General features: G+C 38.7%; 1 protein-coding gene across 2 annotated transcripts; it reads right to left on the bottom strand.

Moving 5' to 3' along the window:
• Positions 1-57753: 57753 nt before the first annotated feature.
• Positions 57754-116745, bottom strand: BBOX1 (gamma-butyrobetaine hydroxylase 1). 2 transcript variants are annotated; one of them, XM_043580840.1, is made up of 8 exons: positions 116600-116745; positions 109206-109634; positions 107832-107946; positions 89798-89996; positions 73415-73520; positions 68007-68203; positions 60520-60686; positions 57754-58146 (listed from the first exon to the last, which is right to left on the bottom strand). In XM_043580840.1, exons 2-8 carry the CDS (start codon positions 109422-109424, stop codon positions 57986-57988), a joined length of 1164 nt encoding a protein of 387 aa, XP_043436775.1. In that variant the 5' UTR covers positions 109425-109634; positions 116600-116745; the 3' UTR covers positions 57754-57985. The 2 variants fall into 2 exon arrangements, with proteins under 2 accessions (XP_043436775.1, XP_043436776.1); XM_043580841.1 differs by lacking the exon at positions 116600-116745 and adding an exon at positions 116054-116222 and having other exon boundaries at positions 109206-109459.
• Between the last annotated feature and the right edge of the window lie 27434 nt (positions 116746-144179).

Genomic DNA, 144179 nt, shown 5'->3' with positions numbered 1-144179 from the left:
ACCCACTTAACCCACTCCCCACCCACTTTCCTCCATCAACCCTCAGTTTGTTCTCTATCATCAAGAGTCTCTTATGGTTTGTTTTCCTCTCTCTCTCTCTTTTTCCCTTCCCATATGTTCATCTGTTTTGTTTCTTAAATTCCACATATGAGTGAAATCATATGGTATTTGTCTTTCTCTGACTAACTGATTTTGCTTAGCATAATACACTCTAGCTCCATTCATGTCATTGCAAATGACAAGATTTCATTCTTTTTGGATGGCTGAGTAATATTCCATTGTATATATTTACCGCATTTCCTTTATCCATTCATCAGTTGATGAACATTTGGTTTCTCTCCATAGTTTGGCTATTGTTGATAATGCTGCTATAAACATCGGGGTGCATGTACCCCTTTGAATCTGTATTTTTGTATCTTTTGGTAAATACCTAGTAGTACAATTGCTGGATCATAGAGTAGTTTATTTTTCACTTTTTGAGGAACCTCCACACTGTTTCTCAGAGTGGCTACGCCAGATTGCATTCCCACCAACAGTGCAAGAGGGCTTCCCTTTCTCTGCATCCTCACCAACACCTATTGTTTCTTGTGTTGTTAATTTTAGCCATTCTAACAGGTGTGAAGTGCTATCTCAATGTGGTTTTGATTTGTATTTCCCTGATGATGAGTAATATTGAGCATCTTTTTATGCATCTGTTAGCCATCTGGATATCTTCTTTGGAAAAGTGTCTATTCATGTCTTCTCCTCATTTCTTAACTGGATTATTTGTTTTTTGGATGTTGAGTCTGATAAGTTCTTTATAGATTTTGGATACTAATCCTTTAACAGATATGTCACTTGTAAATATCTTCTCTCATTCTCTAGGCTGCCTTTTAGCTTTGTTGATTGATTCCTTTGCTGTGCAGAAGCCTTTATCTTGATGAAGTCCCAAAAGTTCATTTTTGCTATCGTTTCCCTTGCCTCTAGTGACGTGTCTAGTAAGAAGTTGCTCCAGCCAAGGTCAAAGAGGTTGCTGCCTGTGTTCTCCTCTAGGATTTCAATAGTTTCCTGTCTCGCATTTAGGTCTTTCATCCATTTTGAATTTATTTTTGTGTTGAAACCCTTAATTTAAGGGAAGTACACCTTGTGGTGGGGGAGGGAGGTCTCACTCCCATCTCTTGTGTTTTCCATATTGTTTTTTCCAATAACATGCTGTATTGCCAGAAAGAATTCTGGAAAACAGTTTTTGCATCTGGTTACATTTCTAGTGTTTACAATCATCCTTTTAGATTCTCTTTCCTCCCCTCAAATGGAAAACCCTTTAATTCAATTTTACCTTTAGCCATGGTACCCCCCCCCCCACCTCCCCACACTCATCTCTCTTATATATTGGAATTGGACCCAAGGTTGCATATTACTTAAAAGGGTTTCAATGCCAAAAATAATTGGGAAATCGTTAATCTAATTTAGTCTAATCACACCTGAAAGCTGAGAAAATTGAAGCTGAGAAAATTGAGGCTTGGAGACAGAAAGTGAATTCCCCAAGGTTGTACATGGAGTTAGTGTCTAAGCTAGAGAATCTCCTCTGTGCTAGATATTCTTCCTGCTAACATACAGACGTTTGAATAAGCTCCCTTCAAAACAAACAAACAAACAAACACACCACTATTGGAGTATGGCCCAGATTTATTTTGAGAAGAGTATAGGAATTTCACAAATAACCACCTCCTCTTCTGAGGTAATAATCCCAAGCTCCTAGGCATAATTCATCATGGTACTAACAGAGTTAAAGGAAGCAAAGTCCAGGGAAGAATTCTATAGTAAGGCCCCTCCTTATAAGTAGACACACAGAAAACACAGGGCTTGAAAGCTGGGTGCTACTTTCTCAAGGGAAAAATATGGCTCTCTTTTGTTCCCTGAAGGGACTAAGGTTGGCTAGAAACCCATACACTGCCTTGGACTTGGGGTTGTCCCAGGGACAGAGATAATCACTGGGGATTTGGTAACCCAGGGTCACAACTGAGTAGAGTTGCAGTGCTTTCAGCGGTGTGTTGGTAAACGATTAACACTTGGCTCTGGGTGGGAGGGAGAAGCCTGGAGTTTAGTGTTTACCAATTGTGTGCTGCAAATTCTCCCACAGTGGTCAATTTCATGCTGCCAAGGTAATGTCACTGAATGCAAGTGGGGAAAAGTTGTGCAAAGTTAGCTCTTGGGAGCCTGTGCTACTGACTCCAGCATACCACTCAGCACTTTCCTCAGTTCCATCTCTGCTTCTGGCTTCTACTGCAAACCACTGAGAACTGACAGCTGGAGCTGTAGGCTCAATTGTCACAGCCTCTTCTGCAGTCACAAGACATGTGGAGAGCTGGGCCTCCCTCCTTACAAGTAGGCAGCAGCCTCTACTTTTTCTGAGGTGGGTCTGGCTGAACCCTCTTGACATATCCCCAGTGTCTCCATCCATGCCTAGGGTTCTGACATTTATAAATAAATTTTTCCTTCTCTTCCTAGAGTCCTCTAAGAAAGCAGGATTTCTTAGATTTTGAGTGGTAAGTCTCTAGCACTTTGGCAGGAGCATATTTGCCAGAATGGAGAGAGATGCTGAACTTGAAGGGTGTAGAGAGGAACCAAAGAACTAAAAAGGTCATGGGAAAGTTCCAGAGATGGTCTGGAATCAGTGTTCTCATTCCTCACAGTATGCTGATTTAATGATTTAACTGAGTAGGGGAGGAGGCTACTTAAATTCTTCTTACCCTAAAGTCCTCAGGTAAAGCCCATGGTTAAAAGACTTTCCCTGTCCTAAGGGAAGGCATTTTTGATTGCCTTGGAAAAAGGAGGCTATAGGACAGTTCTGAAAGATTCCATAACACCTATACCAGAGACCAAATAAATTCCAGATGACATTAAATGTAAAAAAGCAAAACCTTCAAATGTTTACAAGAAAACATAGGACATAGGGGAGAAAAGGATTTCTTAAATAAATAAGATTCAAAAAATACTTAAGGTAAAAGAAAAGAGATACATCCTACCACATTAAAATTAACTTACGTTCTTCAAAGGACCCATTAAAAAAAGATAGACTTCTGGGGCACCTGGGTGGCGCAGTCGGTTAAGCGTCCAACTTCAGCCAGGTCACGATCTTGCGGTCCGTGAGTTCGAGCCCCGCGTCGGGCTCTGGGCTGATGGCTCGGAGCCTGGAGCCTGTTTCCGATTCTGTGTCTCTGTCTCTCTCTGCCCCTCCTCTGTTCATGCTCTGTCTCTCTCTGTCCCAAAAATAAATAAAAAACGTTGAAAAAAAAATAAAAAAAAAATAAATAAAAAAAAGACTTCTAATTGGGAAAAGATATTTGCAACATAGTAAACTATCAAAGGATTCATACAGAAAATAACCTCTGCAAAGCTATATCACAAATGCAAACAAACAGTTAAAAGAGAAATGGGCAAATTACATGAACAAGCAATTCATAGAAGAGGAAACAAATGACCAACAGTCATACTCAATCTCATTAATAGTCAATATTGTATGCTATCTATTGTATTCCAACTAGATTGGCCAATATTTAAAAAAATGTGACTACCAAGTGTTGCATAAGGTGTGGAGTAGTGAGGGGTGCCTGGGTGGCTCAGTGAGTTGAACATCAGACTCTTGATTTCAGCTCAGGTCATGATCCCAGGGTTGTGGGATCGAGCCCTGTGTTGGGCTCTGCACTGAGTGTGGAGCCTGCTTAAGATTCTCTCTCTCTCTCTCTCTCTCTCTCTCTCTCTCTCTCTGTCTCTATCTCTCTCCCTGTTCCCCTCTCCCCTACTTGTGCTCTCTTTCTTAAATAAAAGTGGACTAATGAGACATAAAAACTGCTGATTGGTGGAGAAATTGGTGCAATTGCTTTAGTGAACAATCTGATGCTATCTTGAAACTTAAAGATAAGCACATTTATAATTCAGCAATTTCACTTTAAGTATACCCTCTAGAACAGGTTTTTTTTTCAACTTTGGTATTAATAACATTTGGGGCCGGATGATTTTTATATTTGTTCAGAGCTGTACTGTGCATTTTAGGCTGTTTATTGGCATTCTTAACTCCTATCCACTAGCCAGTATCAGCTTTCTGTCTCCTACCCATTCCCCTGGTTGTGACAACAACAAAAAAAGGTATCCAGAGATTGACAAATGTCACCTAAGGGGCAAACTTGCCCTGATTGAGAATTACCACTCTAGAGAAATTGTTGTATGCTTGTAGCAGGAAATATGCAAAAAATGTTTATGGTGGAATTATTGTCAACAACAACAATGAAATTATTCAATGAAATGAATATCTTGAGATTATTATTAATCAACAATAGAATGGATAAATAATTGTGGTACATCCACACAATGGAATACTGTATAGTGGTGAAGATGAGTGGACTACAACTTTGGAAATCATTAAAATATAATTTGGGGTGAAAAAATCAAACTGCAGAAGAATAAAAACTGATGATTCCATTTGCATGGCACTTAAAAACAAGTGAAACAACAACAAAAAAATGCAATGTCCAAGGATATATACATATACAGTAAAGCTCTGAAGAGAAACAAAGGGAATGAGGGAAAAAGCAAAATTGAAGATAGTAGATTATTCTCGGCAGGGAAAGAGAGAGGCATCATGAGAGAGGGCACACAAGTAACTTCTGTTTCTTAAATTAGGGGTAGATTATGGATGTGTATCATATTTTAAGCATTGCTAATTGTGTGTATTGCATATATTCTTTTATAGGTAGCAATAAGTGCACAAGAACAAACTGAAAAAAGAAGAAATCATGGGATATTTTTAGAAGGAGAGACCTACTGTGCCAGAATATCTAGCTGAACCAGCCAGGAGAACCAACCAGGTAGGGGAACCAGCCACAGCTTTCAGAACACAAAGCATGTGGATGCTTGTCTTCTGTCCACTCACCACTGCTAGATTGATTTGTCTCAAGGCTTCCATGATCTGAAAACTTACTCCTCGTCACTTAGCTGAATGACTTTGACCAGGTCCTCTTCCTTCTCTCAGCTTTAGTTTCCCCAAAGAGAAAAAAAAAAGTGAGGACTGGATTGCAAATCAGAGTTGGTGAGTACCTATATATCTTATTCCATTCTGTGCCCATGGAAAACATGAATAATTGATCACAACACTCATTTTAAGTTAGGAAGAGACCTCCCAATTGCTTTCAATATAACTGTCATCAATTGGCCACATGTAGCAATAGAGAGGAAATCTCTACTTTTAATATTTTATTTTGAAAGTTCCTTCATTGTTTGTCATTCTCTGAGTCCCTTCCCTCCCATTCCATATTTAGTCACCCTAATTAGTTTGGGAGCTCTTTAAAGGATGGGACTATGTCTCATTTCCCTGGTACTCCCCTATACCTTGTGTTTAGCGGACACTAGAGTTTCAGTAAAAACTGGATGGCTGGAAAGCATCGTTCTTCCATCTTTTGCACCATTCATATCCCAGATCAAGAAAGAAGCAGATCATTTAGAGCCCAGTAAATGGATTCTGGCTGTTGATGAACTAAATCCACTCAACATACTAGGTCACATTCAAAAGGACCAGCCTGTAGTTTCTGCTGGAGATTTGTGAAAAAGACAAAGGAAGTTGGAGAAGCCATGTGCAGGAATAGGAGAAGAGATGGGTTCAAAACTGAGCTGAGAGGTTGTGGTGTGAGTGGGGCTAATATTAAAGGGGGGAAAAGATAATAGAAATGGCCTCAGGCTGAGTAAGTAAAATTCTCTGTTGACTTTGCCAATTCATATAATCTCTTGGAGCTGCACTTCATCTGTTAACTCTACCAAACAAAGGAGATGGTTTCCTTAATTCTCTGATTCCAATTTGATTGAAATTGAAGTGGTGAGCCAGAGAGCCAAAAACCCAGGAGGATATTTTACAACCAAACACTGCACGCCCCCCAGTGGTAGAAGACCAATAACTCAGTGAAAACGGAGACCTGAATTTTTGCTTAAAATAGATTTTGGAAGTATTACACAAGGCTTTTCTTTTGGTCTCAACTGGATACTTAGGATTCTATACAGATTTTTCAAAAATGTTATAATGCTGTGGAAGAGTGTTATTGTAATGTTATCAATAACCAGAATATCATAACTGAAATTAATCATAAAAATAATTTATCCAAGTTTTCATTATACCTAAGAAATTAAGTTCAAGAGGTAAAGGGACAGGTCTGTATCATAGCCTCTATCTTCTGACTCCCAGTTCAGTGCTTGTACAACTCTGCTTCTTGTGTTCCCTATAGCAGTAGTTTTTGAACATTTGTCATGGGCATGACACTGTGTTGGGTATTATTGGGGATAATGATAACAGTGTTCAATTACTGAGCCTTACTCTTTGCGGAGCACTATTCTAAGTGCGTCCCATTTATTTCTTATTAATTCTCACAACAACCTTATGAGATCATATAATTATCCTTATTGTGTAGATGAGGAAACTGAGGCTCAAAGGATATTAAGGTGTTACTAAAAGAAGTAAATGATGCATCTCTTCCCTCAAGCCATTTACAGCCTAGGTAGAAAGACAAGCTTGCTTATCTGTGCTGGAAGGAAAGATACATCTATAATTAGCTGTGGCTAATTTGTCTAGGACACAGAGTTTTGCAGCTAGGACACTAAGGCCTGAGACAGGAGGTGGGTTTTCTCAGTGGATTTCTTTGTAATGTTGATGGATGGGACTCACATTGGCACTTAAGCTCAAGGGTGACCAACAGGTGTCAGCCCACATAATTATTCCTGTGGAGTAGCATCTGCCCTGCATAGTGCTACATCCCGTGGTTGTATCTCAACTCAGGAGGAATATGTGTCTGAACAACTAGTGATCTCTGCTATGGGTAAGGGATGGGGGCAGTTGATGTGACGTCACATAATTGCCATAATTGCTCCAAATGAGCTAAATTCTACAAAGCTTACACGTTCTACAGTATTGTCTGCAGTCACAGAAGCAAGGGCATCACTTGGGAGCTTTATAGAAACGCAGAAACTCGGGCCCCATTCCAGACCTATTGAATGAGAATCTTCATCGTAATCAAAGCCTGAGGTAACTTGTATGCTGCTATAAAGCTTGTTTACACAAACATTTGTAAATGTGGCATTTCAGGTGACAGGGCCTGCATTCTGCTGCATTGATTCCATGACGTTATATGTTTCTTTTCTCCCTTTTAAAACTTGTATTTTCAAATGATCATACAGTAAAATGGACTTATTTTTGCTGTACAGTCCTATGAATTTTAACACACGTACAGATTTATGAACTACCATCACAGGATGCAATACCATTCAATCATCATAAAAAACTTCCTCATGCTGTTTCTCTACAGGCACACTCTGCCCCTAATCCTGAATCCCTGGTGATCACTGATGTATTCTCTGTCACCTTCTAGATGGTTCTCAATTTATGATGCTTTGATTTATGAATTTTTAACCTTATGATGATGAGAAAGCAACACATTCAGTGGAAACTATACTTTGAATTTTGAATTTGGATCTTTTGCTGGGCTAGTGGTATGGGGTACGATCCTCTCTGGTGATGCTGGGCTGGGCCGTGAGCCTCAGCAACTGGTCAGCCACGTGACCATCAATTTACTTACAACCATCCAGTACCCATACAACTTTTCTGTTTTTCACTTTAAGTATAGTATTCAATAAATTACCTGAGATATTCCACACTTTATTATAAAATAGGCTTTGTACTAGATGACCGCGCCCAACTATAGGCTAACTTAAGTGTTCCGAACACGTTAAATTAGACTAGTCGAAGCTATGATGTTTGGTAGGGTAGGTGCATTAAAGTGCATTTTTGAGCTATGATGTGTTCAACTTACAATGGGTTTATCAGGAAGTAACCCCATCCTGAGTCAAGGAAGGTCTGTAGTTTGTGTTTTGGGGAATGTCACATAAATGGAACCATACTGTGTGTCACCTTTGAGACTGGTTTCTTTCATTCGGTGTGCCTTTCATAATTGGGTTTTAGTAGCTTTTTTTCTTTCTTTGTTTCCCAGCTGTAAAGACAATATTAAATTCTGTGAGTCCATAGAAAAGGCAATTTCTCATATAAATGTTAAGATTCTCAATTACTCTAGGAATATATAAATATATTCATGTCTATGCTCTTTCAAGTGTGATACTGTGTACTGAGCTTACTTCCTAGACACTCAGTCTGATGTCTTGAGTTAAATTATCACTTGGTATGTGCTCTACTTCATGTGATGCTTACTCATATTCCCTTTATGAGGCTAACATTTCCTTCATTTTTCTTTTTAAAATAACATTTTTAAAGAATGGTATTACTTAACTGTCTTTGTAAATCACGTTTTGGATGGAACTCTTAAGTATCTATCTGCTCCATCCCACCAGACATTATAAAAGGGAACAAAATCAAACAATATGTTTTAAAAACCATGTTTTGAAACAAAGTATGTTTTGAAACAAAGGGCTCTAAAGGCTTCTCCTTATAAGGAGAAACACAACAATGACAACAACGGTGAAACTTTTGAAACTCTTCCCTAGAATGGAATCTTCTCCATCATACTCATGCTTCATGCTGGCAAATGAGTCTCCCATCCATCCTTTGTTAGAAATCACCAGCCCTGGAAGAAGTCAGGCCGGGTGTTGTTACTATCTTTTTTCAGATGAAGAAGGTGAAGAAGACTGGACAGGCAGGGGAGTAGTCCAAGATTACACAGCTGGCTGGGCTGGAGCCAGAATCAGAATCCAGAACTTTGGGTTCTTCTATGCTCATGAGGCATCTGGTATTGCAGGCTTTTGTTCTATTAGGTACTCACAAAAACCTCGTTAGATCAATTACGTGCCCCAAACAGGAGCAATCTCTTCTCTTATGACAATGAAAGTTTTTTGTTTATGGTAATCTTCTAAAACTTCATGAATATTTTGATAGTGATTCTATTCCATCATGTTTTGTTAGATTCTAGCCACACAGAGCAATCTGGTTTGAGGATGTAATTCCTTTGCAATTACAATCACACAAGTAGACACTTCTATTTCCAGAGAGTAAAACTAGGAAGACCAAAGTCATTTTCTAGTTCAATTCTCCTGCTTCCCATTTTAGAGCTTCCAAGGATAGAGCCTTATGAAGCAAAATTTCTTAGAAAATGAGATAGCCTTCTTTTCTCCCTTAGAACTGCCATGGGCTTTGGTAGCTGCCTCTTGACACCTTTCTGATCAGGTTTATTGGGACACCTTACAATCCAGGAAATGAATATTTCAGTGGAAGTGGCTATAATTTTAGCTCACATCTTCAGGGACACTTTGTATGGCATTTAATCTGAAATGTGCTGTACATCTGTAATTTGGGAGCCAGTTTTTTCTGAGTCACAGAAACCAAAGCTGAGGGCCTCTTTGAACTTGATTAGTGAGTACCAGAATGGAAGCAGCCAATGATTAGCCCTCATGCCTATATTTTGCCCTCTATTCTCTCAGCCACCTTTCTACCCATCCCCACAACATTCTCTGCTATACCTCTAATTAACAGTGCCCAGATGCCATGGGCCACTCCTGCAGGATAACCTGTCACCATGTCATGCTGCAGAAGCCTATCCAGTGTGAGCAGCAGCTCAGAATTCCTTAATTAACAAGGCTGATGTGGGGTTGTAAACACAGCTGTGGGCTGCTGGCTCCACAGACCTGCCTGTGTACAGCAAGTAAGGCAATGTCAGGTGGTAACATGGCTTCATTGTCCTGGGCCTCCTGAACTGAACTTGACAGAAGATCCTTGGCAGGGGAGCCAACAGCAACATACCAGTCTCTCCAGAGGTACCCAGAGGCAGGGCTCTTTTTGCTTGGAGTTTCTATCCTTAGAGACAATCTAATGATGAAAGAGAGTCTTGGAGAAGAGGGGGGAAAGAGCAACAGCTTATTTACAAAAGGGAATATTTTCCAGTCATTAAGCTTTTATTTTTAGTGAATCCCCCAAGAGGGGACTTCGATACTGACCTCTTCTTCCCAGTTCTGTTAGTAGTGATTACTTACCTTTCACCCCAAACTGGGCTATGACAACTTTCTCTGTGGAAGAGACACCCTTGTCCCTTTAGCAGACAAAGTTGTTTGACATATGAGAACGACAGCACCTTATTCTCCAGAGAGCCAGAGTGTACAAAATACTTCCATACCTGCCTTTTCAGAAGAACCCATTTAAGCCTCACCAGTCCCAGTTTACCGATGAAGAAACTGAGGTTTGGAGAAGTTAAGCAACTTGCACAAGGTTGTGTAAGAAGCCAGTGACTGGGCTAAAACTAGAATGGAATCTTTAGTCTCCACACTCTGTGCCCTTTCCACTGCCTCCTAGAAGCCCTGCCAGATCTTCTGAGAGAGGCAGCAACTCATAATGAAGTCTGACTGTTGGCCTGAGGGGTTGGAATCCCTCAGCCTGCCTGGGGAACCCAGGCCCAGCCTTGATGGCCAGCACTTCCTGTGTCAGTGTTCGGACCAACACTCAGAGCTCACGGACTGTGCGTTCCAGTAACGGAAAAGGGAAAAACATGTGAGGCAGCTTGTTTGTAATTAAAAAAGAGAAGAAAACAGGAAAATAAGTGAACTCACAAGCAGGCCAAAGATGAGTTCCTTCCTGATGAGTTCCTTCTTGCTCCTGGCAGAGCGTTTTCCATTTATGAGGCCCGCGAGATGTCCATTGCTGCTAGAATTTCTAATACTGGGTTCTTTAACAATTCGACCTGACCACTAGTCCATGTACTGGTCAAGCAGCACATGGACACACACACAATTGTCCTTTGCAAACAACAGATGCACTATTCTAATATGTATCATTATACTAATTATATATATGGTAATATAAATGGTTCTTCTGCTCAGGTCTGTTGGGACATTATAGGGCTCCCAAACTGTAATATGTGCAGCCACGGTTTGCAAAGCACAGTGGTAGAGGTTAAAGGGTATCAGAAATGACTAAACCAGGCTCCTTGCTTTTGACTTGCTTCCAGTCTTGTGGGAAAGTCTGAACTGTTGCAAACAACTTTTTGAAATATGAGGCAGAATGAAGTAAGAGCTATAACTGAATGAAACATTAAGTGCTATATGAGCCGGAGGAGGGAGAACTTTTTCCAATAGGATAATGGAAGACTTCAGGTAGAGAAGGGATTTGTGGTCGGCTTTGAAGGACAGTAGGATTGAGACAGAAAAAAGGCAGGAAAGGCATTCTGGGCTCAGGGCTCAGGGGAGCATAAGCTGGGATGTCCACAAAGTTCTGTTTCACCAGAGGATGAGTGTAAGGTGAAGGATCTGTGAATGGCTAGAAGCAGAGGAAAGGGACCAGGCATAAAAAAGGGTTATAAATTGAGGTGGGATTTTTAATTTTTTTATGTTTTTATTTTTATTTTTTTATTTTTGAGAGAAAGACAGAGAGAGCCAGGTGGGGAGGGGCAGAGGGAGAGGGGAGAGACAGAATCCCAAGCAGGCTCCACACTGTCCGCGTAGAGCCCAATGTGGGGCTTAAACTCAAGAACCGTGAGATTGTGACCTGAGCTGAAACCAATAGTCAGATGCTTAACTGACTGAGCTGCCCAGGTTCCCTGAGGTGGGATGTTTAATAGTTTTATGTCCAGGGACCTGGAAAAATTTAGATCTGCTCTACCAGTCATTCCTCCTCCCAATCGATTTTCCAGTGGAAATAGAGTCAAGGAGGAATTACAGCTAAATGGGAATCTAATTAGCCCTGAAAGTACCCAATAATCCTCCATGTGGAGTTCTGGGGAAAGTGCTGACTTTAGCTTGAAGCCTAAGTTGGGCTTTAAGTCTCAAAGAGTTGAGTCTGAATCCTTCTGACCAGCTCTATTATATAGAATGACAAGGGCCAGCATGCTTAGGCATGCATATGGAGATACAGTCTCCCAACCACACGGAGAAGGTAATGGGTTTGTACCTTTAACATACAGTAATCTGATCCCACAGAAAATGTGACATGAAAAATGACCTAGAATTTTGATCAGTCAGATTAGTAACTCTTCCTCTCTTGAAAGGTGAGGGAAGTAGCTAGAAAGGGGTGACAGAGGTTTGCATGGTATGAGGAAAGGGGCGGGAACAATCCTTCTTCTACAGGCGGGGAAGTGGATGAAGCTCCATGAACCAGGAGGACACAGGTTCTGGTTGGCAGAGCAAAATGGGAGGGCTCTGGTCCTAGCAAACAGTCAGGAACTGGTAAAATTGATGGAGTGCATGAGCCAGAAAACAGGTGATGGTTAGAGGACCAAGGGATTGATAGGAAATGAGGAGCAGGGCAAGACAAGTAGGAGAAGGCACAAATGATATTAACAACAAAGCACATGGAAACAGTGTTGCCCAAATGCTCTGTTAGCATTTTGAGATCACGTCCCTGGTGAACTCAAGCAATGATGACTGCAGGTAGTCAACTTGGTAGTAATGGAGTGGGGGGTTTGGAGAGACCTTGTCTATGGCAGTGGGAGGTAGAGACTTCAGCCCCGTCCTCCAGCTCTCACAAGAGCTCTTCTGCCATATCACATACTCGTGTGATGCATTAAATGCTGTTTTTCCCAAAGAGGGATTTCCATGCTTTGCAATGTTTGGAAACTATTGGCATGGCAACAAATATTGGATTGGAATTAATTCAGCAAACAAGGGTTTTCGTCCCAATTCTGCTATTTCAGCTTGATGGCTTTGAACAATAATAAAAACTATAATAATGACCGGATGGTCACTAACTGAGAGTGGGCTAAGCTGTGGGTTAGGGACTGTATGTCATAAGTACCTTACCTGTTCTCCTTCACTGAATCCTCACAATAATTCTGTGCCATAGGAATATTATTCCAATTTCACAGTTGAGGAAAGTGAGATGCAGAAAGGTAACTTGCTCAAAGAGATACATAGCTGGTGCCAAACCCAGGCCTCAAACCCAGGTCTGTCTGATATCAAGGACTCTGATCTTACAGGACTCATGCTACCACTCTGTATGTCTTTCACTCCCACCTATAACAGGTAAATAAGGTTCCCTGTCTATCCCCACAGAGTATGGCCAAGGATCAAATGGATGAATCTGGGTGAAGAAAACAAAGTGAACTATAAGTGCTTTATTTTATTTATTAAAAATATTTTTTAATGTTTATTTATTTTTGAGAGAAAGAGACAGAGTAGGAGTGGGGGAGGGGCAGAGAGAGAGGGAAACACAAAACTGAAGCAGGCTCCAGGTTCCAAGCTGTCAGCACAGAGCCTAACGCGGGGTTTGAACTCACAGACCTTGAGATCATGACCTCAGCTGAAGTTGGACACTTGACCAACTGAGCCATGCAGGTGTCCCAAAAGTGCTTTAAGAGGAAGTATTACCCTATTCGAAGTCTGGTATCTTTAAATATTTATTGAATGAATACATCTTAATTGGGAATGAAATTTCTCTGTATCTCTGTCCACCTATTAAAAAATTTCTTTTTTGGTCATAATTGTGTGAACAAGAGGTATTTCCTAAGCCACAGGAAAACTATCTTTTAGAAAATCTTTTAGTAGAAGAGCTTCCTCCCCAAGTTTGATTGGTTTTAGAGGATCAAAAAATGATTGACCTGAGGCTGCTCTTCATGAAAGGAGTCACAAAAGAGCTGTGTCTCATTGAGCATACTGTATGCTAAGCATTATTGTTATCTCAAATCCTCACATGTGGACATTATTATTTTCGTTTTATAGGCGAGGGAACTCAGCCTTCATGAGGTTGAGAGATTCACCCAAATTTATCTAGCTCAAAGGGCAATCATGAAGCCTGAAAATATTGGATACCTTGGAATAGAAATACAGCTTTGGAGCCACAGCTTGAAAATGACTTTCACTCCCTACAAAAAAAAAAAAAAAAAGAAAAAGAAAAAGAAAATGGGTACCACTGCCTATTAGAAAAGCATTTCCCAAAAGTGTGGATGAATATGAATAGTTTTAGCAGCCCTGTGACCCCGAAGAGTGAGGGCTGGTTACTCCCTGGAGCCCGGGCATCGTCTCCAGCTTGTCTCAGTAGCCCATGGCGCTCACACCCTCCTGGCGAGGATCTTGTTTTCCTCCCCAACACAGGCGGGCTGGAGCTTTTCTGATAGTGTTTAACTTCAGCAAGTCTCTGCACGCGCCTCTGATCTAGTGTTGAAACAAAGCACCAGTGAGGGAGGCCTAGTTTAGAATGAGTCAGTCTGATGCCCTGTTTCTTGTTAAGCACTATTCCCCCCTCCGGGTATGTACTTTTCCCCACCCATCAAACTCGGTCAACACAAGTCTGGGCTTCCCTCTCCCCACGAAGGCAAACATTGACAAGAGCAGGAAGGGAAAAAAAGCCCATGGCTGGAATTAAAACTCTGTGCTTTTAGGAGGAGGATCAAGAGCCCTTCACCTTGCCAAACATTATTTGAATTTTGTAGAACAAACACTGGAGTTTAAGTTACATCCTCGAATTCAATATTTGGCATAGGATAGTAATCGTTGGTGATTTCTCCCACTTGGTGTAGCGGTTAATTGCTTTGAGATAAAGTGACAGACCCTATCAGAGGATTTTAAGCATTCATTTGCTTTGCATCACCCTTTTTTAACTAGTGAAGAAACGGATTAATTTCTTCACCCAGGACTTTATAGCTACACGAAGAGTTGGCTGTGTCAAACTGAGGGGCTCCTATTTTGTGTTAGAGTGCCTTTGCAACTATGTTAGACCTAACCGTTTTTGTTGGTATCAGTAGCCACTGAAATAAGCTATTTGTCTTGGGTCAGCTTGCAAACACATTCTTAAACATTGATCTGCTAGGAACTAATAGTTTTTACTGTTGCTAAATATTCTGCTTCATTTTACCACCACTTCTAATGCTTTGGAAAGTCCTCTGGAGTCTGCTTGGGTTTGTATCTGGGCTGTGCCACATACTCGCTCTGTTATCTTAGGAAATTGTATTGACCACTCTGCCTCTCAATTTCCCTCTCCATAAAATGAGGCTGCTAGTAACACCCACCTAACAGAGTTATTGACAGAGTCAGGTGAGACTATACATATACTGAGGTCAGAACAGTTGCCGGGCACATAGTAAATGCCCAATAAATATCAGGTGTCACTATTTCATGAGGGCTTAGGAAATTTAAGTTTTGGTTAGGTCACTAACCAGCCTCTTACTCTCTGTGCCTCAGTTTACCCATCTGTGAGATAAAATTCTTGTTCCTTTGCCATTCCAAATTGAACGAATTTACTTACATGCTGAGCAATATAGACACTCATTTGCTAATTTATTCACTGATGAATATTCATGTAGTGCCAACTATGGCAGGTAAAGTGAGCAAGACAAAGGAGTTCCCTGTTTTCAAGAAGTTTTTAGCCTGTGGAGGACACAGAAAATTATACAGTCACAATAAGGATGATAATTACTAGATTTGCATATGGGCTACTGGGGGTGTGTACAGCAGGGGTAACTCGATAGTTTGAGGGTGGAAAGGGTTAAGGAAGACTTCTTAGAAATGATAATAAGCTAAAACCCAGGGGAGGAATAGGAGTTAACCAGGCAAAGAGAGAAAGAGTGTTCTAGAGAGTGAGAGCAGAACACGTGAATGCCCAGAGATCAGAGACAGCAAGAGAATAAAGTGGCTCTACTGTATCTCATCTACTTGGAGACCCGTTGATTTTAAGATAAGCCCTTATTTTATATACTCCCGAGAACAAGAAAAACCTACCAGTTAAATATGGCATAAGGTTTTCTTATAACTTAGGGTTTAAATACTATTTGAAAGAGACTTTTAAAAAAATTCTTAGGACCCTTCTACTCTGCCATCTTCCCAGGCTCTGCATTTTTAAAATTCTTAACTGGACATATATTTTATCAAATAGCACTCTATCAAATAGAGCAAAATAATATATATGTAAAATAATTTACTTCCAGTCTTCCTAAAACTTTTAGAGTCAGATTCTTTTGAAAGGTATTTTTTTAATGTTTATTTATTTTTGAGAGAGAGAGATACAGAGTGTGAATGGGGAGGGGCAAAGAGAGAGGGAGACACAGAATCTGAAACAGGCTCCAGGCTCTGAGCTGTCAGCATAGTGCCCAACGCGGGTGGGCACCAACCACAAGTTCATGATTTGAGCTCAAGTTGGACGCTTAACCCACTGAGCCACCCAGGCGTCCCTTGAAAGGTATTTTTAAATCAGATGTATTGATGTGAAGCATTTCCACACAATAAGGTCAAGACCATTGGTGATGCAGCATTTCTTAAAAGAATTCATGGAAGAACTGAGAGGCACTGGGGGTGGGGTCTTAGGTTGGGATTGCATATCTGGAAGTAGCCTACTTTTGAGTCTCCTTGGGTGATGTTGCTAAATGCTTCAGATTCACCACCTCACCCACAACCTTCTCATAACACTTGGTACCTAGGAGTTAAAAGGTGGTCCACTGTTGCTTCTGGGATTTTCTTCCAAGCGAACACAAGTTCAGATGGTTTTGAAGCTGGTGCTTTTCATGTTTGTGCATGCAAGGCCAGAACCATTAGTTAACAACTGTTGCCTGTTCTACAATGATTTTCAGATATATCCCAATCTCGGGGGCTGCTGTGATGTGAAATGTGCATCTCTAAGGATGGTGAAATATGGCTGAAGCAGAGAGAGAGAGAGAGAGAGAGAGAGAGAGAGAGAGAGAGAGAGAGTTGTGTGTTGCAGGGAGCAGGGTGAGGTGAGCAAGTGATAGCCTGTGGCCAGTCCAAACATCTTAAGGCATTTTGACTTTATCTTAGTCTCAGTTAAGCTAATAAGGATATCAAGCAGAAGAATGATAACCTTTGCTGCCAAGCGTAAAATAGATTGGACAGGAGCAGATCCAAGGAAGAGGCTGTAGAAGACTCTGGCTCCTGCTACGTGGGAGAACTTGGCAACTTTTGGTGGGGGCTTCAGCCACAGAGACTGCTAATCCAGGATGGCCAGCTCTTCCCCAATTCCCCAGGAAAAAGTTGTGTCCCAGGGAGAAGTTCAAACACAGAAAGACCCTTAGCTTTTGACTTTGAATGAATATTCTAGCTAACTGAAACTGATCCCTTTAGGAACTGAATTCTCTTTTAGATGAGAAACTCTTTCAATTCAATATAAATTTAGACATCTTTATTCCGGGGCCTAAAAATATAATCTAATCTTTTTCAACTGAGTGCTATCATTAAGGATACCAATATTCTTTGAACAACAACAAAAAGAATATCAATATTAATTAATGAATGGAGTAGCAATGTCATGAGTTCTAAAAGGCTATTGAGTTGTATAAAGCAATTTTCCCCTGTATGTTTTCCCAATGATAACACCTAAGACTTCTTCTTCTTGCTATCGTTTTCGAAGGGTGTTTGCATCCATGATCTCACTGATCCTCACAGCATTCTGTGTGTCAAGTCAGGTCCTCCTGGGAGCAGATGGCAAGATGAAATTAGAAGCGTGAGAGATTTACTGAGGGACATGCATGTGAACGATGAAGGGGAAAGAGAACAGGGGTAGTCAGGGAGAGCCTTCATGTACAATATAGGTCTGACATCCCTGGAAGAACCAGAGGAGGAAGGAGACAGGTGGGAAGAGGCTCAGACTGCAATATAGCTCTGGGTATGTCTCTACTGGGCTGATGGGGAGCTCCTGAACAGAGTGCTTGCTAGAAAAATCCTGTGACAAAGCAGAAAATGTGTAGTTCTAGTTCCACTACCATACTCAGTCACTGGCTAGGAGCAGCCGGAGAGGGTGTGGTCCTGGCATAAATGCTATCATAGATGGTCAAAATGTGGCATCTGGAAGCTGCTAGCTAACTGTCCTCCTGGCAGTTTTCCTCTTTAGTAAGAGAGATCTTCGCAGCAATCGTCCATGGCTACCACAACCTATGAAGCAGGCAAATTACGTACCATTAACCCTATTTTAAAGAAGTTTCAGATAGTTAAACATGTTCAGTATGATAGTGACAGATTCTGAGGATTCCTGGTTGTCTTGTTGAGGATATTTGTTTTTTTTTTTTTTTTTTTTTTTCTGAAATTTATTGACAAATTGGTTTCCATACAACACCCAGTGCTCATCCCAAAAGGTGCCCTCCTCAATACCCATCACCCACCCTCTCCTCCCTCCCACCCCCCATCAACCCTCAGTTTGTTCTCAGTTTTTAACAGTCTCTTATGCTTTGGCTCTCTCCCATTCTAACCTCTTTTTTTTTTTTTTTTTCCTTCCCCTCCCCCATGGGTTCCTGTTAAGTTTCTCAGGATCCACATAAGAGTGAGACCATATGGTATCTGTCTTTCTCTGTATGGCTTATTTCACTTAGCATCACACTCTCCAGTTCCATCCACGTTGCTACAAAAGGCCATATTTCATTTTTTCTCATTGCCACGTAATATTCCATTGTGTATATAAACCACAATTTCTTTATCCATTCATCAGTTGATGGACATTGTTGAGGATATTTGTAAAGTATTTTTGAAAACCCTGGCGTGGTAGATGGTCTTCAAAGATGACCACCATCTATTACTTCTATTCTTGTAGGTCAATCTGCCTCTCATATCCAGAGGTGGAATCTCTTGCCCTTCCCCTTGAATCTTGCTGGCTCTCTGCCTCGCTTTGACCAATAGAATCTGAAGTGTTGTTCTGCAGTCTTTCAGAGGACAAGCAGCTTCTTCTCTTCCTTCTTAGAAGCCAGATACCATGTGAGTAGTTTGACTATAACCTCATTCCAATTATAGAACTGGAGAAAACACCACTTAGAACCAAATTGAAAAGTGTTCTACTAAATAACTGACTAGTACTTCTCCAAAGTGTCAAGACCATGAAAGACAGGGCTGATGAACTCTTATAGGCTAGAAGAGAATAAGAGGAAACAACTAAACACAATGTGGAATCCTGGCTAGGATCTTGGGATAGAAAAATATCATTAGTAGATCACCTGGTGAAGTTCGATAATGTCTGCCATTTAGTTAATAGTATCATACCATGTTAGCCTTGATGATGTAATAAGGATGTGTAGGAAGTTAACGTTAGTGGAACCAGATAATGGGTATATAGGAACTCTCCATACTATTTTTGTTACACAAATTTTCAGAGTGATGCGTAAGGCATCAGTAGATACCTGGAACGTCAGAACAGAGGCAGCAGCTCAGATAATCCCCACAGAGTTCCTCTTAAGTTGAGATTGATAGAAAAAAAGGACTGATCTCAAGACTGAGGAGCTGGTGTCTTTTTCTGTGATGTTATCTGAGGGGGATGAATGACCTTTGACTTCCAAACAACCTCTCCATTTGTCTATCTTGAAGCTGAAATTCTTCTGGTAATTCATTAATTTAAGGCAACTACCATAAAAGATATCTTGTGTAACAGCAATTCTTGGAGATCAACCACGAAAGAAAAACATTTGGTAAAATGTATGGGAAACAATTGCACAGTTTATCTACTTCTTGAAGATTATCTATGAACCTTAATAAATGAAAAGCTTTGAGAAATTCTCCAGTATCTATGTAACTTTATTTAGCCTAGCATTTATTCCTCAAATTTATTCAGTCACAGAATCCTAAATGTGTGCATGCAAAAATTTTCCTGCAAAAGAGCCTTTAGGGAATGCCAGATGAAGGCATCATAAACTGCAAAGGATTTTAAGTGGCAAAAATGAACCCCCTTTCCCTAGAAGGAATAAAAAGGAGGCTGAATGTCAAAATTACTGTAAAAAAGTTCTCTCACATTAGGAGATAGTTCAAACTCAATAACCTATAAATATTCTCTCCTACTTCACAGATCTGTCAGGTAGCAGAAGGGTGTGTATTAGTCAACATTCTTAATTATAAATAACAAAATCCACTCTAGGAAAGGGATTTATTATGGGACATGAATAAGTTTATTAAACTTAAGTGAGGGCCAGGGAACATGTTTTGATGCTATGCAGCTAGAAGACTATGGCAAGTGGAAACCCCCAACTGATATATAAAGTCAACTAGAAGAAATCCTATTGTCAGAGATGTCCAGCTCTTATCACCTGTGATGCCAGAAACTTACTCATAGCTACCCAGAAGAGCTGAGTGCCCCAGAAGACCCTGTCTTGTGGAGTGTACATCATGTGGTGTCTTGTGTCATCTTGTCATCTTGTGTCACGTGTGCTTTCCTGGGATTGAGAGGATGTGTTTCTTCACAGAGTGTAAGTCATGAATATCCCAGCTGCAAATGATTCTGGGAAATGTAGTTTTTCCCATTTTCTAGAAGTTCTAGTACAGAAGGCACACAAAAAGAGTTTTTGAACAGGTGTTGAGTAAACCAATTTGCAGCATTAGCCACAGCATGCTACATTTACTCATTCTTAATTTGGCATTTGCAAACATGAGATTGTTTTAAAATCATGATTGTCGCTTTTTTTCCATCTCTACCCAGGCCGTTAAACTATTATGAAAACATGAAACATGGCAGCAATGATAAAACCTAGAACTGTAATAATGATAATTATACATAATAATATCATTATAAAATAATAATAATAATAAAATCCATTATTAAAAATATGTACAATATAGTATTAATTTTTAAACATTTATTCATTTTTTGAGAGACAGAGAAAGACAGAGCATGAGCAGGGGAGGGGCAGAGAGAGAGGGAGACACAGAATCTGAAGCAGGCTCCAGGTTCTGAGCTGTCAGCACAGAGCCCAATGTGGGGCTTGAACTCATGAACTGTGAGCTCATGACCTGCACCGAAGTTGGACACTTAGCCAACTGAGGCACCCAGGTCCTCCACATACAATATAGTATTAATGACCAGTCAAGTATTGTAGTTACACTAAACTTCAAAACTATGGCAGTGGAACTCAATGCTGATGAAATTCATCATCAGAGTAAAACAAAAATTCAGTATTATAATGGCAATAAAACTTAATATTCTAAATAGCCTGAATAATATGGGTTGAACCTCAATATTTGAAATTTGTTCTTTTTCTCTTAGCAGTTAAGAACTTGTGTTCTAGAATCTGAGTGTCTGGTTCTACCCTGAGTTTCTGACATTATGTTAGTTACTTAAGCAATTTAGTTCTCATTCTCATTATGAATTGGAGATAATAGTGGTTATCTCCCTCATAGGGATGGTGTGATAATTAAATGGGAAAAAGCAGGAAAGTGCCTTGCTCACAGTAAGCAACGTATAAACGTTAGGTTATAGTTAGGGGAGAGTGGGGGAATGTCAATGAAACTCTCTACTTTCCTTGAGATAGGAAGCCTGTGTCTATAATCTAGTAATCTATGATGGATTCTCTGACATCTCTCTACTTAGCTATTTTCTGATGAGCTACCATCACTACTTAGGGGGATGGCCACCCACTTTCAGTTTGGGATTGGTCCCACTTACATGCATGGAGTTTGGGAACCACATTCTGTCATAGAGCCATGAGGTCCTTTCTGGCTCTCTGGTTTTAAGGACTAAACTTCTCCAGAGCTCAGGGGTCTGCCAATACCTTTAACTACCCTTCCTTGATTGTGGTTTTACAAACAGAGACAAGGGCTTTGGGACCAGTCACAGTTGGATCCAAATACAATATTCATCCCTTATTAGCTGTGTGACAGTAGGCAAACTATTTCACCTCTGTGAACCTTGTGTTCCCATGCAAAACGATATATTTTTAAAAATTTTTATTTAAATTTTAGTTGACATATAGTGTAATCTTGCTTTCAGGAGTAGAATTTAGTGACTCATCACTTACATATGTGAAATGGCATTAATAATACTTTTCTCCAAAAGATTGCTATGAAAAACAATAAAGGGATGGTGCGCAGCACAGTTCTTAGCACACAGCAGGTGCTTTGTGGCTAATATGCTACCCCCTCTGCACTGTGTTGTCTGCACTCTGTCCCATAGTGCCATTATTCTTTGTTTTAATAACGTGGGGGGCGGGCGGGGGGAGGATGGACCTTGAATTTGTTATGACCCCAGGAAACCCCTAGATGTTGAGATTTTTCTTTCAGTTCAAAAGAACAAATATTCAGCTTGTCCCCTGTGTGTTTCTTTCCCTAGAAGTGGAACTCAGCTAAAATTCTGGGAACAGAGAGTTCAGGTTAATGGGTTCTGCTTGAGAGGTTTTTCTGTGCCTCTCCATTGAGCAGGTTGTTCCAGATCTCTTGTTCGGGCAAATACCTTACTTATTTTTTACTTAACAGGTTAGCAACTACATTTTCCTTAGGGCCCGTAGAGACTTCGTGCAACTTTTGAGACTTTACGTTGAATCTTGGTAAAATTGTACAATCTTAATATAACCTCAGCACAATTGTTATGGTAGTGCTGGCATTCACTATTTGGACTGTAAGGCAGAGAACAGAGATTGTGGAGTATTAGATCTAGGTTTAAGGCCCAGGTTGTGGGACACAGAGGAAATGACAGCTGAGCCTCTTGCTGTGCCTTGGAAGGGTACACTAATGTCCCTACCTCTTTGGTGGCTAGACAGAGCCTATGGTGATTGGTCCCCCAAAGATGATTTCTTATGGTTGCCAATGCCTAAAATGTGCTGTATAAATAGTATCCTTTTCTATTTGTGCCTTAATATGACGAACTTCGAGTTTTTTGTCTGTAAAATGATTATAACATTAGTATCTATCCCACAGAATGCTATAAGGATGAAAATAGTTAATATTTATAAAATGTTTAGAACAGGTCCTATGACATAGTAAGTACTATATGCAAGCAATTATTATGTATATTACAGATGATATAACTATCATATATAAAGGGGGATTCATAAATATTTATTTTGTACTTTGGATAATAATCGGATACAGGCATATCTCAAAGATATTGAGGGTTCGATTCCAGACTACCACAATAAAGCAAATATTGCAATAAATCAAGTCAAATCAACTTTTTGGTTTCTCAGTGTATATAAAAGTTATGTTTATTCTATAGTGTAGTTTATTAAATATGCACAGCATTGTCTTTTAAAAACTATGTATGTACCTTAAGTTAAAAAATTATTGCTAAAAAATGATAGCCATCATCTGAGCTTTCAGTGAGTTATAATCACTGATCACAGAGGACCATAACAAATGTAATAATGAAAAAGTTTGAAATATTGCAAGAATTGCCAAAATGTGACACAGAGACATAGAGTGAACATGCTGTTGGAAACATGGTGCTGATAGACTTGCTTAACTCAGGGGTGACACACACCTTCAATTTGTAAAAAAGTCAATGGGCTGTGAAACACAGAAGTGCAGGGCGGTAAAATGAGGTTACTGCATTATGTTACTTTGTTCCTCAAACTGTTCCTTCTCCACTGGGAACTTTTTCAAGTTGACTCCTGTTTACCTTTGGTGTGCCTCCATTATTTTGTTTTGTGAGCACTTCTTTACTTTTTGGCATTGCAAGATTCTCCAGATTCACTTTGTATTTTCCCTGCACTAGCTCTGGAATTGTCCATTTCACCAAGGAGCCCTAGTTTCTTTTATTGAAGAATGGTACTAGAAACCAATAACATTTCTCCAAAGAAGACCTACAAATGGTCAACAGATACATGAAGAGATGCTCAGCATCACTCATCAACAGGGAAATGCACATCAAAACAACGAGATATTACCTCACACCCATCAGAATGGCTAAAATCAAGAAGACAAGAAACAACAAATGTTGGTGAGGATGTGGAGAAAAGGATGACTGTGCACTCTTGATGGGAATGTAACTTGGTGTAGCCCTTGTGGACAACAGTATGGAGGTTTCGAAAAAAAATTAAAAATAGAAATATCATATGATCCAACAATTTCCTATTCTGTTTTTACCCAGGGAAAATGAAAGCACTAACTTGAGACGATACATGCACCTCTGTGTTTATTGTAGTATTGCTTACAATATCCAAAGACATGGAAGCAACCTAAATTTCCATCACTAGAGGAGTAGATAAAAAAAAATGTGTATGTGTGTGTATAAAATTACACAGTCATAAAAAAAGGTTGAGATAGTGTCTTTGGGACAACATGGATGGACCTAAAGGGTATTATGCTAAGTGGAATTGAAATAAATAAGACTGAGGAAGACAAATACTAGATTCCATTCATAAATGGAATCTTAAAAATGAGTAAACAAAAAGAAGAATCCAAACTATAAATACAGAGAACAAACTGATGGTTGCCAGAGGAGAGGGAGTGAGGTGTTGGGCAAAACGGATGAAGGGAAGAGAGAGATACAGGCTTTCAGTTATGGGATAAGTAAGTCACGGGAATAAAAAGCAGAGCATAAGGAATACAATCAACAATGTTGTAATAGCAATGTAATGAGACAAAGGGTAGCTATCTTTGTGGTGAACATAGCAGAATGTATAACTTGTCAAATCACTAAGTTGTACATCTGAAACTAATGTACTATTGTCAACTATACTCATAAAATATGTCAAAAATGGTCATAATAAATAATAAATATCAAAATAAAATAATAAACGATAAAATGTCGGAAGTGTAAAAATAGTAAATTAAGATAATTAGCTTCTGTTTTGTTACAACTTGTGTAAGCCATATGACTACATTAACTTTAATAGAAAATTTGAGAAGAGAAGTATATAAAAAAAGAGGAAACCAAGATGGGGGTGATAGGTGAGCCATTAGATTTTGATTCAAATACTTCTGCTATGTTCATATCTGTTAAATGAAACAGAATTGAGTTGGTTAGGGAGGCCCTATAGGTCAGGGCATAGTATCATAATATCAAGCCAGGGTCAATGAAAAGAGAGTGTTTACTAGAGCTTGAGAATACTCCAGAAGGAACCCTGCTTAGGGGAACCAGCAGAAGATCTGAGCACGTGTTTATGTACAGCATGATGCGGGGTGATCCCACAGTAGTGCTCCCATGTGAATGATTCCTGCCTTGTTCGGTATTGCTTTAAGTCTTTCATTCTGTTACACTGTCTACTGCTGTGTGAGAAATTCCTCCAAAATTTAGTGGTCCAAAAGGACAATTATTTTATTATCTCTCTTGGTTTCTGTGAATTAATGATTTGGGGAAAAGTTCTGATGGATGGCTCCAGAGTCATTCATTCAATTTTAGTCAATTAGTGGCTGTACTAGAGCAGTAGGTGTCTATAGCATCTGGGGACCAGCCGGATATCTCTCTTTGTATAGCCTCAGGGCTTCTCCATGTGACCTAGTCTGGTTCCTTCATAGCATGGCAGCCTCAGAATCGGTGGACTGCTTACAGGGTAACTGAGGGTCCCAGGGCAGACACTTCAGTGAACAAAGAAGAGGGAACCTCACCCTTTCTGACCTAGCTTTGGAATTTACTTCCACTCCATTCTATTGGTGCTAAGTAAGTCCTAGACCACTCAGATTCAAGGAAAAGGGACATAGACTCGCCTTTCAATGGGAAGAGAGCCAATGTTACATTTAGCAAGAGTCTCTGGCATGAGAGCTATTGTTTTGGTCTTCTTTGGGGAAAAAAAAAATCCTGCCACACACAATCACCACAGCTATGCTGCTAAGATTTCTAGCATTTGAAAATAGTAAGCTCATAAAAGTAGGAATCTGTTGCCTTAAAACTGACAGGCCTTTAACTGGTAATTTTCTGAATCTCTCTCCATTAATTTTCACATGCTCATGGATTTTTAGAACTCCTTTGCTACTCACTATCATTCGTCTGCTTTCCTGGGTCATGTTTTCTGATTCTCCCTTGAGGGGCATAAAGATTTCCTTTAAAAACGCTGTTTGCTCTCAGTGTAGCTGAAAGGAAACGTGTCAGATAAAAGAAGCACGTAGAGAGAAATGACACAAATGAATAATGGGAAACACAAAAGGGAACCACAGTCATGGGGAAGCAGAGTCCGTGGTATTGTGTGATGTGCAAAAGCATGCAAAGAACGGACTAGAAAACATTGATGAGTGAATGTAAGGAAATTTTAAAGAATGGGGAAGACTACCAGTACTAAGAATTGTCACAAGCCTGGTATTGATGGGATAGTGAACCTAGAGGTTGGTGATGGGTTTTGGAGACATCCTTAAACCATCAAAATTGTGTGAAAAATTACATATAAAATAGGAGAAGAAGGTCCATAGCACTTATCAGAACCACAAAGGTATATGTGGTCAAAGGAACTTTAAAATACACTGATAACGAATGTCAGAAGCTCATATGGGGAAGTACTTAATCAAAGTCACATGCTGATAGGAGCAGGGAGCTCTGGCCACCTGAGGTCACTCGTTGAGGGCCAGGAACTAAATATCCTGATTGATATTTGTCTCATTTTGGTCATACTCTTCCTCCCAGTCCTGTGACGCACCATGCTTGCAAGCCTGTGTGTGCATCAGCTTTTCTCATTGTCCATCCATTCATTCTCCTGTTGTTCTTACTGAGATGTATCCTATATCCCCTCCTTTGGCAAATGCCATCGCCCACTCTATTCTACAACTGGGCTTTCTCAGCATACCTGAAACCTGACACACATACACACACGCGCGCGCGCACACGCACGCACACACACACACACACACACACACACACACCTTTGTTTCTCTTGGTCATTAGGAATCATTTTTCCTTTTCTTCTATGTGCAACGAGATAAATTGTATATGAGACCTCCATGAATGGAGAAGACACAGCAAAATATGGAGGCTAAGAAATCTACAGTTCTTGGTGACAGAGGGACCAGGTTCAGTGGGCTCAGAGCAAACCTTGCCAGCAACAAGAGGAAATTGTTTCTCTATCTTCATCAAGTCTGTGAAAGGAAATGGTGTGTGTAAAGACTGTGGGGTAATTTCTAGTGAAAACCACTAGATGGAGTTCCTGCCTAAAGAACACACTGGGATCGGGCACTCCAGTTTGCACTCGTTTTCTCCTCTAGATGAAAATGTGTGCTGGGGGGCGCCAGGTGAACCCCCAGTTTATCTAAAAGGCTTTACAATCTTGTCTTCTTGTGGAACACACTTTCAAACTGCTTTCTCCATTTTCTTACTCAGGAATTGCCCCAAATACGGGTCATTTGGTGCCACATGGTTTATTACGCCTTGACCACTATAGGAGTGTTTACTTTTCCAATGATTCTTTCCCTTTGAATGCCTGAACAGCCCGTGTTGTTGTCTTTTTTTTTTTTTTTTCCATTTCATGAACTTTAAGTCCTGCCTGTCCTGTGAAGAGCTTTTTGTTCCTTGAAAGAAAACCTTGCAAATACAGGTAATTCTCCCAGTATGGGTTTGGAGTGCAAAGAGGGCAATAAATAAACCTTGACAAATCTGGAGCTAGCTAACTTCTCTTTCTGGGGGTTGAGTTTTTCTGACTGATACCAATTACCCCATAGCTAAGGAACTTGGGACAGATTTTATTTTTATTACAAGGATTACTAGAAGCAAGTGTGCATTTATTCTGCAAATAAAACTCCATTAATTTAAACATATGATAGATCGATTTAATGAGCTATGAACTCACAAATATTTGACATTTTTGCCAACAAAAAGCTTCACGCTTGAGATTTATGAGTGAACTGACAATTCACAGGGTTTGCCTGTTTCCCTTTGTGTGTAAAGAAGCAGCAACTTTGCACTTGACAAAGAATGATTTGTTCCTAGCTAAGCCAGATGGAGAATTAGGTTACACCAATGTTAGCCTTGGGAAATCTGGATACCAAGTAGCCTCTGAATCCCTCTTGGCTAGGTTGACCAAGGTCAAGTGGCTGAAAGAAAATTGGGGGCTGAAGACCTTTGTTTCTTTCCAGGGTCTTTGATGCTCTGTTAGCTCCCCCTTTAGCTCTGCATTTATTACAGTCAGTAGCAGGGTCCATGTTTATCACTTTGCCTGCTTGCTTCTACCCCTTGGTCAAGATGAGGAAGAGCACAACATTGGCCTACCATCCCAGATGACTAGACCAGGTGATTCCAGCGGGATATCCCAGGATAGCCTAAAGTATTTTTTAGTATTCAAAACACAGGAAATTTAATACAGGTAATTGGTTATACAAGTGATGGAAGAGCTGCAAAGCTCAAGAGGGCAAGAAGGCAACCCAGGACTAACAATAGCAAGAAGCCCTTACTACCTCTGGGCTTGGAGAGACAAGGGAGAAGGTGGTTTGACCTGAACACAGCAGCCAGGATCACCAAGCAGAGCCTGGAACCAGAGAAGCCCTGACAGCAGGAACTGGAGCCACGGGAAAGATGCATTCCCTCCCTGAGACACCACCCTTGCAGAGCAACAGGGGGAGGTACCCCTGCTTTCCCCTTCATTGACTCTCTCCAGTCTTTCAATAATGCCTTCCATTGGCCAAATTCACCAGAAGCCAGCTGACAGGGACCCTGGGAAATACTTCCTATAGGGGCCAGGCCCCTGGGTATGGAGCAAAGCAGAGAAAGGGCAAATGTGTCCAGGAAAAGTACAACAGGGGAACATCCCACCAAGTAAGACCAATCCAGTGTTTTCTTCCAGGAATTAGGATGGGCTATGGAAACTACTGTCAGTTGCTTTTGAGTATTGTAGCCAGGAAGTCCTATGGAGCTAGAGCTGTGGTTTCCTGCTACGTTTCTGTTTTTGCTAAAAGGGAGGAAACCAGCATGGAGAGAGTAGAGAGGAGGAGAGGGGCCAGGTGAGGGAGAAGGCAATAGGAAGGTGTATCTAAGAGGATGAAGGAGAAGCAGAGTTGCTGATGGTCTTAAGTTGCTGGGAGGTAAAAGTAGGAAGTCAGGGCCTGCTGAGGACTGAACACTTCAAATAAAAGACAAAGTATGGGAGGGAGTAAATAATGCTTGGAATATCTCTTTCATAGGGAAGAGTCTTTTGATGGGGCTTCTGATTTTACTTAGGTATGTTTATATTCTATTCCAAAATGGGATGAAAACAAGAAGGCCTACAATTTTTAGCATCCAAATTTTGTGACATATTTAAAATAATTATATAATTTTTTGGATAACTGTTGCCTTATAACAAAATACTTATTAAATAAAGATATTTTATTTTATTTTTTTAGAGTTTTATTTTTTTATTATTATTTTTTCAATATATGAAATTTATTGTCAAATTGGTTACCATACAACACCCAGTGCTCATCCCAAAAGGTGCCCTCCTCAATACCCATCACCCACCCTCCCCTCCCTCCCACCCCCCATCAACCCTCAGTTTGTTCTCAGTTTTTAAGAGTCTCTTATGCTTTGGCTCTCTCCCACTCTAACCTCTTTTTTTTTTTCTTCCCCTCCCCCATGGGTTTCTGTTAAGTTTCTCAGGATCCACATAAGAGTGAAACCATATGGTATCTGTCTTTCTCTGTATGGCTTATTTCACTTAGCATCACACTCTCCAGTTCCATCCACGTTGCTACAAAGGGCCATATTTCATCCTTTCTCTTTGCCATGTAGTACTCCATTGTGTATATAAACCACAATTTCTTTATCCATTCATCAGTTGATGGACATTTAGGCTCTTTCTGTAATTTGGCTATTGTTGAGAGTGCTGCTATAAACATTGGGGTAGAAGTGCCCCTATGCATCAGCACTCCTGTATCCCTTGGGTAAATTCCTAGCAGTGCTACTGCTGGGTCATAGGGTAGATCTATTTTTAATTTTCTGAGGAACCTCCACACTGTTTTCCAGAGTGGCTGCACCAATTTGCATTCCCACCAACAGTGCAAGAGGGTTCCCGTTTCTCCACATCCTCTCCAGCATCTATAGTCTCCTGATTTGTTCATTTTGGCCACTCTGACTGGCATGAGGTGATACCTGAGTGTGGTTTTGATTTGTATTTCCCTGATAAGGAGTGACGTTGAGCTAAATAAAGATATTTTAAATAAAAGCCAAAAGAGAATATCTTTGGGCATATTTGGGCTGAATTTTTATACACTTAAATCCAAGAAAATATAGAAAAAAGCTAATATCTTCTATTTAGCAGATCTTGCTCGCAGTTTTCTAAGAAACTCAGCACCTGTGGAAAAGGTATTTTTTTTTTTTAATGTTTATTTATTTTTGAGAGAAAGACAGAGTGTGCAGGGGAGGGGCAGAGAGAGAGACACACACACAGAATCTGAAGCAGGCTCCAGGTTCCGAGATGTTAGCACAGAGCCCCACATGGGGCTCAAACCCATGAGATTTGAGATCATGACCTGAGCCAAAGTCTGACGCTTAACCCACTGAGCCACCCAGGTGCCCCTTAAATTGTTTTTATGTTTATTATTTTTTGAGAGAGTGACAGAGAATGAGTGGGGGAGGAGCACCAAGAGAGGGAAACACAGAATCCAAAGCAGGTTCCGGGCTCTGAGCTGTCAGCACAGAGCCTGACATGGGGCTTGAACCCACAAACTGTGAGATCGTGACCTGAGCCGAAGTTGGACACTTAACCAACTGAGCCACCCAGACACCCTGAGAAGGTATTTTTAAATTAAATATATAATAGTCTACTAAGAAGAGTCAGTTAAAGGTATCAAGTTATTAACCATAAAAATGTAATTTTGAAGTTTGCAGACAATTTTATGAAAAACTTAAAGATAATATTACATAAAACAAAGCATTCAGTAGCATACCAGTGACACAGGACTAGACACAGGTATATGTTCCAAAAATACTCTGCTCATTTTCTTTTTTTTTTTTTTTTTTAATGTTTTACTTATTTATTTTCAGAGAAAGAGAGCGAGCAGGGGAGGGGCAGAGCCTAAGGGGGCACTCAAACTCAAGAACCGTGAGATCATGACCTAAGCTGAAATCAAGAGTCAGATGCTTAACTGACTGAGCCACCCAGGTGCCCACTGTTCATTTTTTTTAATGTTCATTTAAAGAAGAGTTAAGAGCTGTTCAATGTACACAGACATATGTCATTTTAACTTTTTAAAGCAAATTAAAAATTGTTTTAAAATGAATCTATTTTGTAGATCCAGTAATACAATAGAACTAGTTTGTTGATCAGTAAATAAGTATTTTTTTATATTTAAATATAAATATAAATATTTAAACATTTAAATATATAAATATTTAAATATATAAATATTAAATATATAAATATATAAATATAAATATAAATATATTTTAATATCTTTTATATTTTAAATAAGTATTATTTTTATATAAACTAAACTAATAGTTTAGTTTATTATTATTAAGTTTGTTGTTATTTATTTTAAGAGAGAGAGTGCAAGTTGGGGAGGGGCAGAGAGAGAGAGAGGGAGAGAGAGAGAATCGCAAGCAGTCTCCATATTGTCAGAGCAGAGCCTGATGTGGGGTTCGATCCCATGAACCATGAGATCATGACCTGAGCTGAAATCAAGAGTTGGATGCTTAACTGACTGAGCCACCCTGATGCCCCATGATAAGTGCTAAAAACAAATAATCAGATGTGCTTTTCCAAAGAAAGTCCTTGGAACAGTCAGACTCAGAGTGTTCTTTGTGGAATCAGCTTCCCAGCAGTGCCTCTGAGGGGAAGACGGAGCCTCTCACCTCTTACTCCCTTTAGTATGTCCTTGTAGACACTTTGTCTCCCCAGTAGGAGAACTTAAGCCCCTAGTTCTCAGTGAGACTCTATATTGTACTTCATGTTAATTCTCCCTGAGAAGCAGACTGCTAGTAACTCTTACTAACATTTCAGAAATTACCCGTAGAACAAACTGGTAGGTCCCTGGAGGAGAAAACATTGTACACTTTCTTGCTTGGACTGTGTGTTACTCCTGCAGATAATGTCCTTACTCTTTCCAACGATGTAAGTTAGATAAACAGAACAGATAAAACAACAACAACAACAAAAAATAACCTGAGTAGAAAACAAAAAAGAATATTAAAACCACAAAAATTATAAAAACAGGATAAAATAATCAAATAAAATTAAATAGTGATAAATCCCTAAAGAGAAAGAAGACAAGAAAGCAGTATGAATAATAAAAATACAGAGTAAATACAGCAAAAGAGTAAAAATGAAAGGAATAAAAGATTCAAAGAATAAATCAAGCTAAAAAGAGATGAAAGTAAGTACAGGTTTGATTTATAAAAACTAAATCAGCTGAAGATTGGATGAAGGCTTGGCAGCATTAAGAGTTCTTTGTCTCGCCCTGTCATGCGAAAATAATCTTGGTCTTACTGGCTAAGCCAGACCTGTAAATTCTAGAGGCTCGCTGGACTCCGGAAAGAACTCTAGGGCAGAGGGCCTTCGGTTCTACGGGATTAATGCCAGAATGCAGCTTAAATCTATGAAGAGAACCCTTTTCTGAGGCCTATTTAGATCACAGATCATGGTACAGTAGTTGGTTCCTGAGAAGGACAATCTAGTCCATTCTCCTTTGTATAGTTTTGCGAACTAGAGCCTATGCTGAAGTAAACACTATAATTTCAGTGATGGGGGTGGATTAGATGGAGGCATAGGGACCTTTTTTGGCAATGCTGTCTGATTAGGAAGACTGTCCAATTAAAGATCCTACCTTCGGCACCTTATTAAACAATCCTTTTGCTTGCACCTGAAATTTGGGAATTGACACAAGTTTGCCTGATGTGCCTGGTGATCAGTTGGCTCACTTGGGATCCATTCCCTGCGCTGACTAGTTCGGTTGTAGCGAGCTAAACTGCACAGCTGAGATGTGTCCAAGAACAGTGGTTTCTCATCAAGGACACAGGAAGCCCTGTTGGCCTGGGGTGACTCAAGGCTAATGCAGAGGAGGGGAGGGGAGAAGAGACCTGCAGAACCCGTGGCTGGAGCAGATGGAGAAAACTCCAAAAGGGGGAAGAACGTTGTAGAGTAGACCATGCTCTCAGCCTCTCAGGTGGTGCTAGGAAAAGCTGTCCCCAGAAAAGGGGCCCAAGCACAGAGCTGGCTGCGGGTCAGGGCATCTGTAGTAAGACCCAGGGGCCTTCAGGCCTCTTCACTCCTGCCAGTTCTGGAGTGAGGGATTGTAGTCATTTCCTATTGCTGCTGCAACAAATCTCCACAAACTGAGTGGCTTAAAACAACACAGATTTATGATCTTACAGTTCTGGAGGTCAGAAGCCTGAAATGAATCGTATGGGGCTAAAATCAACGTATTGGCAGGGTGAATTCCTTTTGGAGCTTCTAGGGGAGAGTACATTTCTTGTCTTTTCTAGCTTCTGGGATGTCCCTGCCTTTTTTGGTTTCTGGTTTCTCCATCTTCCCGCAAGGTAGTGTCTCCAAATCTCCCCCTTTTCCATTTCTATTTCCCATGAGAACTTTCTCTTCTAACCCTCCTGCTTTGCTCTTATAGGAGCCTTTGTGATTACATGGGGTCCACTTGGACAATCCAGGATAATCTCATCTCAAAATCCTTAAATTAATCAGAGCTGCAAAATCTCATTTGTCATGCAAGCTAACACATTCACAGATTCGGGGGAATAAGACATGGACATCTTGGGGCACCAGGGTGGCTCAGTTGGTTAAGAGTCCGACTGGCTCAGGTCATGATCTCGTGGTTCGTGGGGTCGAGCCCCTTGTTAGGCTCTGTGCTGGCAGCTCGGAGCCTGGACCTTGCTTTGGATTCTGTGTCTCCCTCTCTCTCTCTGCCCCTCCCCCTGCTCATGCTCTGTGTCTCTCTCTCAAAAATGAATAACATCTTTGGGGGGGTCATTACCACAAGCTTCTATCCCCTGTCATGTCAGGAGATGGCAAGGCACAGTGTCTCGCAGAAGCACCCACATTGAAAATGCCTGCTCTTCAGCTCCTGGTCCTCACCTCTCCTGCTGGGAGCTGAAGGCAGGCACTGCCTCGAGACTTCATTAAAGAATGAGTGATTGAGCCAGTTGCTTTAGGGCCAACCATGGGACTTCCACTTTCTCTTGCAGTTCTCGGCAACTTAGGCCTCTGGTTACTTGAGAAGAACAGAGCTGAAGGTTGACTATAAAACTTTTAGTACCAGACATGCTCGTTGAGCGATTGTATACTCAGTACTTATTGAGTACTGAACACTAGGCTGGGGAATAGGACCTCATTGGTGAATAAGACTGATTACTCCCAGATTTTATTGAGTATGTTTATTTATCGTCTCCCCACATGCTAGAATCTAAGCTACCTTAGAGCTCAGATTTTGTATTATTTACTACTCAATGCTGATGCCAATTTTCTGAGGTGAGGATGGTAACTTCTCAACAAATTTTTGCTGAATTTGGAAAGATGCGGTTTTGACCTTAGTGACTAGTTCAATATGATGGACAAGAGCCTGGCAAATTCTGCCCCTTAGGCCAAGTCTCATCCACTACTTGTGTTGGTAAATAAAGTTTTTTTATTTTTGTTTTAATTTTTTAAAAATGTTTATTCATTTTTGAGAGAGAGAGAGAGCATCAGTAGGGGAGGGGCAGAAGGGGAGGATGGACAGAGGATCCAAAGTGGGTTCTGCACTGACAATCAGCGAGTCCGATGCAGGGTTTGAACTCATGAACCGTGAGATCATGACCTGGGCTGAAGTCAGACGCTCAACTGATTGAGGCACCTAGGCATCCCTGTAAATAAAATTTTAGTGAAATACTGCCATATCCATTTACTCACATATTGTCCTTGGCCATTTTGTGCTACAACGGTGGAGTTGAGTGGCTACAACAGACTGAATAGGTTGCAATTTGGGGCTAAAATATTTACTATCTGGCCCTCTACAGAGAAAGTTTGCCATCCTCTGGGCTGACAGCTAAAAAAATGGTAACACTTTGACTATAATAAGATGTGTCATAGGAAATATAAGATGCCTTTGGTTATTCTTGGAAGGTCTCATGTTCCCAAGGTCATGTTTTTAGAGAGGCCCTTTACAGTATCAGTCATCTGTCCATAGTGGTTGTCATGAAGAACCCATTGTCTTCATGGTCTCTGCAGGTTTGCCATTTTGATCACTCATGAGAATTTTTGTTGAGGTGGCAACTCTAGTGTTTAGGACCTAGATTCCCTGGAGAGGCCAATCTGACTTCCCATCCAACATCTCTCCATCTTCCTGCTGTACTGTTGAGGCAGGGCTTGGGTCTCTACTGTTAACAAATGTCTTCCTTCCCTGCAATGTCTTACAATTGTTTCCTATGACCTCATAACTTCTCTCTTTCCCTTATCTTCCAGACAGTCTAACATAATCTATTGTCTTCAAAAGGTTTAGACATTTACAAAACACTTAACACTTCTAATTTTTTTCTCATCAGAATCCCTAAGGCAAGAAATCACAAAGTTTGGTTACTAGTTTAGAAAAGGTATTATGTGGAGATGGTGATAACAAATATTGATATTTTAGGAAATTATCTTACCTTACTTGCATTGCTAAGCAGTTGGACTATATTCTGAAGGCAATAAATTTTAAAGATAATCAAAAGAGAATTGTTTTAAGGAGGAAAGTGACAGGATTAGAATGGGGATGATACTCAATATTTAACAAGTGGTGTATGTAATAACCACTCCAATAACTGTCATGGCAATATGGGTACATAGCGGCTGAGAATCAGCTGGATTTGTGTATTGGAAGTTGATCTAGCTGTCAAGGGCAGAGTAGACAGGACACGTCCCTCTAAGATTAGAGGGAGGCTAAGGAGGAGAGTACTACATTAGTGTAGGAAAGAGATGAGGAGGCCTCTAGTTGGAGAGTTGCAATGGGAATGGAGGGCCAGTGCACATAATCCAACTTGATTTTAGATGTGGAAGCAAAGGGATTAGGTGAATGATAGATGCTGACACTGAAGGAGAGGGAAAGGCATGGATTTCTCATGGGGCTTGGGTGAGGTGGTGGCTGATGGAACTCTTCACTCAGTTAGGAGACAAGGTAGAGAAGCAAGTGTGGAGAGGGGAGAAGATGTGAAATTAACTTGGCTGGGGATCATACCTTCTGGCTTATGTCTGGAACCTTCTTTTAATTGCCTAGTAAATGACTTAGGCATCCCAGGAAAGAGAAGACCCCTTTAGCAGGACTGGCAGGCATCTCTGTATCAAGGGAACCATTTTGTTTTATGCAAGTCCAGCCCAGGGGGCTTGAAAGGGGGATGTAAATATGTACTAAGTCATTTTTTTGGTCATACTGCCAGCATTTCTGTATGTATTAAATATGTATTAAATATGTATAAATATTAAATATGTATTAAATATGTATTAAATGTGGAGTCCTCTAGTCTGATATCTTTCTCCTCTATTTTAGGTCCAGATAGTTCTCTGTGGCATTTAAGATCACATAAAACCACACACACACACAAAACCCTTTTACATTCTGATTCTATTAAGAGTTATGTTTCCTTCCTTCCTTCCTTCCTTCCTTCCTTCCTTCCTTCCTTCCTTCCTTCCTTCCTTCTGTTCTTTCTTTCTTTCTTTCTTTCTTTCTTTCTTTCTTTCTTTCTTTCTTTCTTTCTTTCTTCAAAATGAATTTTGCAAACCCTGTAAAATGCAACACATACTGGTTTCATTTACTGTGATTCTGCACAAAGAGATTTCCTGACAGGGCAATGTCGATAAGGCACATGGCAAAATTGACATTTGGCCTCTATTTCGTTCTAACCCCAAATACCATGAATAATCCCTCTCCCATAAGGACAGGATCTGATAGCAGTAAAATGGTCATTTTTAGACTATAAAGTATAATCTGCCATAGAAGCAGAAGGCACAGTTATAAAAAGAGAATATGTAAAAGTGTTTTCTCCTCCCTCAGTTCTCCCTCTTCCCCATCCTTTCTCCTCCTCCTCCCCCACTTCCTTCTCTTCCTCCTCTTCCTTATTCTCATGTGAGTAAGCACTGATGACTATACAGTAGCCTAAATACCCTTCTCTGCCTAGAATTCCCAAAATAGAAAATAAGGAGAGGTTAAGGGTTGCATTTATGATGGAAACTGTTAAAAACACATCCAAGTACAATTTGGTTTTTGATTCAGTCCAAATTCTTTTTCATTTAAGTAGTTGGATTCAACTTAGCATCTCTTCAGAGAGAAAAAAATATTCAAAAGTAAATCCTTTTGGTAATTGAGCAATACTAGAGCCCTCTGTCTTTGTCTTTCCATTAGATCCATAGCCAGAGAATAGATGTGCTGAACATGTCAATGTGCTCTTGTAGACAGTTGATTTTTGGTTTTTTCTAATTAACAAACTAAATGTTTTTAGAGAAGTTTCAGGTTCAACAGGAAAATGGAGCTGAGAGTACAAAGAATTACTGTCCATTCCCCATACTTACACATGAGCAACCTCCTATACCACAAGTGGTACATTTCTTATAATCCATGAACTGACATGGACTCATCATCATTCAAAGTCCATAGTTTACATCAGGGCTCACTCCTGGTGTTGTATATTCTACGGGTTTTGACAAATGTATAATCTGCCACTGGAGTATCACACAGAAAACTTTTGCTGCCCTGAAAATTCTCTTCCAGAGATACCTTCACAGACTCAACCAGAAATAATATTTTACTGGTTGTCTGGACACCCTGAGCTCAGTCAAGCTGACACATAAAATTAATGATCATGACAATATTTGCTTCAACATGTATGTCTCTTTTAAAGACATTAAGAAAAACTTATTTTTTTTTAACTTACTATTTTTACAATTTTGGATATTTTTTGCTCATTCTTAAACACCTATGTTTATCTATGCTATCAAATCTGTTTAGACTGAAGAACGTCTTTTAGTATTTCTTATGTGGATTCGCTGGCAAGCTATTCTCTTAGTTTATTTTATATCAAAGTGCACTTTTTCACTTTCATTCTTGAAGGATATGTTCATTGGATATAGAGTTCTATGTTGACAGTGTCTTTTAGCAACATAAAGATGTGGTTCTACTGTTCTTTTTTGGTCCTCATAATTTTTGATAAGAAGTTTGTTATTTGAGTAACTCATGTCCCTTTATGTAATATGTTTATCTATGGTTGCTTTCAATGTTTTCTCTTCATCTTTGGTTTCAGCAGTTTGACTATGATATGTCTAGATGTGATTTTTATTCATACTTTTTTCTGTTTAGTGTTTGCTGTGATCTCTGGATCAGTATATGTATCTTTCACTATATTTAGGAATTTTTCAGTATTCTTTCTTCAAATATATATATTTTTCCGTTCTCTCTTTTCTCCTTTTGGACTGAAATGACCCATATGCTATACATTTCCTAGTTCTTCACATTTGAATAATTTTGGATTCTCAATTTGTGTGTCAGGACCCTGCATACTGTTCTAATCCTCCAAAGAGTGTTGATATTTTTGTTCTAGCAGGCAACTGACTTGGGTGAAACTCAAACTGGAGAGTCTGTGTTAACTGTGGTGCAAGTTTAAATCTCAACTTAATTCTTTCAGTTCTAGGTGACTTGTTTGAATGTGCCCAGCACATGTAATTCAGAGTTCTTATGCATAATTTGGGCCCCCCTCCTTCTTTAGACTTCTCCCATCTGAGATTGCTTCTTCACTTTCTGGTGCCTGTGGTCTCTCTGGGCTCCACCACTCAGATCATCAGGTGAGCAGGATGGAGGCATTTCTAACAGAAGGTTAGTTGCCCTGCATCACATTGTGACTGCAACTTGTACACAGGCCAAAGAAGCAGAAATGGAAAAACTCATCCTATTCCAATCTCTTCTCCCAGGCTTTGATATCCCTTCAAAATTTGCCTGTCTTTTTCACTCTCCAGAGACCTCAAGTAGCTTTTCTTTTTTCCTCCTGTGTACCCATGTTTATGGTCATCTTTTAGAGAACCATCTTTTTATAGGGCTTACTCCACCATAGAGAAATGTCTCTTCCCTCCAATTTGACTACATTATGTTTTTCATTTCTTTTTTTCAAGCGTTTACTAGCTCCTGTAGCAGGTTCTGGGAGCATTGAGTCACAAGACATTGGAGCTGAAATACAGACTTTGGAGTAGAAAGACTGGGTTAGTACAGTGACCCTCCACCTTAGTCACTCAATGACTGTGGGCAAGATATTTACTGTCTGTTTCTTTACATGCTAAGAAATAATTGGAGAGCAGAATGTGGAATGCTAAGCAGTGACTTTCACATTGGAGGTACTCAGTTTATGCTAGTTTCTCTCACTTTTGGTAGCTCCATCATCTAAAGGAGATTACAAATATAAGATAAATACAATGCAAAGTGAAATAACTTTTGACAGAGGGCTACACAGAGGAACAATGAAGGAGCATCTCTTACAGTAGGAAAAGAAATGGAGCAGCTTTCTGAAGCTGAGTTGTTATTTAAAAAATAATTTGTAGTTTTTTATGTTTACTGTATATTATCACTTGTTAAATATTGTGTGAATATTTTCTTTCAGTCCATCATCTGATTTTTGTCTTCATTTATGTTGATGTTTGTTGTATAGAAGTTTTACACTTTTGTGAGACCCAATCTTCCCTTTATCTTCTAGGTTTCATATTTTGTGAATGAAGTCTTCCCTACTCCCTAATTATAAAATGCTCTCTGATAGTTCTTATTATATGTTCATATTTTGTGCATTTCTACCAACTCCAAAGTCTATCTGAAGTTCATTTTCATGTAGACAGTGAGGTCTTGTGATGGGGACAGTCTGAAATTAATGCTTTCAAAATGGATGTCCAATAGTTTTCTAATATTGGAAAGAATATCTTTCCCTATTGATATGAAATGTCACTTTTATAATAAATAAAATCATATGTTTCTGGACTCTACCTTATATCATGATAGAGTCATCTATTCTTGTGCCAATACCATGGTTTCTGTTACTACAACATAGTTTGCTTTGACATCTGGTAGGGTAGACAGTCCTTGTTCTTTCTTTACTCTGTTTTTAATGTTCTTTGCCATTATTACATATTTTATCTTTTACATAAATTTTAGAATATCTTGTCATAGTTCATAAATGATCCAGTTGGAATTATGGTCCTAATTTCATTTTATTATGAATTAATTAACTGGAACAGAAATGACATATTTTTTTTTAATTTTTTTTTTTAACGTTTATTTATTTTTGGGAGAGAGAGAGACAGAGCATGAACGGGGGAGGGGCAGAGAGAGAGGGAGACACAGAATCGGAAACAGGCTCCAGGCTCTGAGCCATCAGCCCAGAGCCTGACGCAGGGCTCGAACTCACAGACCGCGAGATTGTGACCTGGCTGAAGTCGGACGCTTAACCGACTGCGCCACCCAGGCGCCCCCAGAAATGACATATTTATAACACTGAACTTTTCTACCCAGGACCATGGTATCTCTACATTGTTTAGGTGTTTTGAAGTGCCATAGTAGAGTTAACATTGTTTTTTATCTGAACTGTTCACCTTTGTTGCTAGATTTATTTATTCTTATACATCCTAAGTTTTCTTTTAAATTGCTTCCTCTAATTGGTATTGCCAATCTTGTTTTGGCAAGATCTTATTGATCTCAGGGAAACTGATTTGTTTGAATCATATAGGATTCTGTTATGCTGAATAATATGGTAGCATTCATTCTAAGTAGAAAAAAGTGCTAGATTTAGAATCGCAATTGGGATTGTGTCCCACTATTTATTATATATAAATCATTTAACACTTTTGTTGTTCTCAGTTCTTATGTGTAAAATGGGAATATTACTTTTAACTTCATACATAGTCATTATAAGTGTCCAGTGAGATGGAATTTGGGAATATCCTCTATATTGATGTAGGTGATCTGTAGAATTCTTACTTTTACTAAACCTTTGGATAAAAGGTGAAAGTCAACACCTTTTATGGATTTAAGAAGCTCTGGAAGATTCCTGGATATTGAAATATTCCTGCATGCTACAATATCCTTGAAAGTTAAAGAAAAATAAGTGATGAATCACGGGAATCTACCCCCTAAACCAAGAGCACACGGTATACACTGAATGTTAGCCACCTTGACAATAGATTATATTTAAAAAAAAAGAAAAAGAAAAAAATAAAAATTAAAAAAAGAAACTTAAAGAAAAATAAAACGTCAGAAAACTTTTTCTAAAGCCCATTAGAGCCACTGCATAGGTATATTTTGAGAGTTCCAGGTTGTAGAATATTTCTCATTTATTGGGCACCTTTTATGCATGAGTTACAGCACTAAGCACTTTACACATGTTATCTAAATCCACAAGGTAGATATTATTACCACCATCTTAAAAATTCTTTCCTTTCTCCTTTCAAACTTACTGAAAATTTGCAATAGTAAAAAGGATTTTTGTATAATTTTAACTCAGATTCTCTGAAAGTTAACATTGTATATTTATAATAAATATATTTATTATATTTGCCTTTTCTTTCTTCCACCTCCACATATTTAACCTATAATTTTTATTATTGTATTGCTATTTCTCAAACTTTAGAGAAAGAATAAATTGCAGGTGTAATGCCTTATTGCTCTTGAATACTTGAAGAACTCTCTCCTACAAAACCATTGGACAATTGTTAGAATCAAATAATATCAATATAACACTACTATTCAAATCCAGACCCCACTTAAATTTTGGTTCATTGTCTCAACAAAGTCTTTGTAAGCACATCCATTTTTTTTTTCTCTAGGATCTAGGATCACCTGCTGCATTTAGTTGTCATATCTTTTTAGTCTTCTTTAACCAGGAAGAGTTTCTCATTTTTTTTCTTTGTCATTCATGACCTTGATGTTTTTGAGCGGTACTGGCAAGTTACTTTGTAGCATGTTCTTCAGTTTGGGTTATCTGATGCTTTTCCATGTTTAGATAAATATTATACACTTTTTTCCTTTGGCAAGAATAGCACAATGATGCTGTGTTGTTCTTCTTCCTGTAAGGAAGTGGATGGTGTCTATTTGAACCACCACTTTTGATGTTGACTTTTATTAGTTGGTTAAGATGGTGTCTGCAAGATTTCTCTACATTAAAGTTCACTAATAAGTACTTTGTACTTATTCATTAATAAATAATTATATTAATAAGTAATTAATAAGTATTTGGTGGGCAGCTACCTTGAGACTATGTAAATATCCTGTTCCTCAACAAATTTCACCCACTAGTTTCAATATTCATTAATGATTTTTAGCTGAATTAGTCATTACTACCATAGCAGTTTAACTCCGTTATCTCTTCTACATTGTTCACAGTTATTCTACTGAAAGGTGGAGATTTCCATTCAACTCCATCTACTTCTTTATATTAGTATTGACTCTGGAATTATTCTTTATACATTCTGTAGCTAAAGTCTTTTATTTGATGCTCAAATTGTTCCATATTTGCTCAATGGAATCCCTTCAAGCTGGCTCTCATTTATTTTTAGAATTTTGGTTATATTGAGGCTGATTTTTGCCATCCTATTTTATTATTTTTTTAATTTACTATATTGTCTTTTTGCTTAATCTAATCTCCCTAATGATGAATTTCCTAATCCATTCTTAGCTGAATTCATCTGGCTGTTTGTCTCGTATATTATATTCTATTTCAACAACTGTGTTTTTCACATCTGTTGTCTTCCTTTTTAAATAAATTTAATAAAATTAATATTTAAATAAATATTTAAATAAATATGTAATAAAATTTTTAATAAATTTTTATTATTGCCTCATATTACTATTATCTTTCCTTATCTCCTTAATGATACATTTTCATGTTTATTTTAAATCATTGGCCCCTCCATTCTTGCTGGTTCTTTACCTGCTGCCTCTCTTTCATAGTGGTTGTATCCTTAGGTGACTTGTTATTTTGTGGTGTGAGATCACATTGCCCTAAAGGTAACCATTACTCTGGAAATGAGTATTAATTAAGGGCCAAGGCCAGGCCCTGGTTTCTGTCCACCTCAGCAAGTGTTAAGGAGGGGAGAAACCACAGCACTACTGCTGATCATTCTCATTTACTGTCACTCCGCCAGATAACTTCTCTTTTAACTCTTAGGAAAAAATAGCATGGTGAGGAGGTGATTGCTATAGCTTGTAATATTGCCAGTCCTGGGGATTTTGGAAGTGGAAGGGTAGGATCTGGGCAGTGGTATCCATTCTTTACAATTCTTCACCTTGTTAAGCCTTTTGAACTGCCTTGATTTTACCTAGCTGACTCCCATGGCTCTGGCTATCATTGTTGATTTGGGTGCTGAAAAGAATGGGACATGCTTTCCCCAAGGTTAACAAGCCTAAGACAAGAAGAGAATTAAAAAGATTTTCTTCAGTTTATCTCTTCACTGCTTTCCAGATCATTTCCGGCCCATGTCGCATTTACCCATTTCCTACATAACCTGGTCAAGACAGCCATTGTTCTCTCTAGGGTTTCTCATGTTTTCTTGATGATTCTGGGAATCCATATTTCACACTTATGCCTGTGGTTTTATCAGGTTTGACATTTGGCAGGGAGCCAGCAGCAGCCCCTGCTGGTTTGTACTCAGACAAAAACGTTGCAAAAATTGTTCTGTATAGTCAAATGGCTATAATTTCTATTTTATAACTTTTGGGTTTTTAGTGCAGATTGTACATGCAGTCTCCTAGTTTATCTTCAGGATTTTATTCTTTTAAAAAAATGGAAGTCATTCATGCGTCTGTAATTTATTTTTATGGATGGTGTAAGATTAGGATGGGGAGATTTCTATTTTTATTTTTTCAGAAGGATAGCCCACTATGTCATTATCACATAATAAATAATTCATCCTTTTACTTAAGAATTGACATACCATATTTGTCATACAATAAATTCTTTTACACGGTAGGTTTTATTTCTGGATTCTGTATTTCATTTCACTGATTTGTTTGGCTATTTCAGCACCAATACCATAATCAATGGATTAAAGCCATTAAACAAATGGCTTTGTTGTTAAGCTCTTGTTCACTAGCTGTTCTGCTGTCGTTACTCTCAGGATTCATTCTGTCACCGAGGATGAGACACCTATCCAGAGTCACCAGTGCTGGCTATGGCTCCCTATCTTAATTGGAAATACTTGTCGAATCACTTTTTGTGTATGCCAAAATATAAAAGGTAAAATTTGCTAGAAATCAGCATCCAGTGTAAGAGTAGTCTGGTTTGGTTGGCTTATTAGACAGGTAAATCATACTCTTTTCTATTTTCCTTTTTAAATACCATACTGTTTTTAAAGATCATCTTAAAAGGCGACATAATTGATGGTTGCTGCCAAAGGAAAGCAAATGGCATCTTAGGTAGTCTTAAGAGGTTTCCAGTTGGGGCGCCCGGGTGGCTCAGTCAGTTAAGCATCCAACTTCAGCTCAGGTCATGATCTCATGGTTTGTGAGTTCGAGCCCCCTTTGGGCTCTCTGCTGTCAGGGCAGGGCCCACTTTGGACCCTGTTCTCTCTCTCTCTCTCTCTCTCTCTCTCTCTCTCTCTCTCTGTTCCTGCCCCCTCCACCCATTCTTTCTCTCTTTCTCAAAAATAAATAAACATTGAAAGAAAAAGAATTTTCCAGTTGGATCTTTGTTCAATTTCTTCAGCAGATCATCCCAATAGGGAACAGCTTGGTGATGGTTTCAGATGTGGATTTCAGACTTGAGATCAGGTCTTCCTTTGGTTCATGGGAAAGAAGGTACATTATTCATCACCACCAATACTTTCGGTTGTATCCAAGAAAAGAATACAGGACTTTCCATGGGTTGTTAAATGTTAGCTTTCATCAGAGTTTCATTTGAATCCTTGTTGAATCCAGTATTTCAAAGACACTGCCTAAAATTTGAAAGCAAATTCTGTAGGGGAAAAATAGAAACCACTAAATAAGTTTTCTTTTTATGTGCATATTTATATCCATTGCATCTTTTTTTTCCCATCTGGCCCTGCCCCACCTGGTCCAAGAAATAGGTCTCTCTATGCATGACTTAGCTCAAAACAAAGTAGGACTGCAATTTTACCCCAGTGTATTAAAATGAAAATGCTGTGGTTTATGTCTTACTATGAAACCACATATCTATATGCATTGCATCTTCTCTACACTTTTCCCCACCACCAGCTGAGGAATTAGGTCTCTCTGTGTATGATTTAACCCAGAACAACTCTGGTGGTAAGATCTGTAATTTTGCATAAATGTATTAAAGGGGAAACCATGTGATTTATCTCTTTAAATATATAATGGACACTATGCAGCTGGGTCAGCATTCTGATATTTCTTGGAGGGAAATCATAGCAGTATTTGGGTTCATCAAGCATCATTGACAGTGATTGTTTCCACATGGCTTCCTGAGAATGTAAAGCTTAAGCAGGGCCACTGCTTACCTCATACATAAATAAGCCAAAAGCACCCTTTTTGCACTCATTGTAAATGTTTTCTCATTATATTCATTTAAGCAATTTGAGAACATTTATAACCAGCATCTTCCTGGACACATCACAGGATGACCATTGGAAATACCACTTTCTCCAAATATAAAAAGAAGGAAAAAACTTCTTCTCTTCTACCTACCAAATGTGGAATTTGAATTATTTTCAAAAGAAAAAAAATCTATACCCAAAGGTGATACTTTGCTTGTTTAATCAATAACTGTTCATTGAGAATTTCCTGACTCCCAAGTATGCTGCGTATTGTGAATATAACAATGTCCAGGGTGGAAAAAAGGTCCCAGATAATTAATTATGCAGAAAACCCTTTGATTATAATGATGGTAAATGCTTCCAGGGAAGTTTGTAAGGACAGTGTGTGGTGGGCAACAAGCTGAGGAAGAAATATGACTTCCCAGGGCTGATGGCACTCTGTAGTTGCTGACTCCTAGTAATATACAATAGAGTAAGAAGACCGTCTCTAGGATGCCTCTTTTTGCTACTGATGTACCAAAGGAAAAGAAAGGAAGTCTTGAGTAAGGAGAATGCAGCAGTTCATGGCTGTAAAAGGTCCCTGAGGCCTTTTTTGTCAGGACTGGAACACTTCATTTGGTGATCAGAACATTGTTCCTCCAAATGTGGTCCATGGGGCACCTGCAGCCACATCCCTGGGATGCTTGTTAAATGTCAAGATTTGTAGACCTACAGAGAAAGACAAATATCATACAACTTCACTAGTATGAGAACTTTAAAGACACAGAACAGATGAACACAAGGGAAGGGAAGCAAAAATAATATAAAAACAGGGAGGGGGACAAAACATAAGAGAATCTTAAATATGGAGAACAAACAGAGGGTTACCGGAGGGGTTCTGGGAGGGGGGATGGGCTAAATGGGTCAGGGACATTAAGGACTCTACTCCTGAAATCATTGTTGCACTATATGCTAACTAACTTGGATGTAAATTAAGAAAAAAAAAAGATTTGTAGATCTAGCCCACTGGAACCAAATGGAAGTATATCAGGAGTCAGCATTTTAATTAAACAAGGTTCCAGATTGTTTCCCACCCGCACTCCATAATTTGAGAGCTCTTATACCGATTTAGATTCTCATGTTTATTAAATCCTCAAATGACCTTTGTGTCTTTTCACTTTTGTTTCTGAATCAATTCTAGGATAACTTCCCTTGAAGTGTAAAGTAAAGCCATTGGTCAAACATTTGGAAATAGCAAGTAGCCAACCTAATTCCGCTTGAAATTGAAATATTCATAGCATAGAAAAGTGGAAAGAGAACTGAACTAGAAACCCAAACTTGTGTTTGACTTCTGGCTCTGTCACTCACTATATATGGTCATGGAAAGTAATTTCTCTTCTCCATTCTGTTTGCTTGTTCATAAAATGATCAGCGTTTTCCAAACTTTGGTCAATGGAGTATCACCTTAAAAACAGTATCACCTACACTATTAGGAATATTTTTCTCTTAGGTTAAGGTTTATTTTTTAAAAAGTTTTATACCATTACCATAAATGGAAAACCAATCATCACTTATTATAATTAGAAAGTCCTAACTATAAAACATGTAACAATTAAAAAATTTAAAAGTCTATTCCTGAAGCTCCAAAATAATTGTGCCCACTATTAATGGTATTGTCATGATCCTTTGGGAAACAGTTAATTAAATACTATTTAAGACCATTTTCTCTGGGTGCCTGGGTGGCTCAGTGGGTTAAGTGTCCAACTCTTGATTTTGGCTCTGGTCATAATCCCAGCATCCGACTCTTGATTTTGGCTCAGGTCACGATCTCACACTTTCATGGGTTCGAGCCCTGCATCAGGCTCTGCGCTGAACATGGAATCTGCTTAAGATTCTCTCTCTCTCTCCTTCTGCCCCTCTCCCTTGCTCACAAGCTCTCTCTCTCTCTCTTTCTCTTTCCTTCTCTCTCTCTCTCTCTCTCTCTCAAACTCAATAAATAAAAGACTTCTCTGTCTTATAAATCGAAGTGTTTATTGTAATATCATGCAAATGGTTATTTCATTATTTCTGGGAGAAAAAAAGTTCAAACTTATAAAGCAATTTCTGAAAAATCAACCATCAGTGATTATCAGGCAAAAATTCTATAATAAAAGCTAGGGAAAAAAATGATCCTTTTTCCTCAAAAGAAATGACATTTAATGTTACTCAAATATTTAATTAAATGCTTGCAACAAGCACATAGAATTTAAGCAAGAAATATCTTCCTTAATAACATCTTCTAACTCCATCTGCTTTTTTTTTCAAATAATTAAAACTAGAATGGAATTAGAAAAAAATATGACAGTTTTAACAGAAATGAAATTCCAAATCTGTTCACAGTATACTTATTGTACATTGTTTTTTCTCAGCTTTATTGAGATATAATTGACATATACTATTGTATAAATTTAAGATATACAGTATTTTGATTTGATGGATTTATGTATTGCAAGATGATTACTATCATAGTGTTAACTAACACTTTTATTATGTCACATAATTACCATATCTTTTTGTGGTAAGAATATTTAAGATAGGATCTCCCAGTAAATTGCAAGTACATCATACAATATTGTTATGTATAGTCATAGGATAGTCATGAGATCCCCAGAACTTATTCATCTTCTACCTGGAAGTTTGTACCCTTTGACCAATGTCTCCCCATTTCCCCCATCCTCTGGCCCCTGGTAACCACTTTCTATTTCTATGAATTTGGTCTTTTTAGATTCCACATATAAATGAGATCACACAGTATTTGTCTTTCTTTTCTGACTTATTTCAAGTCATGGCCCTCAAGATCCATTCATGCTATCACAAGTGGCAGGATTTCCTTCTTTCTCATGGCTACATAATATTGTGTTGTGCATATATATATATATATATATATATATACACACACACACACACATACATGTTTATACATACTATATAAATGCAACAGAATATTATACATTATAGCTTTTAAAACAATTTTTTAATGTTTATTTTTGAAAGAAAGAGAGTGTGAGTGGGGAAAGGGCAGAGAAAGAGGGAGACACAGAATCTGAAGCAGGCTCCAGGCTCTGAGCTGTCAGCACAGAGCCCAACACTGGGCTCAGACTCAGGAATGGTGAGATCATGACCTGAGCTGAAGTTGGATGCTCAACTGACTGAGCCACCCAGGTGCCCCATATACAGTATAGGTTAAAAAAAATTTTTTTAAGCTTATTTATTTATTTTGAGAGAGAAAGGCAGAGTGCCAGTAGGGGAGGGGCAGAGAGAGGGGAAGAATCTCTGAGTTGTCAGCTCAGAGCCTTACATGGGGCTCAAACCCATGAAACTGTGAGATCATGACATGAGCCAAAATCAAGAGTCAGACACTCAGCTGACTGAGCCACTCAGGCACCCCTGTATGATAGTTTTTATACATTATTATATATTATGATATATGTGGATATATATGATATATGTGGATCATCCTTATCTGTTCATCCATTCATGGACTCTTATGTTGTTTCCATACTTTGGCTATTGTAAATAGTGCTGCAATGACCATGGGAGTGCAGATGTCTTTGATATACTGTTTTTATTTTCTTTGCATAGATACCCAGAAGTGGAATTATTGAATCCTATGGTAGTTCTATTTTTAAATTTTGAGGAACCTTGACACTGTTTTCTATAGTGATGGTGCCAATTTACATTCCCACTTAAAAATAAAAGAATAGTTGTTTTCTTTTTAGGGGATACATATTACTTATGAAAATCTGTTGGGATTCTGACCCTTTGACTCAGGAAAATGTGCACACACATATCACACACACACACAAATACGCATGTACTTTTACATATAATTTCAGGGTGTTTATGAAATCCCTAAAGTCAAAACCCTGGACCTAGGAGCCCATGAAAGAGAGCAGAAGACCCCTTGCATTTATAATGACTGGCATATGATATCAGCAGGTCGATACTGAAAAACATGGGAAAAAAACCCATGAAAAACACTCAGTGCTACCTACTTGTATTACATTCAAGTTCTAGCTATCTCATGGTCCTTAGGTATTCTGTTCTATTTTTTTTCAGTCTTTTTTCTCTTTGCTTTTCATTTTTGGAAATTTCTATTTTCATATTGTCAAGCTCAGATAGTTTTTCCTCAGGTGTATCCACTCCACTTATAAGCCCATCAATGACATTCTTCATTTCTGTTACGGCTGTTTTTGATCTCTAGCATTTCTTTTTTATTCTTGCTTAGAATTTCCCCCTTCCTTCTTATATTATCCATTTGTTGTTGCATGCTATCTACTTTCCTATTAAAGATCTTAGCATGTTAATCATAGTTCTTTAGAATTCCTGGTCTGATAATTCCAACACACCTGCCATTTCTGACTCTAGTTCTGAGACTTGTTCAGTCTCTTCAAACTCTGTTTTTCTTTCTTTCTTTCTTTCTTTCTTTCTTTCTTTCTTTCTTTCTTTCTTTCTTTCTTTCTTTCTTCCTTTTAGTAAGTCTTGTAATTTTTTGTTGAAAGGTGAACATGATTTATGAGGTAAAAAGAACTGTGGTAAATTTGCCTTTAATAAGGTAGTGATAAAGTATAAGCAGGAGGTTAAGTGTTCTATAATCCCATGATTAGGTCTCAGTTGTTTGGTGAGCTTGTGCCCATGGACTGTGAACTTCACTGCTTCCCAATTTGTTCTCCTCTTTAGGTGGTCCAGGATGACTGAGAAGGTCTAGAGTAGTATATTTATATCTTCCAAGTAGGTTTAGGCTTTCACATAGTCCCAGCAGATTAAGCACTGGTAAAATAATTTATCTAGAAGGTGGTTCTTTTTCAGAAGAACAGAATACATTGGCACATTTCAGTACAGGTCACTTTCCTTCACCCTGTGGGGACAAGAGGAATTTATTTATTTTTTCTGGTGTTCACTATGTGGACCAGGCAGGGCTCCTGGAGGTAAAACTCACAAAAGTAACAGGTCATTCCTATGACTGGGTGTCCCTGGTGGTTTTATCTCTTAGGCTTGTCCATCTTGAGCCTTCAGCAGTTTGCCAGTTATAGTTCAGGTCTTCCTATCTTGGTACTGGTTCCTGTGGAAGTTTCTACTCTGGCAAGTTGTGATTCTCTGTATTTGTCTTCTGTCTGTACATTTTTCAGGGAAGTGGTTTCCTCTATGACATCACTTGTCTGATGGATCTAAAAAGAGGTGTTGAGTTTTCAGTTTATTTACCTTTTTTACTTGCTGTGAGGATGGAGCAAGGACTTCGAAGTTTCCAGTCCATGTTGGACTAGAAACTGGAAGTTCCCTGTCAGAGTATTTTAAATGGTGAACAGACTGATTCTGGTAGAGGCTGGGAAAGCTTTTGAGGCTAAAATTTGGTATGTACCTAGATAAAATGTGTTACACAGTAGAGGAGGGGAAAGCAATGAGGTCCTGCCTCACACAAAAAATTGAGACTTTTTTGGGTGACTGAGATCTTGAGGATGTGACCTGATTTCATCGAGGATGTGAAGAAGAGTACTCAAAGAAGCAACTACCATAGTTCCTCTCATTTATTCCACAAACATTTAGGCACTGGGGAGACACAAATGAAAATGTCTCTGCTTAAAGAGTTTACAATATATTGGACACTGTTGGTTGGCTACCTAGCTTCTAGACTCATGGCTCTTTATTTCTTCAAGGGCACCATGCTGCCTTCCATGTGAGAGTTCTTACTCTATTTGCTCTGAGAGGCATACTCTCCCTTACCCCTTCACCTAGACAAGTCTCACCTCTCTACTGTAGACACTGGTGGTTGCCCACACACCATTTAACCTTCATCTCCATTCCGAGGTTTTAGTTATTCACTCCTTCTCTACACAGCCATGTGCACCAGTGATAGAAACCACTTCTCCAGCCCAAGGGAAGGTCCATTGTCATGGATATACCATTTCCTTTTGCCAATAGTTAGTTTAGGAGAGTGTATTTGACCTAATTCTTATTGAGAAGGCATGAGGAGAAGCCTGTCAGAGGGGTTCTAGGAAAGGTTTCTATTCTTCCAAGAAAGACGTAAGAAAAGTCATGTCTGAACACAAGGCCTGGAACTTCCGTAGTCATTCCACCAGCTTTCCCAGTGGATGAAGCACACATATGAAGGAAGACAGAGCCAAGATAACTACACAGAGGTGGGACTAGAGGTATAAAATGTGAGAGGGCTTCTGGACTTCATGTTTTGTGAGATAAAAAATTTCCTTATTGCTGGATTTAGAGTTTCTGTTAATTGAGGCCAAACTACCATCATTGCATATCATTTTTCATCAAACAGCTCAAAAGCTGCTTCCTCAGTGAAGCCTTCCCTGAGTCACACTTTCTTCATATTAGTCCTGTCCTCTTATTTTATGCTCCTGTAGCTTCTTGGACTTCCCCCCTCTAGCATTTGCTATAATTCAAAATGATTTATTTCTGTGATTATTTGATCAATGCCTGATATTCCCACTAGACCATTGGCTCTAAGAGAGCCCTTATGTCCATCTTGCTCACCCCTGTCTTACCAGTGCACTGACTAATGTCTGGTACATAATCATGCTCATGAATATCACTAGAATGAGTGGGTAAATATACAAACCTGTATGTAAGCCTCAGTGGGAGCCAGGAGGAAAAGGGTGCTTAAGCAGGAAATCAGGAAAGATTTCACAAGGAAGGTGAAATTTAACCTGAAGTTTGAAGGAGGAGGAGGAATTTTCTAGACTTAAAAGGCAGTGGGAAAGAGTATTCCAGGCAGCTGTAGAGATAGAGAGGTATGCTCCAAGCCATTCAGTCCAACCAAATCACATTTTCATTGCAAGAGATTTCAGCTCAAATGTGTCCTCAAAATAATATTTATCATAAAGGGATATTTTTTTGCCTATAAAATATCTATTATTTCTTAGTTTAAATTCTTGAACAGTGAAATTACCCTCAGCGTCCATCAGTTTCTCCATAGAATTCCTTCTTTTGCATAAATTCCCTGTACCAATATTCTCTTGCTCACCTTTTAGTGGTTGGCTAGAGGGAGCAATAAGAGACCAGTGAAGATACTTTGTGACCTGTCATTCTAGTGATCTGTGAACTTATTCCGATTAACCAGCCAAGCAGCTAATATTCTCCAAGTCAAATCAGAGCAATGGAACAGAAAGTAAGAATCCCCACTGCCAAATACGGGTAAATTCCAATCCAAGTTACCTCAGATCTATTATGAGTTTGGGGGAAAGTCAAATCTTTAGACTATTATATCCAGGAAACCCAATCATCCTTAGTCGGCACCAGCTGCCGTAGCCCATAATATGTCATGTCCTATATAACACTTCAGAAATTGTTGCAACCGCATCCAATCCTTCTGTCCTTCCTTTCCAGGGCAGAAATGATTTTTGACAGAGAAGGAAACATCTAGGCCATGGGGTGCTGCCTTGGAATGCTGTCTTCTAGCAACAAAATATGATATGTAAGAGGTCTAGCTGAGTTTGAATATAAGCCACTGCAGATTCTTTATGTTTGGAGTGTAACTGATTCCACAAACTAGGCCAGTATCATTAGCTTATCATTCTACCATGAGGCTTGTGACCTTGGTCACAATCGCTAAATGTCTCCGGGAAAACAAGTGATGATTTCATCCACCATCTATATACTTTCCAAGTGGAGCGCTCCAATCCCAGGGTCTATCCTGAGCTGTGTGTGTATATATACATTCAGCTGCCAAGTGGACTAACTCAGGAGCAATTCAAATTCAGTCCGTTCAAAACTGGATTTGTTTTCTTGCCCACAAGCTTGCTTCTGCTGTTGTGGTTTTTCTCTCCTTGTACTTGGAATCACTGTTAATGTATCTCTCCCAAGTAGCAACCCAGGAGACATCCTAGACATCTCCCTCCTTGATGCATCCCACGGCACATAAAGTTCCTCAGTCTTCTAGATTGGCTTCTTAATATCTCTCCTCTCCTTGTCCCTCTTCCAAGAATTCTCATTCAATCCTTTCTAATTTCTCATCCGGCTTCTTGCAGTAAGTAGATTTACAACCTCATAAGTGGATTTATGGCCTCTAGTCTTGCTCATTTACAATTCCCCCCACAATGTAGCCAAATGGATCTTTAACTAATCAATATTTGATAAAGGCACTTTATTGCTTAAAAACCTTTAAATGGCTCCTCACTGGTTTCAAGATAAAATATCAGATCTTGGGGCACCTGGGTGGTGCAGTCGGTTAAGCGTCCGACTTCAGCCAGGTCACGATCTCGCGGTCCGTGAGTTCGAGCCCCGCGTCAGGCTCTGGGCTAATGGCTCAGAGCCTGGAGCCTGTTTCCGATTCTGTGTCTCCCTCTCTCTCTGCCCCACCCCCGTTCATGCTCTGTCTCTCTCTGTCCCAAAAATAAATAAATGTTGAAAAAAAAAATTTAAAAAAAAATATCAGATCTTTATTGCAACATACATTTCAGCATTTCATGACTTGGTCCTGTCCCTGCATCCAGCTTCATATATCTCTTCTTACCCTAACCTATGCTCTTCTTCTACAGCCTCTGTTATTTTAACTAATAATAGTTACCATCTGTTGAATACTTACTTTCAGTTAGAAACTATGCTAAATGCTTTACATCAGTATTTCTCAGACTTCTCTGATGAGGCATATCACCCCGGATCCTTGATAAAACTAACAGTTCCTGGGCCTTATCCAAGACCCGCTGAATTATGATATTTAAGGAATGAGTCTAGGAAGTTATATTAAAACACACACACACATTCACAGAACTAGAACAAACGACTCTAAAATTTGTATGGAATCACTAAAGGCCAAAGGGCCAAAGCAACCTTGAAAAAGAAAAACAAAGCTGGAGGCATCGTAATTCCAGAATGCAAGTTATATTCCAAGGCTGTCGTGATCAAGACAGTATGGTACTGGCACAAAAATAGACACATAGATCAATGGAACAGAATAGAAGACCCAGAAATAATCCCACAACTATATGGTCAATTAATCTTTGACAAAGCAGGAAAGACTATGCAATGGGAAAAAGACAGTCTCTTCAACAATGGTGTTGGAAAAACTGGATAGCAACATGCAAAAGAAATAAACTGGATAATTTTTTACACCATACACAAAAATAAATTAAAAATAAATTAAAGGGCTAAATGTGATACCTGAAATCATAAAAATCCTAACAGAAGACATAGATAGTAACTCCTTTGACATCAGCCATAGCAACTTCTTTCTAGATATGTTCCCTGAGGCAAAAGAAACAAAAGCAAAAATAAACTATTGGGACTACACCAAAATAAAAAGCTTTTTCATAGAGAAGGAAACAATTAGCAAAACTAAAAGGCAACCTACTGGATGGGAAAAAGTATTTACAAATGACATATCTAATAAAGGGCTAGTATTCAAAATATATGAATAACTCAAAACTCAACACCCAAAAGCCAAATAATGCAATTTTTAAAAAAAGGCAAAAGACACGAACAGACATTTCTCCAAAGAAGACATACAGATGGCTAACAGACACATGAAAAGATGCTCAACATCACTTACCATCAGGGAAATGCAAATCAAAACCTCAATGAGATATCACCTCACATCTGCCACAATGGCTAAAATCAAAAACACAAGAAATAGCAGGTGTCAGCAAGGTTGTGGAGGAAAAGGAACCCTCGTGCACTGTTGGTGGGAATGTAAACTAATACAGCCACTGCGGAAAACAGTATGGAGGGTCCTCAAAAAGTTAAAAATAGAACCACTCTATGATCCACCAATCGCACTATTGGGTATTTACCTAAATAATACAAGAATACTAATTCAGAGGGATATGTGCACCTCTATGTTTATAATGGCATTATTTACAATAGCCAAGGTATGGAAGCAGCCTAAGTATACATAGTATAAGTATACAAAGAAGATGTGATATATATATATATACATATGTACATATATATGTGTATATATATGTGTATATATATGTATATATGTACATATATGTGTATATATATGTATATATGTATATATGTGTGTGTATATATATATGTACATATATATATATTCAGCCATAAAAAAGAGTGAAATCTTGCCAGCTGCAATGACATGGATAGAGCTAGAGAGTATAATGCTAAGCAAAATACATCAGTCAGAGAAAGACAAACACCATATCATTTCATTCATATGTGGAATTTAAGAAACAAAACAAATGATCAAAGGAAAAAAGAGAGAGACACAAATCAAGAAACAGACCCTTAACCATAGAGAACAAACTATACCATAGGGGAAGTGGGCAGGCGGATGGGTTGAATAGGTGATGGGGATTAAAGAGGGTACTTGTTGAGATGAGCAGCGAGTGATGTATTGAAGTGCTGAATCACTGTATTGTACACCTGAAACTAATATAACTAATATGTTAACTGAAATTACAATAAAAACTTAAAAAGCCAGAAAAGATGTGGTAAACACACACACACACACACACACACACACACACACACACACACAAACACACACACACACCATGCTGACTTATCATTTGAGAAGTTTGGGAAAATACTTTACATGAATTTTCATTTAATCCTCATAAAAAGTTAATGGGACAAGAACCGTTACTAGTGTCATTTGTAGATAGAAAAACTAGGGTTTAAGGGAAGATATTATTTGTTCACATACACATAGTTAACTGATTGTCATCATTATAGTTTGAATTTAGGCATCCAATCCCAGAATTTACACCACTGCTATTCCATGATTTTTCACTTTTAGTCAATACATGAGCTCTGTTCACTCTCAGTTCTTTGTGCCTCTTCTGCCCTTTGACTTGGAGAGTTATGCTCCCTTTTTTGCCTGAAAAACTATGATTAATACCCATTTAACTCAGACTGAAGCTTTGATTAATCAACCCAGTCTGGCTCTGTTGCCTTCCTATGAACCATTCTGTTAATATAGCACTTCATCATCTATATCCTTATCTGTTTCCCTACCAGACTATAAACAGTCACATCTCAAGTCCTTCTGTGTCCTAACTCTAGCAGAGTCCATGATATATAGCAGGTATGTGATAAATATCAGCTGAATGAATTAAAGTATAATAAGTCATGTTAGGTGCTCCTGGGTGGCTCAGTAGGTTAAACGTCTGACTCTTGATTTCTGCTCAGGTCATGATCTCACAGTTCGTGAGATAAAGCCCTGCGTCTGGTTCTGCACTGACAGCATGGAGTCTGTTTGGGATTCTCTCTCTCCCTTCTCTCTTTCTCTCTCAAAATAATAAACAAGCAAGCAAACAAACAAACATTAAAAAAAAATCACATTAGCCTGGCAGTACCTGGGGTTTAGGTGCTGTAAATGAATGAAGCCAGGGTCACTCTAGAAAATTATTTTTAGAATAATTTAGAATTATTCATAGAATCAGGCCATGGCTCTATTGAGCTCGACTGTTTTCATTCTAGGAGTGTCTTAAGAGAGATGGGATTGAAAACCCAACCCATTTCTTTTGAAGTTCAAAGACATTAATCATATGTGATATATTACTGTAGCCCTGATCAAGACCACATGATAGGAAAAGACAATGAAGGCCCCAGAAAAAGACAGTGTTGTCAGGGAAAGCGGAGTCTAGGCTGTTGATGTGGACTCAAAACCAGAGTTTGGAGAACCAGTGGGGAGTTGTGACAAGGGCTCACAGCACCTGTGATCTAGCCTCCCAGTGCTGTGGACACCCTGTGAGTGTGAAGTAGAAGGAACACATGGATGGAAGTAGTACTTTCACTTGTTCTTTTTTTTTTTCTAATGTTTATTCATTTTGGAGAGACGGGGGGGGTGGGGAGAGTATGTGCATGTGAGTGGAGGAGGGGCAGAGAGAGAGAGAGAGAGGGAGACGGAGGATCTGAAGCAGGCTCTCACTGACAGCAATGAGCCCGATGTGGGGCTCAAACTCATGAACTGTGAGATCATGACCTGATCTGAAGTCCAATGCTCAACCAACTGAGCTACCCAGGTATCCTCTTTCACTTGGTCTTAATGCAACAGGTGGAGTTCTATGGTGTTGACAGTCATTAACACTTTCCAAATAGGAAGCCTGGTTAGGTCCCCAACAATATAGACTAAAAATCTATGTATTGATTTCAGCAAATGGTAATGCTGAGGCTCCCCTTTCAGCAGCGGTAGGGAAAGGACTGGTCTCAACATAAGTGGCATTTCCATGGCTAGCCATGACGTCTGTGTTCCACTACTGGGGACAAGGAGTGACCATACAGGAAGGCAAGACCAGCAGGGGAAGCTGTCCCGAGATTAGCAGACACTGTATCTGTGTATGAGTGTTGCATGCACTTTAGTTAGACCTTTCCTAGTTATTAGTTGAAGGCAAGGAATGAGAACTGATTCACAGACAGGTGTAAGATATACTGGCAATCCTTAAGAGTGCTGACTCAGGGCAAGAGAAACATAGGCAGACTAGATTTCCCCTTCATTTGACATGTTTGGGTTTGGTGTCATAATTTAGTTGTTAAAGAAAATGTTTGGATCAGAGGTTGTTGAGGTCTGAAAACCTGGATAACAGAAATCTATAATAAAAGTGAATAAAACAGATCTTCAAAAATATGAAGCCTTACCCCAATCATGCTAAGGACAGTCACATGCAGTCATGAAAATTGAGACTGTACAGAAAACAGAGAAGGAACATGTTTTATTTGAGACAAATTTTATTTGAAACACAAGCTTTATTTGAAACAAAAGCTTTATTTAAAAAGGGATTTATTTGAAAAAGTTTTATTTGATACAAAACTATTTGTAGGCATTCTGGAGCCTCTCATATACAGGCAAAAGAAATTAGATCACATATGCAATAGAGCAGAAGAAATGCTTTATTTGGAAAGGAAGAAACACTGCTAAAACATCTAAAATGTTAGCATTGTATATGATTATGAGAAAAGGAAAACCCTTCTGATAAAGAGGGCATGTTCATGAAAGAAATTAATATGTAAATGACATAGATCATAGTCTGTGAAGACAACCTTGCCGTATCTTACAAAATACACTCATTGGAATCTTACTGAAATTGTAGACAGGAGATTCAGTTTGTGTCCTGGATACACTGCCTTAAGATACGAAGCCTTGACATTACTACATCCCAGTCAGCATAAGCTCCTTCCAGATGGCGGGATATCTCAGTTCCTGCTTCATAGCTACGTCGGCCATGAAGTAAGCGCCAGTTATCAAAAGTAATCACATCACCTAGACAAAACATTTTTTAAATATGAATAATCATGTGTTTCAATGATTTGCAGAGCTAGAAAATATAAAATGCAAAATAACATGGATATTTTGTTCACATCAAGAAATAGTATGTTTCTTTTTTTTCTGTTGTTTTTGATGTTTGTTTTATTTGTTTCAAGTTTTTATTTAAATAAAAATGAAAAAGTTAACATATATCATAATACTGGTTTCAGGAATAGAATTTAGTGATTCATCACTTCCATATAATACCTGGTGCTCATCACAAGTGCCCTCCTTAATCTTCATCACCTACTTAACCTGGCGACCCACCCACCTCCCCTCCAGCAACACTCATTTTGTTCTCTCTAGTTGAGAGTCTGCTTCTCTCTTTCCCCCTATGTTCTTCTGTTTTGTTTCTTCAATTCCACATACAAGTGAAATCATATGGTATTTGTCTTTCTCTGACTGAAAATTGTACATTCATTTTTTCACCCAATCAGATCATTGAATGCAAACTGCTTTAGACCTTTTGACATTTATAGTCCAGGCTTCTGTAGACACTTTTATAATTTTTACCTAAAATATTATCTTTAAAAAATGTTTATTTATTTTGAGAGAGAGAGAGTGCACATGCACATGCACACATGAGCGGGGGAGGGGCAGAGACAAAGAATCCCAAGCAGGTTCTGCACCGTCAGCACAGAGCCAGATGAGGGGCTCCATCAATCCCACGACCCTGAGATCATGAACCTGAGCCCAAATCAAGAGTCAGACACTCAACTGACTGAGCCACACAGATGCCCCTAAAATAATTATCTTTGTGTAAAACTTTGAATTGCTCTTTGTGGTTGTTATTTAGCTCTTACTTAGAAATATTTCTTTCCAAACCAATTTCACAATAAATTTCATATATTGGGAAAAAAAAGAAATATTTCTTTCCAGTTTAACAGCTTCAGATAATTATAAGGATAGTGACTTGGTCTGTCTTCTGTGTTCCTAGTATTTTGTGTACATTATTTCTGAGCCTCATAAAAATACTGAAAAGGGTGTTAGTTCCTTCTTTTCATTTGAGAAAACTGAGGCTCCAGGAAGTTGAGGGATTTGCCTAAAACTACACAGCCATTAAATGGTAGAGCTTCAATTCCAACTTCTATTTTTTGGTATTTTTCTCTCATGATATTTCCATTTTATATGTTAGTGCTCTTAAAATCAACCTGTTGTGACTGCCTATCAGTGGATTTATAGAGGTTTCCAATATTACTTTATTATGCCAAAGATCAATTAAAAAGCTAATTATGATTAGAATCTTCCCCTCAGCCAAATCAACAGCAGAGAGACATTCTGTTTTTTATGATAGATATCAAAAGCCTCAAGTTTGAGATCACTTCACTGAGTCAAGGTGGTCCAGAACAAACACCATGCTCTCTATTCCTTTATTTCAAGTAGCCGGACTACTTCAAAAAAATTGTTTTAAAGTTTATTTATTTTTGAGAGACAGAGAGAGACAGATCATGAGCAGGGGAGGGGCAGAGAGAGAGGGAGACACAGAATCCGAAGCAGGCTCCAGGCTCTGAGGTGTCAGCACAGAGCTCTAACCCAGGAGCCGTGAGATCCTGACCTGAGCCGAAGTCAGATGCTTAACTGACCGAGCCACCCAGGTGTCCGTGGCTGGACTACTTCAAGTACACTTCATTTCAGGTAGCACTATCTCTGCCAGAGCAAATAAGCTAAATGAGTAAACATTAATCCTCTACTTTAGAGAGAATCATAGGGATAATTTCATTTGTTTTCCAGGATAGAAGAATTAAGACTCAGTTTGTATTGACGGGCTATCAGGATAGAAAACCTAAGTCATCAGTCTTGACATCAGAAGTGAGATTTCATTTGGTTTATAGCTTCTCTCTCATGTATTTATTCTTTAGGTTGGAGGTTATTAAATTTTGGTGTGATTAAAGATTACCTATGAGTCTGCTAGAAATGAATATTTTTAGGGGCGCCTGGGTGGCTCAGGCAGTTGAATGTCTGACTTCGGCCTAGGTCATGGTCTCGTGCTTCGTGAGTTTGAGCCCCACATCCAGCTTGCTGCTGTCAGCCTGTCAGTGCAAAGCCGGCTTGGGATCCTCTGTCCCCCTCTCTCTGCCCCTCCCCCGCTTGCACTCTCCCAAAAATACATAAATATTTTGAAAAAGAAAAGAATATTTTTTAGTCTGAAGAGGCAATAGAGCAGTGGTTGGGGCCAGGAGTCTGCTATTTAACCCAGCTGGCTTCTCGCAAAGATTGTTATAAGTGTTCCACATGCCATATATGAGAGAAACTGCTCTAGATCTTGCTCTAAATGGTTAAGGTTGAAGAAAATCCCTGTGTTGAGTTTGAGAAAATGTGTTCACTGACCTGGATTCATCTTGAAAGTAACCTTGTATTCTTTACAGTTCATGAGGTCAACAAACTCCTTCAGAGCAGCATAAAAAGGCTGAACTCTTTCAACAGGTACATCAAATACAGTGTCTCTGGTTGCATTATTGAAGTTGATGCGGATCACTTGGTCTTTATCATCTAATCTATTTTTTAAAGAGAAAAAAGTTAAAATATATAAGCCATGAAGTATTTATTTACATTTCTGAGGGTCAATTTGTCTTGGGAGATGTGTCTGAAATACAGTATTAATGAATCCAGAAACATGTACAGAAGGTATTGAGGTTATCTGTGGTACAGTATAGTCCTTTGCTGTTTATCCATTCATTTAAGTTTTTTCTTTTAATTTTAAATCCAGTATAGTTATACAGTGTTCTATTAATTTCAGGTGTATGATATAGTGATTCAACACTTCTGTACATAGTGCTCATCAAGATACGTGTACTCTTTTTTTTTTTTAAGTTTACTTATTCACTCTGAGAGAGAGAGAGGGAGAGAAAGAGAGAGGGAGAGGGTGCACAAACAGGGGAGGGTCAGAGAGAGAGGGAGAGAGAATCCCATGCAGGCTCCGCACGTTAGTACAAAGCCCAATGTGGGACTTGAACTCATGAACTGTGAGATCATGACCCGATACAAAGTCAGATGCTTAACCAACTGAGCCATGCAGGTGCCTCAAAATATGTACGCTCTTAAACCCCCTCACTTATTTCACCCCTCCTCTGGTAATAGCAATTTGTTCTTTATAGCCAAGAGTCTGTTTCTTGGTTTGTCTTTCTTTTTTTTCCCTTTGTTTTGTTTCTTAAATTCTACATAGGAGTGAAATCAGATAGTATTTGTCTTTCTCTGACTTATTTTGCTTAGCATTGTGCTCTCTCTAGCTCTATCTATGTTGCAAATGGCAAGATAGCATTCTTTTTTATGGCTGAGAAATACTCCATTATATATACACACATATATCACCTCTTTATCACACCTGGGCTGCTTCCATATTTTGGCTATTTTAAGTAATGCTGCAATAAACACTGGGATGCAGTGTATTAATGTTTTTGTATTTCTTTGGGTAAATATTCAGTAGTGGAATTACTGGATCATATGTTAGTTCTATTTTTAATTTTTTGAGGAAGCTTCACGGTGTTTTCCACAGTGGCTGCACCAGTTTGCATTCCCACCAACAGTGCATGAAGGTTCCCTTTTCTCCACATCCTCACCAACACTTATTGTATCTTATGCTTTTGATTTTAGCCATTCTGACAGGTGTGATGTAACATCTCACTGTGGTTCTGGTTTGCATTTCCCTGAATATTAGTGATGTTGAGCATCTGTTTATTTTGGAGATCCATTTAGCAGGTGTTTTTTGAAATCTTACTACATAAGTGCCTGAATGTTTCAAATTAATTTAAAATAAATGTTACTGAAAGATTTCAATTAAAAAGTTGTTTTTTTTTATGTTTAGGAAAATGAATTCATTCTTCATTCTTTAAAATAGTAGCTTTTATGTATTAGAATATTTTTATGTTACAAGTTCATGGGTCAACCACTTTAAGGTTTTTAAGTATGATTTTATTGAAGCATGACTGGGAAGAAAAATCTATTTTCTAAAAGTTTGAAATGCACTGTTCTAATTCCATCCTTAGTTTATTTTTTTTATTTTTTTAGTTTTTTTTTAAATTTTTTTAATGTGTATTTATTTTTGAGACAGAGAGAGACAGAGCATGAACAGGGGAGGGGCAGAGAGAGGGAGACACAGAATCTGAAACAGGCTCCAGGCTCTGAGCTGTCAGCACAGAGCCTGATGCGGGGCTCGAACTCATGGACTGTGAGATCATGACCTGAGCCGAAGTCGGACGCTTAACCGACCAAGCCACGCAGGCGCCCCTCCATCCTTAGTTTATAGATAGGGAAACTAAGACACAGTGAAAAGAAGAATCTAGCCTAAGATGTGTTCTTTATATCTCTCTATACACTATTTATTTTAGTATATAGGCTTCTAGAAGACCAATACTCTAACTCATTTAGTGTTGTATTCTCAGCGAGCCTGGACATAATAGGCAGTTAATAAATACTCACTGCATATGCTACTCTCTATATTTTTTAAGTGTCTTGGGACAGTACCAAGGTCTTTTTAGTATTTTGGAGATAGTATATTGTGATCACTCTATCCTTCCTTAGAATATGAATCATGATCATGACAATGTAAGATAATACTACTTTTGATATAAGAATCGATACCATTATTTCTGCATTTAAGCTATTCTGGTTAGAATTGGCACAACATGAGCATTGTCTAGACACAGAAGCAAAAGGAAGAGATTTTTTTTTTAAGTTTTTTGGGAAGGTGAACTTTCAGCTAGTCCTAAAGCATTGACCAACTCTCTCATTTGTTTATATAGAAATAGGAAGGATGGATGAAAACTGAAGGTGGGCAAGGAAGGTGGCCAAGTATGGAGGGGTGTTCCTGGGCCAGCCCGGGAGGTGGTACTATGAGCCTATATGTAACTGGGACCCAGACCTGATGGGTCAAACCAAACAGACTAGCATGTGTGCCAGAGCTTGGTGACACTGCTTTGGGGTCTAGATCACACTTAGCTGACCAATCACACAGAGTGAACTGTTAACAACAAATCAGGGTACAGGAGGAAAATGTGACTGCCTATAGTATCCAAATTGTAGCTCTCTGGGTCCCTGTGCTTTGTGACTCAGATTAATATTTAATCCTTTTAGCCAAAGGCAATTGTAATGGTAAACTCTAAGAATGGGTCATTAGCTGCAACTCTTTGCTTTTTGATAGTGATAGAAAATTACCTATTGGACCCACACTGGGGAAAAAAGTGAAAGAAAGGAATTGGTTTTCAGTAAGGCTCTTGGGCTCTTAAAATGAGAATTTACATATACTGATTAAAAAACAGGAGTGCTGGGTGGGTCAGTCAGTTGGGCATCCTACTACAGCTCAGGTCATGATCTCACAGTTCAGTTCATGAGATCGAGCCCCACGTTGGGCTGTGTGCTGACAGCTCAGAGCCTGGAGCCTGCTTCGGATTCTGTGTCTCCCTCCCTCTCTGCCCCTCCGCCGCTAACGTGCTCTGTCTGTCTCTCAAAAATGAATAAACATTAAAAAACTTTTTTTTAAATAAATAAAAAAAAAAAAACCAAATATGACTGAATAGGCAAGGAGAGACCTTCTTCCTTCCCCCATCCTCTCCACACAGGTAAAGAATATTCTGTGGCTTGCAGGTTGCAGCTTTATGAACAGAGAATCAAGGAAAAGGTCCATCAGCAGAAGACTGTAGACCTCCAGGTTTGAGTGGCACAAAGGGCAGTTCTTGACCTTTCAATTTCCCTGTTCGAGTTTACATTGCGGGTTTCAGACCCTTTCAAAGTTTCTGAGAACATTTTGTCTTTTATTCCTGTCTTTGAGAATTGCCCCTGATCCTCTTTCCCTCCTCTCTCCCAGTTTTATTCTTGGTACATACAATGATAACACCCTTTGTGCCATCCTCTGTGTCACTGACAAGGATGTCACAACTTTGAACCTTCTTGGACGTCTTCCACCCAAGCCAGTCTGGTGATCTGTTTCTTTTTCACTAACACTGTAATTCCTTGATGGAAATGGTTGTGCTAGCAATGAGCTCTCCCTTTTAGAGTCCATGTGTGTATCCTCACCTATCAGTGAAAGGAATTTTGTGACTCATTAATTTAAGAAAAATCAGAACTGTATGCCCATGGACCATTGTATTACACTTTCATTTCTTTATTTCACATATATAGATAATAATAATCAATATTGTCTCTTTCTCTCTGTCTCTTTTCATTTGCCTGGTGTTTACTCTGTCTAAAAAAAGACACAAATTCATTATTTAGCATTTTTAGCAATGACATGAGGGGAAACAGAAAGCAAACTTAATTATGAGTCTAGAGAAGACATTATTCTAACGATTGAACAATGTTAGAGGAGATGATTGGTTGACATCTTGAAGATCAACCTAAAATGTCACAGTAAGCAGGAAATTCTGCATGCCACCACAGAATGAAAGGGAGGTCCCAATTCAGGGTTACATGCTGAGGAAGTGTAAAAGGCCCCCATTGATGAGGAGTAACTGGCTATAGACTAGCGATATGTAAAAGGTAAACATTTAAACGTAAACCAGCATCATGGCGACTACAGATCAGCAAAAGCAAAATGTCATCAGTGATGCCAATAAAAGAGCCCAGTGAAAGGACTCAGAGAATCATCTCCCGCACTCAGAGGTGGTGCCATGAATACTCTTCATTAGTTACAATAGTCAGTCTCATTGAGAGATGTGATATTTGATGGGATTTTTTGAATTTGTTGTGGGTAAGTCATTGTGGTATTGCCCACCACATCACATTTTATTAGGATCTGCAAGAACAATTTATTTCTCACTTAGAACTATGTTGAATCTTGGGAATTGTTTATGTTCCCTCCTTACTTTGGTCTATAGAAACTCACAGCTGAAACTGAAATCTATCATGAGTAGATGTGTTGGACTTTCTAGAATTTTGGCTAGCTAAAATTTATTCTGCCCTTTTCAGAGCCAGGCACTGCGATAAAGCAGTCTATCCATTGTCTCTATAATTCCCACTTCGATTATGTGTGGTAGGCATTAAAATTACTCCCTTTTTACCAGAAAAGAGACAGCTTAGCAAGTCTAAGTCACTAGAGCATGATCACCACACTAACAAGCCAAGGAGTGGGAATGGTGTTCATGAGACTGAATTTGTAATCACTAGGATGCACTGGTGTAGCTTAATCTGATCCTTATGATTTTTTTCCTAGTTTATTTGTTTATTTGTTATTATACTGCCTTGCACCTAACTCTGCCAGCAGCCTCCGAGATCTTTTTGTACTAGATAGAACATATACATCTCGAAAGAGTTAAAAATTTAACCGTGAGGAAAATTAAATTAATCCAAACACTCCATAGACAAAGTTCCTCAATTAATTGAAAACCCTATTTGTTTCACCTCCTGTTGTTAAAAATACATTTTTAAGTGGATTAATGTTATTCACTTGATATTCCCAAGGGATATCCCCAAGACCTTGAAAATGACCAAATTCTGGAATTTTACTATAAAAAACAACAAAGCCAAATTGCGATTCAGATGACATACACTCAACTAATGTCACTTACTTACTAAGGGTTATTTGTTCTTTTGTTTGTTTTGCCTCCATTCTCTAGCCTGCAATTATATTCACAACAAAACTGAAATCTGTTATGGGTTTTTAAGGCAATTTTTGAATAGTTAAAACCGACCTGTTAAAACTAAGACTCCAACAGTCATTTCTTCTCTTTCCCACTGTGATGACCAGACCACTCAGAGAACGTTATTCTGAACTACAATTTATTTTTGATGGCTGTCTTTCTCTGAAACCCTTCATCCAATCTGTCAGGAAAATATGCTGTTTCAACCTGCAAAATACATCCATAAGCAGACACTTCTCCACACTGCCACTACCACCATATGGTCACTCATGTTCAAGTTACCCTCACCTCCAGCCTGCTGTCCTGCAGCAGCTTCCTGACTGGTCTTCCTGTTCCTGCCTTTGCCCTTCTCCACTGTATTCAGCACAGCAGCCAGGGTGATCCATTCAAAATATACATAAATTTATCTAAGTATAAGTGTCTCTCTTCTGGTCAAAATCTTGCAGCAGCTCCCTATTTCACTAAGAGGGAAAGGCAATATGTTTTTAAACAATGGATAACAAGGCTCTACATGAGCTTAGCTCCCATCTGACCTCCTCTCTTAACATTGCTCCATGCGGGCCTCCTTGCTGTCCCTTGAACACATCAGATGTGTTCTTAAGGTCTTTAGGACATTTGCTCTAGCTGTTTCTGGAAACTGCTCCTCTTCTGAGCAAACTCCTTTACTCCTCTAAGTTTTTGCTCAACTATCACCTACTCAGTAAAGCTTTTCCTCACCACATTTATGCAAGTTCCATCATCCCTAAGTCTTTGGTTCTGCAGATTCCCCTTATTCTACCCTACTACACCTGTTTTCTTAAGTACTTAAAAAATGTTTTAATGATCATTGCAATTCACTCGTTTGTTTTCAAATCTCTAATTTTCTCTTCCCCCATTAGACTTGAAACTACATGAGGGCAGGAATCTTTGTTTTGTCCACGGATGTATCCCAACTACCAAGAAGAGTGGCTGCCTTTAATAAAAACTTGTTGGATGAATAAATGAAGGTCACATGTTTATACAAGAGAGATGAGTTAGGATATTGGTGATTTGATTATTCAGTGACTTAATTGTCATATTATTTGTCTGTTTCTCCTAAAAGAACACAGACTCAACTCTAAAATTGGAAACACCCCCAAATTCATGAACTGAGATTTGATTAAATAAATCCTATCTTAGAAACACAAGGTAAGACAATTCTTAAATAAAAGGATAAATTTGTGGCCTTTGTAAGTAAATCCTTGGAAAAATTATGAGGAAATAATGTTAAATGAAAAAATAACAAAATCTTCTATATAGGGAAATATGATTTTGGTTGGCATTGATTTAGGAAGACATTGCTGGTTTTTTTTAATCAGCTCGTGAGGTTCAGGTGAGACTGACTCTGCTCCAGAGATGAACACGTAATCCAGAATGGCCAGTTGGAATTTTCTGATTTCCTGGCCATGGTGATTGCTTCAAGGATGGACTTAATTACAAATTGGGCAGTGGGTTGTAGTTTTGTTACAGCTATTGGGAAATGAGGACTTTCTGTGTGTGTGATTACCAGCTCTAAAAACAATGAAAATGTAGGGCTTCTATTGACATCTTTGAAAATTAGGCCAACACAGAGGACGGCAAAGCTATAAGATGAAGAAAAAAGAGATCAATATCAGATGATGTTGTTTAACATCAGATGATGTTGGATCTACCTAATTTGAGTTATATTCTCTCCCTTCTGGCTGAAAGGATTTTGACTAGTACAATCCTAACTGATTATAATTCTGTAGAACCTGTATTTAAAATAAAAAAATCAAGTGTAGGGGCGCCTGTGTGGCTCAGTCAGTTAAGCATCTGACTTGGTTTCAGCTCAGGTCATGGTCTCGCATTTCATGCATTTGAGCCCCGCATCAGACTCTGTGCTGACAGTGCAGAGCCTGCTTGGGATTCTCTTTCTCAATCTCTCTCTCTCTCTCTGCCCCTCCCCCACTTGCTCTCTCTCAAAATGAATAAATGTAAAAATGTTTTTAAAAATCAAGTGTATATAGTTTTAGTTATTTCTCTTATATAATTAGCAAGAGATTTCATGGAATTTGATCAAGATTTTTTTTATGATGAGAATATTCTTTTTTCTTCTTTTTCCCTCTAAAATTGGATTAAACTGTTAATAAAAAGTAAAGCTCTGGAGTTAATCAAAGCTCTTCTGTTTAAGCTTTACATTTAGGTTAATGAAGTTTTTGCAGTCAGCTGTTTAACTGCTATGAGAAATGTATAAATAGTACTTACTCTATAATCTTGTGTTTGGATTGTACAGAGAAATCACAGTAATCCACTCCAATGTCTGTAAAGTCCACGAAAGTGGAAGACAAAATCTGGAATGCTCGAGGATTTTTTTCCTTGAGCTTTCGGCATACATTAAACCCATCTACAATTTCTGAATCACCCCCCGTGACTGTTTGTTTTATGCAGTGCAGAAGCTGAACCTGTGAAAAGAAATAGAGAAATGTCTTTTAAAATGATAAACACACTTTTTGACACTGTTAAAGATTCAGACAGATACGAATGCACTAAAGTCAACAAAACTTTTAAATCTCTTTTGTGTCAGCAGGCAAAGGGATTGGAGAGAAAAAGTTGCTTTTAATCAACACCCTATAGTTCAAACATTGTTTCAGCTTGAGACATGAACACAGGCATAATAATTTTCGTTTGTAAACAAAAGGCACAGATCATAATGGCTACAGGGAGTGAACACTTCATATTGGAATATTTATGTACTTCATATTGGCTTTACAGAGGTGGTGGGATTTAAACTGGGAAAAGGAGGCTGGATAAGATTTTGGACAGTTAGAGGGGCGCCTGGGTGGCTCAGTTGGTTGGGCTCCTGATTTCCGCTCAGGTCATGATCTCACAGTTTGTGGGTTCAAGCCCCATGTTGGGCTCTATGCTGACAGCTCAGAGCCTGGAGCTTGCTTCAGACTGTTTCTCCCTCTCTCTGCTCCTCCCCTGCTTGCGCTCTGTCTCTCTCTCTCTCAAAAATAAAATAAACATTAAAGAAAATTTTGAAAAGATTTTGGATAGCTAGAGCAGAATGGAGAAAGCAAATCACATGCAGTGATCATGGATATGCAAAAATGCACGCTGAACAGGATATCAAAATGTTTGGCTGCAATAGGGGGTCATGACTGAAAAGAATGTCACGACTGAAAAGAATAGACCCAGTTGAAAAGGTAACTGAAGCCCTCATCATGGCGTCTTGAATGTCAGATGAAGAATATTGGGCTTTCTCTTGGGTACAGAGGGGAATTGTTAAAGGCTTGTGAATATGGATGTAAGGTAGCCAAGACTGAGTTGAAGAATATTAGTCTGGGGGTGCACGTAGGATAAATTTTTTTAAAGGGGGGAGTTAGTGAGAAAGTTACTCCTTAAGAATTTAATGAGACAGTTCAGGTATAAGGATACAAAGAGAATGGAGATTAGGTGGGGCTATGAGAATGAATAACCCCAAGAAACACTGGGAATAAGAAACCAAAACGATAGTTATTTTTACTAAGATTTAGGGAGAAATGTTTGACATTATTTATTTTGAAAAGCAAAAAATAGTAAAATTTTAAAATATCATTTTTTGAATGGAGTTTATATGACTCCTTTTGGTAAGTTAGCATATGTGAGTGATTTTGAATACCTAATTTAGACTCAGCTTTTCTGCTAAAAGAAACGAACACTATTTAGCTGTGAAAACTTTATTCTAATTTAAATAAAAGTAAAAATCAAGTCTGACAGTTCTTGTAGAAAGAAAGAGGCAAATATGATCAAACATCAAGACCAGGAGAAGCATGAGTGGGAAAAATATCCATTTGGCTTGGTTATTTCCATAGATGGTCTAGAACGGGGCTATCCATTCAAACTTTCTGCAGTGATGGAAATGTTCTTTCTGCACTGCCCAATACAGTAGACTCCAGTCCCATATGGCTGTTGTGCACTTGAAATGTGGTCAGTGTGACTGAGGAAACTGCATTTTAAATTTTATTTCATCTTAATATAAATTAAAATTTAAATGATCACATATGGCTGGTGACTACTGTATGGGATAGTGCAGATCCAGAACACAAATCCTGCTTTCTTTCCCCAAAAGGCACAGATCTTCTCACTACTTTAAATCTTATACATACTTGTTCTCAAATTATAGTTGTACGTTTATCAATTCCTTACAACAGTCTTTAGAATTTGATACTTTCATCTCCATTTTATGGTTGAAGAAACTGAGACCCAGAAGTGAAAAAGCTGGGCAGCTAGTAAGAACGTAGCTACTACCTGGTAACACTGACATTCAAACCTTGATCTATTTGCTTCAAAATCTTCATAAAGCAAGTCCTTTCCTATAAAAGAGGAAATCCCTTTACAGGACTCCTAATAATTCAGTATTGTGTGGTGTGTGTATATATGTGCTTTGTAAACTTAAATTCCCATTTCAGGTTGACAATGCCCTTTTTTTCTGATGTTAGGGGAGCACTAGTCTAAATTAATAATGGTTCTGCCTTTAAATTGATGCCAATTTGTAGGCTTGAAAAAGTATGTACATAAGCTGACCAAGTCATCTTAGAAAACCATTTCATCACCAGGGCTATGAAGGGTCAAGCAGCATGATTAACGAGGGAGAAATGAAGCCACCAACCTCAAGTCTACCAAACTCTAAAAAGGCAAAATAATGACAGACCTCTCTCTTTGAGAGAATCAGTGTTCTTTCAATCCTCTTAGGTTTTGCCATATGAAGTCACAGAATATTTCAAATATAAATCTTTAAAACAGATCAACCGATGTCTTTTACATAGATGCAATCTTAAGAAAGAAAAAAGATGACTGATGCTGCCAGACAACACTTCCACGGCTAATTCAAAAGGTAAATAGGTGCCTGATGTGTATAAAATCCAATTTTATTTCATGTAAGTCACTCAGGACCAAAAACATTTTCTTTCTAAATGTTACTTTATGGCAGCATGTGACTTTTGGCCAAAGACAGTGAGCAAAGGAACATCCGTTTCATTAAACATGTGTCTCCTTATCTCTGCCCCACATGATCCAAATTGATGAAACTCCACTTTCAACAGGTAACTTACTATTCAGATCATTTCATCTGCACTGAAAAGAAAAGCGACTTATTCTATATGTCATAAAAAACCTCAAACTTTAGTACAAAGACCCCTGAATGATTCAAAATGGAAACTTGAACAATAGCACAAACAGGTGCCTACAATCTAATTGTTCCCGTACTACAATCTAGACATTTTAGGAATCATCTTTCATTTGAAAATCTTCTGTCAGGTCTTTTATCCTTGGATGTTTCACTTGCTGACAGAGACAGGTACAACTCTGCAGTGTTTCTTTGCCTCTTTATAGCCTGTCTATGAAGTCTCTGTTACATGAAAGGTGCTGGGTTAATCTCAAGATACAGAAAAGTGTAAGATTCAGTTCCTGTATTTGACGAGTTTTTAATGTATGACAAAGCCTATGCTCATCACATTATACCAATTATGGTAATGAGAAAGTCCAACTCAAGACCAGCATGGTGTGGTGAAAAACTATACAGAGGCCTGGATTAAGTTTCAAGTGTTCTATTAGTCAGATGTCACCCTGTGAAAGCATTTAACCTTGCTGTGTGTCATTTCACCCTCATTTCATTATTCCAACATAAAAAGGCATAATAATCTCCCTTATAGAATGTTAGGAGGGATCAAAATAATATAAGTAAAAATACTTTGAAAAAGTATAAAATGCTATGAAAATGTCAAGCATTATATTATACTTCAAGAATATTTGTAAATCACTTAAAAATGTGATTATGTAATGACTTTCCTTAGGCTTTCAATTGTAACCCAGCAATAAAACCTGAACTCATAAAAACTAGCAGATAATTTAAAAATTAAAATAGAATCTTTAGTTTTCTAGTGTAATCCAACTTCTCCAACCTGTCTTTGGTTGATGAACTGAGCTGATTAGTTTGGCTTTTAATCCCAAGTTTTAGCGAATCTCTGGGAAACATTTAGAACAAATCACATTGTGTGTCTTCACTGGCCCCTCATCTCCACCCAAAAGGTGACTATAGGACTCCTATCACTGTCATCATTTTGTCCAAAAAAATCATGTGGTGTTTTACAGTCAACAAAATAATTTAAAACATGTGAAATTAAATACTAAAACTAGCTTAGTTAACACTGGCGGGGAAAATGGGTTAACTAGGGCACGGAGAAAACTTGTTCAGTTAACATGATGAAGAAAAACAGATTAATTTTGATTTTGGCCCATTTTGCCTTCACTGGCTAGAGAATTGCTCAAAATGTCCAGTTCTGCTTACCTTTGAAGATACAGATTTCTGTGTGGATATTTCATTTAATCTCATTTAGCTATAAAAATAGGAACAAGATATCTTTCAAAGGTATCGTTCTGACCATTTATATCTTGGTTTAACAAAATGATGTTTTTGTAAATGTGTTGCTGGTTTAGTAGAATGGCAATTTTGTAAAAATGCGGTGGCAGAGCATCCTTCCAGAAATTGTCCTGGAGGGTTTGTGGCTCCATGCTAAGCATCTCCCTCCTTGAGGAGCAATCCGATACATGGGAGAGTAGATGGTTTCCAAATACAGTAAAACCTTGGTTTGCGAGCATAATTCATTCCAGAAACATGCTTGTAATCCAAAGCACTTGTATATCAAAGCGAATTTTAAGAACCATTGGCTCACTTGTGGTCATGTGACATTTGGCATCACGTACTACTCATATTGCAAGACATGCTTGTTTATCAAGTTAAAATTTATTAGAAATCTTTGCTCATCTTGCAGAACAGTTGCAGAACAAGTTACTTGCGATCCAAGGTTTTACTGTACAGCCATGGTTATTCTTCTCCTTGTATTCCCACCCCTTTGTAGTGAGTATTTGCAGCTCATAAAAGGTGGGGTTTACTTCCTCACCTTTTGAAGGTAGGCTAAACTTATGATTTCTTTAGATTAATAAAACATGGCAGAGGTGACATTGCACTGATGACTAATGTAGATCTCAAGAGGCCTTCATGTTTTGGCTTGCTCTCTGAAAATTTGCATAAGCCTGGGCTAGCCTGCTGGTGGCTAGCAGATTAAGTAGAGCAGAGGCAAGACACCTTAGGTTTTCCACACAGGTCAACCAGTTCTTAGCCAGCCCAACAGCAGAACTGTCCAGCTGGACATAGCCTGAATTATAAAAACATGTGCTAAGTAAATGGCTATTCTTTTAAGCCATTAAATTATGAAGTGGTTTTTATGCAGCAATCGTTAACTGATACAAATGATGGCCATGTGACTTTATGGGAAAACCCTCAATTTTATTCCCTGGTTTTATTTTCTCTTTTAAGTCTCTTGGGAACAGTAAATATGCAAAAAGACCTCAAGATGCACTGCTATCATAAAATTTGTCTAGGCAAAGCAAAATGTGCCAATAATTATTTCCAGAAAGAAACAAAGAAATTTTTTTTAAATACATGAAAATCTTCTCTCCCTTGGGAATGTTAGGCTATTCAAGATTTAGGTATAGACATTTTGTTTGGATTGTGCTTGAAGATCTACATAAGACAGATTAGTTAGTGAAATATATGGACTTGTAGACTCAAAATATAGAAGGATATTGGTCCTTGGCCTGCCTTGTGGAAAATATGTTGAGGCTCACCTTACCCCAGGTGGATGATGGAGGGCTGGATAATCAGTGTGAAAGCTTAGCTTCCCGGTTGTGTAAGCCACATTGTTTGCGTCAATTTTGTCTTGCACTTGCCAAGTATGTCTGTAAAATACAAGAAACATATGTTTAAACAGGCTGTCACCAAGCCAGAGGAAATGTGTTAGAATGAACTGGATACATAGGGGAAATGGAAACTTTTCATTTTATGAAATAATTACCATAATGATGTGAGCCAGGAAGAGAGCTCGACCTTTCCTTGTCCAAAGTAACCATTTCAGAATATGCATCTCCTCCCTTCTTTTCCCTTCTCCGAAGAAAAATACATTTACACATTAGTCTGTCCCACAGAGTTTATTGTAGGTTATGTTTTTTAATAGCTAAATGCATTTAAAAAGCATTTATTAAAGTGAAATTCACAGAACATAAAATGAACCATTTTATGTGTTTTTTTTTTAAGTTTATTTTGAGAGATTGAGTGAGCAGGGGAGGGGGCAGAGAGAGATGGAGAGAGAGAATGTCAAGCAGCTTCGTGCTGTCATCACAGAGCCTGGAGTGGGGCTTAATACCATGAACTGTGAGATCATGACCTGAGCTGAAATCAAGAGTCAGATCCTCAACTGAGTCATGCAGCTACCCCAAAATAAACTATTAAAGTGGACAATTCAGTGGCCCTTAGGACATTTCACAACATTGGTAACCATTACTTTTGTTTATCTAGTTTCAAAACATTTCCATAACTCCACATTGAAACCTCTTACCCGTTACAAATTTTCTTTCCATCCTGCCCTTCTCTCAGTCACTGGCAAACACCATATCATAAATCTATCTTTAAGTTTTTGGGGAGCTGCCAAACTATTTTCCATAGTGGTTGGACCACTTTACTTTCCCACTAGCAGTATGTGAGGGTTCCAATTTCTTCACATCCTCATCAACACTTGTCATTTTCTAGTTTTTGTTGTTGTTCTTGCTGCTTCTGTTGTTATTTTTAACCATCTCAGTAGGTGTAAAGTGGTATTTCATAGTTTTGATGTGTATTTTCTAATGGTTAATGATGTTGAGCACCTTTTCATGTGCTTGTTGGCTGTTTGTATATTTACTTTGGAGAAATGCTTGTTCAAGTCCTTTGCCCATTTTTAAATTGAGTATTGTGTTTTGTTTTTGTTTTTGTTTTTTTAAATTTGTACGAGTACTTTATATAGCCTGGATACTAGAGACCCTTAACAGACATGATTTACAACTATTTTTACCCCTTCTATAGATTGTCTTTTTACTTTCTTAGAAATGATATTTGATGCTCAAAAGTTTTAAATTTTGATGAAGACCAATTCATCTATTTTTGTTGTTGTGTTTTTGGTGTTGTTTCTAAGAATCCATTTCCCAATCCAAGGTCATGAATATTTATCCTAAGTTTTCTTCAATGAATTTTATGGTTTTATATCTAGGTCCTTGATCTCTTTGAGTTAATTTTTGTATGGTGTGTGAGGAAAGGGGCCAACTTCATTCTTCTGCATGTGCATATACAGTTGTCCCAGCACCATTTTTTGAAGGGACTGTTCTTTCCTCATTAAAAGGGTTCAGCATCTTTGTTAAAAATCAATTAGCCATGGATGTGTGGGCTTACTTCTGGACTCTCAGTTCTGTTCCATTAGTCTATATGTCTATTCTTATTTCCGCACCACAATATTTTGATTACTGTATGTTTGTAGTAAGTTTTTGTTTGTTTGTTTTTTATTGTTTTTTTTTTTTATTGGTAGTAAGTTTTGAAATCAGGAAGTATGAATCCTCCAACTTTGTTCTTGTTTTTTTAGGATTGTTTTGGCTATTCAGAGCCCCTTGCAATTTCATATGAATTTGAACATTGCTTTTCCATTTCTACAAGAAGGCTACTGGAATTTTGGTAAGCATTACATTGAATCTGTAGATTACCTTGGTAATAATCACATCTTAATATTTTGTCTTCCAATCCATGAATGTGGGATGTCTTTCAATTTATTAGGTCTTTTTAAATTTCCTTCAGTGTTTTGTAGCTTTCATTTTACAAGTCTTCCACCTCCTTGGTTAAAATGATTCCTAGGTATTTTATTCTGGATGTTATTGTAAATGAAAATTTTTTTAAATTTCTTTCTCAGATTGTTCACTGCTAGTGTATATAAACACAACTGATTTCTGTGTATTGGTCTTATATTCTGAAACCTTGCTGAATTCATTAAATACCTCTAATAGCTTTGTGTGTGTGTATGTGTGTGTGTGTGTGTGTGTGTGTGTGTGCACATATGCATGCATATTCTATGGGGTTTTCTATATATCGGATCATGCTATCTGTGAAGAGAGATAAATATACTTATTCCTTTCTCATTTGTATACCTTTATTTCTATTTCTTGCCTAACTGTCCTGCCCCAAACTTCCAGTACAATATTGAATAGCAGTGGTGAAAAACAGCACTCTTCTCTTGTTCCTGATCTACAGGGAACATAATTAATTTTTATTTTATTTTATTTTATTTTATAAATTTTTAATTACACTCGGATAACTATTACTCAGATCAGGAAATATAACTTTAAGCTTATATGTCCTATCCCAACCAGAATCTCTCCTCTCTCTTCTTCAAAGTAACTACATCCATAACTTCTGTATTTATCATTTCTTTGCATTTCTGTATATTTTTACCCTTGCATATGCACCATCAGACACTATGCTTAATATTTCCCATTAACAACAATTGTTAAGTCTTTCAAGTCTCTTAATCAGGTTTCCCCTCCAGCCTGTTCTTAAAATTTATTGTTTGAAGAACTTGGGAACTTGACCTATAGAGTTCCTCACAGTCTTGTCTTTGCTGATTGCATATCATGGTGTAGTTCAACATGTTTCCCTGTCCTCTGTGTTTCTAGAAAATTGGCAATTAAGTGCAGAGGCTTGGGCAAACTCTACTTTCTTTCTTTTGCAAAACTACAGATGACATTGTGCTCTTTTATTCCAAGATACAGAATTTTGAGATGTCTTTCTTTTTGTGATGTTTGTACACACTTATGCTCAGTAGCTAGATCCACTAAAGTTATTGGGGGTCTCAAATAGTGAAATACCAAATTAATAATTTCTTTTTTATTTATCAGTTGGAATACTCTTAAAAAGATCTATCTACTTTCCTTCATCTAGTATTTGGTTACTCTATGTAATAGCTTACTTAGCGATAATGAGATAAATACTTGATTCCTTCACTTTATTTACCATTTTATAATGTGATGGATTAGTCTTCTCTCACTCCAGGATGAATAATTAGTTTTTTTTTTTGAAAATAATACTATTGATGAAAATATATTAAAACTAGATAGAGGTAATGGCTTCACAACATTGTCAATGTACTAAATGACACAGGACTGTGTCAATTAACTTTAAAATTGTTAATTTTATGTTATGTCAATTTTACCTCCAGTACAAAAAAAATAGATTGGCTTAAAAGTTAAAAAGAAAGTTAGTAAAAGAACTAAGGATTACTTGCAACTCTGTGGCCAGAAAATAAACCAATATTCAGATTTTGTAAGGCTTTTCCTTTGGAAGATTGAGGCCATGTGTAATTAGAAGCAAGCTGTATTTTAAAATAAGCCAAAGCTGGTGTGAAAATTGTGTCACTATATATGCACATCATTTTATTGCTGTTATAATGTCTATTTATTAATTTATGTCCACATTTATCAAATCATTTTTCAATAAATATATGTTGAACAACTACTCTATTCCAGGCATAGTTTTAGCATTAGAGATATAGCAGGAAACAGGGAGAAAGAGAGACAAATAAACAAGTAATTACCAAATGTAGTAACAGAGATGAGTGCTATGAAGAAAATAAAGCAAGGTAAAGAGGTAAGGATATTGGGGGCCAGGAGAATATCATGGCAGGGATAATGCTTTGGGGGGTGCTCCAGAAGACCTCGAAGAAAAGAAGAAATGTGAATTTCTGGGAGATGTGTTTTAGAAAGAGGAATCTGAAGTGAAAGGTAGGATTTCTTCCCCAAGTTCTGGGATTGAGGATGAAACTAGCTATTTGGCTCCGTGTTGTTTTTTTTTTTTTAATTTTTTCCATTAAAATTTAAAATGGAAAGGCTGGTAAATCTTTCAGCAAAGTTTAAAGTACCATCTATATGTGGCCATAAGCTGGAAAGAGACCCAGTGAAAGAAGAGGAGTATATATAGCCTGCTGCAATTCATTTCAAATATGAGTCAGACAATCCATTATACTGTAGTGACTACAGCCAGGAAATACATGTTCTCTATGAATTCATGTCACTCTATGACCCATACCTAATATAGATTCTGGCTCTTGTCACCATCAGCATTCCAAGAATAATCAACATGTAGTAACGGACTTGAGGATGCTAAAAAAGGAGTTTTATCAAATTGTAGAATATATAATATCTTCTAAGAAGATGATGCTTTTGACATTGTGAGTAGGAAATGACTATATTTAGATTTTCTTTTCAAGAGTGTTGATGGTTTTGCATTGATTCACCTACATTCCCTTTTCTGTTTTCTCCTATGATCAGGGGTAAACTAACTGAAATTCATGCAGCCAAGAGCTGGCTGAGATTCAAGGTGAACGCATTAGCCAGGGAACAGATCTTTTCTTTGTTTGACATTAACTGGCTGTAGAACAGGGATGGGGCCTGTGACTTGGCATCATCAAAGCAGTTCTCCAGCCTTCTGTGCTAACTGGCAGAGGATGATAAACATTTTTCAGTCTTAAAGTGTCTTAGGCACGGTATGGGATGTGTAGCCTAAAAGTCTATATGCGCACGTAATGATAAATCCCAGGAAAGGAGCTTGCCAATTCCAATCATAAAACATTCTCATAATAGTTATAGCATAAGTCTGGAAAAATCCTAGAAATGTCATTTGGTCTACCTTTCTACCTCTGTATAGAAATGAATCAGGCCAAGAAGGCTGCTGCTGATTGTTTATGATCCTAAGTTTTCACGTATCCTTCTCAAATCCAAAGGAAAACACAGCAGAAATAAATGCAAATGTGACCCATTGGCCTGTGGAGAAACTGTTTTAAAAGCTCACTTGTGGGACCTTAGTGAGATGAGGGTGTATTTACATGCATCTTTCATTAGAAATAGATTCCAGTGTTCCTCCAAGTAAAACAACTCGAGCAGATTATCAGGAACCATCATGATTGAGGCAGAGAAACCAGGTTTCTCTAAAACTAGAGGTAGGCTCAGCATAGCATCTTAATCCATTGATATAGACTTGCCTGGTGTTGTGCAAGGACAGGTCATTGAAACTGTGCACACAATCCTGCTTTTGCCAGAGATGCTATTTTAAACAAATCTATGTATTTCCACTGAGCTATTTGTGTCATTCTCAGAATTGGACAAACCAAACACAGACTCTTAACTACAGAGAACAAACTGGGGGTTACCAGTGGGGGAGGGTGAAAGAGGTGAAGGGGATTAAGAACACAGTTATCAGGATGAGTACAGAGTGATGTATAGAACTGTTGAATCACTATATTGTACACCTGAAACTCATATAGCACTGCATGTTAACTATACTGGAATTTAGTTCCAGATAAAAGAAATTTCTTTTATATTTTCCATTTAAGGATTTTGTCAAAAGCTTCTGAACACTAAAATTGTGACTTTTCGAGACTATTTTGTGGGCTTGGTTTGAATACTAATTCACTAGATCCATCCAAGTTAGATGGCCAGTCATAGATATTCATGATATTTCATCATGTTTTATGACAAATTTGAATCTTTTTGTGTGTATAGAAGCTTACATATTGTTTTTGCTAGATTTGTTCTTTATAGCATTGGTGACAGATTTTATAATCTTTTGGTTCGTGGCACACTCTTGGAATATCATGCTGGATTTATTAGTAATCTTTTTCTTTTTTAAAGTTTTACTTATATGAAAAGATGCTCTACCAGTGCGACCTGGACTTATTATCACCAACAGCTACAATCTCTAGTCTCAACCCACTGCAAGCTGGTCTCCTCAGGCAATAGAAGAATGCCTTCTTTTGATTATTATTACTTGTCCTGTTGGATCTAAAACATAATGCTCATATATGTTAATTTTTTTTCATTTTTTAAATGTTTATTTTTGAGAGAGAGAGACAGAGACAGAGACAGAGCATGAGCAGGGGAGGGGCAGAGAGAGAGGGAGACACAGAATCCAAAGCAGGCTCCATGCTCTGAGCTGTCAGCACAGAGCCTGATGTGGGGCTTGAACCCACCACAAACCATGAGATCATGACTTGAGCCAAAGTCAGTGTCTTAACCAAGTGAGCCACCCAGGTGCCCCATGTTAATTTTTTTTTGAAGTTTTAACATAGAAAATTAAATTTCTAATTTATAGTCATCCAAATAAAGATTATATACTGTGTAATATTTCTAATTGTAGTTGTGACACATGCACAGATGACTTCCCGGATGCAGTCACTCTGCAGAGCTTCAGATATTTATTTTTCCACGATCACTTGTTAGATACACACAACGGCCAGGAATTGAGGGAGTGAAAAGGACAGACATGGTACTTGCTGCACCTCATGGAATGTGCAGTCTGTGGGGAAGGAAATTATTGTGATTTATCTTTCAAAGCTAAAGTACAAGGTCTTATGAGAATAAAGAAGGGAAGATTAAGTGGAGACCTGAAGATTGAGTAGGATTTACCCAGAAGGGCAAAGATCATTGTAGGGGGGGGGGGGCGGGGAAGAAATAGTATGTGAAAAGGCCCAGTGGAGGGAGAGAACATGGCCTATCAGAGGAAGTGAGAGAAGTCCAATATGGGCTGGAATGGAATTTGCTCTGTGGCTGTTGTTGGCTTTGCTTCAAATTTCTGCTTCCCTTGTTGTCCTGTAAAGTCTTACAAAAAGTCTCATTACATTAGGGAACTGAGTTGAAACATACCCTTTATCTCATAGCATTTAACCCACTGCCAAAAATATTTGTTGAATGAAGGCATGGACTGTAAAACAGTAAATTGTGTTACTTTCCTGGTTGTCTGGCTATTAACTTTAATCTTGACCTAAGTCATATGTTTTAGGTATATTTAAATTATGAATAATTTGGCCACCAATCATAAAGCTTTCTTCTGAGAAAAAGACTCCAAATTAAACAGTACAGGGACAGTAAGGACAAAGGAAAATGAAGTTCCAGATAAAAGTAAAGGAGAGAAACCAGGGAATGTTAGAATGTTATTAGCCATAGTTTAGAAACACAGCTTAAAACCATAACAAAAAGTTTCTGAATCATATCTCCTTTTAATAATTAAGGAAAATTCACATAAAAATTATCAACATCAAATGATTAAGGTTTAATGTCATAAAGTTATTTTAAGAAAAAGAATGCATAAGGGTGCCTGGGTGGTTCAGTCGGTTAAGTGTCAGACTTCGGTTCAGGTCATGATCTCCCTGCTCGTGAGTTCAAGCCCCACATCCGGCTCTGTGCTGACACCTCATAGCCTGGAGCCTGCTTTGGATTCTGTGTCTCCCTCTCTCTCCGCCCCTCCTCTGCTTGCGCTCTCTCTCTGTCTCTCTCTCTCTCTCTCAAAAATAAACATTAAGAAATTTTTTAAATAAAGGAAAAGAATGAGTAGCAAAATAACATACCTACAGATAATACATACCAGAAGGACATGCCCTCCAAAGATAAAAAATATTCTAGTTTTTCCATTTCTAATTTCTATTTTCTATTTACAGCTACTTCTGTTGAGTCCAGAACACATTGATGAAATGATACAATGTATGAAAAAGTAACCTAATCAGATATAGAAACTCAAGTATGGGATGATATATTCAGAAAGGAAAAGTCTTAAAAATCATTAAAAATGAAAACTAAGCTAGAAGAAATGCCCTATTGAATAAGCACAACAGATAACACCTTTGGATAATTAGAATATAAAAAGGAGAAAAACATGGGGCGCCTGGGTGGCGCAGTCGGTTAAGCGTCCGACTTCAGCCAGGTCACGATCTCGCGGTCCGTGAGTTCGAGCCCCGCGTCGGGCTCTGGGCTGATGGCTCGGAGCCTGGAGCCTGTTTCCGACTCTGTGTCTCCCTCTCTCTCTGTCCCTCCCCCGTTCATGCTCTGTCTCTCTCTGTCCCAAAAATAAATAAACGTTGAAAAAAAATTAAAAAAAAAAAGGAGAAAAACATAAATATCAAAAAAGACAAGAGATAAAGATTTGAGAGAAAGTAATACATTAAAAGGAACAGGCACAGAAGGTAAATATATACATAATAAGAGTCCTCAAAAGAAGAAACGCAAAGTAGAGAACAAATATTAAGAGCTATGATTTTTAAAAATCTTGAAATAAAAAAAAAATTTTTTTTTTTTTGAGAGACCAAACCAGACATTGCCTGGAAGAGTTGTCCCAGAACAACCAACACTAAAAGAGTCTGTAAAATCACTGGTCTTTAAAGGGAAAAATCTTTTGGGCATCCAAGTAAAAATACCAAATTATTCATAAGAAAAAGAAAATGAGATTACCAATAAAACCGTAGTGACATATTAAAGATTCTGTGAGCCAAGAACTTCATATTTAGCCAAACTGATTTTCAAGTATAAAGACCTTAAATTGCTGTCAACATGCAAGAATTTAGAGAATATTGTTCTCATGGGTCCTTCCTGAGGAATTTACAAGAGAATGGGATTCAGACAACCCAAATGAACAGAGATATGTTCACATGGCCCTGGTGCTAAGTAGTAAATTTTATTTACTAATAGAACTAATAGAGAATTTAAAAAAAGATATAAAAAATCTAAAAAATTGGGAAACTATTGTTAACTACTGCACATTTTGGTGATAATACTCTATCAGGAAAACAAGATAGTGAATACCATAGAATTCAGGAGAGCTTTTGGGGAAAGAATTTTTCTTTCAGGAAAGATTTTTCAGGAAAGAATTTGGGGAGAAAGAGGGGTTTGTGATCCTTTGGGGTATGTGGATGGGTTCTGGAGTGACTGGTAATGTTCTATTTCTTGACCTGCATGGTGTTTCAAGAGTGTTTGGCTTATAAAATTTTATTAAGCTATACATTTGTTTTGTGTGATTTTTCTATGTCTGTATTATATTTCACCATGAGAAATGAAATTTATTTTTAATTTATTTTGAAAAGTTAATACTCCCAATAATAAAAATAAAGACAGATAGTGATAGAAAGGTAACAAGTACCTCTATAAACATAGAGAAAAACGTTGTAGCAATTTCCTCCAAGGTTCTGAAGGCTTTCATCATGAAAAACTAAGAATGCAATGCATTGCAAAAAAAAAAAAAGTTTATGAGAATTCCACCTTAAGCACATTTAGTGGTTTTCGGGGGGGGGGTGGTAGGTCAAATTGTGCTTAATTTATTTCATCAGAACAAGATCTAGAAGCTAGTTTAAATTTTTGATGTGAAAGATTAAAATATAAACTTTATCTTTTCTTGCCACAAGTTCTCTGATTCCTTGTTAACTGTCACTTTCCCTTTGCATAAACAGTTGGCTATAATTGGACTTTAATAGAGGGGATGGGAATAAATATTCCAGTGCTGTCGTCATGACTTAGTTTGACAAATTTCTATATACCCCCGTTAAATTATTCCCTTGCATCTGAGCTGTAAATGAGTAGAAGCCACATTTGATAGTAATTAGTTAATCATTATTACGGCCTTAGGAATTATGGGGGGATGCTGGGTAAACTGCCATAGGAGTACAGTGCAAAGGAAAGACTCCAGAGTGTTGAATCAGGTAAACCTGGGTTTGAAGCCTGATTCTTCTGTCTCAGTTTCCTTATCTCTAAAATGGGAGTAATGGTTCTTACTGGAATTGCAAAGATTCAAGATAATGACTCTAAAGCATTGAGTTCAATACTTAGCATGTAAAAGGTGCTTCATAGACAATTATTTTCCCCCGTTTCCATTACTAGCTGCCTGTCCTGGATACTCAGGGGATAACCAAGGAGGTAAGGGATGTGGCGGGGGGGGGGGGGGGTGGTCAGTGCTTGTGGAGAAGCAAGTGGCTTGTTAGGGTCTCAAAATTTCCTCAAGTGATTTCAAGGGGAGCATGAGACACAGAAATTATTTTTCCTTTCATTCATGAGATGACCTCATACTCAAGTGGTTTTGTTGGCAGCAACTTTAATTACTGCGAAATTGAATATTACAAAGGGAACCCCAGGGACTGTCTGTTGGCTGATAACATAAGCTGGGGTTCACAATGGCCCAGAGAACAGAGACTGTTACTTTGCTTGGGAAACCCTAATGCTCACAAGAATACATATTTTAAAGGTTCTCTCCCCTCTACTTAAACACAATGATGGTCAGTACTAAATCTAAACAACTCACGAAGAAATCCCAGTGTGAATTTTTTACCAAGTAGGATGGAGTTACTACAACTAGTTTCAGAACTAAGACAGGTTTCCTTTGTTTTCTTCCCAAGTCTAAATTACTTTTTAGGTTGATTTTTCATAACTCAGAAGCCATTTTAATTCAAGAAGGGCTATGTGGTTTTCTCCAGCAATTTCTTGGCTAGAAACTTCACCAAAATGGGTAAACTTGTTTCGTTTTGTTTTGTTTTCTTTCCCTGTTTAGTCCCCACACTTCACAAATGTTTTCTGGTAACATGTGTATCAAGTAAGTAGCTATTTCAAAGTCAGGTTTGGAGGGAGTGCTAATGGTAGGAGCGATTTCTAAGGGGCCAGCTGCCAAGGAATAATCATATTTTTCACTCATACACCCTCAATCTTTAATACAACCGAATGTGTGAAATGCTGCTGGGCTGGCTTACAGAAATGCTAGCAGAAATCCAGTGAATGCTGGAAAGGATATATTCTTGTACTCCCCAGAGGCCATTTCAATATTGTTAATTCTTAACTGGCCTGGCTGGTGTATTTGACAAACATCCCACTAGAAACATTTTAGGCTTGACATTATGTTATTCATCTGATGAAGCCTGTATGCAAGAACTGGGCAGCAGTTGTAGCCTCTTACATTTTTCCAGCAAACTTTCATCTAAAGGTTTCAAAGGGCATGCCAGGTATTAAAATAGTCCTGTAGTAAGAGAGAAGCAAGTCCTCAGGAGAGGAGAATCATAGAACTCCAGGAAATTACATGAAAAGCTTAGATCACCTTCTCCCCTACAAATAGCCGGTGATGGAGCCATGATTCAATTCTGATTCTCTACTGGTCCTATGGGCAGCTCTCTGGGCAGTAATGTAATACAGATGCTGTGGGGTGTTGAGTCCTCAGTTCTCCCCTTAATTTTTGGAATGAAGTGTTCCAGAGTATTTATTTAAATATTTCCACTACAACATGTGACTGTATAAGTTTTATTCAATAATTATGCAGCTTCCATGCTGGTCTCCACAAGATAAAATTTGACTACTACCAAGATCCTTAAGTTTCTTTTATCCCTTTTCTTCATTGTCTCTGCCTATGTTATTCCTTATGTTGGTGTTTCAGAAAAACATATTTTTCATTTTCACCTCATTATTCTTATTTGTCTAATCCCTGCTACATGTGTTAATGCAACTTTCTTATGCCAGCAAATAAAGCATTCTTAGAAAGAAGAAAAGCTGAAACTTCTGGACTGTATTCTGGAAAGAAGGCAGTCTTGTTAGCTAAGGTTGAAATTTGTATTCTCTTCTGCTTAACTTCCTGATGAAGAAGGGTCACTCAGAATTGCTCACAAGGTTAATTTTCTAACTAAATACCGACAATGCTAAGAAAGAACTTTTGTCATCTTGGCCAAATGAATTGCTCAATATCTTAGCATGCTTTCCCTTTTATTAAAATTTCCTGGGTGATCACTGTATGTCAGGCACTGAGCTAGTACTGAAGATATAACCGTGATTAGGCCACCATTTCAGCCTTCAAGGAGCTCAAAATGACAGTGACAATGGCCATGAGCTATGCAAGCCTTATTTTCAAAGATTATCCTGGCTGCTGGTTACAAGCAGAATACCTACTTAATGCCCAAAACTGGTAGTAAATATTTTTAAAAAATGGACACTGAATCCCTTCCTTCTTTGTGTGTGTCACACACACACACACACACACACACACACACACACACACCATTACATGTAAATATGATGTGAATAATAAAACCCTGACCTAGCCAATTTATTTCGTTGTTCCACCAATTGGAAAAGGAATATTTTTGGAGTATGATTTTGCCCTTTCAGGGAAAACTGGTGGTTGCCAGGGGGGAGGTGAGTGGGGAAGCGTGAAATAGATAAGGGGGATTAAGAGTACACTTATTGTGATGAACATTGAGTAATGTATAGAATTGCTTATGTTGTACGCCTAAAATGAATATAACACTGTATATTAATTATACATAATTTTTTAAATGATTAAATAAAAATTTAGAAAAAAATATTCAGGAAGGTATTTTTATTGATTTGGGGAGAAAGTGCAGGTACATGAGATGAGGCTTTTGGCCCCACTCTATAAAACTATATTGATCCAAATTAAAGGTTTAAAAACAGGATTTGGATTTGACCTAACAAAATAATGACAAGCATCTGAGAAAATATAGATGTGGAAATGACATATACTTTTGACCTCAAAGCTATTACCATTTTGATTTAGTATTTGAACATAATTTTAGGACTATGAAGTGCTGAATAATTATTGCATTTATCTGCTGCTATATGTATTTTTTAAAACATCCAGGTGTTCATCAATCATTAAGCATTTATTCCTTACCTCCCATATGCTGAAACTGTGCAAAATGCTGGAATCTACTGTTTTTTTATATACCCCACTAACGCTTTAACAATTGAGAGAAGAGCTAAGAACGAAAAATAGATTTTATAATTCTTACTTTAGACCCATGCAATTCAAGTTCTCTAAACTATTTGGATGGAATCCTATTTGAATGGCAAAGTGCTAGGTGGATTTCCCAAGCGGGGCATGTCTAAAGTAGCACCACCCTATTATTATTTTTGGCATCTAAGCAAGAGTAGAAACCAGGATCTTTGAGAAATCTACACGGAATGCAAAGTTGCCCTTTAACCTTCCTCTCCCTGCTTTCCTTTCTCTATCCTTCTCCTATTTCTGGCAGTCCCCTCTCTCCATTATTTATTGCCTTCATTTATTCATTCCATTCACTCACTCACCTGCCAGTTACTTTTTCAAACAAGAGTAAGGCACTTTGCCAGTGGAGAAACAAAGCTATGAAAAAGAGAGACCATGTTTAAGGCAACTACTGATTGTTATAAAGAGAAGTCATGTCCAGGCACTACCACAGTACACAGAAGAACATGAAAAATGCCACTTCATGTACATAATTGTGAGAGTTGGGAGGATAGAAAGCACCCAAGCTCTATGCCAACAGAGACCTGCCTTCTCTTAAAGTACCCCTGCTCTCAACCAAAGGTTTTCACCTTTGCTACACATGAGAATCGCCTGTAAAGTTTTAAAAAGTCCTGGTACTCAGATCACATCCAAATCCTGTTTTGAAAAATCTCTGGAGACTGGACCCAAATGTCAGCATTTTTTAAATTGGTTATTCCAATGTGCAACCTCAGTGGAGAATTATTGCTCTAAATATCCCTTCTTTTAAATCCCATGTTACAGAAACTTTAATATCGCTTTCCACATGATTGTGGGAAGGAGCAGAAAAGGAAAATAACTTGAGGAAAACACTTACTTTTCTCATCCTCTTAATAAAAAGCAAACAAGCAAACAAATACAAACAAAGCAACAATAGCAAAACTGTCCTCTTCTGTAAGTTCTTGAGGTAAAGAATCAAAAATTAACAACAACAACAACAACAACAACAATAGAGATCTTGGTAATCAGTTGTAGATGTAGCAGTGAGGTGGGCAGAAAGGCATTTCTTAGCATGTGGTATAGCTTGAGAGCTTCAGGAGACAGATGTGACCTCTGCACAGAGGATGAGGTGGAATAGGGCTAACTCTGCCTGGTTAGATGCAAAGGTCTTGGACAAACAAAGTGTAACAGTAGCAGAAGGTCTGATCTGTTTTTGACAACCAACTTTGAATATTTATTTCAATAAATTTCACAATGTTAGATCAGGGGCCAAATTATCAAGCCTTTTTAGGATTTGTAACAACAAAACAAAACGAAATGTAAGTTATGAATCAGGACAAAGAATCTGACCCTAAATGTGAGGGATGGGGGTGAGTATTAGAAAACTATAACAAAGACCACCCTCCCCCCCGATTTGGCTACAGTTGTGCAATTATGAAATGGGTTGCATAGATACAAAAAGTGTCTTGTCACTAAATAAAAATTGAGTAAAAGAACATAGAAGAGATCTAGTTTGAAGTGTTCTGTTTATGTCTGGTGCCTAAAAGCATCCTTTGCATGTTCTAGCTTTATATCATCAATAGTGAGGTGGATTAGGAAGCCTGTGGATAAAACAGACCCCAGTTATAACTCTGGTTTTTTTGGGTTTTTTTTTTTTACTACCTGTGAAAACTTGGGTTATAGTTGAATTCTTTGAGCTTCAGTTTCCTTATCGGTGTACAGGTGGATAATATCTGTGTCAGAAAATTATCAACGTTAAAAAAAGAACAAATATTGGGTTGAGGCTCTTAATAATTTCAAGGCTTTTCCACCTCTTTCCTTTGTATTTTGTTACTGATATAATCTCTAGAACAGCTTAAATTCTTGTAGATGTAGGGGAGAGAACAATCTTAATGTAATTTTGCTAATGGTGGAAGTAAATTCTTGGGGTGGGGGTGGAGGCTGGGTCTTCTAAGCCTAAACATGATAGAGTCTTCTGCCATGATTCAACTTTTTTTTTAAGTTTATTTATTTATTTTGAGAGAGAGAGAGAGAGAGAGCAGGGAAGGGACAGAGAGAGAGGGAGGGAAAGAATCCCAAGCAGGCTCCACGCTGTCAGCACAGAGCCCAACATGGGGCTCAAACTCATGAACCTGTGAGCTCATGACCTAAGCTGAAATCAAGAGTCAGACGTTTGACCAGCTGAGCAACCCAGGTTCCCCTGCTGTGAATCAACTTGATCAAATCAGTGGGGGCAAGTGGTGGGATATTTTTGAATCCTCTGTTTATCTGTGTCTGTAGAGTCTTGCAAGAGGATCTTACTCTAGATTAGGGATGGCAAACTCAAGGGCAGGCAGGGCCCTTGTACGTCTGAGGTGGGGGTGGGGTTGGGGGGTGGAATTTGTGCAACTGGAGAGTGAGAACATGCTCCCTTCAAGCAGATGGTTGCCATGTAGGGATTTAGCCTCAGTTGTTGCCAGATTTGATTTTTCAAGAAAAGTCAGATCCATATTTAATGTAAAATCTCCCAGTTTTTAAGTGTTGACAACAAATTCTATTTTCTTTCAACATCCTGTGGGCCAAATAAAACATATCTGAATACAGTCTGTGTGCTACCAGTTTTGCAACCTTTGGATTTTGAAGGTTCTTTTCGCTCCCAATGTGCTCTGCTCAAGCAGAGCCCAAGAGTAATTGTATACATCACAGGAAGGGTTCACCCTACAGATTAGAAATACTGTAATATCCCCACTTGCACCTAAGTGTTTCCTGTTGTGTTTCTTATCCATAATTAATGTTACCTCCCAGGTAATTCTTATGCAAACAGCTTCTTGTTTCAAAGTTAAAGTCAGTTACATTTCCTGTTACTTGCTGAAGTACATAGACCTAATTTTCTGCAGGTTACTTTTATCTTTTTTTTTTTTTTTAACACATCTGGTGGGCGGCTTTAAATTCCCCAGGGCCCTACTTTATTTTGCACTGAGTCTTGGGTGGTAAAACTTTAATGAACTTTCAGTATTTATAAAAATCTTGGAGAAACACAGTCTTCCATCCCACCTGCTGTGAAATGAATTGTGCCCTCCCCCAAATCCCATGGTGAAGCCCTAACCACCAATATGAGTGTATTTGGAGAAAGAGCCTTTAAGGAGGTGAATAAAGTTAAATGAAGTTGTAAGGCTGGGGCTCTTCTTCACCAGGACTGGTGTCCTTATAAGAAAAGGAAGAGACACCAACAATGCGGGTACAGAGAGGAAAGGCCATCTCCAACTCACAAAGAGAGCTCTCACTGGAAACCAAACCTGCCAGCACCTTGATCTTAGACTTCTGGCTTTCAGAACTGGGAGGAAATAAATTTCTGTTGTTTAAGCGACCCAGTCTATGGTATTCTGTTAGGGCAGCCCTAGCAAACTAACACACCATCCATCACTAGCCTGTCTTTGATGTCTGATGTCTTTGGGCTTTTAGGATCCCTTAAGATTTCAGTTATTCTCAGGGAAATCCCACTTTTAGATTTGCCTTCTCATCCGACTTCCTGTTCATGGCATTATGGAAATTTTGTATCTCCAGTCAAAAGTGTCCCCCTTCTGGGAAATATATCAAACTTTACATATAATGGCAGAATACAGATTATTTGGTGACTCACCCATAAAATGTAAGGTAAAGGAAACCAATCCTTTTCCCAAGTTTTAAAACTTCTCCTCGTTTGTCAGATGCTCCTGTGAGTCGTACTATGCCTACTTTCTTGAGGCTGGAGAGCCACTTGTATGCATGTTCATCATTTTTTAAAACATCTTCAAAATCCAGTGTAGGCAGCTGGAGCTCTGAGCCCCAGTACTGACATTCTGTGAACAAGAAAAGAAAGAAACCAGGTGGGGTTACATTGTGTTTATATAAAATGAGAATCTCCGAGAAGGGGCTAGTTCATTGAAGCTGACCTTTGATTTATCATGGAATTTACAGAATTTCAGTCATATTAGGAATACCCAGGCTACCAGATTTTCTTCCCTGGAGACATGCCAATCTACTATATACCTCCTGCCTACCATTGCCTGACCCATGACAGGTATTCACTATACCTCATGTGTTGAGGGAATGTTTAACTTGTGGATAGCTCTTGATCTGTATGTCCTTAGGGCTTCTCTGCCTGGACTCTGCTTGGAAATAATGCTGAAATATTGTGTGTTTTAATCACCAAGTAGCATTGCTCAACTCCAAATAAATGATAAAATCTGAATGATGGACTTAGAACAGCATATGCGTATTTCTGGAGGTGGGAGGAGTGTTTGCCTTGGTAGGTACAACTTCTTCCTCTTACTTCACTTGATAAGAAGCTTTCTCTGAGGCCAAATCATTCTTTGGAGTCAACAAAAACAGTCCATAGGGACAAAAAAGTGAAAGGTGTGGTCATAGGATGCATAAAAGATGCATTTTATGTAGACCCTTTGATGATAATGCCACACCAGATAAAGTCAAATCCCTCATGATCAAATGCTCATAAAAAATGTTTACTTAAGAAGCAGAAAGGAAAACAAAGGGAAGAAAATAATTTGCTTGCCAACCAGGCTCTCCTAAAGGAGGCGGAACGCAAAGATGTCATTTTGCCAAGGGAAATAACTCAGATATTAGCAACTGCATTCAGGAAATACCCAACTCTAGTTAATCCATTTGATTTCTTCATTTTTGGAAGAAAGTGTTTGCCTTAGGAAGGCAAACCTTCCTAACAAGTGACAGAATGAGATCTTACTATCTCAATTATCATCCTGAGCAATGCCTCAATCTTCTAACTGGGGGAACCTATGGCACGTTACAGAAAACAACCCCAAAGCCCCCACTTGAAGAATGAGGAATGGGTCAATGTTCCCATGCAGTAGTTGTAGACTGGAAATCATTCTCCCTTTGATGTCAACATGGCTGTTTCTGCAGACACAGGGATTTCTTAGGAGTCACATGGTACTTTACAAGTGAAAAGGTCCCAGCAGGTTCAGGAGGTCACTTCCTGAACTTCCACCAGCTAGTTAGCCACCAGCTAAACACACACATGCAGCTGGTACCGTGTGAGAGAGGACATGAACAGGGGGAAGAACACAGAGGCAGAGGGGCCTGGGTTTGCATCATTGGGTTGCATCTTGCCAGCTAGTTTCTTAGTGTCTTTTCTGAGCTGCCGCCTCTTGAGTTACAAAATGCCCATGGTTACCTCTACCTTGCAGGTCATTTGTTGACCACGCAGTGAGATAATGCAAGTAGCCTCGTTCAGTGCCTGGCACATAGCAGACCAGTGCTGCTACTACATTTGCTGAGTACTTTCAAGATGGCGGGCACAGTGCTGGGTGCTTCCCATATATTATTTCTTTTAATGTCCACAATATAAATATGCAATAGATGCTTTCAGCATTCCCAAACTATAGAAGAGGGAGCAAAGATCCAAGTCATGCAGAGCTAATGATTTGCAGAGCTGGTTAGTCAGATCCAGGCAACGAATTCCAGAGTCTGTAATTTTAACAACTACACATAAAATAAACAAGTGATGCCTTAAAATGCTGTTGTCGCATATGAGAGAACAGATGTGTGAATGTCTATTGCTTATTCTGTCCCTTATAAAGGAAATCTACCAGATAAAAAAGAAAGGAAAGCATGTTACAATTAGGACCACGTTGTCTGAACTTGTTTAAGCACTGGTGTTTAAAGGTAAACCCTGAATGTAACACTGAATGCTAATTATGCTGGAATTAAAAAAAAAAAGTTAAAGATAAACTTTGGCTCCTAGTCCCGATTTTAAATGCAGCAAAAAACATGATGAGTAGGTTTTGTGGCACAACACTACAACATTGCTGTCCATCTTTTGTGAAATGAACTAAGAATTAAAAACCAGCTAGCTTCTTTCTTTAATGTATGCCAGTGCATTTCAGGGGTCCATGCTGGTTTGCTTTTACTTAAGGCCATTATCACTTTCCAGAGAATGTCAGTGATGGTGTATCAGGGAAATATAATACATAGAGATTGAAAAAGACATTTTCACAAGATGTAAATGTTTTAAAAACTTTGAGTTCGCATTTTGACTACTTTGTGGTCTCAAGGAGGATCTCCTTAGGGCACACACTATGTACATCTCTATACATTTATAGTATGTTTTAATGAGTTTTTGTTTCTACAGGAGTCATTTTCCCACTACAGAATCACCCATACACATGCACAGCTGCGCATGCAAACACACACTATTCTTTGTTTTAAAAGCACAGGATGACTTAGGTTCTTTCAGTAAATATGTTGTTACTCTTTACATGTATAAAATTAACCATATTCACACTGGGACTCCAGTAGGAAGCAAGGCTGACTACGCATAGCATATCCTCCACAATTTCAGATTTATAAGAGTTGACTATCAGAAGGTGGTTACAATGCCTTTTAAGTTCTGCAAAGTTCACAATTTTCCAACTATAGCTCTCATCCTGGCACGCCCTAGAAAGTGCTTTACAAAAATCAGCAACCAGGGGCTACAGCTCATTATAGAACCTGTGTTCTACTGTGAGCCACTCATACACTCAGTCTGCTAAGTGTGATTTTTCAGAGATAACACGGTTGGCCAACCAGTTTCTAAATTCATCATAGCATCCACGATATAAAATACTCTACTTTGCAGGGAGAACCACATTTCAATAAATCCACCTAAAATCGTTTCATGATATCTGCACAGAAACTTTAACATTGAAAACCCAGTTTAAAAGTGTTTCCCCAGTCTCTCCCAACTACAAAACATAACTACAGGGGACTCCGGAGAAAATACGTTTGACTAGAGTAAATCATTTGTCAGGTGAATACATTAAAAGCAAATTTAAATTTCACACTTGGATCTGGATACATAAACGGTATGGAAAATGACGGAATATTTAAGGCATGAACCACCCTTTCTAATTTAACTTATGGCCTTACTAATAAATACTTCCTTGAACATGTGCTTCACACATCATAAAATTTATGAACCAAGCTCCATGCTGGCTTTCAAGGAACCATTTGTACAAGGTTTCCTTTTCACAGGGAGGCATCGCATTCCTGGATCCTGAGTTGTATTTCAAAAAAAGGAAAAGACACAAAGAAGCTCTTTAGTTAAAGATTCATGAGTACAGCATGCTGGGTTGCAATGTGTTATTTGGAGTTTAGAACCTTCTGTCCACCTGCACTGACCTGTGCTTTTGGCTCTGAAATAGCTCGTCTAATAGGCTGAAGATCAGTCAAACTCTTACTATCTTTTCCTGTAAATACCTGGCAGGGGCCCAGCCAAAACCAAAATCTGACCCCAGTAGAGGAAAAGTACCTCGGTGGAACTAGGACTTCGAGTCTCTTTTCTGTGCTAAGGGGATCCTGCGCCTTAGACATTATTTTACTTCTTGTCGGGTGAACTCGACAGGTCTCAAGAATCTGATCACTTGTCCTCTCAGACTGAGATCTTCCAGAAGCTGACCTGAGATGAGGATTTGAATGCAAGCAATGTATTAAGGAGGTATCCTGTGGAAGAACTAATAGAGGGGGAAGCAAGATAGAGAAGGAAGCCTTTGGAAACCACTAAAAATTTTTTAAAGTGTATTTATTTATTTTGAGAGAGACGGAGACAGAGAGAGAGAGAGAACATGCAGGCGAGAAGCAAAGAGGAAGAGAGAATATCCCAAGCAGGCTCCACATCACCAGTGCAGAACCCGACGTGGGGCTTGGGCTCACAAACCACGAGATCATGACCGGAGCCCAAGTCAAACGCTCAACTGAGGAACCACCCAGGTGCCCCAGAAAACCATTTCAATGAATGGTTAAGGGAGCTGCTGGCCCTCATGGCAATACTGTAGATGATACTGCACAGTCGTCCCACCCAGGGGCAAGGAAGCTGGGGCGTGCAGGCCACCCATGGCCACGCCTCATTGGCTGCTTCTCTAGGCATTCACTTCTGGGTCTTTCTGGCCTTCTCTGTGTGTTAGCCAAGCACGTTCCTCAGGCAGAGAAAGGCCTCTAGCAGAGTGTCAGGGTGGCGGTAGTGCACTAGAAGGTGGCAGGCGTGCATAAGAGCACTGAGGGTCTGTGGCGGGGCACTCTGCGATGCCCTCCTTTGGGGTCTGTAAGAATGGGCTCGAAGTCTGTCTTCTGTGGTCCCTTGGCATTAAAACACACCTCAGTCACAGTGCTTACCACATTATGCTGAAATAAGCTTCCACTTATTCAACACATATTTGTTGAAAGCCTAGCTATGCAAAAGAGATCACGTTTAGCGAATAAAAATAGATGTGATTGCTGCCCTTGGGAGGGAAAAAGTGACAAAGCAAGGAAGCAAACAAACACCTAAATGTAAACATTGTCGCAAGTGCTATGGAGGTAACAAACGGGGTGAATGTCTTCCCGTAAACAGTTATTGGAAGCAGGATGGGGAGCATTTTTAGACCTGGCAGTTAAGGAAGGTCTCACAGAAGAGATGTTACTTAAGTCAGAGCCCAGGGAGTGAAAGAAGGCAGTTATGCAAAGGGCAGGGAGAAAAGAATCCCAGTGGGAGGGACAGTAGGAAGAGGGGGAATCTCTAATCTTGTTGGGGGAGCTCAGAGTTACTGGGCCTAGAACCCAAGCAAAGGGGAGGGTAACAGATTAAATGGAAAAGTAAGCAAGGGTCCGTCAGGCAGGACTTCTCTCTCTCTTTCACTAGATTGCAAATTCCTTGCAAGGGACAGAGAGCATGTCCTATATGTTTATTTCCTCACCACTACTGCCCCCTTCTCTCCCCTCCCCCAGCCCCAGCATATAGCCCAAGGCTGGCACCCAGTAGATTTTCAGAAAACTAATATGTTCTGTGTCCTAAACAAACCTTTGCCTTTTTTTCCCTTTTGCTTGTTTTCTAATGAGGACTAGAGACTGGTAGCAACCCCTGAAAGTTGACTGTGTCTGAGTACTCTTCAGAATTTTAAAAGATGGAGAAATCCATAAAACCTTTTCCCTAGGTGATAATCCCACCAAACTCGAAAAGTCTCCCCAAGGATGTATGAAACATGCTTCTACACAAGTTTATGTTGCTTGAAAGGAGATAAATATGTTTTTGTTTTGGACCGTTAGATACCTGGTACCTGGTATATTCTATATGCTCAGCCCTATGACAACAGTGACCTTCTAGTTGGAGAAGCCAAGAACACATAAAACCAGGCAGGGACACTAAAAGGCCGGGTGTGGAGAGTACTTGAAAATAGAGCTAACGTTTATCGAGCCCTTATGATTCCAGACACTCTCGTAAGCACTCTGTATGGATTAATTCATATAATCCTTACAACAACCCCATCACAGAGGTTCTAGTATTATTCCCATTTTATAGATGAGGGGACAGGTCTAAGGATTTTCAATAATTTGTGCAATATCTCACAGCTCATACATGTCAGAGCTGGGAGGCCACACAAATAATTTGATTACGGATATTCCAAAATTCAGTTTTACCCTCTGCTCTTGCTGTGACTGTCCCCTCCGACATGCCTGAAAAGGTTCTGGAAAACCATCTTGATCCCTTTCAATTATGTACACTGCATGCATCTTCCTGTGGAGAAACCCATACTGGTTCCAGACGGCTCCAGCTGTCACAAGCTGCTTCTTTATGCTGAGGCACAGTCTACCTTTGTCGCCTTGCTTTTAGGTGCTAATTCTGGGCTCCATAATCACACAGTATATGACAGTCTTGGAGATGCATACAAAGACAGCTACTGTGCTAAGTTTTTCTAAGCCCAAATAGCTTTTTTATTCCCCAGGTTTTTCAAGTTTTATGGCTTCTGAGCCCTGCCCCTAGGCTCTCTGCTCTCCAATGTACGATGTGTTCTGAGTTTGCTGATGCTCTCCAACAGCACTGGTGTCTTGAATCAGACGCAATACCATAGATGTGGTCTGGCCCATATCTGCATGGTGGGCTCACTACCACATTTGGATTCACGTGACCCAAATCCAATGAATCCTTTTTGGCTGTCTCAACCCTGTTAACTCCAATCAACTTTTCAGTCAGCGCAAGTGTGTAAAAATTGTCTGTCAGTTATGTCTTCATTTTCTGAAGCTAGCTCACTGAGAATGTGTGAAGCACATGTAGAGATGAAGATACAGGTCTAATTTGATAGGGACATTGTATCAGAGTTAATAGCTCGAGGTCTGAAGGTGACAGACCTGGATTCAATTCTGAATTCTGATACTTCCCATCTGCAAGCACTTCAGAAAGTGATACATTCTCAGGGCATTTGGGTGGCTCAGTCAGTTAAGCATCCGACTTCAGCTTGGGTCATGGTCTCACATTTCATGGGTTCAAGCCCCATGTCAGGCTCTGTGCTGATGAGAGCCTGCTTTTGATCCCCTCTCTCCCTCTCTGCTCCCCCCCCCCCACTTGTGCCCTGTCTCTCTCTCTCTCTGTCAACATAAGTAAATACACTTAAAAAACCGGAAGTAATATACTCTCTCAGCTCAATTACTTCGTCTGGAAAATACAGGATGAAAATGACCTGCAGGGTTCTTATGAAATTTGAATGATATGCTATCTATGAACAATTTAACATGGTGTACCTGATTAAATCTGCACATGAACCAGAGCAGCCAGATGTGAACGTGGCTGAAGGAACACACACCACGATGACTGATCTTATTGCATGTCCCTAATGTCTGCTTAACTCTCTTACTAGCTGATCATTTCTCACATTCTCTAACCTCAAACCTTCCACTCCCTCCTCCCACTTAGGCTCAGCTGTCAGCTTTGCCTTTTATTTCAGTGGAAAAATAGAACTCCGAAGAGAACTTCCAAATATTTCCACCACCATAGGCACCAACCGGCCAGTGTCCATGTCCTTATGGCACGTGATGTGTTGTAGATATATTTTTAAATTTACCAATGTGTATTACATACATATATATTACATATATATTTGTAAACTTGTCTTTCTCTACCAGACTGTCAACTCCCTATAGACAGAGTCTTTGTTTTGTTCTCCACTTCATCTCCAACACCTAGAACAGTACCTGTTCTAAAAAATAGAAGACACATATTTGCTGAATGAATTCATAGTACATGGCAGGTGTTCAATAAATGACATCTTTATTAATATTAGTTATTTCCCAAGATTAGTTATTCCCCAGCTGGCTAGTGGGGAAGAGAGTCAAACACACAGATAATGACCATTCAGTGCAATAATTGCAGTGACACAGAGATAGGAGCCCACATGAATCGCAGCCACCATACATACAGGTGAGAGTGATAGAATGGTATTTCATAGAACAGATACTCTTTAGTCAAATCTTGACTCCGCTATGTATTGTCTCTTTGACTTTGGACTAGCTATTTAATTTCTATCGTTTTCCCCTTGTGTAAAATAGTTATAATGATGCTGCCTTTGTGAGGTTGTTGCTAGGACTAAATAGAGCAATAAATATTAGGTGCTGAGCTCAGTACCTGACACAGAGCAGTGCTTTTAAAAATGTAAAGAAGGAAGATTGGTGAAAGACTAGGAGCAGAGATAGAGCAAGAAGAGGGTGTATGATGTTGGTAGTTTAGACAGAGGGTTGGCGGTGGAAGCAGTGAGATGTGGATGGACTCTAGATTATTTTGATAATAGGGCTAATGGGTTTTCTCGATAGATTGGGTGTGTAGTAAAAGAGACAGAGGAGTCAAGGGTGATCCTGCTGCCAGAGAACTGGCGTTGCCTCAACTAAGATGGGAAAGAGTGGAGCAGGATTCTGTAAGACCATCTGCTCCCATCAGGGGGGCTGTCTTTCTGCTGGCTTCCTCATTTTTTCCTTATTGCTCCAAGGAAATCACTTTATAAATTCCCTTTTGGTTGTCCATCGTTTATTTGACCTAATCAATTTATTCTGGGCTAGAAGCTCCTATTATGTCCTATCGAAGATAGAGCTTAGAGATTCTGTGCTTCTTTCCTGTATGAACACATTGTTCTCTTTAGATTCTTTCCCTTTATCTTCATTACTGAGATTATCTACTTTTATTTAAAAATTTTTTTTAATGTTTATTTATTTTTGAGAGATAGAGAGACAGAGCACAAATGGGGAAGGGGTAGAGAGAGAAGGAGACACAGAATCCGAAGCAGGCTCCAGGCTCTGAGCTGTCAGCACAGAGCCCGACGTGGGGCTCAAACTCACAAACCACGAGATCATGACCTGAGCCAAAGTCAGATGCTCAACTGACTGAGCCACCCAGGCACCCTGAGATTATCTACTTTTCAATGGTCATGAAATTGTAGCTAGTTGGGATCAGGGATTTTTTTTTTCATCAAAGGATCTAGTTCGTACATGGAATATAATATATCTGCTAATGGCTGGCATTTTCATCTGTAGCAACCCTTAGCTAATAGATAACAGCCACTTTCTTCCAATTTCGCTGATCACCTCAGCTTCAGTAAACATTTCTACATCCCTGATTGGAATTAAGTTGATAGTTGCTCAGTCTTTTCACTGTCTTCCTTAAATTTATTTAAATGAAACTATCTGCCAGGTAGATGAAATTTTGGCTCAGACTTCAAACCAATGTCTGAGCGATTAAAATCCTTTTCATGGCAACAGTTCACCTCCAAGCCACTCTTATGTGTTTAGTCAGGAATAAGACATGATTATTCTCTATGTAAGGGGAACTCAAGCATAAGACTTTGTCATGCCACTATTGTTTATTTCCCCTTCTGTCCTTACCCAAATACTCTTTGCTACACCTCTGCTCCTATGTTCATGGCTGACTAAATTGGAGAAAAAAGGGAACAAGTACTTACATTTTATCATTTATTCTTCACATTCCAAAACTGGGAGTTATTGCTTTCTTTTTGTTTTGTTTTGTTTTAAATTTTTTAAATGTTTATTTATATTTTGAGAGAGAGAGAGAGGCAGACTGCAAGTGGGGGAGGGGCAGAGAGAGAGAGGGAGAGACAGACTCGGAAGCAGGCTCCAGGTTCTGAGCTGCCAGCACAGAGCCTGATTCAGGGCCTGAACCCACCAACCGTGAGATCATGACCTGAGCCGACGTCAGACGAACAACCAACTGAGCCAACCAGGTGCCCATGGTTTTTTGTTTGTTTGTTTGTTTGTTTGTTTGTTTTTTACATATGGAAAAAGTGAAGTTCAGGTCATTTATGAAACTAAGTCAAGTCATACACCAGAGAGTCAAAGCCAGCTTTGCTGACTCCAAAGCCAGTTCTCATTACATAACACAGTGTTGTTTCACAGGTGAAGAGTGGTCTCAACATACCACACTTCATTTTCTGTCTCGACAAATTCTAACAGAACTGTTTTTAAAAAATGTGTAGGCTTCCGTTGTTATGTTACAGGCTTGCATTTTAGTATTTCCGGGGAAATTAGGTCTATTTTCTGGGCTTTCCTTCTCATCTGTAGTTTGTAATTTGGCTTAGGGATAATATAAACAGAGGGTGGAATTGTTGGCAAAGGGCTTCACTGGGATGTGAGGTGGGTCTTGCAGAATGAATGGGTGAAGTCTGTCCAGACAGGAAGAATGGAATAAGTGATGGAGGAAACAGTCAGAGCTTGGACAAAAGTAGGGATCTACATGGATGTGGAGGGGCACCAGATTGTGGGATGTGGGCTTAAGAGTTTATCGTGCTGCAGTGAGACATTGGAGCAAGGGGGAAGGGAGATGAAGATAGGCATCAGGAAGAACACCTTGCAGGGCTGTGCAAGGTGGGTGTGAATAGAAGCCATGTTGTTTCAGTAAGCAGGCCATGAGATAATAAAAAGCTCCAACTAAGCTGTTGGCAAGAGGGACAACCTATGTAATTCCTTCCCCCATAACCTGTTGAGTATCAGTCTTCTCTGGGCAAGCGGGCAATGTGCATAGAAACCTGATGGCCAGTGGAAGAAAAGGAGAAAGAATTTCAATAACAGAATTCTGCATTGTTTTTCTTTTCCTTTTTCTTTCTTTTTGTAAACTGATGTACTGTTCAAGAGGGTCAAGCCCCTCTCAGGGATGTTCTCTAGTTATTTATAGCTGCTTTTGAGAGAACAATGTGAAGATGAAGTGAGTATATATATAAAGTGCAACATTGCTTTTCACCCAACCTGGCACCACTTAAGAAGGTGAGTAGGTACCATTTCTATCTACAGATGAAGATTTGGGGCTATGGAAAAGTAAGTGGCTCAAAATCACAGACCTAACAAGGCCTAATAGGGTCAAGAGCACTCATATTTTAGTGCTATGTTGCTCTTTTGATTAAGACCAAAGTTACAGATTGAGAAAAATACAAAATTTTGACAAAATAAATAAAGTTAAAGAATCCACTGAATGGAGTAGAGCTTAAAAATTATTATTTTTTAATTTACTAAGTTAGAAGTTAGACAAATTAACAGAATGTATAAATAGCAACATCATTTTTGACATCTTTTTTTTCCTATAGGGATAAGACAATTGAAAAAACATCAATCAAATTTTTTTCCACTGACATATTTGAAAGTTTGGGATTAGAATTTCAAAAAAGAAATTTTTTGTGTGTGGTATTTAATTTCTCAAAATATTTTTAAAATTCTGAATGCTAGGTGATTGCTCTCATGTTTATTTAATAGAGAAATTAAATATAATTTAATAGATTTTTAATGTGATGATATTCCAAGGAAGAAATTTAAGTATAATGAAGATATCTATTATCCCAAAACTAATGTTTTGTGTTTCAACGTTCTGTCATCTTGAAGAAGCGAAGTGGAACCAGAAGTGAGAAGTAGTAGTTTTTTAGTTATTTGCCCTATCTTTTTTTTTGATGGGCAAATCTTCCAATGTGTAGGCACTAGCAAAGAGGACAGGTTAAGTATATAACTTATGTGTAGGTTTGGCAAAAGTGAGCCTGGCATATGAAGCAATCTAATTTCACTTCTTGAAATTATCACCATTTGGAATTTTCTAAATTTATAAATTCAAAATTTGCAGTCCAACTGCCATATGTTATAAAATTCACTCCTGGGCTATAAGAAAAAAACAAGCCTAGTTTGTGAGAAACTGAAGCTGTCACTTATTGAAGAAAGTCCACTCTACTTTTACTGTCTTTGAAAAAAAAAAAAAAAGAAAAGAAATAAATGTACTTTAGTGTAATAACAGAAAATCCCTTTTCCAAGAGTAAAAAACATTAGTATATCTTCCTTAATTTTGGAGAAAATATGAAAAGGAAATAGACTGTAATCACTCTTTCTTAAGATGCATTTGCTTTAGGCTCTTAGATATATGCTCAGACCTTTTCAAGGCTTTGAGACACCAGCTTTTTAAGGTCCTGCTCAGCATTAACATTAGCTGATGCAAGGAGGCTTCATTTTACGAAGTGGTTAACTAACTAAAAAATGATTTTTTTTTAAAAGAATATAATTAGTATTTTTTATCTAAGAATTTTTTTTTATATTTATCTATTTTCAAGAGAGAGACAGAGGGTGAGTGCGGGGTGTGCAGAGATAGAAGGAGACACAGAATCCGAAGCAGGCTCCAGGCTCTGAGCTGTCAGCACAGAGCCCGACTGGGGGCTCAAACCAACAAACCGTGAGATCATGACCTGAGACGAAATCGGATGCTTAACCGACTGAGCCACCCAGGCACCCCTTATCTAAGAATTTTTAAAAGTCATAAAAGAACATACAGCCTTTTAAAAAACGTTCTGTAACATATCCAGTTGTAAAATAGACTTATCTTGAATATTTATCTCTGAGGATGTGATTATGTGTTTTCTTGCTGGAAGTATGGATGGAGATAAGAAAAGGCGAAAGGAAGGAGACCTTAAAGTTCAGAAGTGAAAACTGACACTAGGCAGAAGGCTGTGGGAACAATGTCCGGACCAGTGGCATTGGCTGTGTCTAGGGCACCAGGCTCTTCTCAAGCAGGGAGGCTCCTGTCTTGTACTCACTGACAGGACAAGGGCAGCTCCATCCCATGTAGGGACTTTAGACATGATGCCCAAATTTATCAGGTACAATGCAGAAATCAAGGGGGATAATAAATGGTATGTAATCCAGAGAACACATTGGAAGACATCAATATGGCACAGAGGACAAATGAAGTGAAGTACACAGACGTTCAAGACACCTGTATTCATTTTATAAAAATCCCAAAGACATTTCTCTGAAAGTCAGTAGGTCCATGGGCAAAACAGAATAGAGACTCTTCTTAAACATATGAAGACTTTGAGTGTGTCTCCCACCTGTGTGTCAGAGTGTGAGCCTGGGTAAGGGCAGGAAGGGAATGTTGACTAGGTCTTTCTTTGGGAAGGAAAGGCATTTGGGTACCTGATGTGGTGGGCTGATCATTCTGATGCAGCTGTTTTTTAACAGAGCTGTTCTGAAGCCACTGACCTGGCAGCCCAGATACAGTGGGGACATTCTAAGGCAGCCTGAAGAAACAAGCTCCCAGCCCTTTTTATAATTACCAAGTAATATATGAAGCAAAGACCCTCACTCCATCCCTGACTTGCACTGCAGACTCCTACCCCTGGGGTTCAGGAATAGCCAAACTATGGGGCAAGATTTAGGGACGGGGTGAATTGTCAGTTGGGAGTTAGACACACTTATTGTGTTCACTACTTGCCGAGTAAAAAAATAGTGATCTTTGCTTTTTTGACAAATCTCTGTAAAAATAGCCTCTGTACCTGACCTACTCTGTTCTTTGTGCCATAATAAAAATCTTCATCGGGGCGCCTGGGTGGCGCAGTCGGTTAAGCGTCCGACTTCAGCCAGGTCACGATCTCTCGGTCTGCGAGTTCGAGCCCCGCGTCAGGCTCTGGGCTGATGGCTCAGAGCCTGGAGCCTGTTTCCGATTCTGTGTCTCCCTCTCTCTCTGCCCCTCCCCCGTTCATGCTCTGTCTCTCTCTGTCACAAAAAAATAAATAAACGTTGAAAAAAAATTAAAAAAAAATCTTCATCTTCAAGGAAACACATGACCTTCTACAAGAAAAGGGGAGCTCTGCTTCCCCCCCCCCCCACCTTGTGAAAGGCATAGAGGTTCTACAGGGTCCTGACAGTTACAGAGAGTTTTGACTCCCTTTTGTGGAATGTTCCTTTTGAAACAAAAGAGGGGCTGATGGCTATAGACTGATGGCAGATAGTTATGGACTAGTTAAACAGACAGGTAAAGACTTGCTCTGCTGTATCAAATTGAGGGGAAATGTTCTTTTCTGATTGTGCAATGTACTCAGTCCCTGGGCTGCTGAGAAAAGTGAGTGGCCTGCTTCCATTGAAAAAAAGATTTTCTTCAAATTACAATCTTTTAAACCTCAATTTGAAATAACAAATATTATTAAAGTCAGAGAATAGTGTACAAATATTTCAGTACAAATTCAAAGAGGTAGGAAAATGAGTACTCGTTCTGAAACTGAATGTTAATGGAAAGAACAAATATTTAGGTTCATATATGAAAGGTCATGCTATATATAGATTTTTCCCATTTCAGTCTTATCAATTATATTCTGGGAATTTTGCATCTTGAAGTTAAACACAAAAATTAGTGTATAATTATTTCTTTTTCTTATGTTGATTTATTTTTGAGAGAAAGACAGAGCTCAAGCCAAGTAGGGTAGAGAGAGAGGGAGACACAGAATCTGAAGCAGGCTCCAGGCTCTGAGCTGTCAGCACAGAGCCCAATGCAGGGCTCAAACTCACGAGTTGTGAGATCATGACCTGAGCCGAAGTTGGATGCTTACCAACTGAGCCACCCAGGCCCCCTAATGTATAATCATTTCAGTTTGACATGGAAGCTAAAATACAATTACATTTTTTTAGTTTATTTATTTATTTTGAGACAGAGGGAGAGACAGAGAGCCTGCTCTTGTGTGTCAGCTGGGGAGGGACAGAGAGAGAGAATCTCAAGCAGGCTTAATACTGTCAGCGCAGAACCTGATGCAGGGCTCCATCTCATGAACTGTGAGATCATGACCTGAACCAAAATCAAGAGTAAGATGCTTAACCAATGGAGCCATCCAAGAGCCCTTAAAATACAATTACCTTAATAAAAATCTTCATATTTCCAATGTTTTATTACAGTTTTCAATGTTCATGCATTTGTCTGGAAACATTTACACGCTAGGCTTCAGATTGTAAATTGGTGGAGAATTGAGAACAAGTTCAGGAACCTCTTGTCCTACAGGTCAATATATGTTTCTCTTAAATACAAATTCTTCCTCATCATCTCTGCTACTTCCCTAGGCTAAGTTCTCAGTGCTTTTTGTAGGACTATTTCTAGATTGTGCTATGGTTACCCTCCTCCCTGTCACTCCCCACTCCAGTCTACCCAATACAGATGACCATGACCAAACATTTCTGATAAAGATATAATCATTCCACTCTCTTTTGTAAGATAGAAACCAAGGACCAAAGGGGCTACTGGGGGAGGGGAAAGCAAAATCACAGAAAGAGGAAGATAAGAAGACAGTCACGAGCTTTGTAAGCATTTGAGAAATTATATGCATTTGGTCAAAATCAGAATGGATATAACTCTGAATATGTAAAATGCATCTGAAAGAAAATAAAGCAAACTTCTTAAACTTATAAAGATATTAAACTCATTTCTCTGGCCGTATAGGAAGAAAATCAGCCTGGGAAATGAATGGAAAGGAATACACCTGATTTCTATGTTGTGAAAATGTCCTTGCGGAAGGTTTTGGACTGAGCTCCTTAGTAGGGCACTGAGGCCGCTTCATGGTTAGGCACCTTCCCTATTCCCTGTGGCTTTAATGATTTTAACTTCACCAATATTAAACTAACTGGTGTTTCCTAAGGCTACCCTGCTATTTCACACTTCCATGATTTTCTACATGCCCTTTTCTCTGTCAAGAATTTCCTTGCTGTCTTTGCCTCACAAACTGATTCTTTAAAATCCAGCTCACATATTGCTGGCTTCAAGGATTATGTTTTTGTCTCTTCAGATTCCTTCCTCTGTTATGATTAACCTTCTTTGCATGCTTTCTTGCACTGAAATAATGGATTGTACTTATTTCTTTTCATGGCTAGGGTCCCCTTCCTAGACATGATAAATCCTCAAGGACAGAATTGGTGTCTTTTTTTTTTTTAACCTGGTATTTCCTTAAGGAGCTTCCTGAACAAAATAGATGCCCAGTATATGTGCAACCGGATCAAAATTTATGATGGAATGACTATTATCCACATCTTCCTTCCAGTTGTGGCTGTCCATTGACAAGAGTCTTTTCTGGCTGATCATCATGTCTTTTCATTTTCGAATTTGACAGCTAATGCCAAGGGAAGATCAAGGAAAAGTGGTTTGCATCTTGATGCCAGATTTTAAAAGTCTTTTCTAACTCTAAGGAAAGAGCAGAAGAGGTAACATGGCCACTGAGGATGAAAAACAAAATCCTTCCACAAGTGTAACAGAGTTTGTTTACATGTTCTGGAGTATAAATGTTTGAAAATAAGTGATGGCAGTTCAATAAGGTGTCAAATTCTACAGGCAAAGAGCCAGAGAAGCAATACTCCAAAAATGGCCCATTGCTTTCTCCTTTACCCCACCAACTGCACAGCTCGGGGATATATTTTAAAAATCTGATCTTGTTTTAAACCATTAAAGTATTTTCCAGTGTCTAAATAGCAGCCAGTTCTCCTTATATTATTCATGACTGCTGCTGTCAGTGTGACTGGGTTTTTCCACAACTTAACTGAGTGTAGTATCATTTCCACTTTGCTACTGCCTGATAGTACTGAGAAATATAAGCTATAAAAATGCATTCGTCAAGAAATATTAATGGAGGAGGGTGGCTGTGTCTTTTTACAATGCTTAAAAGCCTAAGTTGTAATAATAAAAAGTTGGCTTTTATTCCCTGAAATAATCAAAAGAAGGACTTGAAGGAAATGAAAGCAAAATCCAACAGGATTACAAAATTAGGGCAGAGTGAAGGAAAAATATTTTGAGTACCAGAAGAAATCTAAAATAAATAAAAAATAATAATACATTTGTGAAACTGCTGTTTGACCCAGACAATTGCTACTCGGTTATGTAACTGGAGACTCCTTGAAGTCTCTGTACTCTCACTGGGGAAAGGCAGGATAAACATCTTTTTCTGGATACCTATCTGGATTCCACCAGCTAGCTGGCCTACGTAAAGAAGACAGTGAATTCCTGGTGGTTTAGACAGAAAGCACAAGAGCAAAACCTTGACAGTTGTCCAAATGATGAGATAAGGCCATGGAGGAACCTAGTTCTTTTTTTTTTTAATGGTTTTATTTATTTTTGAGACAGAGAGAGAGCATGAGCAGGGGAGTGGCAGAGAAAGAGGGAGACACAGAATCTGAAGCAGGCTCCGGGCTCCGAGCTGTCAGCACAGAGCCTGACGCGGGGCTGAACTCACAGACTGTGAGATCATGACCTGAGCCGAAGTTGGATGCTTAACGGACTGAGCCACCCAGGCGCCCCAGAGGAACCTAGTTCTTGACAACACCGGTCTATGCCTGAACAGGAAGGGAACAGTATCATGCCCTATTTTTTTTTTTTTTAAGTTCGTTTATTTATTTGAGAGAGGCAGAGACAGTGCAAGTGGGGGAGGGGCAGAGAGAGAGAGAGAGAGAGAGAGAGAGAGAAAGAGAGAGAGAATCCTAAGCAGCTTCATGCTGCCAGCACAGAGCCTGACACAGGGCTGGAACTCAAGAAACCACAAGACCATGACCTGAAAGGAAACCAAGAGTTGGACGCTTAACCAACTGAGCCATTCAGGTGCCCTCATGTACTATTGATAACCATAGAACAAGGTGAAACTGTGTGGTTCAAGCTAATTAATTAGTAACATCTCCACACCCAGTAAACTGTTGCAAATCTCTCATTTAAAACCACCTATTATACATGTTTGAGAATTTCAGATCTGAAAGGAGTCAGGTGAAATCTGTTTTGGTGTCACAGATTTCAACAGGGCCAGTCCAATATATCTAGTTAACAGTAGAAAAGAAAGTTCAAGGATAATTGCCTTGTTAGTGTATTTGTAGAAGTCAAGTTCTACTAAATATATAAGAATCATGATATTTTTAGAATCTGCCTTTGACTCACATAGTTTATGATACAAATCTTCAAAACATACAGAGAGCAAATAATTAACTTTCTACCTGAATTAAGTACTTCTTTTATTCTGTCTCTCAGTTCAAGAATGAAGCCTTTTTCCACCGACTCCAACTATTGCAGATTTTCGGAACATTTTTGTGGTCACAGATTCTCTTGAGACCCATTGAACTCTCCCCACACAGATTTGCTGTGCACATGCATGCACACACACACATGCTCCCATGCACACTCAACACTGTGCACATAATTTCACTGGGCTCCGGGATCACATAATTTTATCTGTGGATACTAGGTTAGGAGTTCCTGTTGGGTTCGTTTTGTGTTGTTCTGGCTTTAGATAAAATTAAGAAGGGCGAGACTGCCTTTGGTTCATCCCTCTCCTTTGCCGTGGACACTCAGTGTCTCATGTCTCGTGTGCCAGGTTTCACATTAGAGGACAAGGGTACCAGTATTCTGTACTTTGCCTTTTTCTGCCTCTTTTGAATGTCCAGAAATCCTCTATATTTTCTTTCATCTCTACCCAAACGATCTGTGTTTGGTAAATCATTAAACATCCTGCCTAAATTATAATAATGTTTTAACCAAGGCACAAGGGTTTATATTTGCTTCTGAGCAAATATCTTACCATAAGAGTTTTAAAAGACATTGAAGACCATGGCAAGGTTACCTGGCAAAAATAATTCTCTTTGGAGTTTTTCTCTGGCCTGCTGTGAAAAGCATCTTTTCTTCAGCCAGTCAGCTTCAAATTCACTGTAATGCTCATTTGGCCACGTGATATAAACCTTATAACACAGAAAGCAGATATCACCTGTATGTATATTATGCTTCTATGTACTTTGGTTCATTATTGCTCTGTTTTTTAATGTTAATTTAAGATAAGCAGGGGATCCACCTAGCCCTTACTTCTTTTACTTTTTACTTTATTTTTATTTTCACTTATGTACTCACACGCATACAATACTCTTTTGGAAGACAGGAGAACTGAAAGCCAAAGTGATACATCTGAGCTCTGAGTCCCCTTAAATATCACAGAAAAAGTAAAATGTGACTCGATCTGAAGTTCTCGTTCTGTATCTCCTAAATCTGTTGTTTCCAAAATTTCTGTGATGACTTAAAGTGAGCTATCACTGAATTTAATATTCCTTCCAAGAGTATCATCCGAACGAGGAAATGATGAGGAGGAGGCAGATCATAATGATAAATGACAACAGCTCTCTGAGTGCATCCTGTGTAACGAACACTACAGGCATAACTCCTCTAGTCCTCATACAACTCTAGAAAGAAGGTACTACTCTTATTCACATTTTCCAAGCGAGGAATGTCTGAGTAAATATTTCTAAGGTCACACAGCTGGCAAGCGGTGAACCCTGGGAGTAAAGTCCTTCAGTTCAGATAAAGACAAGAGGGGGAAGAGCCATGAGCTAGCTGTCACATTTGCTTTTCTGAGAACTATCCTCGTCACTTTGGAAGAGAGAAACACAGGCTGGTGGTCACATCTACTTGGTGGTTTTGAGAGGCTTGTTTTCCAGAGTTCTAGAGCAAGCCTTGCATATCGACTCACTCATTTGACTAAAACTACAGTCATCGATACAAGTTTTTCAGTGTTCACTGCATGCCGGACACTGTGTTAAACATTTTTACCCATATTACCTCACTGAATTCTCATGTAATCTCTACAAACAAGTTCTGTCAGTTTCCCTATTTTACAGATGAATAAACAGAGGCCCAGAAGCACTCTTGTTATTATAGAGATAGTTTGATTGTGTCTTCAGGGCTGTTCACGAAATTCCTTCACGGAAGGAATAATGAGCAATACTGTAAGTTTTATTAAAAATAGTAGTAGTGATAAAACTACGAACAACAATAACAGAAGCTTCCATCTACTGAGCATGCTTGCTTTGCCCCGAGCACTACACAAACATGGTTCTCTGTGTAGTTATAGACATGATCAAATGAAACATAATCCCTTCTTTAAGTTATTGGACAGTAGCCCCTTCAATGAACTGGGGAGATAAAGGAGAGATAATTTAGAGATAATTACCTTTTTTCTGTCAAACGTCAAGCCTTTAATACCAATGTTCACATCAAGAGCTTCGATGAGAAGTTTCCGTGCTTTTGCAGAATCCAGGTAGCAATCGGGGCACTGGCAATTGTCTCTCAGCCATACAGCAGGGTAGAGAGACTCCGCACCGTCATGCCAGAAGAGCTGCAACAAGTGAGCCCCATCCACCACTTCTGCCTTTTGGATGGCACAGTGCATGTTTCTGGTTCTTGCAGGTAAATCCTGTCAGCTGCCTGCTGTGACAAATCTGCGTTAAAAGGAACCTCAGGCGGCTCAAGTCTGAACTTGACTTCTAAGAGTGTGAACAATTCAAGTGGACTCTGGCTCCTGCTGTTCAGTCAGCTGCCAGAGTCTGCGGCTTGACTGATCAATGCTGGGACCTTTGTTCTGATGAGAGTATCTCGTATGCTGTAAACAGAAACACAGTGACTGAAAGTACATAAGATAAACATGCTGAATCAGGATCCAGATGAAAAGAATTCCTTGTTTCTTCCAGAAATTTTAGATAATAAGTTCAGAACCAGTGACATAGGCACTTTGATAATTATGTTTGCATGAAAGCTCTGAAAATTTTTTTAAAGGAGAAAAACACTCCACAAATTGGAAGTATAACTAATCATACCTGTGCTATTTTAACTGACATCCAATTACACAAGCCTTTTGCAAACAAAAAAAAAGTGTTTTTATGATACTAAATTAGTAAACTTGGTCTACTGAGGGAAATTTTAATGCAATTATTGATTTTAACAGATACTATAATCTGGTACATTGTGCCATTTCTATCCTACCATTTACTTTTTGACTAATACAATTCATTTTCTAAGTGCAGTATAAAAGTTCCCAGGCTCTGCAGGCTTCCCATTCTCATCTTGCTTGATTTGTTCTCTGGGATTTTCTGTTTTGATATAATGTGCCTCGATATTTTGGCTCATTTAATCTAAACCTTTACTGGGTATTTTTATGAACCTTCACTTTACTTTGGAATACATGACTTCTTTTTAGTAAGAAACACACCAAATTTGAGGACATGAAGTATGTATAGGAAAGGGAAAGAAGCGAAAAGAGGCACAAGGTATTATGGACTGAGTACATCAGTGTTGATTACGATTCCATCAATGACCACATATTTGGCTTTCAGAAATTGTGTCAGTGCTCTGAATTTCACTTTCTTCATACATTATTTTCCAGGACTCTAAACTTACATGGGAGAAATAGAACTTACATGGACAATGTAGAATTTATGTGGAAAAAGTAGACCTTCTTGTTCCACATAACGATCAGCCCATCATTAGTAGAAGGTGACATGTGATGATAGAAAGAAGACTTCATTGCCTTGGGATGAAGGGGAAGCACACACACATACACACGCATACACAGAGTGACTGTGTAACAATTCCCTTCTAAGTACCAGGCACTGCAATAGGCACCGGAGGGTTCAATGACAAGCAGAATAAAATATGAAATACAGAAAATAGCTCTCTTTATTCGTTCTTATATACACAGTTAAACTTATTCAAATAATACTAATCTTCTTTTTAAAAACATTTGTTTGTTTGTTTGTTTGTTTGTTTGTTTAGTGTGTGTGTGAGAGAGAGAGACCATGAGCGGGGGAGAAGGGCAGAAAGGGAGAGAGAGAGAGAGAGAGAAAGAGAGAGAGGGAGAGAGAGAATCTTAAGCAGGTTCCATGCTCAACACAAGCCTGACTTGGGGCTCAACCTTACAACAGTGAGATCATGACCTGAGCCAAAACCAAAAGTCGGATGCTTAACTGGACTCAGCCACCCAGACACTCCATAAGCATCTTCTTTGTGTCTGATATGCTGCACCAGAAAGTTCAAAGATTACCATGAAGTTCCAGAATTCAAGAAGAAGTGAGATGATTATGAAAGTAAACAAGAAAATACGGCTTGGTCCAAATGGCACTAAGAGCTGTCTGAGAGGTTCCAGGACACTTGCTTAGAGAAGACGTCTATTTGAGGAAGTCTTACAGGATGTGATCAATGCTTCTGAATGCATACTAATTCCTTGTTCCTCTAGACACCCATATGGAGATGTGGTCACGTTTACCAGATATGTGGTTATACCAAGTCTTCTTCTCTTTACAAGGCTATGTTTTATCAGTGGGTGGCAAGCAGATGAGAGATAGAGAAGATTCTGGTTTCAAAGCAAATAAACACCAACCTGGATGATGGAATGTCCACAGACAAAACAAAGCAGGAAAAAATGCACATATGTATGCTAATTTGTTTACCTTGTTATTTATTCTTTTTGCTACTTAACCTGATCTGTTTATAAACTGATGGATTATTCATTTGCTAAAATTACTTGCCAAGAATCAAAGGCAAAATGTACCTCAAAATATCAACACACACAAAATAAACATATGTAGCTTTCAAGCTCACCCTCTTTATACTGAGAACATAGCTATCTTTTAAAATACATTTTTCATATTGGTCCTGGCCTGATTTTTCAAAACAGCACAGGATGTATTTATCCTCCTGTAGTAGTTCTTCAATTACAATGGACCATAATCAAGTGCCTTTTCATCCCTTCTCTTCTCTAAATCTACTCAACTTTTCAGCCTTTGCTTTATAATATGTGATCTCTAGATTATGTACTTTTCAGGGTGCATGGTCACTTTCCAGTTTACAAATGTCCTTCAAAATGTGTGGCTTCGAATTATGCAATATAGAACAGATAGGATATTTCTAGTATAAAAAAGAAAAATTAATACCTTAATGAAGAAAGAAGGTTGTCTTTCTTTCTTTCTTTCCTTTCTTTTTTTTTTTTTTTTTTTTTTTTTTTGCCTTGAGAGTTTGGAAGCATAGTGGCAATTGTTTACAGGATCTTACAAAAGAATAGCTAGTTTGGTTGTACAATAAGGATATTGGTTTTAATTATATTGATGGTAAGATTATAATATTAGTAAGAGTTTACATTTACCAAATGCCTTCTTCATGACACTCATATTTGAAGTGCTTTACATACAATGACTCATGGAATATTCATTACAACTCAGTGAAAAATGTACTGCAATTACCTGAATAAGCCACAGAAAAAAGAGGTTAGGGGATATCAGCATACCGATGATAGTAGAACCCGTCTTATGTTCTCCAAGGGAGTAAGACAATTAAGAAAAAAATAAATCCGCTTCATTTATGTTTATCATCAAAATTTCATGTATGTTGGTGTATACTCAAGACCCAACTCATTTTCCAAAATGTGTTCATTAATGAGTTTGAAAATGTTGTGGTTCAAAGGATTTTTATAAAACTAGAACTTGATACATTGATTCTTAATGGATACATTGTTTGAAGGGCACATTTTCCACCATAATAAACATTGTCCCTGTGCTTAAAGATGGCACTATGCCCATATCCCACTTACTGTTGAAGTGGTAACACCTACAGACATCTGTACCAACAAACACTAATTACATTCCAACCTGCCATTTGAAGCCTTCCACCTCTCTCTTTTTTCTTTCCTTCTTCTACTTAACACGTTTGAACTGGAGAGGAAAAAGCACACTTCCAGATATAGGGAAACCTGACTCTTTTCCCCCAGCCTGCTTGGCCAAATGGATATCCTGAGGAGGGTTATTTCAAGAGAGGAGGTGTCATCAGGACCAGGGGCTGATGGGAGTTGCCAGAGGCACATGGGAGAGTGTGGAAGAACTGGAAAAACTTGGGTGTTGCTGAAGGTAAGTTGTTTGGGTATCTGTGAAGGAACCTGTTGGGTCATTTCTACTCTTCACTATCCTTTTCTCAGTTTGTGACACATGTGAATGATAATCTAAACAAAAGCAGGGAGAAATGGGAAAATGGTTTCCCTCTTTAACTTATCTTGGTTTATTTCAACCTCTATGGCAGCAAATGCAATGAACATTCAAAAAGAAAGAAATATCAAGGATCATCAGTGTTTAAAGGCAAATTCTTTCTGAAACTTAAACGTTTGTACATGAGTGTAATTTGTTGAAATCTGTTTTTCCATTTAGCCCACTTGACCTGTTAAAATTGAGCCCTTTTTAAGTTAAGCATCATGGACATGTAGTTATTTGATAAATAATTGTGTTTCTCTGAAGAAAAAATAAAGGAAAAGTAAATATTCCTAGCCATAGATATAGATATAGATATATAGATATACTCTTTGTTAAATTCATGAATATATGCTAAAGTCATGAATATGCTTTTTGCTAAATTAAGGAGCACCTATAAAACAAAAATGTTTATTTGTTTCAGGACTAAATTATTACTGAGCTTCTCCTCATTCACAATTATACTTTGGTTTATGAAGTATCAGATTGGTTTTGGTGGAAAGGAGTAGATTTGCTTGTCCTGAAAAACAGATTTTGGATAAGGGGGATTTCAGTCTGAAAGAATAGATTTCTTTTAACTTAATCCAATCACTTGTTGTGTGTGTGTGTGTGTGTGTGTGTGTGTGTGTGTGTGTTCCTTTCTAGCTGACTCACCATATTTTTCCCCTTCAGAGTTATAGAAGTTTATTTGGGACTCCTGTTTGGCACAACTAAACTGTCTGTTTTAGAGATTATCCTACTTCAGCAATGGGTGTGGTTTTTGTCTTTTTCAAATTTTTATAAATTTGAGTTTTGTTAGCTCGTTTTCTCCAGCAATGTTTGGAAACTTGAGAAAGTAGCTCTGAAAGTTATTTTATGCATTGATCTTGGAATTAAAAGAACCTGGAACTAGAACTATCAGAGCCTGAAAGAAACAACTTGTGATATAGGTGGGCTAAGTGCCCTCATCTGAAATGCAAGGACAATGGAAGCTCAGAGATACTGAGTGTGATTTGTCCAAGCCCGCAAGGCTGGCTAGTGGGAGAGGTTGCTCCTAACCTAGGTTTGCCAGTTCACTGTGCACATATAAACATTTTCTAGTTCTAATAAAAGAGAGTGCAAAAATTCCTTGAACACTAATTACAGCTAATTTGAATCATAGGTTTTGGATAGGATTCTCAGGAAGTTGATGCAGAACCTTCATAGTTACTCTATATAAAATTTAAATTGATAGAAATTAATATGTCTGAGAAGCCAGATTCATCTATTGGATTACTCACCCCTAAAATAAAACACTATAATTTTTTACTATTTTTCATAATAGAAGGAAACAATAGAGTGGACTTATGTTATCGAATATCAGTATCTGTTAATTTCCATCTTCCCTTCTTTAGTTAGGTCATCAGACCTGCTATCAGATAGTAGGATTCTCTCCGGTGTTTGACCTCCTGATTCTAGGTAAGTAAGATCAGAAAATAATCAAAATGCAAGAAATATGCAAATTGCATGACAGAGAGAGAATTTGTGTGTGTGTGTGCGTTGTATGCATAAAACTATTTATTTTGCACTTATTATGTTATAGCCCCTCTGCTGATGCTTTCAATTACATTAACCTTATTTAATTCTTATTTAATTCATGAAACTATGAATTTAGTGCTATCACTTCTATTTTACAGGTGACCTTGAGCTTGGACAAGTGAGGTAACTGACTTGAAAGCAGAGGAAATAGTAACTTGACCACTACTCAGTACTACATCATGGAGAATCTGTGGCTGAATAATTTTCCAGGCAATAATTTTAAGTTACCAAAAATGTGTTATTAAAATAGTAGCCAAATCTCAAGTTTGTTGGTTGTTAGTTGACCTCACCATCTGACATTTCATCACTGCAAGAAGAGGACAGAAAGTTTTCCAGACATTACACCATAAAGGCTTAGAAGGTATTACTATTATTTTCTATATCAACCTTTAAATCATAAAACTAAACTCATTTCCACTTGGTAAGGTAGAGGCTGACCAGACTGTGAGTGTTTGGGTGTCTGAACTTTAGTATCATCTGAATACATGCCCACTCTACTCATTACACTCGCTACCTAAGACTCTTCAACTTGTTTTTTATTTGTTTTTAACTTGATTTAGTGAGTGGCTGAGCTGCTTAATAATTCATGAATAGACTCCTGTGAGTAATGAATTCTATAAAGTCATTAGGAAAAACAGTCCCCATTCTCTTAAGTAGGTTTACCATTCTGCCTGCTATGTTGTTTAAAGTATCAATTTGTGCAAACACTTCCTTCCTAAGTTATAAAAAGGAAAACTTTTTTATAAAAAGCTTCACTCTGGTAGCATTGCCACATTCAGACTGATACTTGTACATCAAAGTGTTTGTTTGCTGATATAATGTATATTTTTCTGGATCTAGATTTATGACTGCTAAATCTTTGGACCACAACATATATTCATTATGAGAAGTCCTATGTTTTATAATAAAATCAATTCAAGATACCTGTCATATCTCTTCTTGAGCTACATTCAAAAGCAAAACAATTGAAAGCACACACAAAGTTCAGTCTTAATTGATCAGTATTCTAGAAAAGCATGTTACATTCAGCTTTTTGGACTTCACAAAGGCCAAGGTATATAATATGCAGTCCCTGTCTTTGGGTTGGATTGTGGATTATTCAGTGAATATTTCCAAATCCAGCCAGAACGCTCCCTTTCCCACCACCCAGCCTGTTTTTTAGACAGTATGCTCTCTGTCCCCTCTGTGTGCTTTCTGGATCAGCTTAGGGACTGTAAAGTAACTTGACTACTAGACTAAGCCAAACATAATTGGGAAAGGAAAGCTGCCAAGAAGCAATCAGATCCCCTGCATTCCAAAATCAAGCCTATTCCAAATGCCTGATGGACCATCCCCATCGCAGCCCACACGGCTGTAAGACACATGTGCCTGGATTTTCAATTGGATGCCCCCTACCTCCACCCCAATCCACAGACCTGAAGCTCTTCAAATAAGGCAAAGATGAGCTCAGTCATACCTGTTCTCAGATGTGCTTTAGGCGCCAAATCATGCAAAATTTACCGAGGAAAGGAAAGGTCAGCTTTGATCCTCAATGTCTTTTGGGGGAGGGAGCCTCCTGGTAACCAGCACATCCCAGATTGATCTGCCCGCAGTTTCCCTACGTCTGACATCTGATGTAGTGCTATTACTTGGGAGCCTTTCTGCTCCTGGCGGCTCCACAGAAGCCCTGCCCCCAGACACAGCTGAGGTTTGCAAATGAGGAAGGATGTCCCAACCTGAAGGTGTAGCAACTCCTGAAGGGAGCTGAGAAGGAGAAAAAGAGAGAGAGAGAGAGACACGGAAGGGAAGGAAGGAAGGAGGGAAGGGAAGGAAAGGAAAGGAAAGGAAAAGAAAGGAAAGAAGGAAAGGAAAGGAAAGAGCTTTTATGACCTAGAGGAGAAGCAGTTAGAAAGAGAAAGTACTTGAACACCTATTAGCTCCTGAAACCACAAAACACCCAGACTCAGTGCAAAACATTGCCTTAGTTCAGAGTTTTCCTGATAGAAGGAAAAGCAGTTCTCACCTGTCTGGTCTCCTGACCCTGAGCCAGCAGCAGCAACCAAAGCAAGTGAAGGAGACTCCTGTCTCATCTGTTCAAACTGACAGCTCTTTTACTCTAAAAGTCACTTGGAGAAAAGACATTGAGATGAACATTTAACAGGGAGGAGCTACTAGCTCCCACCTCAGCAGAGGTGAGGTGATGTCTACTTGCCCATAGAATATTCCATTTGAGCCTCTTTAGAGGGAGCTTGACTATTTCAGGGGCAGGGTGGAAGGTTGGGATGGGTCCCCTTAAGCCTGATGCCCTCCTTCCTCCGCAGCTTTGGCTGAAATGAACAGTAGCTGCCAGAGACCCTGGGGCTTTTCTGAAGGCACCTGGTTGCCCAGTGACTTGACTCACAATTACACAGGCCTGAGGGCAACAAAAGGGAAGGCCGGGGTGAGCAGTGTGCCAGGGACCCAAAGCCTGGCTGCCAGGCATTCAGATGGCGAGTGCCCAGTGCAGGGGGAGGGCTGGTGGACGAGTCTCAAGTCCTAGTTCCTGACAGAGAAGAGAGTCCATTAGAAGAAAGTCTACAGATGACAACTGAAATCCAAGGGAGAGACACTTGAGCCCTGGGCCTTTGTCCCACAAAACCACCCTTCCCGAAAGACACCGAAGCAGCTTCAGCCTGCAACTTGTTGCTTCTTGCCTGAAGGACTCTCACAGCTGTGAGACAGGCACGAACAAAAGAGCTAACCATGGAGAGAGAAAATGCAGCCCAACTCTCCCATGGCCTCTGCTGTGGTTTCTTGCCCAGGACAACTGCCCCTTCCAGAACTGCAGTGTTCCCTTCCTCAGTGAGGCCCTGTCAGCGACTTCCACAGTAAAATGTAAACGGTGTCTCTTCATTTGTCATCCCCTCCTCCATCTTCCTTTCCCCCAAGTCTCTGGGTCAAATTACTGACACCCAGCGTCCAGTGAAAATAACAGCAAGTTTTATTCCCAAGTATGGGAGGAGAGTATGTGCACATGGCAGGCCCTCATAAGTGTTGCCAGCATTTTAAACCCACGGTAACTGAGGTTATATGTATGCCAGAAGCAATCAGTTCATTATATTTTAAACATTCAGATGACATTGCAGACACAGATTCAACTAATTTCACATTTTGTGCTTTCATAACCATCACTGGAGTAAAATTAGGTAAATTCTATTCCAGCTTTAAGAAAGTTGAAAAAAAATGTGTTGCACATACATGGCTTCTTATAGAAGAGTAAAACAAAACAAAACAAAAACAAACCTATCAATGATTCAAGTTTTGGTTTCTTTTTTAAGTTTATTTATTTTGGGAGAGACAGAGACAGCATGAGCAGGGGAGGGGCAGAGAGAGAGGCACAGGGAGAATCCCAAGCAGGCTCTGTGCTGCCAGTGCAAAGCCAGACATGGGGCTCAAACTCATGAAACTGTGACATCATGACCTGAGCTGAAACCAAGAGTCAGAGAGTAGGATGCTCAACTGACTTAGCCACCCAGGTGCCTCAACAGTTCAAATATTAAATCCTGCACATAAAGAATTAATTCCCTTGGGGCGCCTGGGTGGCGCAGTAGGTTAAGCGTCTGACTTCAGCCAGGTCACGATCTCGCGGTCCTTGGGTTCGAGCCCCACATCAGGCTCTGGGCTGGTGGCTCGGAGCCTGGAGCCTGTTTCCGATTCTGTGTCTCCCTCTCTCTCTGCCCCTCCCCCGTTCATGCTCTGTCTCTCTCTGTCCCAAAAATAAAATAAAAAACGTTGAAAAAAAATTTTTAAAAAAAGAATTAATTCCCACATCGGACACAAACAACAAACAAATCCTACTCTTGACGATGTGAAACCTCTTTAAGATGAAAAAAATACAACGAGCATTTCTCAGAGGACTTTCTCTTATCTGTTTTAATGTTTCATAGTCTTCAGCTTGCTTTCACATGTGGCTGCTTACTGTACTATCCTGGAAACGGCAAACCATATCAAATTCTGGATTTCAGATGGAGAAAATGAGACCATGATGGTTCATGAGCTATAGAAGGTGACCAAATGTGCAAGAGACACCATTGGTACCAGAGCCAGAAATTTGGACACTTTACCCATGTGTTTCTGGGTTTTTTTTTCAGATTTAAGAAAAGTTTATTTTTAAAATTAACTCCATGCTAAGTACGGCTAATTGAACTTACGTGTAGCCAATGCGTTACACATTAGAAACACTGAAATAGAAGATGAGTGTGCACAAACAAAAGATGCTCTGGATTTCTTGAAAGCCTTCTTCGGTATTGCCCCAACAGAAAGATGGGAGGAAACTTCGAAAGATCTGACTCAGAGATTTGAAGGTGGGTGGTGTTTCCAGAGGAGGAAGTCTGGTGACTCCAGGGGCAGCCTACTTATATTGTACCATATTTAACACACCGTGATGCTCAGGGAGTTGTCTTGGGCTTGAGAAGATCTTCTAGATGGCAGGACTAGTTAGCTTCCGTGAAATCTAGTACCTCTGGGAAAATTCTGCTGCTTACAAATTTCCTATTTTGAAGAAGGAAAACCGGTAAGATTTACAAAGAATATTTACGGTATAAATAGGTGGTAGATAGCAGTGTTCTTTTGGTTTCAATTTTAGTAATTTTCTAGAGGTTTAAAAAGTACAAGACGGGTTTTAATATTAAAATAGACTGTAATTTATATTTAATTTTATATGAAGAAGGCAAACAAAATGGCCCATAATCCCACTGCCCTCACATGATTAAGAAAAATATAGAAAGATTAAATGAAAAGTAAGTCTTTCTTCTCCTTCTTTCGAATTCCTTTCCCCAAATGTCATTTCTGTTTAATTTTTTTTTGGCCTGTATTCAAATATTTACTATAGAGATGTGTAACCCAGTGGTGTGCCATTAAATACTGAACAACCAGTTCTCAGTGCCCACATGGTCCTAATCCTCAGGTAAATAACAAAAATGTTTTCATCAACCATGGTGAAAGGTCCCATGAGCAAGGAGTGAGCCCAGTCTAGAAACTGCAAAATGATTCAGCCAGGTAGGTATAAGGAACATTTGCATTGAGTGGGAAGCTGTCCTCAGTCTGTCCGATATAATCGTTTTGCTAACTAAAATAAATAGCTAGGCTCTGAATTTTTAGTCATTCGGTTTCTAAGAACGTAGTAATTTCTGAGTAAATAATAAGCTGTCAATAAATGGCAAATATTAATATTTTTTTTTTACTTGGGCTGAAGAAAAGGGTGGTAATATAGCCAATTTGATCTTGGGGATAATTTATTTTAAATAATTAAATGATTATATTTCCTCTTAGCGGAACATGAACTCCATGAGGGCTTTGGACTCCTGTATTCAGTACTGCTCTTAGAACAGGCAATCGTGGCCTGTGTTTTGGGGAGCTCTACTCTGGCCGTCCTTCATCAGTACTACTCCCCATGCGTGATCCATCTATGAGACCAAGGGACACACCCAGAACCTGCACCAACCTCTCCATTCTAGATAATGCTCTGCAAGCACAGGCCCTGAAATTTCACACCAGCAAAGACTTGTGCCTACTTCTAGTGTCTGTGAGTATTCCCTTCTCTTTCTCCAGGCCACTGAGGTTGCACCGTGGCCCTGGTGTGTACTCACATAGACCAGTGGGATGAGCCAGGAGCAGCTGTGTATGGCGTATAGAGTGATGGATTTGAGATGTGTATTCTGGAGTATCCACACAGTCTCCCTCCCCGTGCAGGATGAATCTTGGGGCAGGATGAGAAGTGGAGGGGTCTGTGGCTCTAGAGTCTAGGGACTGGCCTTCCCTCCCTTCCCAAATTCTGGTACGGAACAAGGCATCTGGGAATTCTATTAGTTTTGTTGTTGTTTCAAATTTTTATTTAAATTCTAGTTAGTTAACATATAGTATAATATGGCAACAGGGAATTCTAAATTCAAGCTTGGACTTCTACGTTAGCATGAAGATATATTTTTCAAGGTTGGAGGATGGAACATATTTTATTCAACAGTTAGATTGTTAAAAGCGATGGTAAGTGTTCAACAAGATACCCTCTGAAAACAACCACCACCACTACCCAATATGTAGCATTTGCCATTTGATGTAGTGGATATATCTTCCTGTCATGGCCAATTTCAAGGTGCAACATTTCACAGATGCAACATTACTGCACATGAATTTGGGAAGAGACGCATACAGTTGGCTCTTAGCAGCTGGCTGATAGAAGCTGGATCCAGAACATCACTGTTTATAATTTTCAATATTTAGACATAGAGTATAGGGGCTTCAATGTATACTCTCATCCCTGGCCCTCCAAATGTCAATGATGCAACCTAGTACACAGAAAAGTGCTGGCATGTAGTCGACCTCTTGAATAAAAAGTCCTATTAGTTGTGTGACTTTAGGTAAGCCGTTAATCTATAAAGTAATCTGTACTTTACAGAGTTCTTGACCAAACTATACAGTTCATGTAAAAGCATCTGGCATAGTTCTTGGCACCTTATATATAATCAATAAATGCTGTTGAAATAATGAATAATTGGCATTCAATAAATGTTAACATCTTTTTTATTATCATATTTGGGAAAAATTCAAATTTTTTTATTTTAAGCCATTCTTAGGTGTTTGTAATTTTCTGCAGTTGTCTCTTGGTCAAGACAAATGCCCATTTCTTTCAGGGTTTTTCTTGGAGAACCCTTTGAGATAGACATCTCGTTTTATCCAGTTCCCAAGGGAACAGTGCTCACACAATGTTACTCATTTTAGCAAGTTTGGTAAAATTCCATTTGGCTACAAGTCTGTTATCTGAGCCTACAGGAGAAAGTCTGTGTTTTCCTATGCTCTAACTTTGTTCTCAGCTGTATTTTGTATCCTGCTATAGTGGAGAGAAAAAATGGCTTCGAATTAATACTTAAGATTTAGTCATTCCATATGTTATCCTCAGCGAGGGATATGTTGAGTTTTCAAGGTGAACATTTGAGAAATAGGAAGTATAAAGGATTCAGCAGTGGTATTCTCCTCCTCACCTGCTTGGTTAATTGCATGAAACTTAATGATGAGTGATAGTTTCTACTTGAGAAGGTTGTCACCCATGAACATATTCCATTGGTTGGTAATTGATACACTTAGTATAAGCATCGTTTCTTTTCAGTAATCCTTAAATAGCAGGTATCTTATTTCTCATGAGGATGTTTGCTTTCTCCTAAAATATTTCAGTGTTGCTACCTTGTGTTCAATGAGCCATTTGTCCCCCTTCTCAACATTTTTAGCAGTGAGACATTTTTTTTCCTCTTCACAGTGCCACAAATAGTTTTTCATTTTACCTACAAATTCCCGCAAAAAAATTTGCTTAGCTGAATTCTGTTTCTATAACTTCAAAACTTTGGAAAGAAATCTCTCGTAAACATAGAAAAGATCTTGTCTGGGAATCTTCCTTTATACTAGTAAAAATCAGTTATTTCTCCAAAATATCTCCAAAAAAGAGTGTTCTATAATCATATCACAACAGAGTGGAAAACTCATCTGATAGGCTGTTAATGACAGCACAGTTTCATCGATAAAAATATCAACTTAAAGGCAGAGCTCAGGAAAATCATCAGTATATGTAGAGTATAATTAGCCATTTAGAAGAATCTTAGACATATTCTGATCTAACAGTCTTATTTTCTAGATCGTTACACTGAAACATGTCTAAGCTAAAAACATTACCAACCCAGATATCATCAGGGGACACTTTTGAGATTTTCAGTTGTATATTACTGAGAATAGATTGGGTTATTGTGCATAAATTACAGCAAAAGCTTGGTAGCTTAAGACAACTGAGGAAGGGGTATTTGCCCCTTGACATGACATGCCCATCATGGTTGGGTAGTGAGATGTGCTCCATGAGCTCAAGGATCAAGATTGATGAGGTTCTGAAACATCACCAGATGCTGTGGCAGAGGAACAGTAAGAATGGCTAATCATGCCTAGAATTTAAAGAGACTCCCACCTGGGAATGTCACCTGTCAGTTCACCCATTTCACCAGTTAAGCAAGTCATTAGTCATGTATCCCTTCAAGGAGGTAGGGAGCTGCAATCCAACTTTGTTATTGGAAGGAGGAAACTGGAATATTTGTGAACAGCCCCAGTGTCTGCAAATCCTTACTACTCCTGCAGTTAATTTTCAAATGTGTGAACTCAGACATAGATAATAAACATGGAATATACTAAGGCATAATAAGACTTTAAAAGAGATGTTTAGAGAATGCAGTTATAACAATTAATTCTAGAAAATTATAATGGCATTTAATGGCTACTTGGCTGAAAAGTTTCTTCCATCTCTCACCTGACTAAATTAGTAAGACCCAAGCAGTTGCAGGATAAATGATGTTAAGATATCTAAGGAAAGGATCAGTAGGAAGGTGAGGGAACATTAGAAAACAGAAGTTCAAAGGGGAAAGCTGATACCCTCCTTCCAGCACCACCGAGGGATTTGGCAATACAGATGGATGATTAGTGTCTGCTAACACATCCCAATAACATTTGAGACCCACACGTAGTTCTTGCTCAATAAGCCATTTTTACATCAAATTTTAACTTTCATGGATTTCTTTTTTCTTAGAGGAAGAGAATGGACTTCTCAGGCTAATATTTAACATTGGAAGTTAAGGGTTCTTGTTCTAATTCAACAAGTTGATCTCTAGTTTATAAGGTTTAGTTGAGGCAACCTCACTAAGTCTTATCAACTCTGGGAGACTGATACTTCTGGATCTACATGGCTAATAATTGACTGTGGGGAATTCACTTAGGAAATCCTACTGGATAAGACCTTCGACTCACCAATCAGGTAACCTGGCAACATCTGACCTCCTGCCTCAACCATTCCTCACCCTCCCAAAGAGGTTACCCTCCAAGTGTGATGTGAAAGGTGCTAGTTAACGTGCCTTCTTAATATCTCCATTCTGCCCAAAGTCAGTCCAGTAGTGGTGTTACTGGGTGGTGAACTGCACAATTCCTCGGTCCTTGTCTTCTCCAAGGAAATAATTCAGTGGACTCAATAGAAAGTTGAAGCAGCTAAGGTTTTGTTTGGCAAACGGAAAGTACAACCTAGAGCCATAGGAGGGGTCTGACCCGAGGGTGGGTAGCAGCCGGCTGAGTTCCGCATTGTGTGTGTGTGTGTGTGTGTGTGTGTGTGTGTGTTTAATTTTTTTAACGTTTTTATTTTTGAGACAGAGAGAGACAAAGCATGAATGGGGGAGGGTCAGAGAGAGGGAGACACAGAATCCGAAACAGGCTCCAGGCTCTGAGCTGTCAGCACAGAGCCCGACGCGGGCTCGAACCCAGGGACGCGAGATCATGACCTGAGCTGAAGTCGGCTGCCCAACCGACTGAGCCACCCAGGCGCCCCTGTGTGTGTGTGTGTGTGTGTTTTAAGGGGATCTATTTGGTCTCCTCCTTCCTATCTTATTGTCATACCACCCTCTGGATCCATCCCAATTTCCTCCTTCCAGCCTTTGACGCAGGGTCCTGTCTGCCATCTTCCCATGAGCGCCTAAAGCACAACTCATGGGGGGTGGGGCTAAAACCTCCATGTAAGCAATATTATAATGATAGTATAATAGTCTTGGGGTTCTAGAGGACACCGTTTTCCTTAAGTGTGCTTGCCCCAAAGTTGGGCCAGTCCCTGCAGCCCCTATCTCCTGCTTATCAGCTGTGCTAAACCTCAGAAGGGTTTGGTCTAAGGGAGATGGGTAGTCACTGGGCAGAGACTGGGTGGTCGCTGGTAATCCCCCATCTGCCATACTCCCTTCTCCCTTCCTGCTCCTGTCCATCTAACTGCCTACTCTAGTAAATGTGCCATTGACTGCCAGACACAGCATCTCCTCGTTAAGATTGAGTCTGGAAATTTCCTGAGATCTTTTAAAACATAACTGTCCTTTGAGGAAAATTCTACTTTGTCACTAAGGTTTACTAAGCCTTTCTCATGGAGCAGACACTTTGGTCACTGTTTTATGCTTTATTTTGTTTAATCTTCACAAAACTCAGTGAAGTAAATGCTGTTATTCCCACTTTACAGATGAGTAAACTGAAGCTCAAAAGCTTGGTAACTTGTCAAAATTACCAAACTAGTAATTAGGAAGGGTAATAGGATTCAAACGCAGTTCTGAGTTCAAAACCAGAGCTTCTCATTACTATGTAGCAATGTAGAGGCTAAAATACAAAATACAAAGTGACTACAATAATCACTTACTCATTTATTCAGCAAGCCTGTTTAAGAGCACACTATGAACTCTTCCAGATGCTCCTCAAGGAGTTATTATTCCATTGAGGAACACAGGCAATAAGCAAAGAAATTAATGGGATAATTTCAGTTAGTGGTAAGTGCTATGAAAATACTAAAAAGGGTAATAGGATGGAGAGAAATTTTACTGAAAGGATATTAGTGTGCTGGTCAACAAAAGCTTCCTCCCACCCTTCCTTCCTTCCTTCCTTCCTTCCTTCCTTCCTTCCTTCCTTCCTTCCTTCCTCTCTCAATCTTTCTTTCTTTCTTTCTTTCTTTCTTTCTTTCTTTCTTTCTTTCTTTCTTTCTTTCTTTCTTTCTTTCCTTCTTTTTTAATTTTATGGAGAAAATACTCAAGCTGAGATCTGAATGATGAAACAGAACCAGACTTTGGGAGAAAGTGAAAAACATTCCAGGCAGAGAGAACAAGACAGGAGAGAGTATGAGAACATTTCAGGTAGGGAGAAGAGGAATGCCAAAATGTTTGAGATAGAGGTCAGGGTGGTCAGGCACTTGAGGAACCGGGATACCCTTGCAGATACACAGATAAAGGGTAGAGTGGGAAGAGACAAAGTTAGACAGATGGGCGGGACTCAGTTAAGACAGAAAAGAGGAAAGTGCAGCCTGGTTGGCTCAGTCTTTCGAATGTCTTAACATTTGACTTCCTGCATTGTTAGGCTATGCATTGAGCATGGAGCCTCGTGGCTCACATGCTCTTTTTCTCAAAAAAAAAAAAAAAGGCAGAAAAGCAAGGAACAACATCTACTCTTGGATGCAAGTAAAAGGCTCAAGAAGGAAAAGGTAAGGAGTCTTGCAGGACAGAAGTATGTATACAAATATATATCTACAGTAAACTCTTGGTTTGGTTTGTGAGCATAATTTGTTCTGGAAACATGTTTGTAATCCAAAGCACTTGTATATCAAAGCAAATTTTCCCATAACGAAAGAATGGAAGCTCCTATGATTCATTAAACAACCCAAAAACATTCATATATAAAAATGACTATAATACTGTAATATAACACAAAATAATAAAGAAAAATAAACAAATTAACCTGCCCTTACCTTTGAAAACCTCCGTGACTGCTGTGAAGGAGACAAGACAGAGGAGGGTTATTGTGTAGGATGACTTTCACTATCACTAATGGAATCATTGCTTTCTATAGGCTCAATGGAATCTCTTTTTGTACAACTTTAACGAGGAACCTATTCAATAAAACTTGCTTTTGCCTTCTTTTGAGGATTTCACAGAAATGTGGCATTGCATTGTCATTAAACAGATTCAATCGCTTACACTGCTACAGTCTTGTTTGGGTGGTTGTTTTCTACAAAATTTTGCACTGTTTCTCACATTTTACACATCCCCCTAATATCATTTGAAGTGAGGGATTCCTCTGTTTTTTTTCTCCTCTTCCTCTGCAGATGAGATGCAGTCATAGACTTTCTTATAAAATCTTGCAATTTTTGTCACTCACATACCTCATTCATACTTATCGATGATTTACCTGTTAACTTCCACAGTAATCCTCTCCTTCTTACCGCTTTTCTTTTCAATTTTTTTCTGCATGGGGGCCATTGTATACATTTGCATGGATGTTGACTGCAGTGCAGTATTAATAAACTCTTGTCATATACTGTATTTGATGTAACTGGCAATAAAGCCTCAGAGGAAAGGGTCTATATCTGCAGGCAGCCTGACCTAGAATGAAGCAAATCATTCCTACGCTTACTCTTGTATGGAAAAGCAAAGGGCTATCCACAGGTGCTTTGAAGTGACAAAAAATACACCAGTGCCAGTTGTGGGCACCTTCCAACGTTCTGAAAAATCACTGATTTATGCTAAAAATCACTGATTTCTGATTTGAGACCAAGCATCCAAGCATGGGAGATGATCACCCACAGTCCCACAGTGAGAGTGAGAGAGAACCATTGGCTCAGGTGTGATCATGTGATGTTTGATGTCACATGCTACTCATATTGCAAGACATCACTTGTTTATCAAGTTAAAAGTTATTAGAAATGTGTGCTTGTCTTACGGAGCATTCACAGAACAAGTTACTCACAATCCAAGGTTTTACCAGATTTCTTTCTAGGGGCAAGCCCTGCTCCCAGTAATTTATCTTCTAAGGCCCAGAGACATATACTACAGATTTGGTTTCAGATATGCAAACCTTTGTATTCCTTCAAACACCTGTTGGAACACAAGATGGGGAGAGACTGTCTATAGTACTCACTGCAGTTAGGTCCAGCAAACGTTCTGGCAAACAGCTGGGCCTTGGCCACCCCCACTCCCTCCAAAAGTTAGTGCTTAGAATTTTTACATTTAGAAGGATATGTAACAAACTGATGGCTGCTGAGGTTAACTCAAAAAGCTGGAAACAGGACAAAATGAATGCTACCTCTGAGTACATAAACTGATAAACTGTTGCCTTCCCAAGATTATCAAATGGTTCTCAAACTAATATTGTAACATTGGTAACATTGGTCTGAATCCTATAGGCACACCTTGACAATAATGGATTTCTTTTGATTCTCAATACAAAGGTTCAAGTGATCTCAATGGTGGACCGTGTCTTTTATTCTTTAGATTCTAGGCGGCCCAGTAGGGCCCAAGGAACTCTCCATGCTGTTTTCTGGTAAGTGTATTTCCTGCGTGAACCCTTTCTGGAAACCAGCAATCAAATTACTTCAACAAAGTAACAGATAACTCTATTTGCTGAACTGTTGTTTAACAAATGGAATACTCTCCAGACTGTTTGAATACCTCAACAAAATGCTTAAACATATGCCTGGGAAAATGGATTTAGGATTTGATAATATGCTGTGGAAGATGAATTTAGAATGTGACTGGAAAAAAAAATGCTACATTGAAATCTCTTCAAGAACATGGTCCAAATGTGTGTAATCCATGGGCAAACTTGCACTTGGGAAAGCATATTAATGTCTTTTGCTCACTTGAAACTAGATCCTAAATCTTATATTCTTATCCAGATGTATTTACAATACTTTTTATTTGTTCTTAGCTTTATAGGGTTCTTTATTTTTCTTTCATGATCATTTTTCCAATTAGCTCACGAGGCCCTGATTGCATTTTTGGCATAAAGGAGTGTAACTCCTTACTCACTGCATGATTTGGGCAGTGGGAGAAAAGGACACACTGTTTATATAAAGCATTTGAGAAATGATTTATCTGTTAATTATTTGTCTCATCATATATCAATTACTTAAAATATTCAGTATTTTACTACTTCAGAGAATATGTCATCTTGAGTATCAAAAGTCACCAAAAAAATGCTTCATCCAGACATGTGTACTTGATTTGCAAATATAGGAGTAAATTTTAATTTTGAGATGCATTTAGATAGATAAACTGGAGATATAAAAACATGTCATTGGAGAAGTTGTTTTACTCTTCTCATAAATTACTTAAAAGATTAGGTTGGTCCATTAATGGCTTTTTTAAAAGAAATGATAAACCCAGAGTTCTGACACTGAAAGCCTCTTGAAATACAAGTGGAGATCTGGAACTCATTTGTTTTAGAGTACATCAGCATTACTTGGCTCCTCTCATGTGCCTAGTCACAGATGTATCTAGGGCGAGATTTTTAAAGATTTCATTCCACTGTAATTAATAAGAGGATTATTATTATCAACTGCCTTATCAATAAACAATTTTAAAATGTTTTTATTCATAACTTACTATGTTTGATATATTACTCAGTTAAGTAACAGTAATGAAAATGTCAAGCACACAAGAACTGTGGTGTATCTCATGACTATACTAACTTATTTCTTATGGAGGATGGAAATAAAAGATAAGCCGTAAATAGAGATTATGGTCACATAGTTCTGGAGAATAAAGATCTTTGCTTTATATTTAAAGACACATTTTTATCTGTGCCACTTTATTATAAAATCTTATATGATCATAAAATTTTAATACACAACTAACATTCTCTCTTTATTCCCTTCTCCTCAAACTAGTTTATAAGAGAGAATCATGGTAACACTTCGCAGAATATTTTTCCAGACTTTAAATGTTTATTTAGGCTTATATAAAGGTGGCCTATACACACACACACACACACACACACACACACACACATATATATACACGCATTTATACATGAGGCATGGGTAAGTTCATGTGTATACATAGGAAATAAGATCATATTACATATAGTTGTGCAACTTACTTTTTCTCTTATGTTGTGGAAACCTTTCCATGTGTGCACACATAGTAATACTTTACTACTGTTTTCAACCACTGATATTGAAACAATGATATTCCCCTTCCCCCCCCTCCTTCCCTCCCCTGTTTGGTAAAACTGGAAAGGGTTATTCAGGCCTGCCCTTAGGAGAACATGGAAAAAAAGGCCCTCTTATACCCAGTGGGAGGGAATGTAAATAGTGATGATATGAATAGTTACAACAGCTTTCCAGGTAATTTTGGCAGTGTATAACAAAGTCTTAATGTGCAATACCTTTGGCCCAGAAATTCCTTTTCTAGTTCTCTAGTTTGTAGAAATAATCTCTCATATGCACTATGATACATGGAAAGATACGTTCATGGCAGCAAACTCTGAACTGAAAAAAAATTGAAAGAATATAAGACCTAATGCTTATCAGTATAATAGAATGGCTGGACTAAGTCATATCTATCCATTTATTTCTCACATAGTGCCAGTTGCCTGGGCTCTAGCTGTTCTAGACTGAGCGCGACTGTAGTTCATGAGTTGGATTCATGCCCTCTACATGTGTCTCCCTTTCCTTTTGGACCAGTGACCAACTGAGGCATATTCTTCTTATGGTGAAAGGCAGGAATGAAAAAGGGCAAGCCAACCCACATAAATCCTGTTTAAGTTCTTGCTTATGCCAACTCTGCCAACATTCCATATGCCAAAGCAAGTACCATGGCCAAGCCCTACATGAATGGGAAAGATTCTCTTCCAGCCTATGGAGGAGGTCAAGGGAGAATGAGTGACCATTTGAAAATAATCTGATGTCTAGCATGTTACTAATCCAAACTATTTTAGACAGATCCAATATGTTTCCAGTAAATTTTAGATACAAAGAAGTGCAATCCAGTCTAGCTGAATTTAAAGCCTCCATGACATACTCAACTTACTGCTTTGTCCTACTCTTTTGCATCCAATTTCAGACTGACGCAAGGCAAAGATCTCTTCTCTCTCTTCCTTTTCTTGGTCTCTCTAGAATGGAAGAAGATGGAATAGGACAAGTATCTCTAACGTAGCAGGTCACTTCAATTCTACATGTCTCTGGTAGTTTCTGAGTCTCTGACTAAGACCCGCTGGCTGCTGATGCCCGTGTATGGCAAACATGCAATGTTGATTCTATTGTGGGATGCAAGAGGGCCCTTTGAGGTTTCCTTATTGCCTAGTTTTCTCATAAGAGATTCTTTCTGCTTTACTTTCTTAAAACCATTCAGTTTGTGCTCCTGGCAGTTTATCCTATAGCTTTTTGATGCTCTTGATATCTTACTGGGTGCTCAGCCATCTTGGGTGTGTTACCAGTTTTCTGTTCAACTGCCTTTTACAATATCCACTTAACCTTGGAAATTTCACACACCTTTGGAAGTCTCACCATTGATGACCTTATCTGCATGCTGCCATCTTTCCTTAGTCCCTTTCTCCTGCTGAAATAGGCATATTAGCATCTGTATTGCTTAAGCATAGGTCCAAACTGAGGAATAAGATGACAATTCCATGCTGCTGCAGGCACCCCCAGGCTCTAACGTGGTTCCCTGAGTGCCCTCTTCACTTGGTTTGGGGTTAGATTAGGAGGCACCATCCCTTAGCCCAATGACTCCTTACTCCCATACACCTCTGGCTCTTTCTCTTTATTTAGTCTGGAGGTTGTGGGGAATGAGGAGAGGAAGATGAATTCATGTAGCTGAGATACAGTTGGATTTGGAAGAACCATGTCTATTATTTGTAAGTAAGTCTTAGAGTTTGGCTCAACTTTGGTTTTCATTCAAATGTCTTTTTTTTTTTTTTTTTTGGTCAGCATTGGGTCTTAAGAGTCAATTCTAAGGAAATGGGAAAAATTCCATACAATTCCATATTACATGGTATAGGTGAAATGGATTTGCAGTCAAGAGCAGCTATGCTACTAGGGAAATTGTTAATCCTACAAGATATAACTTGACTGCCATGGAAAGATCCTGTATTGGTTAAAAATACACACCCTTAAAATTCTAAATCAATGGGAGCCTAGGGGTAAGTGCTGTTTCCATAAGAGAATATCTCAGTCTTTTCTATTATCAGTTCAGCTGTCAGGCACCTTGTGTCTTGGTGGGCCAGAATTGGGTAGATAATTGGAACCAGCTTGAGATGCCAAGTGGAAAGTTATCCCTTATAATCACCATATATAGTACCAGCTGTAGTCTTTCCAGCAGAAAAATTCTCATCAAAATAAGGAAATCGTTATTCTTTCCAACACATTGTGGATAACATTATTGATGTAAGCTAGACTTCTGACTACCTGTCATGATGGAGAGGAATAGGGGTGCTGGAATGAGAGAAATCCACATCATAATCCTTATCTACTACTTCCTAGCTCTGTGACTTTAGGCAGCTAACCTTTCTAAGTTCGGTATCTGCATCTAAAAATTACAGATTTTTTTTTTATTTAAAAAAAATTTTTTTTTTCAACGTTTATTTATTTTTGGGGCAGAGAGAGACAGAGCATGAACGGGGGAGGGGCAGAGAGAGAGGGAGACACAGAATCGGAAACAGGCTCCAGGCTCTGAGCCATCAGCCCAGAGCCTGACGCGGGGCTCGAACCCACGGACCGCGAGATCGTGACCTGGCTGAAGTCGGACGCTTAACCGACTGCGCCACCCAGGCGCCCCTAAAAATTACAGATCTTAATAACTACCAGATGACATCATTGTGGTTAAAAGGCACAATGTATATAAAGCCCTTAGCACTCAGTGTGTGCTTAACAAATAGTTACTATTATTATTTAGAAAAGTATGAAAGCAGATGACTGATTGAATTAGTAGGACATGTACATGCTTGGCTGGAGAATATCTGCTACTATCTCCTAGTAACTTAAACTGTAGAAATGTTTAAATTTGTTCGAAAAACCCTCTCTTTTTACAGCTCTTAATTTTGAAGAACCTGGAATTAATATTGATTATTCTTTTTTAAAAAATATTGATTATTCTTGAATGTATTAGACTCTAATTGACTATCTGGCCAAAAGTAAATAAATAAATAAATAAAAGGAAAATTCTATGCTTTGTGAAGCAATTCCCAGGAAAGGTGGTCTTGGATGACAATCAACGTATACTGACTTTCAGTGTTATGATTGTTTCCATTTTTAATTATATTCCTGTGTTCATTCCAATGCATGCACACACACAGCCTCAGTCAATGTAGTTTATTCCCTGAGTTACTAAGTCAGGGATAGCTAGCTCTTTGTATAGTGCAAGTTGCTTCATGGGCATCCATGGATTCAAGAATAATGAAGAAGCACTTCACACAGCTTTGCTTGGGGTATGTTTTTCATACTCTAGTAAACTCACTACTTTAGTCCAGGAAGCACATGTGCCCTAGCATCACAGAACGTGTTGCTCATGGCCTGCCATTATCATGTGATAATTCATTTTTGCTCTATGGCATTATTTTCACAAGAAACAACCTATATTACGTTGGGCAGACCATGAGGTTTGGAGCCTATAGTGGAAGTTACAAGCTGTCCACTCAATTTCCCTCTTCCTACATTTACCAGACTCCCTACAGTTAAGTATGCTTATGTGGCATTTTCTCAAATGCAACTTGAGTAGGAATAAGGAATATCACTCTAAACCTGGCCTATATAACCCCCTAGTGTGTTCTTTCATTTTCTCTCATACATACAATAGTAAGGATCTAGAGAGTTATGGAGCCACAGGAGGAAGGAATTTAGGCCAAATGATGACTCAGTGATGTGACTCAAATGATGTGCCTGGGACCCTTATGTGAATGAGAAGTAAATAACTACTATGGTAAGCCACCGATAGTTTGGGGGTTAGTGTCACCGCAGCTTAATCAAACTAACACATAATCAATAGAGTTACATCCAAATCTGATATTTAACTTTTATTAGATACATAGGGTTGGGCTATTCACCTATCCTCTCTGAGCCTGTTATTTTGTGTAAAATGTGGATATAAAAGTAGCTACATCACAAATTACTATTAGGATTTTAGATAAGGATATTAACCACCTAAGTTAAAGCTATATAAAGCCATTTTTCCTTTTGTTTTGCCTCCAGGAGCACAGGTTTAGATTAATCATAGTCTTTAGCCACAAAGTACTCTCATCACTGGCTCACGAATGGCTGCCCTTATTTGGCTGTTTGCTTCTTTGTTTATACTTATTTGTTTTTTAAAAATACAACCACTTAAACATTCACCACTCAATATAAGAACTAGAATTTTGCTTGAAAGTCCCCTTTGGCTACTCCATTAGGGGTAGGTCACAGTTATCTAGCATGGCCAGATGTCAGATGATAGAAGATTGTTCTTTGGTTGTAGGGCTTTTAATCTGTACAGTTAAGTCTACTCCAGCTCCTCTCCCAATGTGATTAGAGTCCAAAGTAAAATAGCGCAGTGACATAACAGAACCTTTAGCTTAGTAGATGGTACCATCAACCTCTCTCTCACAGTGATCAGGTCAAATTCCCTATCTACCACTTGCAAGCACATAATGATGTGAGTGAATGACAGAATTTGCCACATGACATGAGTGTTCATGTTTGCAGAATCACTGTCCATCATGGGGCATAATCAGTATGCTGGGGTCAAACCCTTGAGGTTAACCAGAAGTGGTGTCACCTTAGGTATTTGACCGATGCTGGTTTCCATGGTGCTTTGTAGGAGGCCAGCTCCATTTCTGGGAGATCAGCTTGCAGTGGATTGGTTTTTAAAAGTTAATCTTTACCTCTCAATCCTATTCATCTAAATTTTTCCCAATATTTGGTAATTGTCAAACATTAACATTTTTATTTTTATTATTTTGCCAGTCAACAGGGTCTAAAGTGGCATTTTATATTGTAATTTGTATTTTCCCAATATCTGGTGAAATTAAATCTCTCTTTGCACATATATTGATTGGTAATATGTTTCCTTTACCTCCAAGTACTTGCTTATGAATTTGGTCATTTGTTATTGTGTTATTTGTGCTTTCCTTATGATTTCCAAATGTTCTTTATATATCATTATTAATCTTTTATTGGTTATACATGTTAAAAATATCTTCTTCCAGTTTATTATACAAGTTTTCATTTTCTTTAATGTGTCTTCTCATTAGTAAGTGGTCTTGATTTTAATGTAAATTCATCCATTTGTTTTCCCCTATATTGGCGCATTTTGCGTCTTAAGAAACCCTTCTCTACTTTAAGGTCAGAAGGAAATTCACCTATATTCCCTACTAAAATGTTCCGTTTTTTTACATTTAGATCTTTAATCTATCTGGAATTGATTTTTGTGGGGCTGGCAGAAATCTAATTTTATTTTTTCCTATATGGATAACCAATTGGTAGTGGCTTTTCTATTACATCATTGGTAATCTCTGGAATTTGAGTTTGACATTCTAGGGTTAAACTCATGCATGGACAGAATGGACCACCACATCCTTTCTTCCCTGAGACAGACAAAGTCCCCATTATTACCCTACTGAGATGGGGAAGGTTCTCTCCTCACCAATTCTTTTTTTTTTTTTTTCTTTAGCAAACCTGATTTAACTTTCTTTCTTACATTTTTCTTGGTGGCAAAATTATTTGATTTGCTTTGTTCTAAGCCATTTCTCTCAAGGAAGTTCTTTCAGGGTGATTTCCGTGGACCTGGCCATATATTATTGTCCCCCAAACCTCCCTCCCTGTCATTAAGTGTTATGTGTCTTTTTTTTTTTCAACATTTTTTATTTTATTTTTGGGACAGAGAGAGACAGAGCATGAACAGGGGAGGGGCAGAAAGGGAGGGAGACACAGAATCAGAAACAGGCTCCAGGCTCTGAGCCATCAGCCCAGAGCCTGATGCGGGGCTCGAACTCACGGACCGCGAGATCGTGACCTGGCTGAAGTCGGACGCTTAACCGACTGCGCCACCCAGGCGCCCCAAGTGTTATGTGTCTTAAGTGTCACGTCTCCTTCAGTGCAGGTTTCATCATTGACATTCAAGGGTCACTTTGAAGAAAGTATAGGCTTTAATGTTCCACACAGTTGGGAAAGAACATACTGGGTTTTGAGTGAAAGGCTGCTGAGATGGTTTTGTGTGCATGGCATATGTGTACCCAATAGAAGGGGCAGTGTTTACTGGGTTCTGTGGCCTTATTGATGAAATCCAGATCTCTGTGGTTAGCAAGAACTTGTGGTTTTCAATGACAGTTCTCTTCAGGGAGAGAGGTTCATTCTCAGGAAGGAGTAAAAATACTACTTGACAAAGTTAACATATAGTCTTGTTTTGGTAAACTTTCGAGCCACATAAATACTGGCTTTTTTTTTTCCATCAAAGTCGATTCTTACTATTTTTAAACTGTGTCTTACCAAGTAAGTTTCTTAAGAAGAAGAGTTTCCCAGGATCACAACTGCAATCTCTCATTTTTATTTAACAGACTTTTGCACAATTGCCAAGTAGAATTGATATAATCCTCGATAAGGGAGGTACTATAGAAACCCAGTAACATAGAAAACATTTTATTTTCTGTGCTTCAAAAGGGAAAAACCAATCGACGTTATTATCCGCAATTCCTATTCGGCGTACATTCCTTCATCTGATTCTGCAAACCAATGTTGCTGTTGAGTCAGAGTCTGTGGTTAAACCGAAGGCTCAAGCTAACAGTGCGGTCCCTTACAGTCACTTCACAATGACACACTGCCGACAAACATAGGCAGTTACTTTGGAACAACATTACTTGTAGATCCGTGCCAGAACTCCTAGTAATAGAGCAACACATAATTTGTCCACGAAGTGTTTAACTAAAGAGTTGCTGAAATCTCATTTGTCAAGATTCCGGAATGTGATCTTGTGAGCACAATTTTCTGAATGGTGGTGAAATATTCTAGTTTCATAGTTGCTATGGGTTTGAGAAAAGCCTGTTCAATTCATGTCAATTCAATTCAATCCAACTATAGTGGCTGAATGCCTAATACACAATAGGTCGATTGTACTGACTTTATTGAGCACCTATAAGTAGACGGCACTGTGCCAGGGAGGTAATGAGAGGCCATTTTGCTGCTTTCATAAGGAGACTAAAAACTTATTGACAGCAAGCAATAAAAATCCCTTTGAATACCTTAAGCAAATGGATTTAGTAGAATTTCAGGAGATCATAGCATCAGAATTATTTTGTCTGTCATTTATAATACCCATATGAACAAATCACCATATAAAAAAATTTATATAGCTACAAATGACTTAAATACTTGTCATTGTGCACTTGTCCTTTTCTCCATATATTCATTTTTGTAATGTGTATGACAAAATAAACATCAATAGTTTATAATGGGCACCTGGGTAGCTCAGTAGGTTAAGTGTCCAACTGTTCACTTCAGCCAAAATCATGGTTCTCATGGTTCATGAGATCAAGCCCCACACTGGAGTCCATACTGACAGCACAGATCCTGCTTGGGATTCTCTCTTTCCTTTCATCTCTTTGCTCCTCTCCCATGTACACACCCTTTCTCTGTCTCTCTTACTCTCTCAAAATAAATAAATAAACCTAAAAATTTTGTAAAAACAATTTTGAGTATATGCATCCTTGTTTATACCTTTTGGAATCCAGATAAAAAACTTGAGAAAACATGGGTAATGTGTATAAATGTTATTACCCTTGAAATAACTTGAGTAATATTACTGAAGATCTAATGAGCATGGGACATGTTGTAGAAAATTAGTCTTTTGTGGTTTTCTTCTGTGAAAAATCTCTTGATTTGTACCATACATTAAGCATTTATATTTGGTTTGTCTCAGAGCTAGTGAGATCGCTAGATAGGAATACTTGAATAAAGTGTTGAAATATTCAGTAAGCTGGAATCTACAGTTTTGATAAATCCCATAGTTGGCAATGGAGTTGTATTAGAGATCACTGATTTCTAGTGCAAAAGGATTACCTAGCCAAGGCTTCAAATTCAAGATATTTATCAAAAGTGTCCTCAAATGCAATAAAAGTGTTAGCGCATTTTTTAAAAAGGTTGTAAAAAGATAAGGCTTAAGAATAATAGAAACCAATGTATAACCAAATAATATAATATGATATAACCTAATGTAATATACATTGTAATAGATATAATAGATAATATAGTATACAAATTGTGAACTAGAATATATGAAGTATAATGTATAATATACTTTGCATTTATTGTGTATGTGTGTATATATATATATTGACATATATATACATATATAGATTAACATATATATATATCAATCTGCATACATCAATCCAGAGGCCCAAAATGCAGTAAGCTTGGACCATTTGACAAATATCTATATTATTCTGTATGCTGGTGATATTGCAGTGACTGTCACTCTGTTCTCCCCTGTCATAGGAATGGCTGCCCCTGAAAACCCAAAATCTTCTGATTGACTGAGATTTGATCATAGTCCTATATTGGCTGAACCAGAGTCTGGTCCACAGTTGGAGGTAGGTATTTTCAAGCCAGGAATTACCTTTCCACCAACTTTAAATACAATGGGGAGAAGGTAATTTCCCTCAAAGAAATTGGCTGACCATTGAGAAGAGAGATTATGTTGGGAACTGCCTACTGCAGACAAGATGAACATTGTCAATGTTGCATAGAGAAGAAGGAAGATGAGGACCAATAAGGGACCACTGAATTCAGAGATGAATTAAAAGACCATTATTCTTGGTGAAAGATGAGGGTAACCATGAAGGGCTCTCTAAGAACACACAGGAAGTGAAATAGGATGGCCACAGGGAGTTAAACTATAAAACAGACACTAAGTTTGATGGATAAAAGACAGGCAGAGTTATGTTAAGAGAGACAGATTCCTGACCAGGCCAGTAAGACAGGATTGAAACCTGACTGAAGGCATTACCTTATCAAAGGAAAGAATGTGTCATTCAGAGGGGATGTTGGCTAACAAAGGAGAAGCAGAGAGACACAAGCCAGAGAAGCTAGCTAGTGCCCAGATTAGATGATATAAACATCCACTTTCCACAGGCAGATACCTCCTTATCCTGGAAGCAGACACACTGGAGTCATTAAACATTCCAATCACCAGAGTTGACTATAAGACATCAAGTTCTTTGCCTACCAAGGTACCTTCTGATAAATTGGCTTTCATGTGGCTTTTCTACTGGGAAAGAACACGCAACAGAAAAAATTGTTCTATTTCTCTTTCTAAACACATATCCTGGGTTATACATTCACATCAGCAGGAGTCATCATCCCAAACATAATTAACTCTGAGAAACTGATAAAACCAAGTTTATGAGTAACTTTTGAGAAATGAGTTTCAGTGAAGAGATGGTTGGCGAAAGCCAGACTTCAGGGGGTTAAAGCATGAAAATGTCTTAATAATAACACTCATGTATACTTTTGTAGTGTCTTAAAGTTTGCAGAACACTTTCACTTATGTTATCTCATTTCACTATTTTGTGAGGGAAGCAAGAATTTCAAAACCCACTTGAGAGTAGGGATGTTGGCATTTAGAGATTATATGATTTTCACATGAGAAGTGTGGAGAAAGACCTATATCTTCAACCATGTAGTGTTTTCCCTTTGCTCTATATTTCCTATAATTTCTTAAGCATTGTGGTGATCACTGTGGGATTGTAAAAGGTGGGTGAGACACCATTCAGTTTGCTCAAAGAGCAAACAGTGGGATAAAGCTACATGCTTACATATTTGTGTTTAAGCTTTAAGAGGGAACAAAGCAGTCATTTGCTAATCCAATATAAGCACCAGAGTTATGATGGAGAATAGGCACAGATGATCTTGGCTCTCAACAACCCTTCAAATATAGAAGGTATTGGATGTCTACTTCCTCTTTGCTTTGAGGTCGAGGGGCTTAGAACACCATATTATTGAATGTGTTTGACTATACATAGTCCCAGGGACATTGTATGAATTATTTCACAAAATTCTCTTGACCACTTTATAAGAGAACTTTGCTAAATCAAAATCTTTTGAGGAGGCTGTCAGCTCACTTATCATTTTCTTTGCAGATGTCTCTTTCCCTGGACAAACTATAAACTCCATGAGGGCAACTGCTAGCTGTCTTGCATGGAACCTAGCATGGAAGGTGTTCTGTAATATTTCTTGAATTGAATGGAAAGAACTTGTCTTTTAGAGATAAATAGTTCAAGTTCCCAATTTCTAGAGATTGCAAGTGGTGAATCAAGATTCAAACAAAAATGCAAATGAGCCCAGAGTCTGTGTTTACTTGTTGAACTGAATCTTGTCTCTCAATATATTGAGTTATAGTATCTTTCTGTTCAAACTCAACTCAGAGTGCTATAACCATGAATTTCCCTTCCATTTATGCTAACAATTTATCTATTCTTCTGCTAAAACAGACAAAACTAAGTTTGAACAAAGATCAAAGGAATGATTTAAAGAAAAATTTAAAAACAGATAGAAACCCAAGATGCATGTATATTTTCATAGATAGTACATATATATGCATGTATGTACATATGCTTACATGTATATTATTTACATGTATATGTAAATATATATGCATAGATGTGTATGTATATATTTATGTATACACATATATATATTTATATATGTATTGTATGTATGTGTGTATGTGTCTAAAAACAACATTTAAAAATACATAAAAGTATAAGGAAGAAAATTGAATTATTTAATTTTGCCACCCCTCCCATATATATTTTACACACACATTGACATCAGCTCCATTATTTTCTGTTTTCATTTTTATTCTTTTCTCTTTTTGATCTTCATTTTCTTACCTTCATTGTTTGACTTTATTTTTCTTTTAATTTTTTTTTAACGTTTATTTATTTTTGAGACAGAGAGAGACAGAGCATGAACGGGGGAGGGTCAGAGAGAGGGAGACACAGAATCCGAAACAGGCTTCAGGCTCAGAGCTGTCAGCACAGAGCCCCACGCGGGGCTTGAACTCACGGACCGCGAGATCATGACCTGAGCTGAAGTCGGCCACTTAACCGACTGAGCCACCCAGGCGACCCCATTGTTTGGCTTTAAAGGAAGGGTCTTGGCTGCTTACCAGCCCTGAGACAATGTGTCTATAGCATTCTGGCTTTGGACCTCTTTGGAGGTCCTCTTTGGACTCAACTTTGGACCTCTTCTGCTTTTCTCTTTCTAGCAGGGAAATATTTTCTAAGAAGGAGGAAAAGGGTATTCCCATGTTTCTCTCTTGCTGACTTCCTCTTTTAAGAATTCTTTCTTTTTCTATGTAAAAAAATTCCCAAATGGACTCTGTGCTTAGGACACGTAAAATGCTTTCTTAAAATTTGTCCTCAGATTTAGGAAGAAGCATTTCTTCAAATTGAGAAAGAATTTTCCCTTTAACTCCGATTTCTAGCAGAGGAATAGGGCAGATTCCACATCTTCTTTTTCTGAGCAATTTTTGTAAAATGAATTTCTGATAATTCAGGGGATTCCTTAATTAATTAGTAGCTCGATCCTTAGAAGGTTGCTCTAAAAATAGCTTTGAAAAATATTCTAAAATCTGCCACCACAGAAAGTTTAGTGATAATGTTACTTATATGAAAATAGTTAATTGAACAGTAACTAGAAAGAAAATAACCCCCCACTCTCCTGCTGGACATAACATGAAGATTTTTTCAAAACAAGCCTTATCTTCTCTGACTTCTCTCCCAGTTCTAATCCCCTCATTAAAAACTGTTACGGGCAACATATGGATCACCTGGGTGGATCAGTCAGTTAAGTGTCTGACTCTTGGTTTTTGTTCAGGTCATAATCTCATGGTTTGTGAGTTCGAGCCCCACATCAGGTTCTGCGCTGACAGAGTGAAGCCTGCTTGGGATTCTCTCTGCCTCTCTCTCTACCCCTCACCCCACTAGCTCTTTCTGTCTCTCTTTCTCTCAAAAATAAATAAATAAACTAAAAACAGTTAAAAAAAAACTGTTACAGCAATGTCTACTTCTCAGCTCATTTGTCATAGCTGCAACTATTCATCTATTCACTTAATCTACAAGTACTTATTGAGCATTCTGCTCTGCGTCAGGCATTGTTCTAAGCACAAAGTTCACAGCAGGAAGCAGTATAGCGAGGTCTCTGTTCTCTCACGGTTTTTTTTCCTGTTGGGGGAGGCAACAGAAAGGTAAAGAAAATAATTTTAGGTAGTGATTAGAGTTTTAAAGAAAATAAAAAAAGCAGGATAATGTGAAAGAAAGAGAATGTGGTAGACGTTTACCTTAGGATGTATTTTAGTTATCGCTTTGTAACAAATGATCTCCATACTTTGTGGTTTAAAAAAATGGCAATTTAAATTTTTCATGGTTCTATGGGTTGACTGGGTTCAGCTGGGTAGATTTCCTGTTTCACATTTGAGATGTGGTTGCTCATGTGGCCACATTCAGCTGGGAAACCCTTTGGTCCTGCCATGATCAACGTGGCCTCTCACCTTCCTGGGTCTCTCTCTGGGATCCTTCATTTAGTAGTCTAGCCCAATGTTCCTCACACTATGGTGGATAACTTCTAAGAAACAAGGGTGGAAGCCAAGCCAACAGGACTTTTAAAGTTTGAGCCCAGACTTGCCACAGTGTCACTTTCAACATAGTCTATTGGTTAAAGCAAGCAAGATTCCAGGGGAATCCAGGGGCATCCAGATACCAGGGGATAGAAGTAAATGCCACTTTCAGATGAGTGAAGCAATAAAGACATGGGACTATTTCTTTTTTTTTTAATTTTTTTTAGTGTTTATTTTTGACAGAGAGAGAGAGACAGAGCATGAGCGGGAGAGGGGCAGAGAGAGAAGGAGACACAGAATCTGAAACAGGCTCCAGGCTCTGAGGTATCAGCACAGAGCCCAATGCAGGGCTTGAACTCACAGACCACGAGATCATGACCTGAGCCAAATTTGGATTCTCAACCGACTGAGCCACCCAGGCGCCCCAAGAAATGGGACTATTTCTAATTCATCAGGAGGTAAATGATTATTTGATTACTAACTTGTTTTATTAGTCTTTCAACTCTGAGAACCTATTGTTGCTCACTGTTGCTACACAGGTGTCTAGAACTGCTACCAAAAATGAATGACAAAGTCAATAAATACTAGGGAAAGATGAGAAAAGCAAACATTTGGTTCATGTTACCTCCTACCCATCTTGTGATCATGAAAGGTGTTACATTACATATCATAGAATTTTTTTCCTTGAACTTTAATAAGACCCTGATATCTGCTTGACACAATGATCCCAGTAATTTTTACCAGTCAAGTTGTTATGCATCATATCAGAATTGACAGGAGCCTCAGCAAAGGCTTTAAGGAGGTAGAATTAGCTGGGCTTGGAAAGATATATAAGGTTTGAAAAAGTAGAAAAAAGAGACCAAGGCCTATATGTTCCTTTAGATGGATTAGAACAAGGTGTCCTTTCTTGGCAGATGAATAAAAAAGAAACAAAAGCCAAATAACAAAAAGACAATCTCTTCCTTCTGGCTGGATGCATCCCCTTGGGTTTGTGAGCAGACAGAAAGTTTTGTGTGAAGAAAAAGGAGCCCCTTTCTTCAGACAGATATACTCCAGGTCCAGGGACTGTGGCTTCACTTAATGCATTTATGGGTTTCACCAACTTCTCATGGTATAAGGCAATTGCGAGAGGGTATTTGGGTAGGAGCAGTCTCAGGGAGACATAAGTGAAGGTTATGCTTGAGTTCTTCATTTTCAACTCCAGAGCTCCTCTTTCTTATAAGCAATGGTCTTTCAGGTTGAAGATTCATACCTACAGTTCTTTATTTTAGGACCAGTTGATTCTACCCTGCTATCAGCTGGGTTTATAATGATGACTAGCAAGTATCCAACAATGATTATCTTTCCTCCATGTCAAAACCACCCAGTGAAGAATGAAAGCTCCAATCAACCAGATGTTTTGTCTACATAATGCCAAACTATTAGTTAGACTAAATCAACACCTCTAATCCCCTTTAATTGTCTTGCCAACGTGTAGGGGAAGCCCTAATGAAGGGAAAGACCAGAAATCCAGTCTTTTTGTTTATGGAGGCCAAGGAAATAAAATTAGCCTGTTGCTAGATGCTTTCACTTTTCAGTCAGATGTTGGGGCTTTATAACCATGATATTATATGAAATATATGAATTTGCATCAAGATGCCTAGAACACTCTAGTGTCTCTAAGTGCTAATATATTAGACAAACTTTTATAAAACATCTTGCTAAAATTCTATTTTCTTTATGCCTTGAATCCTATAATAAATTCATTACCTTTGGGAGGATTTTAGTATGATGCTCAAGATCCTAGTCTAACTACTACCAATCCCTGGTCCCAATACATCGTTATGTTTTACATGTTATAAAACAAGGGTTTCTCAACCATGATCTATTGACATTGTGGGCCAGATAACACTTTGTCATAGTAGTTGTCCTATGCACCATTGGATGCTTATCAGCTGCCTTGGCTTCTTCAAAGACTGATTGCTATATGTCACTTTACACTTCATAAAATGGTGTAGCACCCATGCCAGACCATATACCAAGCTGAATTCTCTCATTTGGTCTTCTTCAAAATCCTAGGCAGTTTCAGTCATTTACCACACACAGCCCTGATAACAAAAGGAAGAGCCATGATCAGTGCATGTCAGGCTGTGTCTGTGAGTCTCTCCTTAATGCTGTGTTAAAGTTTATAATGGTTTAGGAGATATTATCCATGAGATAGTTTGATTTGGTTGCATCTTCCTGTTATTGAAAGATGGAGCACCTGGGAGAAAAAGCCAATTGAATTCCCATCTTCCCTGTGTATTTCCATTCCAGGGCTTTCATTTGCTTTTAATGACTTTCTCAGGCCTTCCTCTTGAGAGTGAGACCTTCCAGGGCTGAGCTCAACCCAAACATGAAACTTTTGGGAAAGGGTTAGGAAAGTCTGTTCATCTGTTTTTGTAGAAGAGGGAAAAAAAGATATAAAGTACCTTTTCTCCCATTCCCAAAATAACTTAGTGTTTGGGCTTTCAAATTAGCATGTGGTCAGACCTTTATGAGAAAGTCCAGAATTAGTTTAAAAAGGCTTGAATTTAAGATTCCCCTTCTCTCCGCTTACTGAGCAGAGTCATGAGCATGAACACACTGCTCATAAGATATTGATGAACTTATGGGAGAATAGCCTGTACAGAGTGGTCCACAGTGGCTTCT

Source organism: Prionailurus bengalensis, chromosome D1 (genome assembly GCF_016509475.1).
Source record: "Prionailurus bengalensis isolate Pbe53 chromosome D1, Fcat_Pben_1.1_paternal_pri, whole genome shotgun sequence".
NCBI lineage: Eukaryota > Metazoa > Chordata > Mammalia > Carnivora > Felidae > Prionailurus > Prionailurus bengalensis.
The sequence above is the reverse complement of the archived record's forward strand: the minus strand, read 5'-3'. Positions and strand labels throughout refer to the sequence as shown.

Coding starts and splice junctions, on each gene's coding strand:
- BBOX1 (XM_043580840.1), bottom strand. CDS start 109,424: ATGCACTGTGCCATCCAAAAGGCAGAAGTGGTGGATGGGGCTCACTTG. Junction 89,997..107,831: donor AAGAGAATTATTTTTGCCAG/GTAACCTTGCCA, acceptor TCTTGTTCACAG/AATGTCAGTACTGGGGCTCA. Junction 73,521..89,797: donor CTTTACCTTACATTTTATGG/GTGAGTCACCAA, acceptor TGTATTTTACAG/ACATACTTGGCAAGTGCAAG.